Genomic DNA, 144,179 nt, shown 5'->3' with positions numbered 1-144,179 from the left:
TAAACTGAGCAGCTTCCTTCAGTTGCCTAAACACCGAAGTTGTACCTGATGTGCTTTTGTATAGGTGTCTGTAAGTAAGTAAGCACTAGGGCATTGAAAAATAGCTCAGCTATCCTGCTGCTAACAAACTGTGCCTTTATAGTGTAAGACAGATTTCCATTCTATAATAAGGAATTAATTCTAGACATTATCTCTTCTGAATACTACAACTCAGTCTACTTCTGCCAAAATCATGCAGTTCTCTTTAATAGTTCCCATTAGCAAAGGTTATAGCCTCCTGTTCTAGCCCAGGTCATGATAAGACCATTGTCAAATCATCTCATGGTCAAAGCTCCCAGGCATCAGAACCAGAACAAAATGAAATTAAAGTATTTGACCACTCTAAGATCATTCAGCTCATGAGTCCTACCTCCACTTTGTTCATTAGGTTTCGTGGAGACTGGCTTAAGCCCACAGGAAGGTTTTGCTGTCAGGTTTTAGATAACCTTAAAACCAGGCATACTAAAATTAAATTGTACTGAGAATTATAAACTCCACAAAGAAGAATGGAGTTGTAGCTTTGTAATATCCTTAACATAGTAAACTGAAAACTCTGTTACATATCATCTGCTGCTAGACACTTCACTCAAAACATCTGAAACCAATGTCACATACAAATTAATGTAGCATCTCATAAAGTAACACAAGGAGTAAAAAAATTAGAAATATTCCAAGAAAATAATGTTTCTGGGATGCATGGTTCTGTATGTTTAACATGCAAATATATGAAATTCAAAAATAAAAGTACTGCTTACATTTGCTCCCCCTCCACAAACCTTACTTAATCCTAGTAGTTACCATTCTCCTGCTGCATTTTCTGGCTTATTGAAAAACTTCAGTGATTTGATGGTTCGAGTTGTGTGGAAATCCACTCCAAAAACCTTTCATTTCACTTGGTATCAGATTTCCACAAACATTTAGTTTATTAGTTACATAATGCTTTTTGCTTGTGTGAGGTTTTATTTCTCAACTCCTGCATGTAATAATAGGAAAAATAGAAAAAGAGAAGCTTTTTTGAGCATGTGGAGTGATTATATGGAGGTCTTACCTTTTATCTTAAGTTCCCGGCTTTTGTATTTGTCTCCAATAGGCTATTACAAAACAAGAAGTGAGGCTACAACTTACTTAGTCTCAAGATAACGAGACCTTCAAACAGCAAATAGGAAGAAGAAATTGAGAAAATGAAAAATAGCTTTAGAGAATGACTGGATCTGAATGATAAAAATCAGCCTACCCTTTTATTACACATAACCTGAAAGCTTTTATGTGAAAATTCAGCTCTCTATGTGGCCTACTGCCAATAATTATTTCAATTACCATTAATTGCTTTTCATCAGAATTCCTCTAAGCCCAGGAATTTGTGGTCCCCATGCTGGAAATCTCACTGTTAGGAAATAGGCCTTGGATCAAGGGTTCTTTGTTGCTTGCAAGTTACACGGGACAAAAGATCAGTTTTAGTTGTTTCTGTAAGCCCCAGCACAGCACCGCAGGTTGGTGTCTCTAGATGCTACTGTAACACAGAATATTAAACACTGATGAAAACAGTTTATCCATCATCTCTCACTTAAATATTTTGATTTTGACAAGGAGTACAACTGGAGCAGTTCTGCATAAAGTCAATGCAGGTATCATCTACTTGAAAATACAGAATCATTTTATCTGACTAGGAATTCCAAATTTTAGTATGTTTTTATTTTTCCAGTCTGAAGGCAAAATTTAATATTCAATAGAATGGTTCAGCCAGCAATACAGTTAAGAATTAAACACACGGTTGTGAATTGAAACTTTCCTCATAAGTGGGATAATTTCACAAGCAAGTTTATATCATATGGGAAAACGGGAACATGAAACATTGTCTATCAAACACTGCCGAAGTTCAAGTGGATTGGCTGAATAAACGTGTTTGATTAGGTCCTACAAGCAAACTGCTTCCATTCAGAATCACCTAAGCTCAAGATATTCATCCAGTTATCCTTTGAGAAAAATTAACAATTTTTGCAAATTTTCCCTGATTTTTTTTTCTTCCAGAAACCATATCTTCTATAAAATAAATCTCATAGACATCTGCAAATTTGTAGTGTGAAAGATAAAACTAATTCTACAAATCTCCACAAACCATGGAAAACCAGCGAAAGGTGTCTTCCAACCCAGAGATGGATCCTTACCTTTCACCTCACAATCTGCAGTTAAATGAAAAGTAATTGAAACCAGTTACAGACAACATTTGTGCACTGGGCTGCAAAATTGTTACACACTTCCTTTACTTATAAACTTTATTGCCTAATGCAGACATTAAAGTTTTAAAGGTCTGCTTACGTTTTTTTTGAGAGATACTCTGAGATATTCAAAAGAAATGTGTATTTTAGAATCAAAGCCCTTTCATTATAAATACTGTTACTTTTACATGACAGGATAATAGGAGAGACAACTATTACGGGCTTTCAGATGATGAACATTAACTCTTCCAAATACCAAGACCTTACTTAACTTGGCAAACCTTGTTCCATCATAATTTTGGGTATTTCTTTCCTTTCTTTAAAGCAAAGCTGCATTTCTCAAACAGTTTTGCCTGATGCATCCTTGCAAGGAGGACAAAACCATAATTCATGCAATCAGAAATAACACAGCAGAACTCTCTGCCTGTTCTCCCTGAAGTCTATCCTCCAGTTTATGTGAGCAGCTACGAGACACTGTCAAGTGTGTCACACTAAATATGAGCCAAAGTGCTTTTCTAGATTAAGGTCAAACCTTTCAGCCTCCTGCAGGTTTGGCTCTGCTTCTGCCGGATTTTCGGTTTGGAATAGATGAAAAGTGTTTTAAGTGTTTTCAGTTAATACTGGGTACCCCAAAACAGTGACCACATTTGGCCATTTGGCCCTGCATGACTTTATTAAACTGCAATGGAAGTATTTGACTGCACTGGGACTACCTCCTTTTGAAGTCAGATGGAGAACTCAACAGGAACTTAACTGAATTAAGAAATCATAACTCCTAAACACACAAGTCAGGGTTCTATCTAGTACTTCATGTCCTCAGTATCCTAACTTTTGGTGGCTAGTAGGGATTTAGAACCTTGATAAATAAGTTAAATCCATAATAAACCTTGAGTGTTCAGTTCAGGACTGCTTTCCATTTTCAAGACTATCACTGCAATAAAAGGGATAAAAAATGTAGAAATGCAAACTCAGCTAAATCTTATTTGCTTAGCCTTGAAAACCACGCACGACTGCTGGCGTTGGAGCACCTGGAAAGAGCTAAAGGATCAATTCAGACTGATGGTGTTCATAGAGCTCCCCTACTGCTAACTGCTGTTAGTGATGGCTTCTAGAAATTCTAGTGTCATCAGGAGTTCAACAGTATTTTCTGCTTCCTAAATCTTTCTCCGCTTGATCTGAGGAACTATTTGACCTGCATAGTGGTTACAGATTCCAGAGAATTAAATAATTTCTGAAGTTATCAGCCTGTTTACTGAAAAATCATTTATCAATACATCCTTGCCCAGTGGCAAATGGGAAGGCCACAAAATCATGCTTGCCCAAGTCGGCCCTCACTCTGACAGGCACTGTTCCATAAAGATCCATTGTTTTCACTGCAGACTATAAGGCCTTGCTTTACATTGTGTTTGCTAAAAAATACTACACTTAAAAAGAGTTTTCAGGGTTATTACATTTTAAAAACAATTTATATTTTCAATAATAGGGCTGAGCCCATCAATCAAAAAGACCTTTTACCAGCTTCGCATAAAAAAGATACTTTACGAAAGGTGCTTCCTCACTTCTGGGAGAGAGCAGGGACAAGTAATATCAGGCTAAAGAGGCCACATGACAGTATTAAGTTGTAATCCAATTTAAGATGGCTGCAGGTAAGTGCCACCTTTATGGACTCTAGGTGGCCCAAATGGCTGCACTGTGACACCTTCTTCTTCAAGAGCTTCTTGAAGAAAGCAAAGATTTTCAGTTGTGACTGCTTAGGGTAAGCAAACAATGAGACGTATTTTAAAAATCCTTGGCAAGCTGTATTACAAAGTATGAAACAGAAGGCTATTTGCATGCTTAAGTTGTCAAACATAAGTACCCCAAGACCGCCTTGAGATAAAGATTCTCATAGAGAATGATAAAAAAATATCTGGCTCCGAAAGAAGTCTGGTCAGTCTCCCAGAGATGAAACATTTATATTCTGTGAACAGGTACTAGAAGCCCTTATTATTTGTTAAAAACTAACTATATACACTTAATACTTCTTGATTTCCTCTCCAAGCTGTTGCTGTGATTTTGCCTATTAGTACCTTGGTATCAGACTTGGAGCCATAAGGTGAAACTACAGGTCACTCTTTTCTCCTGCCTGAGGAGCTTCCAACTCACTCACCTGAGTGCAGCAGCACCCAGCATAGAATCACAGAATCATTTAGGTTGGTAAAGACCCTTAAAATCTTTGACTCCAACCATTAACCATTAACTCCAACCATCAACCATTGTCAAATCCATGTCCCTAAGCACCATGTCTATGAGTCTTAAATACCTCCAGGGACGGCAGTTCAACCACTTTCCCGGGCAGCCTGTTCTAACGCTTGACAACCCTTTTGGTGAAGAAATTTTTCCTCAAATGCATTTTAAAAATCCCCTGGTGCAACTTGAGGTTGTTTCCTCCTGTCCTGTACCTTGTTACATGGGAAAAGAGACCAACACCTTCCCTCCCAGTTCACAGTCCTTGAAAGGATGGATCTTGCTAGCATCCAATCACACTTTGCTTTTTTCATGTCCAGTGCAGAAGTGTCAAGAGTGGCTTACCCAAATTCTGCAGAACACCTGGTTCTTGACAAAAGTTCTCCCTTGAGACTGATTGTAATTCTTATTACCAGTTTGAGCCTATGATTGTCAGGCATGCTCCTCTTTTGCAAGGAGGAAACTGTAATGTACAGAATTACCTCAGCCTTGCAACAATCACTGCTCTGGAGAGCAAACAAATTCTACAGTAAAATACAACTATCATCTCTTTGTATCTTTTTAGCCTGGAGACTGAATGACATTTTTATTGAATATGGATCTTACAATGGTCAAAGGCTAATATTTTATAAATCACTCTTTATTTCACTGAACATTTCAGATCATTTTAATAGGCTTAACTCACTCATATTTTTGCCTTTCACCTTAACTGCTCTATTTTCCATCTGAAAGGGGGTCCTGACACATAATTTGGAAGATCCTCCTCTGCTTTCAAGGGGGATGTGCTGCTGTGGTTGCCCCTATGCCTCCTTGTTCACGGTGTAACCATGCATCACTTTTGTTCTTAGGGGAGAAGTAGAAACATAGAATCATAAAATAGTTAGGGTTGAAAAGGACCTTGAGATCATCAAGTTCCAACCCCCCTGCCATGGGCAGGGACAACTCACACTAAACCATATCACCCCAGGCTCTCTCTAACCTGGCCTTGAACACTGCCAGGGATGGGCAACCCATTCCAGTGCCTCACCACCCTTACAGGAAAGAACTTCCTTCTTATATCCAGTCTAAACTTCCTCTGTTTAAGTTTTAACCCATTCCCCCTGTTCTATCACTACAGTCCCTAATGAAGAGTCCATCCCCAGCATCCCTATAAGCCCCCTTCAGATACTGGAAGGCTGCTATGAGGTCTCCACGCAGCCTTCTCTTCTCCAGGCTGAACAGCCCCAACTTTCTCAGCCTATCGTCATATGGGAGGTGCTCCAGTCCCCTGATCATTCTCGTGGCCCTCCTCTGGACTTGTTCCAACAGTTCCATGTCCTTTTTATGTTGAGGACACCAGAACTGCACACAATACTCCAGGTGAGGTGTCACGAGAGCAGAATAAAGGGGCAGGATCACCTCCTTCGACCTGCTGGTCACGCTCCTTTTGATGCAGCCCAGGATACGGTTGGCTTTCTGGGCTGCGAGCACACACAGAAGCCAGCTCATGTTCATTTTCTCACCAACCAACACCCCCAAGTCATTCTCTGCAGGGCTGCTCTGAATCTCTTCTCTGCCCAACCTGTAGCTGTGCCTGGGATTGCTCCTATCCAGGTGTAGGACCTTGTACTTGGCATGGTTAAACTTCATGAGGTTGGCATCAGCCCACCTCACAAGCGTGTCAAGGTCCCTCTGGATGGCATTCCTTCCCTCCAGTGTATCAACTGAACCACACAGCTTGGTGTCATCGGCAAACTTGCTGAGGGTGCACTCAACCCAACTGTCCATGTCAGCGACAAAGATGTTGAACAACACCGGCCCCAACACCGATCCCTGAGGGACACCACTCATTACTGGTCTCCAGCTGGACATTGAGCCATTGACCACAACTCTTTGTGTGTGGCCATCCAGCCAGTTCTTTACCCACCGAGTGGTCCATTCATCAAATTGATATCTCTCCAATTTAGAGACAAAGATGTTGTGTGGAACAGTGTCGAACGCTTTACACAAATCCAGGTAGATGACATCAACTGCTCTACCCCTGTCCATCTGTTCTGTAGCCCCATTATAGAAGGCCACCAAATTGGTCAGGCAGGATTTCCCCTTAGTGAAGCCATGCTGGCTGTCACCAAGCACCTTGTTGATTTTCATGTGCCTTAGCATGCCTTCCAGGAGAATCTGCTCCAAGATTTTGCCAGGCACAGAGGTGAGACTGACTGGTCTGTAATTCCCCAGGTCATCCATTTTCCCCTTCTTGAAAATGGGGGGTTTATTTCCCTTTTCCCAGTCGTCAGGAACTTCACCTGACTGCCATGATTTTTCAAATATGATGGACATTGGCATAGCAACTTCATTCGCCAGCTCCTTCAGGACCCACTGATGGATTTCATCAGGTCCCATGGAGTTGTGTATGTTCAGGTTCTTAAGATGGTCTCGAATCAGATCCTCTCCTACAGTGGGCCTAGGGTCTTCATTCTCACAGTCCCTGCATCTGCCTTCTAAGTACCTAAGTTGACTTATCCTAAGGTGAGTTGATAATTTTAGAAAATATCATGCTGAAAGTTTTAGACCCCTTTCATTACTATGGTTTTGATATTTATCCGTGAGTAGAGTGCTGATAGCAAATACAGAGAAAAGCAGTAGATTACTATTATTGTGTTAATAGCAATCCTGAGAAACTTTCCAGAAATGTTGCCAGCTCTTTATCATTTGTGAATATTTTTTCTTGTAACTATGAGGTTCCCCCATATGCCTTCTCTCGTCCATTTTCTCCTAATTAATTTCCATGCTTTTCTATTCTGCTCCATAAGGAGACACTGTTCAGCAAGAAGCTGTGGTTAGTAAGGAAGTGGTGCATGTCTCATGATGCATGTGTTTTCAGCAGCCTTCTCCCTAGACTTAGCAGCTGTCAATGATATAGAGATTTGAAAGTTGCCTGCACATATGGGTATGATATAAAAGATTTCCTTTAAAGGAAACAAAATAAGGAAGAAAGCTGAATTTCCAGATGCTACTTTTAGATGAGATTCTGGTTGCAAGCACATATACAGTCTGTACAGCAATTAACTGTTCCAACACAGGAACCAAAACAACAGTGCAAAGGATGCTTGTGTTGAAATCAGCTAAAGGTTAAGAAGGCAATGATTAAGCATTGAAAATCAGGAACACTCTGAAGATAGGCTATATTCAAGATAGAACCATTTTTATTTTATTTTTTAAAAAGAAAAAAAGCAGAGAGAAGCAAGTCAGAAATGCTGAGAATTGCTTTGGTTTTGCTCTTAGAAAAGTAAAAAGTAAATGAATGAAATTATAATAGCACACTATACCATTTAAAACAAATAAACTGATTTCTGCTGCCCATCATTTGCTGAAGAATGTGCAAAAATATCTGCAGAGAAGTCTCATTCTGGAAGATGAAACTGAAAATGTGTGCATCAGTGATCTTCATGTGTGAGAGACACCAGTAACACTGGACACAGAGAAAGAAATTATAGTGTTCCTTTCTGGAAATGTTTCTCCTACAGTGACAAAGCTGACATTCTACAAAGAATAACTAAAAATGCTATTTATGCAGTAGAAAGAATGGGCCCCATATTGCAAATTTCCTTTTTTTTTTTTTTTGTTGTTGTTTTTTTTTCTTAGCTTAGGTATCATTTGTGGAACTACTGACATTTATGAGTGATATTTTTATTTCCTGGCTGGTTTTGTTACCTTAGACTAAATGTCTCAATTCCCTACAGCAGAGAAAGGAAACCATTGATGGTCGATTTCTGTAATTCTACCTGCTTCAACAGCACCATTTGTGTGACTAAGAACAGGATGAACAGGAACAGAATTCCATCCTAGGGATATTTTTACATAGGGAAGTTAGAATACATCTAAATTAAGATTTTAGCTAAAATGAAATGCATTTTATCTTTCCTATCCTACAGTGGTGCAAGGAAGAGCTCTGTGTCACTGCCTGTGTGTTATGATTTACCCCAGCCAGCAACTAAACACCACACATCCACTAGCTTACTTCCCATGATCCAATGGGGAGGAGAATCAAAAAGAAAAAAGGTAAAAAATGTGGGTTGAGGTAGGAGCAGCTTAATAATTTAAATAAATTAAAATACAATAATAACAACAGCAATAATAGTAATGAAAAGGATTTTTTTTTCTCTCTTCTAGAGAGGGAAATAAAACCCAAGAAACGACAAATTATGCACAATACACCACCCAGTATAATTCCCGACCAAGGCCCAGCCTGTCCCTGAGCAGCAATCAATCCCATCTGGGTAATTCCTCCCAGTTTATATATTGGCCGTGAGTTGCTGTGGTACAGAATATCCCTTTAGCAGTTCAGTCAGCTGTCCTGGCTGTGCTCCTTCCTGGGTTCCTGTGCCCCTCCTCACTGGTAGAACATAGGAAATGGAAAAGTCCTTGGTTTAGGGTAAACACTGCTCAGCATCAACTTGTATTATCAATATTATTCTCAGACTAAATCCAAAACACAGCACTGCACCAGCTACTAGGAAGAAAATAAACTGTATCCCAGTGGAAACCAGAACACTGTGACAGTTCCTCCACTGCTGGAAACTGCCAGAGGCATTCTGAATAGACATTACTTGGGGAATGTACACAAACCTGATTTTGGACTTTTACAGAAGTAAGCATTCAGAGCTTGAGGAAGAGAGTGTTTTATGAAGTTTTGACATTTGAATTTCTCCTGGTTATTATGTATTGTCATTCTTGTTTGCTTATTGTTTTCACACTCCATAATAATGGAAAGAGCTGTCATAGAAGAACTGTAGGAAACTAATTGGGAATCACTCAGAGTTTGATTAATTAAGTGTAATTTACTTTTTGACATTTCTGAAACGAAGAAATGCTTTCCGACAAAAGTAAAGTTGCTGAGTTTCATTTTATCAGAGTTGAGTTGTTTTCTTCTAAACATAAATGTTTCAACTGCCTTATTTTTATCCAGCATAAAGTCACAATAAAGTGTATATAATCTCTGAGCCACATCCACTGCTACATTTTATCAGTTTAATACTGGTATAACTCAGTAATAAAGAGAAAAAATCTACTGACTTAAATATACAAAACTGGTTATACACTGGTAAATTTATCCTGTAATATAATCCCCATGTATTTTGATTCCAATGCTTAAAACAGATGTTGTGAAAGTGAATAAACAAATTAATTTTTGTTGTTTTTTTTTTTTTTAATTGAGAACAAATCAGTTAAGCTACTGGAGTTAAAGAAAAGATAGATATCTTTGTTATCGAAAAATTCTGTTTCAGTGTCAGAAGTGAATTTTTCCTGTGATTCTACACTATGGCCATGTAACAACTACAGTAACCATAATAAATGCTTTTTTTCTCTCCAGCTATCTTAGTAGTGTTTACTTTATGGTTGATCTATTTTTACTGAAGTCATGATGCAATTATCTGTGAATTGTATGGTTTTGTACGTTCAACATTCGTTGCTTTACCAATCAACCACACGTTTGTTTTCTTGGGTGCCCAAGGATGTCAAGCTTGTAATTAACACTAGACTTGTCAAGTTCTCAGACAGTATAAGACACTGGCCTTTACGCAGTTCTTGATATAGACACATGTGCACTGGCAGTGAATGTTCAAAATGTGTATGAGGAAATGTTTGTGAACTGAGGCGTTTCAATTTTCTAAAAGAAGTGGAAATTGATATTACTGGGATTTTTCAAGCTCATTCAGCACAGGCCGTGTCACCTTAAAGTTAATGCACTTATAAGAAATGTGTGTGTCAGACATCTGCAAATGTGATCAATAGTGCTGGTTTTGGCTGGGGTAGAGTTAATTTTCTTCATAGTAGCTAGTACAGGTCTGTGTTTTAGACTTTTGCTGGAAACTGTGTTGGTAGCAAGGGGTGTTTTAGTTACTGCTGAGCAGTGCTTACACAGAGCCAAGACCTTTTCTGCTCCTCATACCACCCCACCATCAAGTAGACTGGGGGTGCACAAACTGCTGGGAGCTGATGTCAGCTGATCAAAGGGATATTCCATTGCATATGGCATCATGATCAGAACATAAAGGTGAGGGAAAAAGAAGGAAGGTGGGGAGGGGGAAACATTCAGAATGATGGTGTTTGTCTTCCCAAGTAACCGTTATGTGTGACAGCCCTGCTTTCTTGAGGATGGCTGAATGCCTGCCTGCCTATGGGAAGTGGTGCATGAATCCCATTTTGCTTTGCTTGCATGCACAACTTTTTCTTTCCCTATTAAACTGTCTTTATCCCAACCCATGAGTTTTCTCACTTTTACCCTTCAAATTCTCAGCCCTATCCCACTGGTGGGGAGTAAGCAAGTGGCTGTGTGGTACTTAGCTGCTGGCAGGGATAAAGCCGCAACACTGTTACTTTAAGAATAGATTCCTTTGATTTGTAATGTCAATTTGTCCTGGCTTCAGCAGTAGCACTCATTTTTCTCCTTCTTAGTAGCTGGTGCAGTGCTGTGGTTTTGACTTTTGGCCTGGGAACAGCGCTGATAACACCGGTGGTTTTAGTTGCTGCTCAGTAATGTCTACTCTGACCAAGGACCAAGAGTCTCATGCTCTGCCAGGGAGGAGGGGAAGCCAGGAGGAAGCAGAAACAGAACACCTGACCCAAACTAACCAAAGGGGTATTCCATACCACAGCACGTCATGCCCAGTGTATAAACTGGGGCAGTTACCTGGAAGGGCTAGATCACTGCTCAGGTCGGGCTGGGTATTGGTCAGCTGGTGGTGAGCAGTTGTATTCTCTTCCCTTGTTATTTCCCTTATAATTACTATTATTGGTGGTAGCAGCAGTGGTTTGTGTTATACCTTAGTTACTGGAGTGTTCTTATCTCAACCCGTGGGAGTTACATTCTTTCTATTCTCCTTCCCATCCCTCCGGGAACAGGGAAGAAAGTGGGGGGAGTGCGACAGAGACTGCGTGGTCTGATTTACAGCTGGGCTTAAACCATGGCAATGTACAGAGAGAAAATCTGTATGAACAAATTTGGACCTGGCTTAAGAAAGGAGACTTTAATTAAAGTTAGTATTTTCATTGTTAAAAACTGCAAATGTGGAAGGTAAAGATCAAGGAATAGCAAATATAGTAAATACATAAAATCAGACAGAGGCTAACAGATGAAACAGTGGACTAAGAAAGTGGCCAGCCCACCTGGTGTTTCATATGCTTCACTTTTCAGAAGCTGCAATTAAAATGTTCACAGAAGTCTGCTTCTCAGATGGCAAACTGCTCCAAAGAAAGGAAAAAAAATAAATAGAGAAATATTTTAAATCACATTTTTTTTCCTGGTTACAAAAACATCTGTGCCTGTGTCATCAATTTACCACCACAAGGCAGGCATTCAAAATTTGAAATCTTGAGAAACAGCAGCCCTTGCTGCTAGAAGTTACTGGGAAAACAACCAGGAGTGAAAGCCTATATTGTATCAGCTGCTCTACAGTACCTGCCTGTATGCGTGCTCTTGTAGCACACAAGAACAGTGACACTCAAGGAGAAACAAAGATGAGTAAATGAGAGATCAATGGACTTACTCACAGCGCTTGGTGCTATTCAATATCAGCAATGGCAGGAAAATCTATTTCTACCTTGAAAATAAAAAAGAAAAACTACAACTTAAACATCATGAGTTCCTTCCTTTGAAGCAGTTTGAGACTTGACATACCAGTATAACGAATAGCAGATTTTATTTATTATTTATTTATTTATTTTTGCATTGAAATACAGTGGCACAGCCTTGGGTTAGGCTTCATTATGTCAATACTTGATACATATCATGAGGAAGCTTCTCTCCCACATAACACATTTTTCAGAATAATACTGCATTCAGTCAACTTTCCTATGGGTAAACCTCAGGAAGATGGTAATTCTGAGAGAAAATAAGTGCAAGCGCATCAGAAAGCAAAAGCTCTGATGTTTACTGTTGTCTTTCCTAAACTAAACCATGAACCCAAATATGGGTACCTCAGACTTATGACAGAATCTGTAATCTGAAAATGAAATCATACAAGAACAACTCATCCTTGTTATAATAACAGAAAACCATACATCAGATCATGATCACCGAGTTATAAGAAAGCCCATTTCTTCAGAGCTATACAACAAATGCCACAAAGATTATTACCTTTTTTTAAAAAAAATAGAGATGCAGAATATAATATATAACCCTTCATCCTTGTTAAGACTGACAATTACTGTCGCTGGCTCATATATGGATCTTTTCCTTTTGTCAGCCTTGCATTTTGAAGCTTTTTGATGCACTGCTCAGACAGAAACGTTTTAATAAACCTTTGGTATGTGTGTTGAATTTTAAGCAAAATTACTGTTCATGACATATAGATAGGGAAGACAATCTTCACTGACAGAGCATTGCCAGAGAAGATCAAATTTCCAATATTTTATTTTCATGAGTGGTCTGTTCTCAAGGTTTTGATGATAATGATGATGCTTTAAAAAAGCTATTACTAAACATGAAGTTGCTCTGTCAAAAGGGCAGGAAAATAGGAGTAGTGCCCTCCCTTTCACAGTCAGTACCTCTTGGTGTTGTAACTTTGCTACTTAAATTGTTCTCAGTCTGAAGCTATCATTTGCTGGATGGCCTCTGCCTGCCATTATGTTATCCCAGCTGTTACTAGTCAGCCAACTACCTACATTGGGTGGGTAGTGGTTTTGTCATTTAGAACTTTCATGGCTCTCCTTAAATATTTCTTTCATTCCCACCCCCCAACCCCTCCCTCCCTCAACAGGCAAGAGGAGCATACACACTAAAAAGTCTTATGTGCAAGAATAAAGTCAGGTTTCCCTCAATAACACCCCTCAGTGCTCTGCAAAGATATGATGGTTAGCCAAAATGCCATCATATCTTCTGTAAGGCCTATCAGGGATCCTGCCCTTAATGCTGATGTTGCATTACCTTGTACTAATGCTGTCACACCACAGAATGTGTCTTGTTCTGCAAACACTGCAGAAGCAGTACAGTGTTTAGCAACTGCCATTGCTTCTGCTCTTCAGCTGTTACTTGTTTCTCCGAGGCAATATGCCTAATGGCAAGAATATCTCCTGAATACCCTGAGCTACCAGCCAAGTTTCATGGCAAAAAGGAAAACTCTCCTATTTTTTGTAACAGGCAGAAAATGGGATATTCTCACCCTGTTCTTACAACCCTCTTTTTCACTCCTTCTTAGAGTCATGATCTGGCAGTACCCTCCCAGTTCATTACTGATGATAAATCCCACCAGGGCACTTCTTGGTCCTGCAGCTACCATACCTTTTCCAAGAGATACCCTCTCCTCTTAGCTGCTGGCCACTTATTAGCTATCTGCAAGCAATAACATTGCTGCTCAAAACTTAATGCCTGTTGTGAGGTAAAACATGTAATGTTTCAACAATGTAACAGTTCACAGTATTGTCCAAAAATATTTTTCCTATTTAAGAATGGGAGATGTGCCCTTACAGGAAAGTGCAAGCAGTTCTTGCTTCTGTAGCTAGAGATTTTGCATGTACCAGTGGCCACTCAGAGCTACAGACCACAAAATAATAATGCTACTGGTTGCTAAAAGCACCATATAGGCTGACTTTAAAACAATTCAGTGTAGTATTTTACTGCGAATACTACCTACCTTGTAATATAATTTTTCCTTAAAGACAAAATGAATACTTCAAGGAATCCATTATCTTTGGTTTAGTTTCCTGAATTGGAAGCTTTTTTTCTGTGGTTTGTAATGTTAATTTAAAATAGTCGTGAGGGGCTACTTACTTAAGGAAGCACTGCTTTCATCCTCCATACAGCTTCTAAGTTTTAATCCACAGATAAACTCTCAGGTTATTCTCCAGTTACCTTCAAAGACCTCTTTAAAACCATTTTGAATTTCTACTGCCTAAAGATCTCATTTTTCTTCCTATCGAAATTCACAAATATTCCCTGTGATTTTTTTAAGTCTGCCCTGAATACCAGTAGCATGTTTTATTGGGTATGGATCTATGCTGCTGTCATACTGTCATTACCAATTGTTGTGGTTTAAGCTCAGTCAGCCATGCAGCCACTCGCTCACTCCCCCTGCTCCCGGAGGGATGGGGAGGAGAATAGAAAGAATGTAACTCCCATGGGTTGAGATAAGAGCAGTCCAGTAACTAAGGTATAACACAAACCACTGCTGCTACCACCAATAATAATAATAATTATAAGGGAAATAACAAGGGAAGAGAATACAACTGCTCACCACCAGCTGACTGATACCCAGCCAAATCTGAGCAGTGACTAAATCCTTCCAGGTAACTGCCCCCAGTTTATACAGTGGGCATGATGTGCTGTGGTATGGAATACTTCTTTGGTCAGTTTGGGTCAGGTGTTCTGTTTCTGCTTCCTCCCAGCTTCCCCTCCTCCCTGGCAGAGCATGAGGCTCACAAAGTCCTTGGTCAGACTAAACATTACTGAGCAGCAACTAAAAACGTCAGTGTTATCAGTGCTGTTCCCAGGCTGAAAGTCAAAACCACAGCACTGCACCAGCTACTAAGAAGAAAAAATGACTGCTACTGCTGAACTCAGGACACTAGTAACAGTTAACTTTTCATGTTCTGTATTATCTTTTGCTGATGAAATAATAGGTTTCACATTCTGGCAAAATAATTTCTCTTCTTTTTGTACCCCAACAGTTTTTATACTCTTCAGGCACCTTCTTTGTCTTTGCTTCCTAAGCAGCCTCTGAATGTGGACAAGAGCATGGGGAAATTTGACAGTTTCCATATTCTCTAGGGGCAGCAGGATTGCAAACATGGACTGAAATGCATAATTGTGGTCTGTTTTTTCGCTGGTGTGGTTTTGTTTTGTTGGGCTTTTTTTTCTTTTTTTCTCTGCTTGATCTTCAGCAGTCTGCTGCAATTCCATCAGAGTAAGGATATACACAATCAGAAGAGCCTACCTTGCTAGGCATCCAAATGAGACTGCATTCTTTAACAGCCAGCATGCAATCCCTTCATTTTTATTCCTGTTCAGCAGCACTTCTTACAAGCCCTGCTAATGAGCCTGGAAAAATTGTCAGATTTTGCCATTTGAGGGCATTTGAGCATGATGGGGCTTTGCTCAGCTGAAACTGCTTTATTAAATCAAGTTTTTGTTTGCTACAGAAGCTAAATCAGCCTGAATGCTGTGCTTTGTTACTGTTTGTTGTGTATACAGATTGCTCTGAAGAAGCTCATCTGACTCTTAGAGGAAGATTTCTAACTTCCATGCTTGAATAATAAATATATCTAATAATAATAATGTAAACATACGTTTGAAGTGACTATGAAACCCACCATTTGACAGTGTAAATTGTGTTAGTAGTGGCATCATTGCAGAAAAATGGTTAAAAATCTGTGCTTACTCCTTTCTTACCTGTACTTGCTCTGCTGAGTGATGTCAAACTTGAGGTAGGTATATTGTGTCAGTTTAAGAACTGAACTGAGACAATTGATTCATTTTATCAGGTTAAAAACTATATAGCCATTAGCAGGCACTACTGTTCTATCACACTGTGGTCAACAGGAACTAGAAATACAAAGGTCAAAAAAATTCTATCTGGAAAACTTTTTCCAGCTGGGCATGTACTATAAACTTGTATGGGGCTCTAATACAGGCTGATGTGCCTGTAACACCAATGTGTTATACCAAAATCTGAAATAAAATGAAATTACAAATTTAGTGACATTAGAAATTAGGGTATCCAGATGATATGCTGCTGGGCACACAACATTGCTTTATCAAACAGGTATTTTTCTCAATTACTCTAGATTCATGCCTGATTTTCAGTTTCCCCCTGCAAGGAAGACATCAGTATGAACAGGTACAATACTTTCCACCTGCCATCCAGAGCAGCCATAAACTGACCATGTTCTCAGTTCTTTATGTAAAACCTCAGATTGAATTTGGTCATGAAAAATATAATATTCTTGATCAAACTTTACTCAGGCAAGCAGGAAACCTTGTCTTTCTAAATTCAGCCACACAGAAATTACACCATGTCTCCTCTTGCAGTCATCTTCTAAGTCTCATGCTCGATTCTGGTTCTTATTTTCCCTGTGGTGAACTATTTGGTTTGCTAAAAACTGTGGAAGCGTGGTTAGCAGACAAAGGTCACGTTCCCTTGACTAAGGGACCAGTTCTGTAACGATGGACATAAAGCAATCTCAGCTGTTTGGTCTTAGCAGAACTCTGAGGCTTGTACTGGAGTTACCCAGGCTGCAAGGCCTAACCTTAGGTTATTAAGGGTCAGCTACGTGCAGTAGAACAAAGAGGCTTAGTAAGTTGTAAAACAAAGAGACTTGGTAAGTTGCTCAAGGTTAGCAGGGTGTAGGAGCAGGATAGTGAAGTTGCAAGAAGCACGCTAAAAGTAGCAAATGTAACAGAAGGCAAAATTTTCCCGCTCGCTTCTAATCTTCCAAAAATGTGTGTATGTAGCAGTTTAACACTATATATACCCTGGACCTCAGATGAATAAACGGATCACTTTATCAATCATATTGACTGTGCTGTGTTCCCTCTGCATCGCGACGACATAAAGTCTCCGACAAAAAACTATTTTAGCTGGATCAGACCTTTTTTTAAAACAAGTTATTTTGTTATAAATATGTATGGACACTGTTTTTGGCAATCTTTCAACATGCGTCCAAGTTGGTCAGAAATGTTAGGGTCCCATGGGTATATATATGCTCACACTGTGAAATCATATCCTACGCTGTGGAAAGCAAAGTGGTTACCAAGTAGTTAACTATGGCAGGTTGCAAAGATATGATTTCATACTACTAACCAAAATGAATAATGTTTCTACAAAAAGCTCTGGAGCTAATGTACTGTTTCTAAAGTGGTGAGTCAGACAATTAGATGCACACTATGTCTTTTTTAAAAAAACCAAAGAACAAAACCCAAACCCTTTTCTCCATTAGAGGTATGCTTAAAGAACCAAAGTATGCAATTTGCTGGCTACATTTAAGCAGTGAAAACACCTACCGCCTAGCATTGGTAAAAGTTTTCTTAAAAATGCTTGTTACCTTTCTCTTTTTATCTCACTTGGATGATCACTTTGTTAAACAGTGATTTCATTCTTAGTTTCAAAATCCTCACCTATGATAGGAAAAGGATGTTTTAAAACTAAATTGAATGTCTTCAGGAGCAGGAATAAAAAAGGTTTGGGGTTGAAAGGGATACACAACTGCTGGGTAATTCTTAACTGCTATCCACAGCTGACATTTATTAGAGCCTTCAAGCCACTTGTGCAAAAAACCTGCAGTGGTTCCTCTGTGTTTGTGGCTAACTTTCAATCAGTCCTATAGGCTCTTATTCCTGAAGTGAATCAATAGAGAGAGTTATTTTCAAAAGGCCCAAGTCATCTGCACTCTATTCGCGTTTAGAACATTATTTCAGCTTCTTTCCCACAGAGCAAATATCACCAGCAACAAGACCACATCTTTTCATACCTATACAGGGAAAAGGGCAGTTTAACATTTTTGGCAAAGATATAAAGGTAGCATCAGCTGTTTGAAGACGCTTTTTTTTTTTTATCTGCCTGAAAAAAAAATACAAAAGAAAGAAGATAGGACTTGTGGTGTTTGAATTTATGTAAAGCTAGCCATTTCAGAACAAACTGCTTGGTAACCTTTTTGGAAGGAAAGATTCTATGAAATAACATAAGAAATACTTTGGTTTTCAAAAATGAACAAAACTCCCTTGCTATAGCCCAAATTAATTCAATGCAGAAAGGGTAATAGAGCACACGGGCTTGCATCTAGTGTTTTTACCACTTCTAAGTATGTCTCTGTCTAGAGATTAGGCAATGGCAAGAAACATTTTTATTGAAACGTTTGTCCACATTTCAGAGATAATTTTAATGTGACTTCCCTTTTTTAAGTGACTGCTTCTGCGTGTAGGCGTTATTAGCGCATATATAGCAAAAGTGGATTTTGAAACTGACGTTAATCAGATCGCTTATGCACACCCTTTTCATGACATTGTTGAGAACCTGATCCCCGACACATTAAAAATCTGTAAGTAAATTCAAGTGATTTTCATTGATATTATAAACTGTGTGGATTATTTATTGCTTCAGAAATAACTCATATAACAATGTAGAACATAAATAGCTGACAAAGCATAGACTTCATGTAAGCAAACAAAAATCTTTGGATCATAATGTTTTTGTTATTAAATTGAATAATTTTTCCAAGTTGTCATCACAGCATTTGCTCCAACTACCACATTTTCAGTGGTGTAAATGAGAACTGAATAGGTACAGCATTTCCCTGTATTTTGTGAGGATAGCTCTTAATGGGCTTTCTCAGTCCAAATAACATTGATCTGTATTAGTGATGACTGCAGATAAATGATAATGAGGTAGAAGTAGGAAAAAGGATTGTAGGATTCAGCACTTTATATTAATACATAAAGTTTACTCAAAAATTCCATTACATGCAGTCTAATGGTTTTAAATGAACTGTTTTGAATTCACGATAGAAACTACAAAGGCTTTTCATAGCCATCATCATTGTATTTTTCAGATTACCACATATATACCCAGAATACCTTTTTTTAGATAAAGAAGTCAATATATCTGCAGTGTTGGAGTATTAGAGCAGAGGTATAGCAGTCCTGTGCAGAAGTCACAGTATGGGAATTAAGAAGTATTGGCCTGAGGGAGATCCCTCAGATCCGTACAGCAGCTAATAATGCACACTGCACTGACAGTGGCATTCTGGGAAGCGCTGAAATTGAACATAATAATTTTCTATTGAGTTTGAGAAACACTGATGTTTATTTTTCACAGGTTTGTTAAACAAAGTGCCACAAGATCTAAGACCAACAGAACCCAGTTCCAGACAAGACAGCATGTATTTTAAATTGTCAGTCCTGCATTTTAATCTGGTGACAGTTCACCTGATACTATGATTTCAGTCTGTGCTAATTTTTAATGTAGAAGTAATTCTCCCAGATTTAGCTGCTGACATTACAATGTTGGAGGCCTCCTGTGTTGTGTTTAAATTCTACAATGCGTCTTGAAGACAGAACGTAAGTGAAAAGGTGATGAAACTGTGGCACTCAAAAGTGTTTAACACTTCTATTGTAGATATAGCAATAGGAACATCTACAGAGGAGTATCTGCTAACTCTTATTTATACTTCTTACATTGCAAAGGCAAATGAATATCTCAGTTTTTCTCTAAACACTAAGAAACTAAGGGACTAAATTATCATTACTGGATTAAGAATACAGTATGAAACAATTCTGAACTCAGATCAGCTGCAAGCTAATTTTTCCAACATTTGTTTGTGTATAATGCAAACAAAGCCTAGATACATGTCAGGAAAAATTAAATTTCTTATTAAGACTGTTGTGGTCTACTGGCTTTTTAGAATTTTAAGACTCACAATGGCAAATTAACCCTCTGAACTGCTTCATTCTGAGAGTATAATTAATTTTCATTTAGACATGGAATGTATGACTTTTTTGAGCTTGTAGTGACTATACATTTTTTTAATTGGTTTAGCGTTGCCAAAATCTGACCAACTATACAGCAGCCTGAAGAGTCATGCAACAGAAATCTTCCTGCTCCATTTGCTTGATCAGACATATATCAATTATTTACCACATAGAAGGTGCAGTATCCTTTAGGGTCATTGAATCTATGGAAAATTACAGCTGACATTTCTGGAACAGAATTGAATTGCAAGAGCTTCATGGTATTCATTTATCAAAGGTTAGTTGCAGAGAATCCCCAAGTTAGCCCAAAGAAAGCCACTTCGGGTAAATGAGGTGCTGTGTTTCTGCCTGCCCACAGAAAATGTGCCCTGAGATGTGAACACTCAAAAACCCTCAAAAAAGTATCAGATTAATCTTAAAAATAAGAGAACGACATTCATGCAGTTATGGCTGTATGGCATTTTCTGGTATTTAATGATAAAAGCCTTCCACCTCCAAAATTTTAGCTTGTATCAGTTGGAGTGGTATAGTCAGCCTCTCTCATTTCAATATACACTTATATTTTCGGAAGGACAGAAGACTGCTCTGATGTTCCCTGTGCAATTGTCTCCCAGACTCTCACTGGGCTGCATGAAACAAGGCATGTCCAAACTTGGTTCAGTGGGCTCAGATGGCTGGTCTTTGTTAAAGTTAGCCAGAAAACATTCAGATTTTATCTTGATAATCCTAAAAGCATGCCCACCTCCCCATGCGCTGCACTCACTAAGCAGAGTGTAAGACGGTAGTTATCAGCAGTATAAATAAAATGGGCACATCCTCCTCCCACCCACTCTGATGCACATGGGAATGAATTGCACTGGAAATGGTAGAGGGCTTTTTCAAGTTCAACGCCTGAGGGCAAAATGTGTTACAGGACGAGTTTAATAATAAGCAGGAATAAATGTGTCAGCCTGTGAAAATCAAAGATTAACAGTTGTTTGCCCAATAATCCACCTGGGCACAGGGAGATGGCCAGAAACCAGAGCCTGTGCCAGGTTTCCATCAACTGCCCTGACTTTCAGAGGCAGACGACAAGCATGGTCCAGCTTAAATGTTCCTTTGTGAATATATTAGCCTCTAACATCATTAAGGCTAAGTATCCAAATGGAGTGAGTTTGGTGCTGCAGGACTGAAGATGAAGTCTAAAGCAGAGTTTTGACTCTCCACATCTTAAGTAAGCTAAGGGAGGCCCCAGTGCTTCATCTCTATTTGGTCAGGTAAGCTTACCTGCCCCTATGGGGTCTTGCTGAATACTACAGCAATGTTTCTCACTTACCTGGATAAATAAATAGAAGTGTGGCAGGATTCCTGCCATTTGCTGCAGAGCAGTGAAGAACGTTTTAGGTTCCATTAACCAGCTCCCTCTCCAGCTGGTACAGCATGCCGTGCCAGAGCAGTCACAGGCACAGAAGAAATAACAATGGGCCTCACACTTTCGTCATCACTCTGAAGTCTATTGAGCAGATGAGATTTAAATGCAAAGGATTTTATGTCATGCTAGGCTCCACCTGCTCTAGAAGTAATTCTAACCACTTGCCTTGAAGATTTTAATAAACGGCACAGGACTAATTTCTGCTGTTATTGAAGCTAGCCCAAGCAGATACTGTAGAGCTATGAAGACATGGTGCAGAAAATCTCTGGTTGGCTTGGGACAAGATTTGGACAAACCAGCAAGGGCTGGCTGCCCAGTATGAGAAATCTGTTGCCATATATTATAAACAACCAAAGGCTATCTATTGATATCAGTTGAAACTTTTATTCAACTGTTGATGCAGCAGAATGAGTATTAAAGTTATGGAATTAACAGTTGATCATATTACATAAAACTGTATAATAATAATTTATCTTCCTTGGCAACCAAGGACACTTTGGATACAACAGTATTTTGTTGCCAGGGCAGATTGATCATGATGTTACACTCTTAAGTCCCTTTTTAAAAAATCAAGATACATTAAAAGTACTAGCATAAGGAATCACCCTTAGTAAGGCACTGAGCATACTGCATTAACACTGTGGCAGTATGTTTATACAAGAAAAGTCTGCATTTTCTGGGAATTGCTATGATACTATTTCAGTATCTTTCCTATTTATTTATTTTTCCTCCTCTCACGTAAGTCCAGACACAGCTAGTAACAACTAATAACTGAGACTGTCTGGACCATCCCTGTAGCAATTGTCTCCCAGTCACTCACTGTTCATTGAAAAACAAAATTTTATTTTCTATAGCCATCAATGCACTCTTATTTAGCTCAGTGGAGCAGTATAAACACATCAGCTGATCACAACCATTTTAACTTGAAACTGCAAGTTATTTAAGAAGGTCATTTATTATACATTAAAAAATGTATATACATAAACACACACTCCACGTAAAATTTATTTTGCTACAGTGAGTTGCAAAAGAAATGAAGGAGAGAAATATATAGTCCTCCCCTCAAGCATTCTCCAACCAAGTAGTAACAAAATCACCTTCCTGCTGTAATAGCACAGCTAGCTTCCAACTAAGCTCCAATAATGTATAGAATAGCTCTGTTGTGCCACACCTAGAAACAATATGCTCTAACAGCAAATATAGAGAACATTACATCAGCTTACTACCAGAAAGCAGTAAGAGCATAGCTACTGTTTAAGAGAAAGCAAGTCAGGAGCTAAGGAGCATCTCAGAGCCTGTAGACATAGGTCTCTCCAGTTTAGGCTTGTCCCACTGCTCCCAGCAAAGTAAGCAATACAGATAGGGAAACAACAGCCACGTTGAACCACAATCTTAGATCTTAAGAAAAGACCACAGTAAAGAAAACAGAGTGAGATTAAACCTGCAAATCAAAGCACATGTCAAGGTCAGGTCTGTCAATCACCAAATAGAGATGACAACAACAAATCAACACCTAATACAGGATCAAGATGTTCGATAACAAGATAGAAGCTATAACAGCCAGAATCCAATAATCTGATGCAGAAGTGAAGCTTCCTGGTGGAGGTTAAGTAGAGTTCTTGGGTCTATGGGGTGTGAAGGAAACCACAGGTGAGGATGTTTTGCCCAGTCCCATCTGGGTTTATTAGTGCCACATGGCCCTAGGGGGAGAGGAAATATTTGAAGTTATAGTTGTGTGTTGGCTGGAGTTTGTTTGGTTTTGTTTTTGTTCTCTAGATACATGGTTGTAGGAAGCTGCCAACAACATGGTGACATAGGCTGAGGGGAAACACGTCTTGAGCCTGCAACCTGTGAGGTGCTGATGAGGTATGTCTCCTTCTAATGCTCTGTTTTCAGGCCAGTGTATATTTAGCAGGTGTATGTTTACATTTCTCCTGTAATTAATATATGTACCTACCCAATTCACAGTATTTAGTTATTTTCTATTAAAAGAATTTTCAGGATACTAGAGGATAGCAGTGATTGTGTAGTCATCCTAACTTACAAAAGTAGGAGTCTGGGGCTGTGCCTGCTCCTTCTCTCATGTCTCTAAGAGTGAAAAAAATGGCACGAGAAGAAGCATAACCCATTAGGAAGGTCTTCAGCATGACTTGCAGCACTGTGTGTGGCATGAGCCCGTCCAGAGCCCAGAGGGTCCTGACAAGACTTTTCTGCACCTTCGCTGGGCAGGGGCATGAGCAGGGGCTCCCTGAGGGCACACCCCTGCTCTGCTCCACTCCCGCTCCCTCCGGGGCCGACAGGGTGTGGCGTGGGTGCTCCGGAGGATGAGGGGGGCTTGGCCTGATCGGGGCCATCCTGGGGCCTGTGTGGGAGATCGGGGCTCACGGTCCAGGTATGATTGGAAAATTATGCTTTACCTTTTGATTTTGGTGGTGAGCTTTTTGTTGGGTTTATTTTTGTCATTGTGTCTCGTTGTAGTGTCCACCATTCCACCCCACCAACTTTTGCAGGGAAATCCTCATGATGTTTCATAGCAAATGATTTTACTTTGTAGCTGCTTATTTTAAATGCTGTGCTACTGTTATACTATGTGGTTGGAAAGCAACACTTACTTGATAGTGTAAAGATTAAGTAGCTTTATTTAAAAAAGGACTTAAAAACCCCCATTCCTCCAAAACAAGTTTTCAGTAGAAAAACTGAACCCCTTGCTCCAAGTGCAGGAGTGTAAGAGTTTTGTTCAAACAGCATGAGCCTGTGTAACCCATAGTTTTCATAAATAGCATTCTTTCAAATGGAGTTGAGCTTTCACTAAATTTGATTTAGAATGTATTAAATATTGGACTTAAAGTACCTGAGCTTGCTACATATTAATGAAAAAATGGATTTTTTTTTAAATTGCTTTTGTTGAAATTCTTGCTTTTGTGCAAGAACACAGAGGTTCTCCCTTTGTGCTATGCAATACTGGCTTTATTTCTCATAGTTTTATCTTTAGGGGGGGGAGAAATAAAGCTGAAATTTGGATTCCTCCAAAACACTGACCCTGTCTTCTCTTTTTCAATGCTTGTCTATACCTTAAAATTGACATTTAATACTTCTTTGTTTCTGCCCCCCAATCCTTCTGGAGGAAGACATTTTTATAAAGCAGGGGTTGGGATGGAAATGCTGTTACTCATCTGAATGCTGTTTGAAGATTTCAGTTGGTATTGGGCCTGTGCCTTTAGTGACTGCTTTCTGAGGGTCCATGTTCATAGACACAACCTCACTAATCCTTGCCTGACAGGCTTGCTATTTGTTAGAACAGTTCTTGCCCCCCGCTAATGGGCCCTGACTATGCTGGTGATCATGAAGTTTTTAATTTAAAACCTGCATTCTGGTGAATTCCAGAAGCAATTTTCACAGCTGGCTGATAGCTTGGTAATTCGAAAAGCAAAAAAAAAAAAGTGTGTGCAAACCCAAATCGTGCCATAAAACCACCCAGCTGCAATGAAAACGAACTGTAGTTTAGGGAATCTATAATTGCTGATACACAAAGTATGTGTTTCTCCATGATACTGGTAAAATATAGCCTTAAAATATTCTGGGAAGCAGATGTGGATGTTAGGAGTGCCATGAGTGCTGTATTGCTGTCACTGTCTTTTGTTCCATCAGATACTTAACCCTCTTCCTTTCCCCACCAACCATGGAGTTACCGTGCAGATTTTTCATTAAACTCTGTGAATTTTGATAAGTTTAATTATCTTTCAACTTCAAGTATGCTGAAACCTAACCTGAGCAATGGTGAGTGTTTAGCAGTCAAAAAAAGGCGATGGTTTTCTTATGTAATAGTAAACAACAACAGAAATACAGAAACTAAGAAATGCCAGGGTAATTTTACCCTTGCCTCATAGGCTTGTAGGTGTTATTTTTTAAGTTTTGGATCAGACACTGCATCACCTGTTACAGCACTCATGTAGTTTTTGACGTAGAAGACTTCAGTTCTGTAAGGCTGGAGGTGTGGCCTTCATACCTTTTGTTTCTGTGTCGGGAGATTTGCAGGATGGATCATCTTTCTCAGACTTGTGGTATATCTGGGAATTAAAAAAAGAAACAACAAGCTCTTCCCCCCAAAACCCAGACCAAACCACATCTTGGGTCTCTAGGAAAATGTCTTCTCCATCACCTCTAAGATATAACTCTGTTTCCTTGCTGCTCAGAAGCTGCTTGGTCTCGGCTCATGCTGCAGGTGCTTGACCTATTTGGCAGAAATTGGATTTTGAACCATATTTTTCTCTCACAAAGGCTCCTCAAGCTTCATATGGTCAGCTACGGTCAGAGGTGCAATCTTCTGTATTCTGTTTGACACAAAGCACAGCAGTCTGCGCAAAGCAGTTAGATAGTCTTTCTTACTGCCTAAGCAAACTTTTTAAAGAAGGCATAACTTGTGATTTATTAACGATGCATAAAGAAAATGTGTCTGATTTGAAACTGTGGCTTAAATGATTTGAGGTGAAAAAAAGAAGGGAAAATCTGGGAAGTCTGTTGGAAACTGGCTTGCTCAGGTTTTGTCTGAAAACACTTTAGTATTTTTATTAGCAAAAAGAAATTTTTCATTTAGAGTTGTCTTTCTCTGGTGTCCTGTGTTTTGTAACTTGCTCAGGCAAACCCTTCACTTTATTTGTTGTGTAAGTTCATGCTCATGTCATAACCAGCTAACTGTAAAAAAAGCGCACAAAAATGCATCAGTGTACCTAGTTGCAAAGGTGTGCAACTAGGGATGGTGATGCTCTGCACTATCCCCACTGAATACAGAGTAGAACCAAAACAAGGCTTTTAGCAGTGTTGTCTATTTACTTATATATCATTCATTGTTTCTAGTAGCAAACAGAGCTTGACCCATACATACAATAATCACTTCAACCATGACAAGTATGACATTTATTCACAGCCATATTTCAGAGGAAAACCCAACTGTGGGACCTGTTTTGACATAGAAACAAGCTGTGATCAGGGGTTGAAATTTCAAATACCCTCAGTGTATTCTCTGGAGGTAATTGCTCTGAGTTGTATTAATCTTGGGAGGAGTTATTTCTTGCTGCTTCCAAGTGATGTGTCTTTTGAGTCTGTCCTTGTCCCCTTCACCCCTAGAAGAATGAAGATGACTTTAAATCTATTAAAGATAAAATACAAAACAAAAGAGAATTAGAAGAGTGATCTTTGGTCACTTGCCTTTTAAGAAGGTGACTCAAGTTGTCGTTTTGTGCTTATTGTCACTTCAAGAAACTTCTGAAATATTCTATCAACCAAAAATGTGCAAAGCCTAAATGCATTTTGATTATTTGTGTATTTTTACAGTTCTCTTGTGCGCTCTACTTTGAATGAAACACAGTCATTAGATAGCTCTAAAAAGTGGAGCTTGATAGTTGTCTCTGGGTGACAGTTACAGCCAACAGTAATGTAAAAGTAAGCTGATTATCACATAACTGATAGCTGTTCAGAAAGCCTGTGGAGAGTCTGACCAAACTTCCAAATTTGATAAAAAAAACCCCAAAGATTGATTATTCCTTCCTCATGTTAGCTTAAAATCATTTTTGTTTTGTGGCATTCAAGATGGAAAATTAACTACTTCAAATTAAGACTTAAGTTCTTCAAGAAAACCACATTCAAATTATACTTCAGAATTATTACAATACACCCAGTGGACTTTGAGTTGAAGGCTTGTCTTAATTTGACTGTAATAACCTTTGTTCCAAAATGCTTAATTTTTTATTTTTTTTTTTTTTGTAATAAAAGGTGTGGAAAACACATTTTTGAAGCATGAATGCTCAAAGCTGGAAGCAACTTTTTAATTATATGCACACTATAAAAGTTTACAAGTAGGGCTCTGGTGGCTAGTTTTGCAAATCACCTTCCTCTTAAATTGGTTAGAAGCTTGAGGCTTACAGCTCAACCTAAAAATGTTAGGTGAAAGTCAGACGTATACTTTGATCTGTGTTGAAGTAGTTAACATGCAAGTTGAGTGATAAATTCATTACTCCTGTATGTATAAGCTGGGTGACTGAGTAACACAGCATGAATTTCAAACTGTGTTTTACAAATGCCTTTGAATAATTTGGACATGATTGTGTGCTAGACAATTTATTTTTTTTGAAAAGTTAATATTACTTTATTATACTCTTTAGAACCTACCACAAAAAAGGGCAAGCTATGATGTGAAATGTGTTACCAGAGAAGATGCCATACTTGAAAATTGACTTTTGTGCCTCTAATGAATCTGTCTTACTAACCTTGGAAGTCAGGGATGATAGCAAGCTGAGAGTTTGTTATGAGAAAATACATACATGAGATTAATCTTCTGACTTACTATAGGAAATGCATCATGAGAGTGTGACAGCAAGTTGCAAAGTTGAGTTGGAGTTCACCCCATAGTCAAAACAAGTTTGGAAATGCAAGGCTTTGAGACATTTTTATCCACCACACCCCCACCCCACCCCTTCAGTTCATCACACTTTAAGGATCGAAACAGGATTAAAACTTTTGAGTCATGAAATAGCAAAGCACAATGCACACAGATACCTGATGTGTTCAAGTCTAGCATTTATAGCTCATTGGGAAAGGATGGGGAGCCTGTACAGCCCTATATTTTGTTTTATATAATAGAATAGGAAATTATGCTTTTTTTCTTTTCTTTTTTTTTTTTTTTTTAAACAGAAGTTCCTCTTCCTTTACTCTTGGCAGTCTTGGTGTTTGAAAGGGATGTGATGTAGTGTGCTTCAAGGAGCACTGTATCACTTCATCCCAGCTTGCTACTGTTCTGCAAACATACTGCCTGTCTGCTGACTCTCATCCAAGTTCTAAGTCTGCTAGCATGTGTTGTCTGTGACTGAAAGAAGGATGTGGGAGAGGTAAAGCAGGTTAGTAAGAGCTTGAAACAGCTATGTTATGAGAAAAGGGCAAGAGTGTTCAGTTTGGAGTGGAGAGGCCTGAAGAATGGCCATGCGGCTTGAGCTTGAAAACCACAAGGACAGTGGTGATTGTTGAAGTGATATTAACCAAGTCCCACAGCACTACAACCAGGGGCCACTTGAGGAAACTATCAGATCAATTTGGTATGGCTTAGAGAAAGTACTGCCCTCGTCCAGCAGTGAGATTTGGAAACTTCATGTGATCCAAGGATAAGGAGGCAGGTTGTACCAGCAAGCTGCGGAAGGGAGAGTTGAAATTGGGATAGATAATTTGCTTGCAGTAGGTTCCTAAACTGATGGGAGTAAGCAGGGAGGGTACCCTCTAGCAAGCTTCACTTAAGAAACAAACAAACCCAAAGCCGTCCTCTGGGTGCTAGGAAGGTGTGGAGGGGATAGACAACAGTACTCAGGCTTGCTGCTTTCAAGTCAATAGCATCTGCTGGTGCTGCTGCTGAAGAGCAAATACTGGGTAAGATGGACCATTGATCCGATCCAGCAGGGCATTTCTAATGTTCTCTACCTTAAGTCTCCAAATTATTCCAATAAACAGGTGTATGCTAATGAATGCTTGTCCTTTACAGAAAGCTTTATTTTTACCTTTCTGTCCAGACCATTTTCTTTAAATGAACACAAGAGACTGATCAGTGTAAGACGAATGCTGCTTTAACTTTCCTAAAAAATGTTAAATGGTCTTGAAAAGATTTCATGTTTGAAATGTTTCACAGTAGAGCTACAAAGAGAAAGTACCTTCTTGTCTCTGAATCTGTTCAGACCCTTTTACTTATTTATTTTTTCTTTACTTGTCTCTTCTGGGCTACATATCTCATTTTATACTTTTGTACTTCCCCCAGTGTCTGCAGTCATCCAAGTAATTCACATCATTTATATACTGGCACAATTAAATCATCATCTTCTGTACTCTTTGGGACTTGCTCTTCTGGAATGAAAATTATGGGTTTGACAGATATGTTAACTAGGGAAAGACTAGGTATTTTTTCTACTGTGGATTCAAGTAGAGCAATTTCTACACATACATAGTTAGATGGCTGTAGTTGTCACATGGCTACTCAAAAATGGTGCCTTTTTTGCCTCTTGTGTCTAATTTCAGATATCTCAAGAATATTTCTGTGCACAGAATGTTAGAAAGTGATTAACAGCTCAATGTGCTTTCATCACAAGGCTATTATTTTCAATGCTTTGCTTGCACAAAGCACAGGCAGCTGTGTCCTATTCTTCAGTGATGCAGCAGTGCAGTGTCTGGTCATTATACCATCCTAATGTGTTAAATTATACCAATATCATAAAGCAATAGCAATTTAAAAAAAATAAACTGCTCAATTAAAAAAAATAAAACCCTTGACAACTCCCAATATTTTTCAAAGGAAGCAACAGATGTTAAACTGAAACTGGAAGCTTTTTATATTTTGGTCAAACATTCATTCCACAAAACCTATTTCAAATTTCAGCTTTTTGAGCAAAAGGAGAGGGAAGGGAAGTGAGGAAGACTGCTTCATATCCTACATCCTGGTTTTCTTTCAATTCCTAAATAATTTCTAAAACTGCAATTGTAGAACACTTTATTGAACAGGAGTCCAGAGTGGCATTTGGTTCACATGGACAGTTATGCGTTCCCTGTTCATTCTTGCTGTCTAAATTCTGAGAAAGTGATGGGTTCCACTTTGGTATCTGTTAACTGGCTACTCCAGTAGGGAAACTCAAGTTTGAATGGAATAGGAAGTCTTGAAGTCAAGTTTCAAGTTATCTTTCATGTTTCCATCAGTCCTGACCCCATTGTCCTGCCTTTTCTGACAAAAGCAGAAATGAATTTCCTACTGAATTGAATTTCCAAGGTATTTGGCTGTTTGAAGCTATTGCACCTATGTTAATGGAGGTTCAGCTTCTATCACAAGGAACTATCTCAAGAGTTAGGTAGAACCAGTATGACTGGGGGCTTCCCAGCCTAGTCCTTAGTTCAGCTGGAAACCAATTCTTCTGGTCTTGTAACCAGACAAGAAAGCTGTCAGGGAAATAAGAGTTTGGAACAACAGCCAGTTGCTGTCAGCTTATCAAGTAGTAAGGGAGGAAAAAAAATAGTATTACAAGCACAGGGTTGAGTGTGTGTGTGAGAGAGAATTCACATTACTGTTCCCAATGCTGACAAGTAACCAGTGATTTTTAATTTTTTCCACTGAGGGTGGGTTATTCCTTAAAAATATCTGAATGCAGCTTTTTTACTACATTGCTAAACATATGGTGTAAAATTTATACAAACCTATGTCAGGTGCGAAATGTATTACTAGACATCTAATACAAACAAGAAAATTCTTCTTCTGAAGAGATTTCAGTTAGGATCTTTCATAATAAAATTTGTCCAAAACATTGGTCATCTAAAAGGTACTAGAAATGACATAATGTGATAATTAGGAATGTTTTTATTAGGCAAAGCAACTGATTGCATGGCTTACATTTCTAGCAGCTTTGCTATGTCACTTTGATTTGGAGGAAATTGGAGTGAAATAAAAGCCAGTAGCTAACTGCTCCCCAAAGTACTGAAAAACTGTAGTGTAAAGTAAGCAGAAATGATTCAGGGGATTTCTCTGCAGGTGAGTCAGCTCTGCAGGGTACTGTATGAGAAACCTGCAATAGAAATAAAAATGGTTTTGTAATACAGCTTTAGTTGAATATTGACATGTGAGTGAAGAATATGTGCTGCAATATTTACTTTAAAATAATTCTTAAGGTCTTTCACAATAAGGAATAAAACTGTACCATGATTCTGAAATAGAAATAGTAAAGAAAAGGTGAAGTTTTAAATTTAAGTATCGATAAATGCTAAAAAAGCAAAGAGAAAATGATTTCTGAAAATTGGTTTCCTGAATCAATGTTTTGCATCATATATCCTAATTCAGTGGAATGAAACACTTCTTGAATTATTTCTTTTTTTTTTTTTAGAGGACTTTAAAGGACTGCTTGGAACATCATGAACATGCAGTAGCTATTCCCTGCTTTTCCTGTTGAGAAATAGTATTATTGAAGAAAGTAAAACAAATAAGATTAGAGACAGTAAGTAGAAGCTAAGTATAACCTAGACCACTTTCAGACTTGAGGGTGATGTAAGTCAAGGCATTGTCTGCAATGTGGTATCAGTTCATGCTGCATTGGATGATGCAGACTGGTAATTCTGTTCCTTCATTTCAACCCAGATTCAGATCACCTCCTGAGCTTCTGCAGCTGTCAGGCTGCCTGTTCTTGTTCATTATACTACATTGGTACCTAACTGAGAGCAGTTGGTGTCTGGAGCATGCAGCATAAGGTGACACAAGGTAGCATTAGGATGAACTTGTATTTTCTTCCATGGAGTTGTTAATTTCTTTCCTACTTGCCACAGTTGCATCACACACAAGTGCTGTGTGATGCTCAGACCCTTTGCCATCTGGGATGTGGAATATTTCCTCCTCTAATAGTGATCAGGATTATAAGTGAAACTGGAGGGTCAAAATGGTTGGCTTGCATGGAATATAAAAAAGTGAGAAGGCTGAAAAGAGTTGCTCATCCTGACAGTGCCAAAGAAGGGGATTAGGCTGTAGATACCCTCATTGTCAGGGTAGTTGCTGAGCCTCGGCACTGAAAGGTGCCTATGAGCATAGTGGTGAGCCTTCCCCAGCAGGGCTGTAAAATTGGCAAGGAAAACTGATGCATGGCTTCATGCAGTGGCCTCTGAGGCACAAATAAGAAAACGGGCTACACAGGTTTCTGGGATATGTGTCTGTTTTCAGGATGTGATGTGCCATCAGAAAGCATTCATAAAGGAAGCAGGCTTGTTGGAAGCTCTTAAAAATCCAAAAAAAAACAACAACAGCAAAAGGAAAAAAAACAGCTCACCCCAACCCTCCCTCCCCCCCCCCCAAAAAAAAAATAATTCTCTGTCATGTGTGCAACTACATTACCTAGATGTATAAAACTGGCATCTGGTGGAGATGAGTCCTAGTGATGCCCAACAAACGACACAGTTTGAATACTGTGATATGAACAGTATTTCAGTATGTCCTTTGTATCTTCAGTCTCTAGGAAAATGAGGCAGGAACTAGATAGCAACCCATGCAGAGGAATTGGCTACCTGCCCAGATGCATGCAGAGAAGTCAGTTAAGTGGCCATGAGTAAATAAAAAAGCGCTTGGTTGCCTGAAGCAACTCAAGTGGATATGGAAGAGGCCAGAGCTCTCAGGTTACTTATCGGAGTGGCCTATTTTTCCATGCTTTGAAACAGTGCTGTTCTGCAGACCAGGTAACCATGACTATGGGAGACTATTTCCTGCCTTTGCTCCTGTGAGCACATAAAGATATCAAAGGTGAGCACTGTGTGCATAACAGATTTTCCCCTTTTTTATCCATTTTCTCCAGAGTGGGGGGGGATTAATTTCTTTAGAATCATGGTGGTGTCCAGCAGTATAATCTTTTGTTCCCTTCTCTGTCAGGATTGTTTTATTTAGTATTCAGGGCACAAGACTCTTTCATCAAACGTATTGGCATATTGATCAGTGTCTGAAGTTAGGGGCCTACTTTTACCTGTATGATGAATAAAGCCAGAGGATGGCTTGGCAAAAGAGATTCATACTGGAATCTACATGAGGGCTTTGTTTAAATATGAATATATTGAATAACAGAAGCTGTAAAGCTATATTTGGTTTTTATATTTCATTCTACTGCTATGTGTGTTATTCTTGACTCTCAATTCATGAAATACCTGGGCATCCTGGTACAACTGTATGTAGCAACTGTTACTTCATGTAACAATAAGGGGTTTTACCAATGACAAATACAAATTGGTCAAAGAAAAAAATAACTCGAGCACAGTCCTAGCCACCAAGATACTTTAAAGTCCATGTTGCTTCAGAAAATACTTCCCTAAGCCCGTAACTCAAGGTACAGATCAGATTCTTTTGCTAATTTAAGTGGACATACAGATTTACTCTGCACATACAGTACTGAAAAGTATCAAAACAACTTTGTGGCAGTCTGTCATTTTGTTGACTTTGATATTAATAATTTCTTGGAATGATCCATCCATCTTGTATTGCATGTGTCTTACATCTAAATGCTAGCTGTAATTTATGATAAATGAAGACTATTTCACTGTCTTGCTGTAGCACTTCTTCTAATTGCAGTGTGATTCAGGAACTTACAGAAAATGGTTTCTCTGAAAAGCTATCCTAGAATGACATACATACCTACCTGCCAGCATAACAAGCCTCTATTCAAACTCTGGTCTAATCTCTAGCTAGGTAAAAAATGCTGAAGCACAGCATTATGTTTTCAACATAAGTTTCTAAAAAAAAAATTTATAACTTCAAACTCTGTCTTGGATTTAAGTAATTTAGTCTGCTGAGTTAAATTACCGGAATTGAAGTCTATGGCTTTCACTATTAGAAGAAAAAAGCTGCACAACAAAGAAATATCAGGTGCACAGCAAATGAGATTATTTTAGCAGCCAACACTGTGTTACTTCTCTGCTAATGTAGATCACATGCATCTCCCAGGTACTGCTTCAAAGAGTTATCATATCTGGGAGTAAAAGTAATTGTTATAACACAATAGAAGGCTCTGCTCAACAAACAAATGACTTAGCTCATGGGGGCCTGGTAATGAGAAAGCTTTATTTCCCTTCCATTCACTTATCAATGAGATATAGTTCACCACAATGTTCAAATTCCTGTTGGGGAGAACGGCAATGAAACTGTGTTATTGCCAATATAAATGCTAAATTTGCCTTTTCAATTACAGACTCATTTTTTCCAGGTGGGAGCAATAGCACAAAAATTATGATTAATGGGCTCACAACAATGCTGTACATAAAATATTCAGTCAAAACCCAAGGGTTGTGTATCTTAAAATAGTTTTGAGAAGCATGTAGATTACAAAAAAAAATTTAGATATGCTGCTTAACCCTGTGTACAATTTCCTAGTGTATTTGAGTCAATTAGAAATCCAGGCCCCGTTTTTGAATGTGGCAAGGCATTTATAAGTTCAAACCTCTTTAAAAGACAGTGTCAGTTTCTAAAAGTGCTATTGTTAGAAGCTAAGGCTGGTTTTATTTTTTTAATTAAAAACTAGTTTTTTCTTGGTTTGATTGTCTTCACATAAATATCATAATTTCACCTCAATCATTATAAGAGTGAATGTCCCATCTTAATCGAGTATAAGTCACAGAATAGAAGATTACCAAGTACTCCAGCTGAGTGTGCCTAATGAAAGAAATAAAATGAGATAACTTCTTTGAGATCTAGTGGTGTATCAGAAGGGAAAACTTCATCACTGATCTTCTTTCCCTCTTCGTATGTTCCTGAGAACAAGAAATTCAGAGGACCACATCTTTCACATCCAGAAACCTAAGTATAGATAGAAAAGCAGTGACACCCCTCTATCTGACCCTCTACAGACTGCCTCAGGAGCCAGTCCTTGCCAGGGGGAAGAAGCAGGTGCCTGTGATGCTCACTGAAGGGTTGTGTGAATCCCATGAATGGATAAGCCTTTACCTATCAGTTTTTCATTATACAAACTTCAAATATGCGGAATAGTATTTTGGGGTCGTGTCCTTTTTGTACTACAGCTTTGCTGTTAAATACTACAGAATTTGGATTTGTTATGATATTATTAACCATAAGTACAGGTACAATGAAGAAACAAGCCTGTTACTCTCTTCTTGCTTCTTATGCAAAAAGCCAAATTAGTTCTCTGTATTTTCATTATGACTTATTTCATGTTAGCAGACCAGGCATTTAGAATTTAAACCTTTTGCTGAGAACATTTGATGTAGCCTTCTCAGAGGAAGTTCTTGTGGTGGTTTTTACTGCTTGAGGCAGTATTGCATGCAAGCAGAACTGCTCCCAGGTGCCTCAACAGCAATGCTCAAGGGCTCTGTTGACATTCCTATTTCTGTGAGAGCAAGCCACTTCCTTTAGCCACATCCTGAGCACAAAATTTAACTGTAGAACCACCTGGGTGGTGTGAGAACAGTTCGTTGGAAAATGTTCCTTAAGTCTTCTGGTTAAAATTTAAATTGGAGGTAAAGTAAATGAAATATCTTTTAAAAAGGGCAATATAGGGTATGTGCTCTACATTACTGGAAGAGTTATTATAAATAATTACTCTACTGGATGATTTTTGCTTTATACTTGATCATTTCCAAACTTTCTGTAATATTACAGTAGCTCAAAACTAGGTATGATGAATTAGAAACTTTAGATGAAGCCTTGTGCTTATAAAGCAGAAAACACTGACATTAAACACTACTGTCCCGCTTTAAAAATTAATGCGTGCAATATTACACAACCGCACTTTAGAAAAGTGCACATCTGACAGGTGTCAGCTTCCCTGAGGAGTCATCACAGTGATATGAAAATAATGAACTAAACACCAATGATTAAACAGTCATTTTGATAAAACTATAACCATTCCAGAGAAATAATGTCATGTAAAGAAAGATCAAAGTTATAAAAAAACTGAATATAAGATGGTATTAACACTGAGGTACACCAGTTAAAAATACAATCTTTATGTAAGAAAGTAAGAGCAATAAAATTGAGTAGCGTGAACAGGCAGAAGTTTAATAAAGACTGAGCTTCTGTTTAAGAAGAAGTTTAGCATTTCCACAATAGTGGAGTTAGATTCCTCTGTGATACCCATTTCTGACCTTTTAGAAATATTTTGGGACAAGTATTTAAAATGAATACACTATATATATTTTTTCTTTTTAAACAGAATTTTCTAGCAGACTTTCTGCCGAAAGAAGTCTTAAGTGGCTCCTGCCATAGGCACAGACATGATCAAGTATATTTAAATTTAAATTGGCAAAATATTTTGGTGAGGCGTGGCAGATACCACAATTTACTTTCCTTACTCATTTGTATTTAGTTATCTGTTCAATATTTTTCAAATACCACCTGTTTGATGTGTTTTGCACTCAGAATGAGCTAATGAAAATACATGGTAATTTTCCCTCAATTCAGTTTCCCCAAGAAATCCCAGTGAAATGTTCAGATTACTTTTGGATATAGATTAGTAAGAAAAATACCTGCCAAATACCTATAGGAATCTTTTGTAAAATTATGAGCTTACGGTAACGTAACAAAATTCTTTTGCAGCCTTCTAGCACTCTGATATCTATTTCTCTTTTGCTTTTTATTGTAGATACTATGAGAAGATTTTGTGAAATTAGTTGCATTCATTGTCAGAAAAAGATCTGTTGGTTTTAGCTAGTTAAATGCAACAAGTATGAGTGTACTTTTGCTATAGTTACTATACTAAAGTACCTTTAATATAGTTGTTAATATAGTGTAGTTATAACTACTAAACTATTCATCATTTTAAAACAAAATATCGAGAAGCTTGTATTTTCATGTTATGCTGTCAAGCATGATAATAGCAACACTGAATTGCTTCTATCCTGAAAGAAAGGGGAAAATAGAACAATTTTGGTGTGTTGGGGTTTTGTCTTTTTTTTTTTTTTTTTTACCCCCACTCATTCTGATGAGGTGCAATGATGTTGTCTTAGCTTTGTGAATTTTCAGTTTAAAGATTTTGCCCCACTAATGTTTGTCACGTATTTCCGTAGGAATCTGTATGAAGTTCATGGTCTTCATAAAGTAGATTTCTAGGGTGATTGCAAGATGGACTCTGTTGCATCAGAATGAGAAGTGCTCTGCAGAGAAGACTCTTCTAGCAGCCATTTTTCCTTGAGTTCTGACAACTGTTCTGGGGAATCAGTGAAACACTAGGGTATGCACAGACCGCAAAATATTAGTGAGATCTCTTGTCTGTTACGGGTGTCAGTTTAACTCATGATCTTTTTCCACTGCCTTCGAGCTGTCAGCCAAATTTCTTTGAACTTAAAGGGTAAACATTTTCTGGCAGAGTCCAGCATGTTCAGATACAGAAATGGGAGAGCTCACCTGCTCTAGAAATACAAAGGCATCAGAATTTAGTGATGTTATTGGAGCTCTTGGGGCAGTCCCTTGTGTCTTTTTTTCTGTAAAATTGCAGACCTGTTGTGAGCATCCTCAGTATACTTGTACTTTACAGGTCTGTAATGTTACCTGTGATGTGGCCATTACCAAAGTATCATTTCATCAGGACAGATCCATTTCTGAGTCCTTAAGCAGGACTTGGGAGTCTTAGTTTTCCTCACATTTTGAGCTATGTAATTCCACACACTAAGGGGGGGGGGCGTGTGTGGTGTGGTGTGTGCGTGCATTACAGATTACTTTTGCATGTAAAGGAAAGGAGAATTAGACTTAATGAGCATGCTGCCTGAGAAATGCATCAAAATCAGTGTGTCCCTTTGTGTGCTCCATCAAATCCTAGCTATTAAATCTGTCATCAAGCAGTTGCTCAGCTTGCCAAAGGACATCTTGATCTGAAGTCCAGAGAATGAAGCATATAATTGACTCACTACTGACCAGCTGTCATAACAGCCCCCTCCTCCCTCAAACACTAATGAAAGGAAGCAAATGAGATGTCATGATTCAAACTTTTATTCTGATGACATCCCATTGTTGTGCTCTAGCACTGAGCCAAACAAAACGGAAGAGAAATCATACTCCTCATTATGTTTTCCAAAAGCATATTAAAAGCACTTGTGTGCTGATATGGCTGCAGGCTCAGACTGAAACTTCAGAGAAGAAACCAATATGCTGTTTGAGATAATGGTAATGTATGCAAAACAGAAAGAAAAAGATGCTGTCCTAGAAGCCTGGAAAAAAAAACAAACAACCCACAATTTTAACACACCTGAAGAATCAGACATGTTATTGGCAGAATATTTGTGATGATCTATATATTGGCCATTATGTGGTCTGTCTATAGGATATAACTGATTAATTCACTTCATGGTCTCATTTTTTTAGCTGGATACCCATATGAAGTTAAATACCAGCCACAGCTTAGACCTGCTACAGCATAAAGATAAAAGCCAGACCTACTGTCAGACCTCCCCAGCAACAATTTCCTTCATGTAGGAGGAAAGAAGCAACTTTCCTGGAAGTTGTGGATGCCCCATCCCTGGATGTGTTCAAGGCCAGGTTGGATGGGACTTTCAGCAACCTGGTCTAGTGGCAGGAGGGTTGGAATTAAATGATCTATAACACAACCCGCCTAGGAATGTCCTGTGGACAGGTTTGTTTGTAGTTTATTTTGTTCCTCCTTCCCTTCTTCCCTGCCCTCCACCAAATCCATTTATACAATAAAATAGAATATATGACAACATCATTTTAAAACAGGGAACATGAGGTGTAGATGTGTTGCCAGAAAGGCCAGGCTTTCTTTTCTAGCTCTGGAAAGTCTTGTCCTGCCAGCAGAGGCTGTATGGCCTTGGAGTACCCTAAGTCTTTGCAGGTTTTACCTCTGAAACAGGCTTGTATGAGCACTTCATGGCTCATGGGGGAGAAATTGCATTCCTTTCAGACTCTGAGACAATTAAGACAAAAGGTTGAGAGGGGAAAGAAATGAAGAATAAAAAGCAATTTTTGTAAATTCATGTTGTACCTCCATCAATTATTGCCTTATGTTTAAAAGAATTGATTGAAAGCTACAACTTCAACACTACTAAAGCTGACTAAACAAGATCAACAACAAAAGGTAAACTGTTTCTGTTTTGTAGAGGGTTTTATATATGAAGTTATATCAAAATTTTATCATTCTTAGCATTCAAGAAAATGTTTGAAAAATATATATGAGTACAGAAACAGACATCCTTTATGTTTTTTCTGAGACACCATATTCTGCAGTAGATTCATTGTTGAGTTTTCAGATAATGAATGTAGATCATTTTTAATGATTTCTGTCAAGTGAATTAGAGATGATTTATCACTGTTTTCTCTGAAACAACTGAGTGTAGAATTAAGTCTATTGCTTTGTTTCTTGTAGGAGAAAATTGTCCTGGTATTGGATTCATGGTGCTCAGACTGACATAGTGTTTGTGTAATTCCAGTCACTTCATGTTTATTTTTTGTGTGTGGAGTTTTGGATTGGAAATGAATCAGCATTTTGGTTTGTTGAGGTTTTTTTTTGTTTGTTTGTTTTGGTTTTTTTTTTTTGTTTTGTTTTTTTTTCAGAAGGGTGTATACATGGTGTTTAGCTGAACACATTTGAAACACGTCATGCAAATACAGACCACAGCTACAAATGAGCCTGGTTAAGACTGATCTGAATTTCAGTAGCAGAAGAACACTATTCAGAATTTTCTAGTAAATAAAACTCAGTTAATGGGAAAACCTTTCACAACAAAAAAAGCAAAACAAACAAACAAAAAAGATTCCATAACCAAAACCCCAAACAATACCTGGGTTCTTGAGTGTAAACTACAGACACAAATAGCTTGGCTCCCCCGGTCTGCAGATTATGGTATTCCTCTAAACCTCCACTATGGTTATGGGTTTTTTGTTTTGTTTTGTTGGGGTTTTTTTGTGGTTTGTTTTTGTTGTTGTTGGTTTGTTTTTTTTTTTTTTTTTTTTTTACCAGAACAGTGCTTACTCTTTGCGGAAATAATTGCAACAATCTTTATTCATGAGGTGAGAATTCAATTTCTTCAGAGGAATTTAAATAGCAAGTGCAGATAGTTATCTTTTTGATACTTGATAAATGGAGAAAAGACTTGGTTATCTTGAGGTGAGATTGCTTTTCAGAGAGGATGACATGCATTACCTCAAGGACATGCTTCAGAAAATCCCTATTCTTTATCCAGAGGTGATGATAGTTCTCTTTATCAGAGAAGTTGGCAATTGGGAAAAGAAAAGATCCATTATTTCTGTGTTTGAGGAGGGGCTGCAATTGGTTTGCTTCTGCAGAAGACACTGAAATAGAGTGCCTTCTGCAGAGAAGGAAGATTTTATCCAGTGAGACTTCCAAATTCTTTTCAGTTTTGTGGTAAACTTCCTGTGCTCTTAATCCTTATCATTGATTTAAACATTAAATGAATATGAGCTCCTTAACAGTCAAACATGTCTATTGGGTAGTCAACATGAGAGTTGAAATCACTTTCACTCTGGAAAACCTGTCATTATGAGAGCAGCAGAATTAATGTCTTTCTTTGGATTTGTGTCCTGTCTGCCTGTTGCCTGTCCCAACCCTCTGTTGTGTTCTCCTTTTACCCTTCTCAGCACACCTACCTCTCCCCTTGCCATACCTCCTGCTGTTTCTGTTATTATTTCTTCTCCTTCCCACCAAGTTGCTTTCCCTGGCCAATCAAGCCATTGGCCATAGGTCCTGTGCAGGAGCCTGCACTGCAGAGGGGGCCTTGCTGGACAGCTTTTACTGCCTGCTTTCCCTGCAGCGAGAGGGAGAGTTGCAGAGCTCAACGCTTCCCCTTCCCTTCCCTGTAGGGCACTAATTCAGTTCTGTCTTCTGTCAGGCATCTGTTTCTTACTCCTGATACCTCTACCTTGGCCACATTGAAATTGACCAAGGGAATGAAAAGTAGTATTAGGAGAAAGCTAGCAGATGGAAAACAGTGCTATAACCCTCCCCTTTCATTAGAGAATCAGTAAAAATACAGACCCCCTGCTTCTCCCCTTTCTCCCCACCTCTTTGTGGAAGGAATTTCTTCATTTGTATGTAGCATGAAAATAAACTGATATGTTTTCAAGATGTGAGTCAATACAGCAGAGCAGATTGCTACTGTTATTTTAAAGGGATGCTGCTTTCATACATGGTCTCCTGCAGGTTAATAACAAGCTATTTGAACTTCATCATAGCATGGAAGACACCTCAGGACTTTCTAGAAGACAACTTTTATACTCCTATGATACCTAGAAAAGCTAGAAAAGCAGTATACTAACTCAACACATAAATGATCCTGTTTTAGACTAATTCCATAGCCAGTGTTGTTTAGGTTTTGGGATTATCTATCCTTTGCATTACCTTAATCTGAAGAGATGTTGCTGTCCCTTTCTCATAAATAACCTTTTTTGCAATCTGGTTTCCTGCCCTCAGTATGTTTAATCTATTAGCAGGCAAGTTTAAATTGCTCAACCTCTGTGCCAGCCCTTGTGTCCCCTAGACTTGCTGCTCTTTGGCATGTGGCAGTGGCTTCTAGCCATGCAAACAGAGTGAATGTGGCCAAGAAACAGCAAAAAGCCAACTTCTGGCTTGAGTTTCTACTGGGGGAGAGCAGTAGTGAAGCTGCCTCAGCAACCTTGCCACAGGCTGAGAAAGTGAAATAAATCAGATTCCTAGCACTAAGGAAGGTTAGTTATGGGAAGGGTAGGTAATGAATAACACCTTTGTAAACAGTCTGCAGTTCTAAAAGAGATAGGGCAAACTCAGTAACTTCAAGTGGACTGTTTTTTGGACAAGCTGTCAGTTTGCAGTGATAAACATTTATAGTGTGGATGTGCTAGGAAAGGACTTTTTCTTCTTCCTTAAGCTATAAACCTGTGTGGCTTAATAGGATCAAAGAAAAAAAGAACATGTTTTTCATTCTTCTGTTTTGGGAATGGAGGACTCTTAAGCCTGTTTCAAAACTAATAGTGAAGCTAACCACTTCTGCAGGTGTACTTAAAAATGGCAAAATATAAAAGAGAGAAGAGATTATTCCAGAGTTCCAAATTAATTAATTGATATTTTTCTTTGCAGAATTTTGTCAGTATAGATTTAGTTAGGTTATTATTCAGGTTTTAATATTGAGGGGATTAATTATATGCTGCAAAGATATCTCATTGTAATATTATATGCTTATCTAAAACTATTTTTTGAGTCTGGATGTTATGTAATTTAATAAGATATTACAAAAACTGACTTCAAGATTTCAGTAAGTTATTTCCTGTTGGAATAAAAACAACAAAGTGGCCTTATGTTTGTTTGGCACCTCTGAAAGTATTGGCAGTCACTCACACTACTCTGAAGGTAGACATTGTATTCTGGCCTACAATTTCGTACACAAAAGCTATTCAGTATTCTCCCACTAAAATTCTTGCTTCTGTTTTTTGGCTGCTAAAAATAATTTTTTCATGACAAAATGGAAGGGAAGTAGATAAGGACAGCAAACAGAATTAATAGAAGACATTTACTGTGTAGGAGAGGATACTAATCATAGAATAAAGGAAAATAATATATGTCACCTTCTGGTATAAATTCATTGCTCTACCATATGTCTTTTAGCTATGATAAAATTTCTTCAGCAGCTTCATGTTATTTTTTTTTGTTAAGCATATATTTTATAATCTTTTCTTACTCTGAACATATTACTTAACAGGCAGTATTTCTTTGTTATTTTATATGGTATTCAGAGTCTTGAGTGATTGGTTTATGAATAAAGGATAAAACTTTTGCTTGAAGAGAATGAGTCCTTTCTTACACTATTATATATCTGTTCTGTCAGTGAGGGTAACAGTAATAGCCCTACTATCCATTAAATCATCACTCTTCCTTTCCTTGTCTAGAGTTTCATAGTGCTTCCCGTTACTGTACTGGCAGAACAAGTTCTGTGGAAAACCAGCTGATAAAAATGGAATACCTTTCATATCTTCAGCTGCAAGAGAAGAGTTGAATTATGATTGTGTGAGAGATTCATTTGGCCCTGCTTTTGATAAACAGAAGACCCTCATCTCACTCTGTGAAACTGCAAATGATAGATGCAGGCCACATTTGACATTTCTCAGCCTCCTCAGGAGTCCTGAGTCTCTTTAAAGAGAGAGAGAGACCTAAATATCTTAAAAACCCTCTAGGTAGTAGGAGCATGGCATAGCTGTCTTTCTTTGTGTTGGAAACCTGGTCTACCAGTTCAGGAGCAAAACTGGTCAGTGGAGGCTGGGGAAGGAGGATGAGTCCGAGAGGGTATGGACAGATTATGGGGAGTATCATTAGCTCTGAGCTAAGAAGCTGACATCTGAGCTGTTACTCCAGGCTCCCTTTCCTGGCCTGTGGTGGGGGCTTTCAGACAATAAATGCCTTTGCTTGTCTGAAAGCAGGTGTTTTAAAGGTCTTTCCACAGTCTCTCAAGAAAGCCTGAAACGATCAGCATGGGCTTGGTGTGAATGTTGAGAGATGGAAATTAGGACAAGCGAGTCCCCCCACGCAGCACTGAATGCTCCTTCTTCACAGTCTTGGGAGTCAGCTGCTTGAAAATTTTTTGATGGTCATTTCAGCATGCTCTTTAGTAAGCATAGCATTTGGTCACTGTAGTGGCCGTTATTTCTCCACCGGTATGTATGGATAATGCCATTAATGGGAATTGTTCCATAAGAACAGAGCCATGCTTTCCTTATTAGGAAGATGTTGCCCTAAAAACATTACTTTGTGCTACTGCTCACAGTTTTTTCATGGGATATATACATTTTTAAAAATATTCCTCCTTATTAGAACTCAATAATATAGTTAAGCTAGAAATCTGAAATTTATGTAGGGCAGGCAAGGGAAAATGACAGAACCTATTTTTTAATATATTTAAGAACAAAGAATAATTCAGAACAACACTGGGCTGCCACATCACAGGTAGTTTTACCCTTAAACTTATGGGGTTATCTTTCCAGAAGCAGTGAGGACTGCTGGTAGCTCAAGTCTGCCAGCTGCTCTAGTCAGAGAAATTTAGCATCTGCATTTGGATTTACAACCATTTCAAGCTAACCTTTTTCACTTTAAGTTAAAAGGAAAAAAAGAGGGGGGATAACACACAAAGGAGAACTGCTTGCAGTCTAACCTTGTGTTTTCTGTGCACAATGTACTGTTCAAGATCGCCAGCCCTCATGTATCTGTAGAAAATTCAGTTGTTTGGTGTTTGGGTGTTTTGTTTTTATTTTTTTTGTTCCCTTAGGCAGGCCTCCAGAACATTGGTACAATCTTTTTGGTTATATAATTACTTAGGTAACTTCAGGTACCTTAATAGCAAAAGTAACTTTGAAGGGGAAGCAACACAGTGTGTATCAGTGAAGCTGCTACGTCTCCTTCAAGAAAAACCTCTTTCTTTTTTCTTTTTTCTCCTTTTTTTCTTTTTCCTCCTGAAATGGCTATACTTAGATGAGAAAGACAGCTTTGGCTTCCATGTCATTCTTTGGGTCTTTAGTGCCTAGTGCTCCTGCTGAAGGACTTTCTGGAAGAGTTCGTAATGGTTTAATGTCCTCACAAAATCAAGGCCAGAATTATTCCTGGTGTATTTTATGTGGATTTTCTAACCCCCTGGATTTATGCAAATGTGTCATACCAAAGTGACAAGGATCGTATAGAAATTTTTCATGCTGTTTGATCCTAAGAAGGTGTTGTGAACCAATAAAGTCTGCAGTGTCTTGCAGAAAAAACCTATATAAAGCTTTGTACCCTTTTATGGTCTTTCACCCAGTGCTTTAATACATCTATATCTATAGCAAGCCCCTTGAAAAATCTTTCTTCACCTCATATGAAGAAAGAACTGAGGAATAAATATGGATATTTAGCTGTGTATGAGATCCAGATAGATTAATTCAGAAGACTTGACAGTGTTGAGAACTGAAACTGCAGATGCAGCTGGGGAGAGACAAAGCACTGCTTGTAATTTGCAAGACGATGCTTGCAACTGCTATTTACAGATATTACATCTATTTTATCCACGTTTTCTAAAGTCTTGATTGCAAGGGTACAAGAATTATGGAGCTTTTGGCCAGATAGTTCAGATAATAAATATGCATTAAATATCTTATATGGCTTACATTTTTCATTAACTTAAATAGTTTATTTAATATATTTTGTTATCATCTTCCTTTCTGCAGCATTCAATGAAGTCTAATCTAAGACTGAAAATCAGGAATAGCTAAATTTGGATGTTGAAAATGCCATCTGCCTTTTGTTTTTAGAAAGATAATCACTTTCTATAACAAAATTATATATATTTTAAAGTGAAAAGGAAGGTATGCCTATTGAGTTTACTTCAGATCACATCAGCTTTAGCAGGAAATACTAGTTTCTAAGGTTTTATCTGGGATTATCAGTCTGGATGTTCTTATTTTTTTAGCATCTTGGTATTTGTTGCTATGAAGACTGTCAAGTGCCTTATTGATCTCCATTAAGGTTAAAGTTGATAAGATCAAAGACACAAGTGGTGTATACATCTTAGCATAGCTCTTTTTCTTATGTATGCCCCACATGCCCCCTTCACCAACTTCAGGTTTGCTGCTTTCAGTGAAGGAAAAGCACTATGGGCAAGGGGGGGAAAAGGTGCAGGAAAATTGAGTGCAAAAATCTACTCCTTGCTGCTGGAATACTGAATTGATGGCAGTAGCATCACTTCAGTTTCCAAGAAAGAGTGAGGTGAGAGAGGAAAAACCAGACAGTGTACAGCAAATTGAAAGGGTCAGCACAGTGATCTACACAACAGTCTACACAGATGCCCTGGCATTACTGTAAAACCTGCACCTAATCATTTTCGTTGTTGTTCATTAGTCTGTAAACCATGCACTTTGTGTACCACAGATAACAGGATTGACTTGTACCCCTGGCCAGGGAAAAAAAGCTGCACAACTATTTTGGAGGTGACATATATTTTAAACTAAACAAATAAAGCTATAACTTAAAGCAAATTTGAGATTCATTGAGTGCCAAAAATACACGCACAACAATCGGCTGATGAAAAATCATGCCAGGAAGTCGAAGGCTGCTTGAAGCCTTAGTTGAATTTGACTTTGCACTGCATTGCTACCCAGGAAGATTATTTATTTCTGTGCTATGGTAGCTGGTGAGATTTATTTCTGTGTTATGGTAGTTGGTGAGACGTTGTATGTTACAACTGCATAGTACTGTGCAGAAAGGCACTGTGACAGCAGAGACACAGTATGTATATTTAAGAAAATGAGGCACTAATATCCTGTTAACAATAGATGATTATGAACAAATGTATTCCCTGAGGCTACAAAGAAATTCAAGAGTGAAAATGAGCAACAATTCTCCAGTTTATTATGGCTGCTTAAAAAGTGATCCCAAAAGGAATCTCTCATCATTTCTTCAGCAATGACTAAAGATACAGTTTTGTTATAAAGGGCGCTTTTGGTAACAGTTGGAGATTTATCATAATGTAATGGGCTAAAGTCTTGTAAATAAAAAGTTGTGATAATAGCAGTACCAGATGCAAATATTATGCTATAGCAACTCGCAGATGATAGCTACAAATAACATTTTCTGGGAGTTTCAAGTAATTTTACATGATGTCCTGGGCTTGGCTTATCAAAGATTGTAACAGTGTTTCAATGTCTGCTAAACAAGACTGGTCACCTAACAAATGTAAGTATCTCTGAAAATCCTAACCAGAAAAAAACCTGGCAGCATTAGTAAACTTTGCATGTGAAGACTTAATATATGAAGTAGGAAGGCTGAAAATAAGAAAAAATTACCTTTCCAGAGATCAATATAAGCACCAATAGTTAAATGAGATAATGCATTATTAAAGTGGCCGTATACTAGTAAATTCATTATTGGGCTACTTGCTTACCAGTAAAGACGTGTTGTGGTTCAAGCCCTGCTGGTAACCCAAAACCATGCAGCTGCTCGCTCACTCCCCCACTTTCTTCCTCCCCCTGCTCCTGGAGGGATAGGGAGGACAATCGAAAGAATATAACTCCCATGGGCTGAGATAAGAACAGTCCAGTAACTAGGATATAACACAAACCACTACTGCTACCACCAATAATAATGATAAGGGAAATAACAAGGGGAGTGAACATAAAATTAAAAGGGGAAAAGAATAAGCACAAGTGATGCACGGTGCAATTGCTCACCACCCGCCTACTGATACCCAACCTGACCTGAGCAGCAATCTGGGCCTTCTGGGTAACTCACCCCACTTTATATACTGGACATGACATGCTGTGGTATGCAATACCCCTTTGGCTAGTTTGGGTCAGGTGTCCGGTGTTTGCTTTCTCCCAGCTTCTCCTACCCCTTCTCACTGGCAGGGCATGGGACTGAAAAGTCCTTGATTGGTGTAAACATTACTCAGCAACAACTCAAACCATTGGTGTTATCACCATTGTTCTCAGACTAAGGTCAAACACACAGCACTGCACCAGCTACTAAGAAGGGGAAAAATAATTGTTACAGCTGAACTCAGAGCAAGGTGTTGTACAGTATTACTAAACCTGACAAGGGTATGCATTGTGATTGAACTATGACAGTGTGTACAGGTGTGCTGAATTTTACTTAGGACCCTTAGCTTAGAGAGCTGGCTGTTTCTCAGTATCTATGGGGTGGGAGTCAGAAGGCCTAAATGAGATGATGGTCCTAAACAGCAGGATGTAGGTGAAAAAATGCTTGGTTTTTTTGTACAGGGCTTGGTTTTCCACTCCTGTTTTTAAACTACAGCATTAAATACAGCGATACCCCTTACATTAAATTACATTGCAATTAATATGCCAGGCACTGTCTTACTAAATGAAATATGCTGATATGTAACCTAATACTAGCTGTCTTGGTTATTGTGGTCTTTATCACAGCAAACATGTAAAATTGCATATGATAAGTCTCAGTGATAGAATAGGAGAAGAATTAGAGCTAATAAACAGGGTAAGATTTCTGCCATTATAGACAATGTCTCTACTATAATTTCCCTGAAATAGTCATTACCACTGATTTTACTTATCTACTCTTGCTCTTTTACGTTTGTTTTTATTTTCCTTCTGTATCCATGCAAAGATAATTGAAACAGATTATATGCCTTTGCTATGGTACATGAATATGCCATAACATATTTATATTGTGGTGCATGATTAACTTGTTAAGTCACTGGAAAACAGTATCTTCAGTGGAGGTTCTTTAAACTCTTACAATTTCCCTATTAATGGCAAGAAAGCAACAACTGCTGTAATTGTCTTCTGTGATGCAATGACCACGGAACATCACTCTGGACCCTTTTTTTTTTTTTTTTTTTTTGGAGGAAGTTAGTGTTTGTTGCTGTGGTGTCTGATGAGTGCCCTATTGATCTGTAAGATAAAGGCTGATGTATGACAAAATACCCCATGGGCCATGTGTTGCTATTCATGTGCAAGTAGAGTAACCAATTAAAAATCATTTCCCCTGTGAGTGGTCATCTGGTACTGCTGTAATACTGAATTTTCTGGAAGCAGCTAGGGTTAGGAAGGTAGATGTTCAGGCCAGGACAAGAGGAGATACCTACATCCTGGCTAAAGTATAGAATTTGTACATTTGACTTTGACATTTACAACCCCTTTCTAAAATATGTGGGAGAGCTGTTCTTAGGAAATGAGTTACTGATGGCTGTGAAAGAGCCTTAACCTTGTGATTATGGTGCAGAAAGACTTTTGGAAGCTGGTGGGAAGGGTACCTAGTCCATACTACAAAATGTATGAGACAGCCCTGGCTTTTCTGTCAGGTTTCAGCAGCTGTTCGCAATGAGCAGTGTGATTTAACATGGGTGTCAGAAGGATTTGGGCATAATTTTCCTCCTGCCTAAAGGCTACTAGAGATTTCCCTTGTCTAAAGGGCTCAGCCGTATTTTTTATGCTGCTTGTTGTCTGAAATGACAATTACACATTAGCTGCTTCTTCCTTCTTCCAACAGTGTCAGAAATATGGAGCTATAGAAAGTATGGAATAAAATGACAGTAATTTTAGCCTTTCTTCCAGAAAGTCATGGCTTTTTCTTACACAGGATTTAGCAGGCATCTCTGATATTCTTTTTCCCCCCTCCCTTCCTCTCTCCCTCCCTTCCTTCCTTTCTTCCTTCCTAATAGCTAGGTATTGTAATTACCATTATTCTTCAAAGATTGTTATTTTATTAGTTTAACTAAAGCGGTATCAAAACTTCTAGTTTTATTATTCTACTTTTTATATTTTATTGATTTTATTTAGTAAATTAAATATTGTGACATTATCTTCTAATGTAAAATTCTGGCAAAATATATTTATTGTCTTAATAGAACAACTAAATGAAAGTTTAAAATGCAGATGAGGTGAACTGCCTGAAGAGAGCAAGCTCAATAAACTAGTTTACTACTATAATGCTGTATTCTGGAACAATTTTAAAAAGTCTGTTAGCATACATGAAAACATTATTAACTCAGTGTTTAAAATAATTCTGAAACCTGTTCAGCAGAAGCGCTGATGTTTGAAAGGTTTGGTGACCTACATGAAAATTGTAGGGGTTTATGATTGCCTGTTTATTGCCACCTTCTTTTGTTTTGGTACACTTCTGGATGTACGCTTCATTGATGTACATAGCTAGTATTTGCAGAATCCTCTAAGGTGTTGGAATCAATTCATATGGTGCTGTAGTTAGTTTCCAAAGTTTATAAGCAAAGCATAAAAAATACTTCCTCTGAGTATGTAATTTTTGAGTTCATTGATTATTTGCTCATTATTTTTGAAGACAGAGAATATAAATACAGCTCCCAAATTATGTTTTCTCTCTCACAACTACTTTAATGTAAAGTACAAGGCACACTTTCCTCATGGTGGCCTTCAAATGAATCTAAACTAAAGGTGATACTCTTTCATGGAGTTTTATAGTATTGTTCACTAAAGATCTCTATATGTCAGTAAGGATATATGGTTATTAAATAATACATGTATGTATAGTTTTATATATGTAATTCATACACAGTATTTATATTGCAAAGGAAGGAGAGTCCAGCACATAATTCTATTGTAAGCACCATACCAGAGAGATGATAGACTTGTGAAATGATCAACAGCAATAAAACACAAAGGCAAGTAGATACAAAGATCCTTGTATGTGCCTTGTATGATCCTTCTTGCTTGTTTCTCTTGTACCTCTTATGCAGGGATTTCCAATTCCAGATTTTGTAAACAAAACTCATAGCAAACCTTTGTGAATTCAGCCTAATTGTGTTAGAAGGAGAAAACAGGTGAATCACACCATGAGCCATTCCTGTTAGTCATGAATTTCACTGTTCTTACTGCAAGAAGGGTACATTTTTCAGAAGTTTTCTGCCAGGCCCTGGCCAGCCCTGAGGGAATGATGGATGACAGCTATGGTTCTTGGAACCCATGGGCAGGGGGGATCTGAGTGGGAGTGGGCTGTGAGAGGGAATCCCTCCTTGCTTATGGCTGCTGCAGGCTCAGCCCTCAGTCCCAGTCCATGCCATTTGCCTACCTTATATCAAGGGGCTGAGGTCTGGGGGTAAGTGCCTGTCTGGTGGTCTTGTGTCCCCTGTGGCCCCAGCTCCCCTGACTGAGGGTCAGCCCCACTCCTCTGCTTCCTGATGTTTCCTAACCAGCTTTTTTCTTGATGACTTTAGGTGCAGTTAGATGGATGCTCTCCCCCAGTAGATATTCAGGACTAAATTAGATTGCCCAATTCTATAGCATTTGATAAAGTGAAGAATTTGAAAAGCAAGCCGAAGAGATAGCAGATCAAGAGAAAGGCACCATCTGTTAGAAGGTGAATTTGAAAAGAAAGATTAGAAATATTTTAAATTTACTGTAAAAAAACTATAAAGGTTTAGTTATTCTGTTTCCCGAAGGCCTCTCACTGCAAGCTTCTTTATAAGCTAGTATCCTGAAGTCTGCACTGAACAGATCTGCTACCAAACTCTAGCAATGAACCCAGTGGTTTGGGTTCATTGTCTTTGCAGTTGCAACAGGAGCAGTCAAGCATTTCTACTTACTAACATAAACAGTGAATTCACATACTGGGTTTGTGTATGTCTGTTGAACTGCAAATCTTGGTTGAAACACTTGTTGATGTAAGAAATGAACAGATGTCTTCAGTGTTTTAATACATGAGAATACTTTCTAGAAAACAATGATAAAAGGATCATTTGTTTTCAGATGTATCCACTGGAGAAATATGTATAGTTTTGCATGCATCCATATTGTACATTTGGTGTTCTCAGCATATGTACACATTTGGGCCTCTTGTACAAAAAGCTGTTAGGATGCATACAGGCAGTATAGTTGTACTTATGCATATATCACCAGGATATTTGTGACATTCTGAATGTAAGAATTTTGCCCTGAAATCAGTGTGGAAAAGATGAGATATAATGACTGTATTTACACCTTGTTATACCATCCAGGTGGTACCCTTATCACAGCTGTCCAGTCCAGTGTCAATGAAGTAGCTTGGAGAATATCTCAGTTCTTTTGTCAGGGAGAAATCTCAGGAGAAACAGAGAGCCTCCAGGCACACTCCACTGCAGTGTGAACCACATGCACCTTAGAGTACCTTAAATTGGTCAATACTGCATGATCATCATCCCCTCTCCACCTCTGAATCCCCATGTTTTTGGGGTTTTTTTAGGGGGAAGGGGGATAGAAGCTCTTGAATTTTAGGGAAGAATAATTCACATACATATTTTAGCCAATTCCTGGGGAAAGATAGCTGATATTAAGGCACTTTGCCATGTGGAGATAGGAGAAGATGGTTTAACCTGAAATTGATGGAGAGATTGTTGCTGATTTCCATTTATAACTGCAACTCATTTATCTGAGACATAATTTAGGTAGAGCCAATCTGTAAATACATTAATTAGAATAAACCCACTAACTCATTATTTATCATTTGGTTCTTTCTTGTTATTCACATACTTCTAGATCAGCTTAGAAATACAGGTAGGAACTGGGCCCAACAAGTATGATTTAGTTACTTTAATACATCTTTTTTGACACACACACAAAAGTAAAACGGTCAGCAGGCCATTGCATTTCTTTTATTTAATAAAACTGCATATAAATGACACAATGAAAAATGCTTGCATTCAAATTCTTTAGGAGACTTGGCAAACAATGTTGGATGATGCTCTCAGGTGCACATTTGGATGTCATTCACTTAATACACATTATATGAAAGGCACTGTATAAAACTAGAGACCCTTCTGTTCCTCTTTGCTCACTTATTTTCCCTTACATTCACAGAATACAGGTAGACAGTGTATAGTTGGGTGGGGCTGCCAAGGAGATAAATTTTTATATTAATAAAATGTCATTGTGGTTCCACTGCCTCTATGATCCTGTCTGTGAGCATATTAAATATTTAAAAATTAATTTTATTTATGGTTCTTTACTGAGTAATCACCTGGGCATCTTTTGGTTTGTTTTGTTTTTTGTTTTTACTAAAACTCACTACAGATAGTGGTGTACATTTGCATTTTCCCACTTGACCATGAGAAGGAGAAAAAGTGCTTCACGGAGTAGCTTGAGACTTAGCAGGGTGAGGGTAAAAAGAGCATTGTATATTCTCCAGTAGGTGTGGCTGGTTTGAAACATGGTCTTACAAGATAAAATCTAGAGGTAGCCTTTCACAGATTGGTTGTCTGCGACAGCAGATGTAACTGGTTTCTTTCTGTTGTGGAAAATAGGTAGAGAACATATCATGTAGGGCAACAGGTAGCATACACAGAAGCTTTCACATCAGATGTGATGTGATGTCTTAGGCCCCAGGAATAATTCATTCTCAGGAACTGATTTTAATAGCTGCTGTGGACTGCTGTCCTGCTGCTGGCATATACCCTCTTCTAAGCAACATTGTCTACACGCAGCCTTGCAACTAAGTAGACAGAGTCACCTATGTCAAAAGAATGTTTGACTGACTGCTGAAAAAATTGAATTATTTGAATGTCATATGTAGCAGCATGTTCTTCCAGTTCATGGAATTCAAACTGTATTTGTTGCAAAACTAAGACTAAACAGAATTTTTTATATTTAAAAGGTGTTTTTATATACCATATGAAATGAATAAAAAAAGGCAGCGTAGCACATTGTTATATATGCCAAGAAGGATACCTGGGCTTTACCTTATAGAAGCTGAAATATGCATAACCAATCTTAGATCACTAGTGGGAACTGACTTGGTCCAAGCAGCTTAAACAATTTATTTCCCCACCCATTAATGAACATGTACAAGTTTTTATTCACTTGTCAACTTTTTGGTTTTTACTTGTTTCCCTTTCCACCCCCAAGGAAACATCAGGGTTTATAGCTAAATTGAAGAACAGCTGCAGATAAAGTTTAAACAAACCTGGTACATCGTTCCCCCAAATACATACAGGTATACTATGGACAAGGCCTAACTTTTTTGTTTTTTACAAAAATACCCATAATCATGGCTGTCCTCTAAAGGTCCAGTAAGAGTTTACTTGCAAATTTTATTCAGTCAGTTGTGATCATAACAAAATGTATTGGAAGTGTTTTTATTATAGAATCATAGAATCATAGAATAGTTAGGGTTGGAAAGGACCTTAAGAATATCTAGTTCAGCCCCCCTAGCTATGGGTAGGGATGCCTTGCATTACACCATGTTGTCCAAAGCTCTGTCCAACCTGACCTTGAGCACTGGCAGTGATGGAGCATTCACACTTCTCTGGGCAACCATGCCAAGTGCAAGGTCCTGTACATGGGTCGGAGCAATCCCAGACACAGCTAAAGGCTAGGTAGAAGAGGGATTCAGAGCGGCCCTGCAGAGAAGGACTCGGAGGGCGTTGGTCAATGAGATACTGGAAGGCTGCTATGAGGTCTCCACGCAGCCTTCTCTTCTCTGGACTGAACAGCCCCAACTTTCTCAGCCTGTCTTCATACAGGAGGTACTCCAGTCCCCTAAGCATCCTCATGGCCCTCCTATGGGCTTGTTCCAACAGATCCATGTCCTTTTTATGTTGAGGACACCAGAACTGCACACAATACTCCAAGTGAGGTCTCACGAGAGCAGAGTAGAGGGGCAGGATCACCTGCTTCAACCTGATCATGCTCCTTCTGATGCAGCCCAGGATACGGTTGGCTTTCTGGGCTGTGAGCGCACACTGCTGGCTCATGTTCATTTTCTCATCGAAATGCACAAGCTTTGCAATCCTTTACCTCCATTTTCAGGACACTGTCTTTGCATACAAAAAAACCCTCTTATCTTATATGTTCGTTTGTTTTGCTGACCCTCCAATCAAATATTTTAAAACCCATCTTTCTTCTCTTTACAGGTTTTAGAAAGTCAGATGAGTATTTCCTGAAAATAAATAGACAGTGATAGCTGCCATAGTTCTTGTTACAGTGTGGTATAGGAATAAACCATAGATTAAGGAATAAGCTATGGTACAGGAATAAATATACAGATTATCTAAATTTATGGAGTAAGCTCAGGTTTCTTCAGAGAAAAGTAGGAAGTATCTGCCTAGGTCCGGAGAGAGTACTGGGTGTTTGCTAGGGGAGTATGAGGTGTTTGATCCCAGTGAGTTGTAGGGAGAACCTATTTCCCCTTACTTCCAGGGTGGGTGCCAAAAACAAGGCATGTACTGTTGTGTTTTAAGAAATGACAGAAAGTTCTCCTGAGCTGTATTTAGTGTTAGTTTGAAAATGCTTACCAGGGCTTCTGTGCACAAGAGCATTTTGCTTAAGAAAAACAAGCCTCAGACCCCCAGTGTATTATTTTACATTTCAGTCAAGCTTGAATGCAAGACTGCATCATGGGCTACTCAACCCCAAGGTCCATAAGAGCAAGTAAAAGAAATTTTAAGTGGCAAGGAACAATAAGGTTAAAAAAGTGAAAATGTTCAATTCTGCCTAATTTGTCTAAATGCTTGTTTGTCAATGAAAGGGGCTAACTTTTAGTTTGAAGAAGAATCAAATATCCTTTTTCAATGTGTGGATTTGGAAATAAAGTTAGTTTAGGACTTGATTGGCAGCGAAAATGCCCAATTGAAATTTTATGGATCACTGATAAATGCCAGCTTCAGCATTCCCTAGAAGCTTGGAGAAATTAAACTGGGCTGTCTGGAGCTCAGTAGGCTAGCTACCTTTTTTTCACTTTCAGACATGAGTCGATTGATTCGGTGAAAAGTAATTTATTGAGGGGGAAGGGCAACAAGATAATTCACAGTGCAATGGGATGATTTGCCATCCCTAAAATTGCTTTTTCTGAAATCTGAATCAGTCCTCTTCTTGGCAAGGCTATTAGGGGAGCTGCTCTGTGCTTCCCACTGCTTTGGACACAGCCTTCTCTCTGGTTGTGATTTTCAGGTCCCTGTTACATCTACTACCCTGCTCACCCCAGGTCACATCCTGGCAGAAGCTGGCTGTGCAGCTCAAGTCCCTTAGCTACTGCTCCCAAGGCAGTCTGACTCTGCTTCATCGCACATTCAGAGTGTTTGTGCTGCTGCACCTTGCTGTCTTCACTCTTGGCAGCCCTGGGTAAGATTGGCAGCTGCCTCTTCAGAGAGTATTTCTGCTACCTGAGCAAGCACCTATGTGTAGTTCCTTGCTAACAAGGCACTCCTGAAGCAGTCTTTACTGGTCCCTTTTCCTAGGTTCCCATCTTTTTACTTTGAGCAGTTGCCCGAGCCACACTTCAGCACTTTTGGTTGCCCCAGACTTGTAAAAATTCTTCATAGTTACAAAATATCATCTATTTCATACTATGGTACTTTTGTTAACAAAAATGTCTCAGTTGAAACATTTAATGTGTTTTAGGCTCACTTGTATCTTTTTACAAATCTTTCTGTACATCATTCATCTGCTGAATATAATTTATTTTCTCTGGGCAGAGCCCTTTTTTCTAAAGCTTGATCAACTGAACCTACATCGGTAGAGGAAGTGATGTTATTTTAAATTATGGCTTGATTTTGAAGATTGAGCTTTTCACTCAAAATGGCTTTCCACTGCCTTCTTTTGTTTAGAAATAACCAAGAATCACAGCTTTTTACTACAGTTAAATTATCTTAAAATAGTTGTCTTTACAGCTTGCTTTCAGTAATTTCTTTTTATTATATTCATCTAGACTCAATGTTCTTGAACCTATTAATTAAACATATATGTGAGAGTTTGCTTATTTTGAGCCTAGGAATTAGAGAAAATGTTGAGGCTATTTCTGACCCAGGGCTCCCATGTGTAGTGGAAAAAATACCACAAACACTGGTATAGAAAATCCTCATGTGTCCCTTAGGCAAACAGTTCAGCTCCTTGAATTGTAACTGATAATGGAAAATTCAGTACTGAGTTGCCAAGTGCATTTTAAAGTTTTACTGCTTTATTGAGTTACATACAAAAAGTAATAATTTCCTGCCCAGCCTAGATGAGATTATAACTGTTTTCAGGGCTTTTCTATGGACAGAGTTAATTTAGCAAGATTTCTGTCTCATTTCTTCTCGTATTTCTCGGCTAGTGTTTCTTTTCCCCGCACCTCTACTATCTCAAGAGATGACTTAAATTATATTCAACCTGGGTAAGACAAATAAATGGGGAGAACAAAAAGCAGCATAGTTTGCCTTAATGGAGATGAACTGTGAATTTTCTTGGAAATTGTAGTCTGAGTAAAGAATAAATTGAAGTTATTAAAATTTCAGAAAACAATCAGCATATTCCATAACTGAGATCAAAACATCTGTACAGCCATACATGTCTTAAACAGTAATGTTCCTGTTTTTTGAAAACTAATCAACCCTTCTGTATCATGGCAAATAGAATCTCAGATCCGGTCTTTCCTCTGTATTATTTACTTATGCCCTCAATGACAGGAAGAGGAGGTGTAAACAAGTTCACTTTTCTCTTTCTCTGTTTCTCTAATTTTTGTACAGGGACCTATTCTTTAGGGCAGTGACATTAACTGCTTGGGTTTGAGTATCTTTCCTTCACTCTCTTTGTTTGTGGCTGTCTTGCAGCATCAGATTCTGAAAATCCTGGCTGTTTTAGAGAGAAAAGTTAACATTTCACCCATGTGTGTTTGTAAACCACAAACAAATAGTCTTTCTTGTTCATTATTTAATACATAGAATATAACATGGAAAACAAAGAAGACCTTAGTGAGAGAGAGGCCTCCTTGGGAGACTCGTAGGTACATGGAAAGTCTGTTCTCAAAGGAGCTTCTGGAAGGGTCAGTCAGGAGAACAAACAGAAGAAGAGAGTTTTATGTGACTTGCCCTAGTTTGTAGGGAAGGTAACTAAAAGAATTGAGAATAAATCACAGCTGTTTTGACTCACAGGTTGCTACTTTTATAAATGGATGTTAGCTTTTGCAGCTACCTCAAAATATAATTTTTGTTGTCAGTGAAACAGGAGAGACAAAACATTCCTAAGTAAGAAAAGGCAGGTATCACACAAATGCAAAAAAATGTTCAGCTAAATTTATGAAGGATTTTACCTGCAAATAGCTAGGTTATTTAGAGGGAATTGTATGAATTGGAAGAAGGTTTAAGTATGAACAGTTGTGTAAGTTTGATGTGCTTTGACTTTCAGGATAATTACAGTCTATCGATGGAAATGTATCTTGAAGTATCTGGCAAAGAGAATCTTTCAGGTTTCAGTGGTGTTAATGAATACCTCTTGTATGTTAAGAACATGTCTTTATGCTGCTGAAATCAACACCTTATCTGCTGAAGGGCCTAGAATTACTAGTTCAAAGGAAGTTAAAAAATATTGGGTATACTGGAGAAGAGATTACTGAGAAAATGTAGAGATTACTGAAAAAAAAATCACACTTGTTTTATTTTTGTTTCCTTCTGAAGCAGAAAAATAGACTTTTGCCTTGAGAGTAGGAGTCTTTTCTGGTTGGTTGCCACTCAGGGTCTTGTATTCCGTTTATCTTACTAAATTTTAATCATTTATTTTGCTGTTAAAAAGATCGCTTAAATCTAAGCAAAGTGTAATTGAAGCATGATATAATGAGGTGAAATCATAGAATCATAGAATCATAGAATAGTTAGGGTTGGAAAGGACCTTAAGATCATCAATTTCCAACTCCCCTGCCATGGGCAGGGACACCTCATCCTAAACCATATTATCTGAAGTCTCCAGGTAACTTCAGTGCTTCTTCTGTTCTCCCTACCTTGCCCCCATATTTCTAGTCATACTGTTGATGCTCTGAGCTGACACTGAAGTCAATGGGATTAGTCTTTAGGCATTTTTCAGGGAACTACACTCTTAGAGTATAATAGACACAAATCATAAAATATTACTCTAGCTGAAGAAAGCCACAGAGAATTGTGGAGCAGTTTAGCTATCTAGGTAATAGAGATCTTAATATTTAGCACAAAAGTTCTCTTAAGTGGTCATTTTAATTGGTACATTGACAGATATACTGTATGCTACAGAAAATATTGTAATATTCATGTTTTGATACAGAAAGAATGACTTCCCCCACTCCCAACGGGTTTTGGTTAAGTCTAAGACTAGGCTTCAAAAATTATCAATAACTTAACAGTTCATTTGTTAAATCATTGAGTTTTCTGATGTTGATTATAGGATTAGTCCCACAGCCAGCATGCGTAAGAAACACTCCTTGAAATTGCTGAGTCATTTCAGACAGAATAATAATTCAAGTGAATTACCTTGAATTAGCTGAAACAGATGTGTTCCTAGTTTTGGCAGAATTAACCTATAAAAAATTAAAATAAGTCAAATTGCTAGTCAGCTAACTTGATCTATAAATTCCTCTCTGAAGTGATCTAATGAAAGCTCTGGGTGCAGGGTTGGGCTGTATGTTTAGCAGCTAATTTGCATCTTAGCTGGTATTTACCTTGCTACAGTGGAAGAATAATTGGAAATGCATGCACTGTATTAAATGTGTTGACTGAGGCTGTAAATTGGAGGAGGTTGTGTTTGGTATATAAATCTGGAGAGCACTGCCAGCTTTGGTCATAAATATGTAGCTTTCTGAATTCTATGTCAGATAATAAGAAATACGTCAATGAGTGATGAAATGTAGATTTCCAATTATTTTAACAAAAATAAACTGCATTTTTGGGATGTATTTATTACAAATGTATCCTCGGTTCTAGTTGAAAGAATAGGATGAAGGGTGCATAAGTGGAGGAGGTTCCTGGGTGAATAGCAAACTAATGTGTTCAAAATTCCAGTGGGAAAAGGAAGACTTATGTTTGTTTTTTGCAGTAGGAATTAAATCACTCTGTTGTTGTTTTGTGCCTACTGCTGTTTTGAAAGGAAGAGAGCTGTATTTTTAATATTCTGATAGAAAGAATTTATGAACATGGTCTGACTGTGACACTGCAATAAAAACATTTAGGATTACAAAGAATTATCTTTTCAATATGCTTTAAAAATGTATTAAAAGACTGGAAAGAGACAAGTTTTTGTTTCAGGAAGGATGCAAGAAAGATAGTCTCATTATCAAAGCTGGATACCAAGAGCTTTGCGAGACCACCTAGTTTAACTTTCATGGTTTCTCTGTGAAATTGTGTAATTTTGATGCTGCAGAGAACACAGCCACCTCTTAGAGGGGAATAGAGATATATTAATGAAGATGGGCTGTGTGAACATGTGCCTATGTTAAGATGTATTGCAGTGTCTCATAATAAAAAATTCTGACTTGCAACTCATAATTAAGGTTGGTGTACTGAGGGTTTAAGAGCTGCTTGTCAAGAGATACATTTCCTGCTTGGGATGCTCTTCTGAAGGTCAGGCCATTCTCTTCATACCAAATGTCTAAAATCCTGAGCTAATTAAGTGTCCTGGTTTACTAAAACACACACCTAATTCACAGGTTCAATGAGGCCTGGGAGTACGAGGTCTTACAGAATTTGTTCCTACAAAGGGAAAAAACATTAGGGTACCATGCATTGTTTTCATTCAGGTACTTTAAGAGGGTGGGGATAATACAGGTTGGCATGGATTATATGAGGGTTATGAAATCTTTCCCAAAGTATTTCTTTGGTGTTATAACAAACTATAGGTAGTGAATGAAAAGAGTGCTTTTCTATCTTGGGAGACTAGGGAAGGCACAAACAAGAGCTGTGCCTTTTTCAGCAGTTCTAGCATACTCTTTTGCCTGTAACTGTCTCTCTGTAATCAAAGCCTTTTGTTGAACATAAGCAACTGTGTTTTATTGAGCAGCTACTTTTTCTTGACATTTTTTAGAAGACCTCTGATCAAACACACATGAGAAAGGAAAACAGTTGTGTAGGTGAAGACTAATACAAAGGGTGGAAATTACCTAGATTGTATGGAAATGTCATTACTTTACGTATAGCACACTGCAGTGCTTTTTCTAGATGTGATGGTTTGGGCAATGCTGAGCTTCTGTGCTGTTAATCTTTATCATGTCGGCTGTTACAGTGACCTACATAGAATAACAGGATGGTTTGGGTTGGAAGGGACCTTAAAAGATTGTATAGTTCCAACCTCTCTGCCATGGGCAGAGACACCTTCTTCTAGATCAGGTTGCTGCAAGCCATGTTTAGCCTGGCCTTGAGCATTTCCAGTGATGGGGCAGCCACAGCTTCTCTGTTCCAATGCCTCATCATTCTCACAGTGAAAAAATTATTCCTATTATTCAATTTTAATCTATCCTCTTTCATCTTAAAACCATTAACCCTTGTCCTGTCACTACAAGCCCTTGTAAAAAGTCCCTATCCATATTTCTTGAGGACTGCCTTTAGGTACTGGAAGGCTGCTATAAGGAAGGTCTTGCTGGAGCCTTCTGTCCTCCAGGCTGAATAAGCCCAGCTCTCTCAGCCTGTCTTCATAGGAGAGGGCTTCACCCCTCTGAGCATCTTCATGGGCTTCCTTTGGGCTCACTTGAGTAGGTCCATGTCCATCCTGCCTTGGTGGCCACAGAGCTGAATGCAGTACTCCAGGTGGGGTCTCATGAGAGCTGAGTAGAGGGGAAGAATCACCTCGCCCAACCTGCTGGCCACATGTGGTTGGTGAAATTAGGTACTACTATGAATAATTTTGCCCAAGCATATATGTGCTTTGAAGCATAGTCTTAGGGCATCTGTTGTTTGGTTTTTGTTTGGTTTCTTTTTTTTTCCTTTTCTTTTTCAGTTTTGATCCTAAATCCATTTTATCCCTGGTGGTGTATTTTTAAAGAACCCCATTTTGGAGGAAATTTCCATTTCGAGTGTTCATTATTTAATAATGCAGAACGTATTTTTGCAAAAGTGAGACGTGCTTACAGTTCACTCAGAATAGGAATTTCTATATAGGAACAACACTTGTTAGTATCTATAGTAATTGAAAAAATAAACTCTAAATTACTCTTAAAAAAAAACCCCAACAAAGCTAAAGACATGGCCTCCCCTATGAAGACTGGCTGAGAAAGTTGGGGTGTTCAGCCTGGAGAAGAGAAGGCTGCGTGGAGTCCTCATAGCAGCCTTCCAGTATCTGAAGGGGGCATATAGGAATGCTGGGGATGGACTCTTCATTAGGGACTGTAGTGGTAGGACAAGGGGTAATGGGTTAAAACTTAAACAGGGGAAGTTTAGATAGGATATAAGGAGGAAATTCTTTCCTGTTAGGTTGGTGAGGCACTGGAATAGGTTGTCCAGGGAGGTTGTGAATGATCCATCCCTGGCAGTGTTCAAGGCCAGGTTGGACGAGGCTTTGGGTGATATGGTTTAGAGCGAGGTGTCCCTGCCCATGGCAGGGGGGTTGGAACTTGATGATCTTAAGGTCCTTTCCAACCCTAACTGTTCTATGATTCTATGACAGTTTGCCCCTTTTCTTGCTTGTATTGCAAGGCAGATAAAATAAATGAAGACACAGAGACTATACAGAACCTAGGTTTATATCAGCACACTGTCTTAGTGCAGTAATTTCAATATGATGTATACAGAGACTCCACTTTCACAGTTACAGTCTCGTACTTCTTGCTTGTGCTTTTCTTCTTTGTTTGAAAATAAACTTAATCAAAATTTAGTACATAATCCATGAAAGCACCTTTGTCTCTTACAGGAAAATGGGTAGAATAACCTTTCATCTAGGAATTACATTGTAAACCAAATACCATTTTGATTTCAACTACCTAACAAGAAAGAAACATTTGTATGTTGCATGTTGCATTGGTTGATTATGTTGCAGTAGAGGAAAGGAAACAGCAATATTTTCAAAGCTCAAGTGACTTTTTACTAACAGTTGTCATGAAGAATAGCAAGGTTATCATTCATAAATTCACCAGCTGTAAAGCACTTACCCTGATAGAGCAGGAAACAACAGAACAGGAAGCTTAGTAATGATTTTCAGGCTAACCAAAATGCATATAAAACTTTGATTTCTTGGTGTTTTCTTCTCTTTCATTTCATTTGGAAATACCTAGTGAGGGACATGCACATGTCTGCTGTGACTCAGGAACACATGGAGGAGCAGCTGATCAACCCAGAAGGTAAATGAAGTCCTACCTCAACTCTGAGCCATCCATTTTCAGTAGAAGCAGCAAATTTGAGAAAAAGGTAGATAGCTGTTATGATGACCTGCGCTAAATGAAAAAAAAAATGCAATTAAAGCTATGAAAAATTATTCTAATGACCAGAGCTGCTTTGTGTAGCATTTAAAATTTATTACACTGTGTCATTACATTATAACTGCTGTGGTAAATTTAATTTCTGTTTCAGTTACCATTTTTTTTTCTGGAAAGCAATAAGGTTTCTATCATTCTATGGATGATAAAGATGTAAAATACTTAGGGACATTTTTTTACTTTAGCAGAAAGTAATTTTTCCACTTGATCCAAGATAGGAAATTACAAATTAAGGAAAATAATTTTGTAAGAAGGCAACCCGAAAGTATGCTTTATACAAACTCTCTGGTGAAAAAAACCCTTTGCTCAATAGATATGCAGCTGAAGATGAGTGCTGTGAGAGCACTAATGGGCATTAATGGCCCTGACAAGCCTCACCTGTGACCTCCACTCTACCCATGAGATGGGAGGTTCAACTTCAGCTTCCATCAGGGCATCTCCCTAGGATTGACCTATGTTATAGGTCCTATGCCTTCATACTTTTGCATCTGTAAAAAAATGGATAGTTTTGTCTCCACTTCATGTGTTAGTTCACTTAACTGTGACATGTAAAGATGTGAGATGAAGAGAAAGCAGGTAGGTTTTAAAGCAGAATTGGTTCAGGCTGGATGTAGCTACCTGCAGCCTATAGGTTGTGAATAGATAAAAACACAGAAACTCAAATGCTGTAATGCTTATCTGTATGCTTTGAGACATAAATAGCTTAATGCATCAGTATCTAGTCAGACATCACATTCCTAAAGGAAAGGACTTAATGCTCTGTGTAAATGAAGGAAAGTAAGTCTTGTTGAGATCAGTAGAAATACTGCAAGTATTCAGCTCTATTTGTGGTGCTGGGGAGGGAAATAGGGACTTCTTTTCCTGAAAGCTGAGTGATTTCTTCTATGATCTAGGTAGTTAACTGTTTCTTTATGAAACACTTTTAGCAGTAAAGGACAGGCTTTCAATATTTAAAATATTAAGCTATGTGGATAAAGTCCTGAATCTCACCCTGCAAAAATTTTGAGCAAAGGCTGTCCTTGAAAAGAGCTTTCTGTAGGTCACTGTGCATCTCTGGGGATTTTGTCTTGGTTTTGGTCTTGGTTTGTATGTATGAGCCAGTAAGCACAGGGACTGGGAGTAGGTGAAGAATCCTCAGGTCTAATAAAATCTAGATGGACCTTGTGAGGTCTTGTTGTAACTCAAGTCACTATTAGCAAGGCCCTATTTACAGTGGATAGAGGGAGGACGTGCATATAAAATCTTACTATTGCTGTCTATCTTAGTTGCTTAGGTTATTTTGCAGAGGTATTTATTCTAGAATAATTTAGTGAAATATGTTGGTTTTTAAATTTTATTTTAAAGCCTTTTGGTTGTTTCCAGGAACTTACTGTAGGAGGAAAAAAGGTATTAGGCAGATCTAGTTCAACCCCCTTGTTGACTTGGTATACTCTGCAATAGAACTAGTGAAAAGCTGGATGCATAAAACATGGCTTTTGCATAATATTTTCAAAACATTGGAAAACCTGTATCATGCTCTACAACCAGTCTTCAGAAAGCTAGTTATGGCTAGAATGAAAGAATTTTATCCTTTAAATGACCACTGTAACTTGCTGCTCTTTTTGAAACATCCTAGCTCTATTTAGCCCTGGCTAAAAGGGTGACGGGTGTGTGTGTGTGTGTGTGTGTGTGCATATATATATATATATATATGTATATATATTTAAACTTGTCCTGCTTAGTAGGCTACCTTATAGAACAGAAAAAACATTAAATCAAGGGTGAAACAAAAATTATTATTCATCAGTTTATTTCATTTAATGGAAGAAGCAAATTTTTGTCCTTCCTCTGTATATCTTTTCTGATGTAAATCTCCTAAATGCCGATGCCTTATCCAGCAGACAGCTATAAATTAAAAAAAAAAAAAAAAGCTGCTGTATTATTTCCCAAGGTTTTAAATGTTACATAGCTTTATCTTCTAAGTCCAGGAGAAGATACCCTTTAGATTCAGTTTGAATTGGGTAGCTTAAAGTTATTAGCTGTAACAGAAAAGTAATTACACTTGAAAGCCGAGGACACCTGATGTGGAAATCATCTGTAGACAATAAATATAAAATGTGACAACTGTTTTCAAGTGAAATCAACTTTAAATGTCTTTATTAAGTATGTCATTGATCACTTTGTAGAGTGGTCTTCTTAATGTGACTTATTTGGCATGAGGGATTTAATTGAAAAGGCATTTGGAAAGAATAATATTGTGTCTTATAGCTAAAACCCTATAAATATGTTAACTGTTTAAGGAACTGTGTATATTTAATAGAAACCTTCCTCAGTTAAAAGTGACTGAAAGATTCTCAAGGAGGAATATAGAAAAATTAAGGGATAACACAGATTGTAACACAACTATGCAGTAAATTTGGCCTGAATTCCAACTTCTGGACAAAGTGTTCAGGTACTTTTAGTCCCATTAAAAATGTTTGAGAGCTGAAAGGTGTTGTTTCTCTTTTGAAGGACATGAGAATTAGTTTCTAGATTTGCTGAAAACTTCCTTTTCATGGCTGCTATTTGTAAATACACATTACCACATTTACTAGACATACCATACCTGTGTCAACTTTACACCAATGTTTTGCTTCTTGTGAAAATGCTTTGGTTCTTACTATGATTGCTTTTATTTTACAGGAGCATATATTGATTGAATACTACATTTTGTAATAATATTTTCTGTAAGTTAGTAAAATAATTAAGTTAGAATTGGATTATGACAGTTTTGTCTTTTTTTTTTTTTTTTTTTTTTTAATGCTACCAGAACAAGTGTTGTGGTTTACTTTTACTCTTTATTCTATCTTTTGGAAACACGTATTCTGTCTGTAAGAAGCCTCTGTTTTGTTTTATTATTCTTAAGTGTGTATGAGATGGTTTCTTGCTTAATGTCCACTCAGCCTTCCAGGGCTTAAAAGACTGATATGTGTTACAACTACGTTCAAACCCTGACTTTAATTTGTATTTAGGTGTTGAAGATAGCTTACTTACTTTCCTCCACTAAACTGTTGAGTATCCAGCAGCTGTCACTGAAGAATTTGTGTAATCAAGGGTTTGGAAAGATCAATCCACATATTCTGCAACCTATGAATATGGCTTTAAGAGGTTGAATTCAGAAAAAGTGCAAAGTTACATATGCATATGCATGAACATATATTTAAGATTTTGTTTGGGGATAGAAGGAACTTTTAGGAAAAGCTACTGTATTGTACAATATTATTAACCATTGAAAGCATAAGAAGCATAAAGATGGTCCTTATTTGGGATATGTTTAAGAGTCCATCCCCCACCCCATACATACGTGCTTTTAAGCTTCAGTTACTGCAGATACTGTGTAAAGCTTCTACGGGAGCAAACAGTGCTGCGGGTAGACACCGAATTAAGAAATGGCAAATTTACTGGTAAAGTCCATAAAACTTGTAAGATGGAAAAAGTAGACTGGCATTAAAAATACGTACTCTTCAAGATGAATGTTGGATGTTTGTAAACTATATGAGATATGGTCTATTTTAATGACTTCACTGAATGTCAAGCTAGTGCTGATGCTGCCAGGACATCCATTCTGTCTGGAGCATTCAATAAGAAATGCAGCTGCTCTACTTAACCTAAGGTCAGCCATGCTTTCATAAACCAAAAAAACACCATTTTTGATAAGATGGAATGTAATTTGGCCAATTTTAGTATATTAGAATTGTAAATTAAATTGTAAATTATGCAGATGCATTTGGCATACAACAGCTATGTTTGAAGGCTAATTTTTTTTCTGCCTTTGTAGAATTGGTTCATAGAATTGTAGGATACCAGGTTAGAAGGCACCTCAAGGATCATCTGATGCAACCTTTCTAGTCAGAAGCACAGCCTAGACAAGATGGCCCAGCACCCTGCCCAGATGAATCATAGATATGTCCAATGCTGGGGAGTCCACCACTTGCCTGGGAATATTGTTTCAGTGGTTTATTGCTTGTATTATGAAAAATTTTGCTCTTGTTATCCAACTGGAATCTCCCCAGGAGTGACTTGCACCCATTACCCCTCATCTTTTCTATGTGACTCCTTGAAAAAAAGAGTCTCCATCTTCTTTGTAAGTACCCTTTAAATACAGGAACATGGTGAGAAGTTCCCCCTGAGCTTTCTTTCCTGGGCTCCCTCTGAGCCTTTTTTCTCCAAGGCAGAAGAAACCTGGTTCTCTCAGGCTTTCCTCACATGGCAGGCTACCCAGTTCTCTGACCATTTTTGTGGACTTTCTCTGGACCATCTCCAGCCTGTCCACATCATTTTGTAGAGCAGGGACCAAAACTGAACACAGTATTCCAGGTGTGGCTTGACAAGCAGTGAGTAGAATAGGGTAATGACTACTCAGTCTGTGCTGGTGGTGCACTTGATGTAACCTAGCATCTTTTTTGGCCACCTTTGCAGAGCAGCACACTGTTATTCATCTTGACCTTCAGATCCCTTTCCAGAGAGCTGCTCCCAGCCAGGTAAATTCCAGTCTGTACTATACTCCTGGATTACATTTTCCCTGTTGCAAGACTTTACACTTGTCTTGGTTGAACTTACACTTCTCTTAGTTGCAGGTCTTCCTGCAGGGTGGCTCTCCCATCTAAAGTGTCCACTTCCACACTCAGTTTTGTATCACTGGAAAACTTGCAGAGGGTACACTTGATCCCATCTTCCAGATCACTTATGAAGATATTAAACGTGTTGGGCCTCATATTGATTCCTGGAGGACTTCACTTGTGACAAGCTGAGAGCCATTTACCACCATCCTCTGAGTGTGGCCAGTCAGCCAAGTCCCCAGCCACTGCATAGACCACTTGTCCAGATCATAACACATCAGTTCCTCTAAGAGTATGCTGTGGGAAACCATACTGAAAGCCTTGGAGAAATCCAGGTAGACAATATCCACCTCTTATCCTGCATTCACCAAGCAGGTTACTTTGTCATAGGAGGCAATAAGATTTGTCAGGCATTTTGCCCCTGCTGAATTCATGCTAGCTTTTCCCAATCATATGCTTTATTTGACTTGTTATAGCCCCAAGGACGATTAGTTCCATAACTGCATAACAAAGACTGAAGTAAAACTGAAGGGCCTATAATTTCCTGGACACTCCTTTGAACCATCTTTGTAGATGGGGGTGACATTAGCCACCTTCCAGTGTTCTGGATGTCCCCTCGTCTCCACAGCTTCCCAGAGATTATCAAGAGCAGTCTTGCAATGACATCAACCAGCTCTTTTAACACCCTTGGGTGGATACTGTCGGGGACTACTAATTTGTAGGGGTCAAGCTCCTGTAATAGTTCACATACCAACTCCTCCTTCCTGGATTTTTGTTCCCAAGGTCTAGGCCCAGCAATGCAAGTAAACACAGAGGTGAAGAAAGTGTTGAACCTCAGCCTTTTCAGTGTTGGTGGTGACTAATTCACCTCTCTTGCTTAACAGCAGGCCAATATTTTCTTTTTGTTTCTGCATGTTTACATACCTCAAGAACCCTTTCTTGTAGTTTTTTTACATCTCTGGCCAATTTCAGTTCAAGCTGCACACCATGGCAATGTTTTCATAGATCTCAATGGGTATCTTCTTGTCCATCTCTGGTACACTTTTCTTTTGGTTTTGAGTTGAAGACGTCTGGTAGCAAAAGGCCTCTCACATTGATATATATATATATATAATGGATTCTCATATCTGGTGATCTTGTACCTAAGAAGAAAATCATTCATGCTCATCAGAAGTGCTCATTAAGCAAACTTAAATTTGTTCCATTGTCTGAAACTTGACTGTCCCCAATGGATTGTGATTAATGCTGCTCATTACTTAGATTAAACTTTCAGCTTTGGAAAGAGTACTGCATTGTAAAATGTTTCACATAATTAGACCAAGAGAAGTCATGGAGATAAATGGTAAAGTTTTAATCAATTAATTGGAAAAGTCCACATATACTACATACCATCAGTCTTACAATAGTTCACAGTTAACACTGGGTATTGAACTGTTTTCATATGCACTGGGGAATGAAAATCATGCCTGGGTGTTTTCTCTCTTAGCTGAACAAGATACTGACATTGCCTGATGTACTTCTGTCACACAGTATCACACAGTATGCTAGAGACTGGAAGGGACCTCAAAAGATCATCTAGTCCAGTCCCCCTGCTGGAGCAGGAACACCTAGATAAGTTTACACAGGAATGTGTCCAGGTGGGTTTTGAATGTCTCCAGGGAAGGAGACTCCACAACCTCCCTGGGCAGCCTGTTCCAGTGTTCTGTTAGCCTCACTGAGAAGAAGTTTCTTCTCAAGTTTAAGTGGAACCTCTTGTGTTCCAGTTTGTACCCACTGCCCATTGTCCTATCATTGTTTGCCACTGAGAAGAGCCTGGCTCCATCCTCATGACACTCCCCCTGTCGTCTTTGGGGACTGCTTACTTTTTGAAAGCAAAGCAGCTATACTTGTCCATGCAGTTGCCCAAGTGGTGTTTTCAGTTCTGAACTCAATATGAAACAGTCGGCTCTTCACTGTAGATCAGGTAATACGAAGCCAGCCTGTGAGCTCTTAATTGGGCGATTAATGTGAGAAATAGAGGCTATAACTTTAAACTTTATGATATGGAATAATACAGCATGCAAGTTCCCCGCTATGATGTGTAAATAAAAGAATAAATAACACAAAAGCTTGTTTATAATTTTGCACACACTACTAATACTGAATAATTGTTTTATAACAGCATCTTTCTCTGCAGTTTTCATTTGTTATGCTTTAATTGTTAGGAGTGCTTAGTGAGCTGAATCCAGAACTTGTAAGTTTTATGCAGAAAGAGAACACTTAGCAAAAGCACTGCTTATCATCCTGTTTTCCTACTGTACCATTTAAATTGCAATTGAAAGGCAAAAGAGGAAACAGTGAAATAAAGTTGCAGAATTATTATGTATAGCAGAAGAAAGAGGAATGGCAGAATAGCTTCTGCTGCAGAAAACACCTGTTAGTAACCTGAATATTCATGATTAGAAACTGTGTTTTGGTTCAGTAAGAGTCAGAAGGTCAGAATAAGTGCATTAGAAGTTTGGTACAGCTGCATCTATCTTTACTTCAAAATCAGAATGAAAACAATTTATTAAAGGCAAACACCCCATGGTGGAAGAGCGAATGCTCTTGGCTATCCATACATATATAAGTTTGGGGTTTGTTTTGGGTTGATTGGTTTTGGGTTTATTTTTTTACCTCTTTTCTTTTCTGTGGGGAAAATTGTGAAGCTAATGCTACTACTGTAAGTGGTAACTACACATTGTTATGGAAAGGTATGGGCACACAGATGCATTATTTTATGCTGTTGTCTGGATTCTCTGTCAGTGGACTTTTGTGCAAGTGTAGTAATTTGGGTTGGTTGTTTCTAGCCTTATTAGTATTCATTCTGAACAGAAGCCTTGGCTCTTCTTTAACTCCCACTGCCTGATAATTCATCATAATTTGGCTCTGAATCACTTTGGCATAATGGACCAGAGTTATCTTTGTACTTCTGTTGAAGCCTGTGTAGTAAGCATAGGATAGGCTTGGTCAAGAATATTACCATTAATATAAAAATAAACTAAGTCTTGCCATATTAAGCAACCAGAAAGCTAGAATTGGTTGTGGTGGCTTTCATTGCAACAAGATGAATACAGTATTGTTGGAAACTTTCAGCTGTGTAAGTACAGACAACATATCTGAGCAAATAGCAACCACTTGAAAGAAATGTAATTATTTCTAAGGCACAGCAGCTTAGTATTACAGGAGCTGCCTTTTTCTTGTATTTTAGAGTTCAGATTAAAACTCTGATGTGATCATTTTGCACAGAGCAATGTGTTATGCTCATTGTGTGCTGAGATACAAATTTTATTAAGTATGGTTATGTGTAAAATGAAAGTGGTAATTCTTTTACAGATATTGCTTTCATTTAAAAGCTGAATAGTCACCTGTATGTATGTATGTATGTATGTATTGATATGTAGCTAGTTAATGTATGGTCTCTGCGTGTGATGGCAATCCCTCGCAACCTTATAAAACACTGGGTGTGATTCTGGAGCCATGAACTAAGTACAGTGAAAATGAATGTAGTTTTTATTTTTATTTGCTCTGTAAACAGGATCTGCGTTTCAAAGACTAAATTAATCTTCTGTAAGCTAGATATGTCTACTAACCATAGATTAGTAGCTTCCTCAAAAAAGGGGGGTAATCTGTGTTTGAAAGCTATATATGTTTGTTCAGGTTTGTTTGACTTATTCTAGAACAAAATCTGTCTAGTTTTTATATACAAATGTTACATGAACTATCAAGCATCATGGATGAATGGCACAGCTTTGTGAATTATTGTGCCTCATCTGAGCTGGAGTAACTGTTCATGAATGCAACTTAAACTGTACTTATGGCAGCAGATAATGCTGTAAAGTGCATTAGATTAAACCTTTCATTAGTATGATTAAGTTGTAATGGCTTAACAGGTTTCCTCCATTCAGCTAACCTTTGCTATCTATTAGTTGGGTGCATGCTTTGCCTGTCAAATTTAGAGATAATGCAGTTTAGTTTCAGATTTGAGCTAAGTCATGTTATCTCACATTTAGTTCTTACATTAATATTCTTAGATTAAGCTAAAATGTGTTATTTTGTAATTGAACTGGGCTAAAAGCATGCAGGCAGATGGCTACTTCAGCTTGGCAGCATAACGCATTAAGATCATGATAACTTTCTTGTGTCTGAGCCAGGAGTGCTCTCTCTATTAGTTCTACTGATTTTGCAGGGAAAAAGGAAAGGGGAAAAAAGGCAGGTTGTGAAATTGGAACAGCAGAACAGTGGGTAGGACAGTTGTGTGGCAGCACTTTGCACACAAATGGTATAATGGGGCTTTTCAGAAATGGCATATTTCTCAGTACAGAGCTCCAAGGCGACCTCTTCCCTTAAAGTTGTGCTCTTTGCATTTCAGAGATATTATTGTTGTTATTGTCATTATTATAATTATTTTAAGGGAGGTGGGAGGGATATATGGGGCAGTTATAATAATTATGCTGCCTTTCTAGGGTACCCTCTCAAAAGAACATAACAAAATGTGCAGAGAGCAGACGGTTTAAAAGCCTTGAAGAAATGGAACTGGAGAGTCTAGTAATGAAAGAACTGAAGGAAAGTGATAGTTCTTATTTAGCTGCATCTCAGGACTGCCAATTTCTGAAACAGCAGTAAGCTTTAAATATATGCAGATACTTGCCTGAGCCTCAGGATAAATTTTTATCATTAATAATCTTAGCGCCTAGCCAAGAATATTCTGCCAACATTTGCTACATTTGAAAACACAACTCAAGGTATTTCTCCTCTAATAAAGAAGTATAATAATAAGAGTATCCTTAACCAGCTGACCTACATGAAGAGGTTTTTAGAAAATTTGTCCTTTTTCCCACTTCACTCTTGACTCCTTAGTGCAAAAGAATAAAAGAAATAATATCACAATCCCAAACTTTTAATATCTGAAAACATTATATGTTTTCTTGAAGGCTAATTCAAGTGTTTATTACACTTTTGGCTCCTTGGCTATGCTACATCTCCCATGAGATGCTGATTTCTTCTCAGGCTGGAGTTACAGACAGATATTCCAGATGGAAAGCCTAGAATGTGAATGTAAATAGGATCACAGCTATTTTTGTTTTTTTGACAATCAGCTCCTCTGTTGTTAGAGTTTATGGTGAAAGAAAACTGAAGGCAAGTGACAGCTTTCAGAAGCCCTTGCTCAACTTTAGCATCATGTTACCAGGTATTAAAGGCATCATCTAATAGCTAGACCAGGGTTAAATGTGTCTCTGTAATCTTTGCCTATAACTGGCATCAGTGCTAACTTGTTAACATCGAGTAAGCTGGTCTCTTTCTGACATGTAGAAAAGTGACAAATCAAAACCCCATGACAATACATTATTTTTATTTTTTTAAATTAATATTAACAGAAGCAATTAGGAGCACTGGGATAAAAAGTGGTAGTGCCAAGAATTTCTTATAAATGTAATCAATATTGGAAGGTAATGCTTGCGGTGGATGAAATTAAAGAACTTTGAGATTACCTTTTGTTATTAAATATTCCTAGTGCAAATGAGAACAAATTTCTGTTTTCCATAAAAGCTGCTATGCTGTAATCATACGTGGAGAGTATGTGCTCGGATTGCTGCAAAATGAATAAGATTAAAGCCTACTATTTAAAGTGGAGATATGAGATAATGTATGTTAGTAAATTTATAAATTCAAGTCATTTTTGTGTTCCTTTCCTGAGGGTCTCAAAGGTGGGAATCGATTTCTCTGCATAAAATGGGCTTTCTTACAAACAATAGCATATGAACTGTGGTAATATTTATGTATTTTATTCTATTCTCCACCCTCTCTCCTTTTGTTTCAGAACAGCCTAGCTTTTGGCGATGTGGTAGAGTACTTGCAAGCACATATAAACCTATGAGAAGGTCAATGATGTGTACAGTAGTTTTCATGAACCTTCAAGGAAATTCTGCAGGGGTGTTTCTTTTGGAAGTAATGAATTGCTTCAGATAAGGGTAATGTGAAGGATGCTTGAAAAGGTGCCATTTATTGGCATGTCTTTGTCAATGTCTTTTAGTGTTCAAAATCTTCATTGAAATCTTCATTGAATAGAGTTCATATGCATTTCTGTTACTTAACTTTGAAAAAACAGTCTGATCTTTTTGCTGGTAGAACCTTTGTGGATATTTCAGATATTTTCATGTTTTGGGCTTTTTTTTTTTTTTTGAGATTGCAATGTCTAGGGAAATCAATCTTATACTGAAGAAATACAGCAATTTCCAAGGATTCTGAAGTAGTCAATGTCAACCATAAGTATACAGTAACCAAGATCAACAAACCATACAGCAACACTGAGAAACAAGTTAAGTGACTTCTGAAAAAAAAAAGCAAGTATTATGAGAAAGAGTAATCATTGTACAGGTCTAGGGTCCTCCATTTTGAAAATAAAAGAAAAAAAAACAAAACACAAACAACATAAAACTGAGTAACCATGAGTTAACTGTTACTTGTAAATATCCTGAATATCAGTCAACTGATTTCATCCTCATTAAGAGGTAAAGCTGTCTTTAGATGGTACCTTTATGCATCTTTAGATTAGTTTACTCTTACGTGGGCCTTTCTAGCAAGCATGTATATATTCTCTTACTTCTGCCACTTCATATATCAAAGAAGTAAAATCTTGTTTTGTCTTTCTTTTTCACAGACAATGTATATAGACAAAAGATTACTGCTTTCCTATTGAAAATGCTTGAAAATGAAGAATGAGCTACTTATTGTAGAGTACTCAAAGCAGGGCAAATGACTCATGTTGGGATCAGACATACAGACGTGTCACGGAGCCATCTTTTTCACCACTGTCACATCTCTTTCTTCCTTAATTAAACTTAAATTTTTATGAAATATAAGCTGAAAATTCTCATGGGGTCTTTGACACCAATTTTCCTCCTGTCATCTGCTGATCACCAGTCGTACCAAGAGCCCAACTGTTATGTTAAATGGCTATTGGCTGGGAAACAGTGTCTTTGCTTTTAGGGTGTGTATGTGTTTACACACACACATAGAAGACAATTAAATCCACTATAATGCTGCAATACTGCTGAACTCATTTCTTCTAGATCTAAATAAAACATGATCAATATATAAATAACTAGGTACATGGTCAATATAGACAACATAGGTAGAACACCTTTTGTTGAACTGCTTCATTGGAGATCGTATAATTGAGAAACACTCAAATTCAGATGTGATCTTGGTTATCAGTTTAAATTCTAAATACATTATCTGAAATTGAAATTATTTAAAAGGGAACAGGTACCCAAGGAAGGAGGATAGTTCTGAACAGTTTATTGGTGGTTTGAAGCCATGAATAATTCAGGACCTATGTATCTGTAAATGACATGCCATGAACTAAATTGCTACAAATTACAAGAGTATGAGAATGATATAATAGCATGTAAATTTGATAATCATCTACAAAGGTTGGTTGTTTGTCAAGCTGTTTGTGGATTTGCAGCTGACCTTTAAAAACTTGAGGATGAATCAAACTAATAGCCTGAACAATGAAAATCTTTCAACAAGTGACTATAATAAATCTTCCCACTTTGAGAGGGAGGCAAGTATAATATATAAAACTAAAGACAAGCTTTAATAGACACAGAGAACATAGGGAATTAATTCTGAATATAGAAAGATTAATTATAGCTATGGTCACGTTGAGTTTTGAAGATGTATGAATGCATTGAGGATACAGGATTTCCCCCCTCTACTTTTAACAGTATCTTTGAAACAGTTCAACGTGAAAATTATCTTTGTGAAGCAGGGAACTTGGAAATTCTGTTCCTTTACATTTCAAAACCATGTCTTAGTCATGATAATTATGCTGCAATCTGTGTAACCACTAAATTTTTGTAGCTCTAGTTGGACTGGGGGAAGAGGATGAAGAACGGATTGAAAAATAGCAATTCCAATTGTGAATTTCTGACAGCTGTTTTTTAGCACATTGTGAATGAGGATGAAATGCAGACTGTAAAATCTTTAGGGCAAGGATGCTGTTTGTTTTGCTCAGTGCAAAGCCAGCACAGAATCATAGAATAGTTAGGGTTGGAAAGGATCTTAAGATTATCTAGTTCTAACCCCCCTGCCATAGGCAGGGACACTTCCCACTATATCATGCTGCCCAAGGCTCTATCCAACCTGGCCTTTAACATATAAGTCAAGACTGACTAACGACTGGTGTTCTTCAGTGTAAAGGTTAGAAAACACCAGTCTTGAAGCTAGCGTCTGGATGCCTCCAGATCTTGAGGTGCTTCTGTGCTTATAAATATCAGCTTAATGTGGTAGGGTGCTTATTGTGGCTTTTAACTTCAGTATACACACAACCCTTTGCATTTCCATTTGGCAGGCTGGAGTGATATAATTTTAAGTTATCTATGCAATATTTATGACTACACAGCAGAAGGAATGTTATTACTCTAACGAGTAAACCCCACAATCAAACCCAAATATTAAGGAGGATTATTAAAAAATGAAAGGCAGTTGGTGACTTAGAAAGTAGTCTTCCACTTTAAATGCAAATTGTGGAATTTATTTCTCTCTAGCTGCCAACTGAAGAACATGTGCTGTGTGTGCTGCTTACAAATGGTAATCTTTCCTGAACAAGTTGCTTGCTTTTCTGCTGAAGTTCAGGATTGATTGTGACAGCAAGAGAAAATCAAAAGTAGCCATGAATATGATTTTGTGTGTATTCAGAGATGACCATGTGTAAAGTATCAACAAGGAAAGTTAAATTTAGGCACAACATCACGTTTCTGACTGATGTGGTATCACACTTAATCCATCTGCCTCTGAACTACAGGTTGCATTTAGTGTTGTGCTTAGTTAAAATTATTGTGCTAAATCAAAACTCAATTTTCAGTGAGGTACATCCAGCCAAACAGCAAATATAATCATGTTTAAATTGGGACTATAAAACAAGGTTCTTGCAAAATATGAAGCTGGGCAGAAATAATTTGGCTTTGTCCTTCAGAAACTCTGGCTATGAGCGCTGAGCTGTTTGAGCATTTTGAGGAAACACCAGTGAGTTAGATTCACCCTCAGTGTCATGGAGTGGTTTTATCCTATTCAGAATTGAACAGAGTCTGGTAGTATTTATGAACTTACTGCTTTTCCCGCTTACTGGGACACCAAATATAAAATGAAATGAACTGAACATCTAGTACAAAGAAGTACAAAGAGGATTTGTAGAGTGTAGGTGAAGCTCTATCATGTGCGACTGTGCCTGACTCCCATACAGGTAATAGGTATATATATTTGTATGGTTTATTGATGCTTAAAAGGCTGTCAAATTATAAGAAGTGTTAAATTTAATGCCTAACTATAATATTGCAAAGGGGATTTTCTTGACACTATCATTATTTTCTTATCACACAAGACAGTTTAGTAACTGTAATACTTTCATTTTAGACTGTCATGCAATATGTGAATACATTAATCTTCCAGTAAAATTAAAATTAATGCAGTAAAGGGTTTTTTCACTTATGATAGAAATTCACATAAAAGGGTGCATGCTGTGCTTACACCTTGTATAGCACTGCAAGCTTAGGAAGGCAATGTTATGCAGTAAATTATTACTCAGTGTGCTTCAACTTGGAATGGTAAAGCGGTGCTGAACTACATGCAAAACACAACTTTGACTGAAAAGAATGGCAAAGTAAGTAGTCATAACAGTGAAATATTTGGGTAAACAAATTTTTCTTCCCACTTTAATATACAGTCACATGAAATCTTTACTTCTTGTTTCTGTAATAAGACTTGGACAAGATGATGTTGTTTAGGTATAGCATGGTTTTCTCCTTAGTTGAGCCTAGACCTTAATCTAGCTTCTCCTTCCGTCTTGCAGACCTGTTCTGTCAAAAGTACTGAAGGACTTAGAATGAGCAAAGCTACTGGCTGCTCAGTTTAGCCAAGCAGGCTGTTGTCTACTAACTATGCCATTAACTACTGTTGGCCACAGTATCCAAATGACTTTGTGCCCATTCCAGAAGCATTGTTCAAAGAAAAGCAAGTATTTTGGGAAGTGAGAACTGTATGAATTATGCTGATAAAAGAGTGATATTACTGCAGTAGCATTTGGCTTTATGGAAAGTATAGCATACTTCAGCATTTCTGCAGGAACATGGGAATACTATTATAAATGCTTTGTGTATGGATGCAATGTGTCTTGTGCTCAAGAAAACAGTGGTTCTTAGCATAACAAGTGTCTCCAGTGGAAACAGTGTGGTTTTTAACAAGAGAGTCTGCATGACGTTCCAATGAGGTGAATTTTAAGTTACTTCTTACTGTTTGTAAACTGATACTGTCTGTTGTTTTTATGCTTAACTATTGCTTCATTTTCATTTAAAAAAGTTCACTTCAAAACCTTCTGCTTTCAACACTTGTGGGCCACAACTTAATGCCACAAGAAGAGGGAAGTACAATAAAAATTGTACTTAATAATTCAGAACAAGGTTGCTGTCTTTTGTTGTTTTTTTTTTTTTGTTAAATGAGGTTTTAATAACTGTTTTGGAGCCTATATGTGAATATTTTGATGAGGTGGTTAGCTGGTTCAGAAAAGATTATATTTCTGTCTTCATATCGCAAAGTATAGGGTTTTGTCTGAAATAACAAGAGAGAAATGTGCTGTAACAGTCACTTACACATCAAACTTCCTTGAAGTCCTAACTGAGTAGTGTTATAAGTTTTTAAGTGCTTGTAACAGCAAGGAAATAGTGCCTCCGAAGCAGGCTAATAGCATTTGCTCTTGACTTTCAGATGAATGACAATGCGCTTCATTGAGAGAGCATCCTAAAATAGCTTCCCAGGGTGATAGTAATGCTAATCAATCACTATGTTTCTGTCTTTATCATATAAGCTGAAAAATGTCAGAGTGTTGTTGATCGTCTGAAAGTGGGAGAACTGGAAGAGAGGACTAGCACTAATTAAAATACCTATCCATACCTGATCATGTTAGTGACAGGCTGTCTAAGCCTTCTTGCTTAAGACATCCTTAGCATTTCTGCAGATAGCTGATTTAAGTTGCTTCTGGTACTATGGAACTTGATGCATTACAACTGTGAAGATCCACTGAAACTATGGAAAGGTGAGCTGAGCTGAAACACTGCTGGAGAGTCAGACCAGAGGCTTTGTTTTCAAATGATTTCATTTTCTTACTATCTTGGTATATGCTCTTTAACTGAAGCCTCATAGATTAATACTGTTCTCTCAGGACTTTGAAGAATTTTCTGAATTTTACTGTAAAGACAAAGGCTGGGGATTAACAGAGAGGTTTTTAGGTGATGAAAATATAACTTTATCATGCTCATCTGTGGAATTGTTAGAAAAACTCCCCACATCCTGCAGTGTTAGCAAATGCCATGAATTCAGAGTCTTAAACCTGAAGTTTCCAGTTAGCAGCACTTAGTGATGAGATAGGGCTAGAAGATGCTTATGGGGGTGTTGGAAGCAGCTGTACAGTACACAGAACTAGGTGGGAGACCTACAGCTGCCCCAGTGTAATGTTCTGGCTTGGAAATAGAGAACAGTTCAGTGGCAGCCAGACTATTGATCAACTGGACCTCACTGTACCAAAGAAAGATGCTGTCCCTTTAATTTTACGTGTATGAAGATTTTGCCATCCTGGGTAGGCTCTAAACAATTGGACTGGCTTAAAGAGATCTTTTTGTGAAGCAAGGGGGAAAAATTTGAAACTCATTCTGAATATGGTAATTGTGTAATTAAAAAAAAAAAAGATGACTTAGCAGAATTTCTTTGTCATTATGATTATTCTTCTACCCCCTGTTGCATCTGGACTTGCCCTCTGCCCCCTTCCCTCCCATATTTCCTATCCTTTGTAAATGCACATCATCAAAACAATAGAAATAACTATATCTTACTAAATCCCCAAATTCATATGTTATCATCTGTCTGGCAGTGTTGTCATTGGAGAGTGTGGGTTGTAGATGAGCTTGTGCAAGTGCTTATTTTGTGAACAGGATCAATAGTTCTCTTTATTTCCATTATATTATCTTACAAACATTGGATTCTGACATATTCACTATATTGTACCTGGGATAACCATCCAGAATATTTAAATGCCTTATTTTCAGGACCTTTGTTTTAAACTGCTGTTGCTTCATCAGTAATCCCTTTCCTACCACATTGTTTTGTATAATAGGTATAGAAATCACATAAATATTATAGGTGCATAGTGACATTTATAATTATCAAAGCAATGTTCCTAGTAACTAAAGAGATGAAAGGAAAGATCAAATGCTTTTGAGTTGTTGGGGCTTTCTTACTCTTAAATACATTTGTTTTCCTTGTGGTAGTCCACTGGTACCAAGAATTTAGTATTGCAGAAAAACAAACAAATGTGTGTTTAAAGACAAGAAATGATACATTGGCTCAGCTTTGCTTACCATGGTGGATTAATCCATATTTTTGGAATTCAAACACCATATATGAGCAACCATTCTCAGTGAATTCCTTGGTCATAGTACAAAGTTTCTTGAATCATATGCCTGTACGTGGGTTTCCATGAGCAATACGCAATAGCACAGCAAAAAAAAAATAAATTGAATTGTAAGATCTCAGTCTGACCCATATAATGCATAAGGTCTTAATAAGATGAAATGAAAAGGCAGAGCCTTCTTGTAGTAAGCCTGTGCTCCTAAAATGTCATTTAATGTCTTTTTAATGTCTTGAAGGCACTGTCACCTCCTAGGAATAAACTTTCATTTCATGTTATAATTTGTTTCTTATAAAACAGCATTTTCTTTTTTTAAAAAACCCTTCATTTTGAGACTATAAAGGCTTCACTTCAAGTATATCCTGTAGCAACAGCCCTGTAAGAAGCATTTGAACTTGCAATGAATAACAAATTATTCTGGAAACCACTGAGCTCCAGAAGTATGCCATGGCTGGTTTGTACTTAAGGTGTGCTTAGGATGCATGGCTATTCTGCTGTGTTGCTTTAATGTTACTGTTAACTTCTAAAGTAAATAATGTCTTTATCTTTCTCCATGTATTCACCAGGGTGTTGTGCTGTGTCTAGTTTATACAATTTGGCTTTACTATTTCCATTCATCTTCTACTTGTCATGGGATGTCTAGTACAAGGGTAATTGATAAAGAAGTGTGAATTCAACTGAGTGAGATATATAGAGTGACCATGCTTTGAAAAATGTGTACAATGTTTCTTGTTAATAATAAATATGTTTAAAGAATGGTTTGTCACTCTGGATGACGGATGACATTTCTGGGTTGGTGCTGTGAGGAAGGTTACTACAGCTATGAGATATGACTGAGTGGACAAGACTGTAAACTGTACTGGAATTTTAAAATGGCAAAGGTTTTTATCTGTTTTACATATTGACTCTCAGTTTCTGAGAGGAGGGAAAAACTTGTGGATTATCACATCACATGTCAGTCAGAGTTAAAACGTTCTCCACAGACAGTAGATATTGTGTGGTACCTGGAAAAGCATGCCTTCCCCTAAACAAATAAGCTATACTTGATTTTTGTTTCCCTTCAGAAAGGGCTTTCAAAAACATGGTACTCCATATAACAACATGATTGTAATCTCTTCTCTGAGCATTTATCACTTCTTAGCAGAAAAGTACTATCTGAATGAGGTCAATTGTCTTTCAATACCAGACAAAACCAGAAGTTCGTATCTTTGTATATTTGTTTCTAATTGACTGGTGAAGTATGTAGAATGGATGTTGGATGTAAGAGTATGCTGTGAAGAAATACATAAGGATATAAACACCCAAAGTATGCAATTTGAACAAGTCAGGAAGAACACAGTATTCTTTATTAAATGCTGTTTTTTTACTTTGAAAAATAGCATTAAAGTCATACAGTTGTTTGACTTCTTACTTTTTGTAGCTGCTTTGAAAACTTTCTCTGTGGTATGCCTTTTGCATACCAGTTTCTTAGCAGTTAATTTCACAGATCTGAGTAGGTTCTGGACTCTTGGTTTGCATGTTAAAGCTTATAGGGTTGGGTTTGGTGGGTTTTTCTTGTTTAGTTTTCAAATCCATGGATCTCTACCATGCCATCTATGAACAAAAAGATCTGTGAGTCAAACCAAGAAGAAATCCATGCCCATAAGTACAGTTGTAAAATAAAGATTATGATTTCTTTTAAACTCTAGAGTCTACAGAAAACTGAGCTCATAAAAAAAAACCCAAAAAGCAAACAAAAAACCCCCAACATAACAACGCACCCACCCCCCCCCCAAAAAAAAAACCAAACCCAACCCTAACGAAAAACAAAATCAAAAAAATCCCTACACTGATGTTTTTAAGGCTGAGATAGCCTATGCTATGCTCAATGACATTGCAGCTAGAAAGCATGAATGAACTGTTTTGACAAAGTTACAGACTCTGGTAAGAGGCGCTCTTAAGATGTGCATTGCTGTCTCTATTGCAGGCCAGTATTCGGCTGTTACTGAGATCGAAAGCAAACTTGTTCTGAACTAAATGATTGTCTAATTGCTTTAGTTACCCCCAAAGATGATATTACACCACACTTAAATGCTATTCCAATGTTTAATTGTTCAGCTAATGGGTTTTATTTGTTAACCTAAACTTCCTTTGTTCCAATTTAAACTAATTTTTTTCTTTCTATTCTAGACTGGAAGAAGATGTCATTTGCATTCTCTTGCAAAGATGTATTAAAAGTTTCCTTTTTCAGGTGATGATGTATATTCTATCTCCTTACAGTTATATCCCTGAAATCCTTTCAACAGTCTTGCGTCACTGTGTTAAGCTCTCTTCAACTACTTTTCTTTGAGTTGTAACGCCTCAATGTGGATGCTACTGTTCTGGTAGCTTTGTTAACAGCTGGTATAAATGAAAGACTAACTTAGGTGTTCTCTGTGCAATTTTTCACTTTATGTATCCTGTCATATTGGTTGACTTTTTTAGGTTAATGACATGTTACTTAGATTTATCTCGGCATCCATTATAACCTTTGATTCTAAAGGACTTTCACCTAGGCAGTTGTACTGAGTTACTGTTATCAAAATAAAAATGCAGAGAGGGAGCTAACCTTTGGTCTTCTCAAGGGTGCTTGTTCTACACTAGTTTATACTCAGCTAAAATACAAAGCAGATTGATGTCAAAGTCACCTAGAGTGATTCTGGGTTCGAAAGAGAAGGCCAGTACTTGGGCAGTGATAGTTTTTAACACACTTTGCTTAAAACTGCAGACGTATGCTAAGGAGCAGAAGTTGTATTGGAGTTTTTGCTTCCTCCTTTTCTCACAAGCAAGTTAATGGTGCAGTAACTGCTGGAGCTGAGAACACAAAGTGCCTGTCAACCAGAAAAATGCTGCCTGCCACAAACAATGTCGACATGCAACCCAAGTGTCTACCAAGGCTTGCTTTCTTGCAGGAGGGGAATGGTTTGTTGCAGAAGAGCAGCATGGTGTGAGAGCTCATTCTGACTTGCTGTCCTGCTGGTAGGATGGATACTTTGTATTGTATGCTGCTAATGTCTAACATCACTGGCAGTGTGCATCTTGAGTTGTAATCGAAGAATAATGGGATATATAGAATTCAGCCTCGGATATCAGAGCTATATGTAGACCTTTACTTTTTGATGAAAATAAATTTTTCAGGTTAAAGTAGTTAATATTGATTTCCTTCCACAAAGCCCAGGAGAACAGGCAGATGGGTCCTCTCATGATACGCAACTAATAACTTCTCATTGTTATGTATTTTCAGTGGACTCGGTAGTTTGGGGCTTTTTCTTTTCTTTTTTTTCTTTAATAATGAAGGTTAAGCTGAATTCTGATTAATTCTGCCCTTTCTCATTCTATTCTCAAGGTAATTTTGATTGTTGCAGAAATGCTGAAGTGGTACCTTAAACATTCTTGATCGTGCTACTTAAAAATGAGGCAGTTTGAGAGAGGAATCACACAATCTGGATTTGGAATTAAAAAATGAAATCTACTTGTTAGCCAAAGCACTATCACAGAATGTGGAGAAGAATATGCATGTCATCCTGATCTTTACTGCAGAAAGTGATCGTAATTTATGACCTTAATATTTTCAACTTTTTTATTTAATTTTCTGTTTTTGAGGAAAACAGTCTCTCACTTGAGAGAATTTAGAATGCAGGAGAGACCAAATATGAATTAGTTACGTATTTTTGTCATTAACTGTGTTGTGTCTGTGTCTGCCAATGTTTCTCAACTTTCCTAGGTCTGACCTTTTAAACTGGAATGCAACTGGTGTGAAAAGACTTATAAATGCCATTATCAAGAAATAAGAATATAATTGAAGCAGTAATTTCTTACTACAGGCATATTTTATGCATTTCACATTCACTGTCAGTGTGGAAGTGAACAAAGCAATAGATATTCATAAAGTATTATGCAGTCATATTCTGAAGGTTGGGTTTGCGTTTTTTTTGCAACTCTTTTGTAACAGATTTTTCTGGATGGTTACAATCTCTTACTCTCAACACGTAATAAACCCAGTTGTTGTGTTTTGGATTTTAAGTGTCAGCACAGAACCACAGTTATTACTGGTGGTTATATATGTGGCAAGAATTGCATTTCTGTTTGGAACTGTTATTCCCTTGAAAAGCATTCAGTGTTCTCAGAGTAAAATTGGGCAACCGTTAATCCATCCATAAACTGTCATGCTAGAAATCTTAAGCTTTTTCCATTTCAGTAATGCTTTTGAATGTCTTGTAGTCCAGACTATCCAATGAAGTATATTTTGCTGTTTGGGGTCTAGGATTTTACCTCAAGGAATAAAAAATTAATCTGACTTTTTGGTTGGGCCATTTTAGTTTTAGTTTCCTAGAAGAACTGTCCTTCTCCAGTTCTGTCCTGAATTTTTAGCTTCCTAAAAATATACAGTTCTCAACACCTGCACTTATATTTCAGATAAAAAATAATGAGATGCCTAATGCAGTTTAATATGCTTTTTGTGTCTGTTCTCCCTACCCCAGTTTGCAGACTACTTTGCAATTTAAATTCGATATGCTTTAAAGCAAACATTCTTCACTTGCTGATGACACGTTAGTCCTATAAAACTCCCTGATGCAAAACAATGATAATAGTGTTTGCTTTGTTTCCAAATGATATCTTTAAAACCTGTAATTTTAAACCACCTGCAGAACCAAGGAGATTTAACTAAAAAAACCTCAACCAAACTGAAAACCCCAACATCTGTATTAAGCAATGAAGAATTCATCTGTTGTTACTTAGACCTTAAAGAGCAGTTACAACTTCTGAATGGATTTGTTTGTACCTGTGTAGTCCAGATTGACAGATTTCCCTCTTGGAAACTTTCTTTTCATATTAAGTAGGTATAAATTCAGCCCATAAATATATTAGTCTGAGGAAATTCGGTCTACAAGACAGAAATCTGCCTCTTTTTTATAAAAAGTGCTCTGGGCTTATGACCAAGAGTGATCTGCTTTCCTACAGATTAAAATTCTGTTGTGTTTATGTCAGGACATAGAGGCAATGCTTGTCCCTGAGACGATTTGCTGAGGTTGGGAGTGGTCCTGAGGCACCACTGATCAGAAGATGCAGAACTCTCATGGAAGAGGCTGTGAGACCAAGTTGGAAGAGGCTGTGAGACCAAGTTGGAAGAGGCTGTGAGACCAAGTTGGAAGAGGATGAGGAGCTCGTGCAAGGGTTAGGGTCTTTAAAAGGTCAAGTCAACATTGAGTTTTATGGTATAACCTTGATTTTTTTAGACAGAGCTGTCTAATTCTTTTTGTTTTTTACTTCGGTGTTCAATAATGTAGCACTTAAAACATTGTAACTTGCTCCTAGTCGTCTTTTTAAAATCACACATATATGTGGGGGATAATAATCTTTGTGATGAAATCTTATATATCCTTGTCCTAATTAAAAAAAAAAAACAACAAACAACTAACAAAAAACCCCAGCCCATTGTTTGTATGCTAACTGTACAAATAGAAGAAGGTAAAATTAAAATTAAGTGCCAAACTAATTAATTTGATTAGTACAAACTAATCAAGTGCAATCTTGGATCAGACAGGTTATAGTTGACCTGTTTAACTCTTCAATCATGCCACCCTGTTCAGAGGAAGCTGGATTTGACTCTGAAAGAACCCCAAACCAATAAACCACCCCAAAACCAGAAACCAATAACAAAACCACCAAGCCCTAAAACCTTAAAAACTGCCTTATTTCAAATGGACTGTAGTCTTCCTACTGCACAAAAAACCTCGAGGGAAACAGAAATAAATTTTGTGCAGTAAAATCAGTAATTCTTGATTCTAACAAGGGTATTTTGCTGGAAAATGCTTTCTTTTAAATTTTACATTCATAAAATCTAGAGCAAATTTTCTTCAGAAAAAGGCATGCTGCTCTGATGTTGAATTCTATGTCTTGTGTATACTTGCTTGCAGACACATCTAGGAGTATTTATGATCAACTAATTGCTAATCATCTTTGCAAAAACTAAATGTTTTTTTGTTTTTTTTTTTTAATGATCAAATAACTGCAGAGTAGCTCACTCATGCTCCTATGGAAATTAGTGATTTTATTGTTTTTATGCCCATGCTTGGGGAAGATATCTGATTCCATCTTATTTCTGTAGAGAATTTTGGGGAGAACCATTTTCTTGTTTATCTGTTAACAAAGTGGCAGGACCAATACGCAAGTTACAAGAGTGTGAACAAAGCAAGGACTGTTAACTCTGGTTGCTGTCTGCAGGAGTGCTCCTCAGCCTTGGTCCCTGCAGCCCTAGGGGGAGTACCCTTGGGCTGCTAAGCAGCTGCTGCCTGAGGGAAGCCAGCAAAGCAATCCCTACACCAAGGGTGCACCCTGCCTGGGTTGCTGCAAAACCTTTTGAGCAATTGAATAGAGTTACGTATTGCTTCATCAACCTCCTGCTCGGACTTATTAGTCAAAGCCATTGGGATACACCTCATAGTCTTAGCATTTATTAAAAATATGCAAAGTCTCATGAAAGCAAGTGGGTCATGAGCTGGGGAGGCTGATCCTTTGGTGACTGTCCAGGTCCCTGTGGTATTTCATGATGTTAGGGCCACCTTTCTTCTGCGTTTTCTTTTCCTGTCCTCACCATTTGCTTTTTATAGGTTCCTAATTGCTGTGTGCAATCAGTTCTTTGTCCTGTGAGATGCTTTGACAAGTCTACCATGCTGCCAATCCCTGTTTCTTATTTGAGCAGTATAGCACAACAAAGGAGTCAATGATTTTCTGTGGTTTTCAAATTGACCTGCTCTGGTCTATATTGATGCTGGCTTAGCTTACATGATTTTCTGTGGTTTTCAAATTTACCTGCTCTGGTCTATATTGATGCTGGCTTAGCCTATATACATGTTGTACACTCTTTTGTTGCAGTTTCTGGTAGGTTTTGGTAGTCATTTGCCTTGGTTATTTGGAGCCTACATTAAGGCTCCAATCTATGTCTACAAATGTTCTTAGGTATCATAACATAAAATATATTTGAATCAGATAAAAAGTTCAGTAGTCTGCTGAGAGTGAGGCAAGATTCTCCCACCGTAACCTTTCAGTATTCAGCAGTTGGCTGTGAATCAAGTTTCTTCTAGGATAGTGACTGCATCTGTACCTGCAGTTAACTCCAGGTTCAAATTTAGTTTCAGTTCTCCTATAATGTTTTTCCTGACATGAATGAGCTTCAGATGCTATGACTTTCTGGCAGCAAAATGGTCTGTAGGAAGCTTTGTTTTAAATTGGAAGTGAAATTAATGGAAGGTAGTTTGACAGAAAGGGCTATGTGATAGGCTGTGATCATTGTCCAAAACATACGTGAAAATAAGAATGTATTTCGTCCCCTTTTCTATTGAATTATGAACTTCTGTTCCTTTGTGTTTTGGGTTTTTTTGGGTGCAGGTGTGTTTTATTTTTTTAATGTGGTGAGTCTTCTTTTTGAAGGAAAGTATCTTCTAACTAAACTGCAGGGTAAAATTATTTGTTCACAGTTCAAATGGCAGCAACGTTTGCTCATAAATATGCTCTATGGCATATACTGACAGCTTGATGCCATTTTCATGAGGTGCTTTTCTGTATTAAGAACAAAGATGTTTGAAATTAAATATTGAAACTAACTGGGATGTTAATTACTTAGTAATGATTAAGCAACTCTTCACCAAAGTCAGGAGGATAAGAACTACAATGCTTTCTTAATGAGCATTGTAAGTGCAAAGGCTTAATAAGAATCAAGTAATTTTTAAGAGTTTATTTAAGGAATCAGAAAGCTACATTTTCAAGGGATTCAGAATTTCAAGTATTAAAAGCTGGTTGAAATAACAGTATCGAAGGAAAAAGTTTATATCACTGGCCATAAAAGCAGTGTATTACAACCCTGCTGAGAGTGTGAATGTGGCTGAAGATACATGCACTGGGGACAGTATTTCATTGCAAGAAGTACTAAACTAAATAAATTCAAAAGTGTTATTGAGTCATTGGCAGCTAAATCTTTCTGTGGGGCCTGCTGTTTCCTGGAAAAGTAGAATACAGAGGGTTAAGATTTCTTTTGCAGCATATAAGTTGTTTCTTTGCTGCTGTTATGTACCCCATGTGCATTTCCTGGTTTATCTCCTTTTGTGTGTTATTTTGCTCTTGGTGTTTTCATAAGAAGTTAAAATAATAAAGAATAGGTGTAAGCCATTTTATTGGGAAGACTATTGGAGGTACTGGGAATTGCCCAATTACCTCAGGCAACCTCAGGTGCAGGGCATCACTGTGGAGTTAGAGCAGCTCATACCAGAAAGATCATCTGGAAGAGGTAAGGAAGGGTTAACTTGCAATTACTGCTAAAAGAATAAGTGGGGGGAAAAAGCATGTGTGTGTACATAAGGCAGTTAGCTGAATATGCTAACCTCAGCTTTCCTGAGTAAATAAAAAAAAATAAAAGGAACTAAAAAATAACGTTTCTGTCTGAAATGTGAAATGTTTCAGAGCTACTGAAGACTAATGAGGCTAGTTCTGAAATAAAGTGTCAAAATGAAACCTTTTTTTTGAGATTTATTTTTTTCCCCACATGTTTTCCTAGAACTGCAATTTTGGTGAGTGCAGTATTGCTTGTTTCTTCCTTCTCTGTTATGCTTTCATAGCCTCCCCGTTTGCAAGCTTGATACTCCCAGTTGGTCTGCAGGCAACAGAGGTACTTTAAAGTCCAACCCACATCAGTGGAAACCAGTAACTGGACCACCATATTTATTTGAAAATACTGTATTATCTGTTCAGTCTGCATCTCATTCCTGAAATGGTTACTTGGGTTATAACAGGGGATGTCAGGTGTCCGCACCATTGCATGGGTGCCATGGATAAAAGATGTAAGCATCCCTACACAGGGCAGGGGTTTGGAACTAGGTGATCTTAAGGTTCTTTCCAACCTTAAGCATTCTATGATCCTATGTAGGAGGAAGGGGGGTGAGTTAAGGGAGACTGCACATGTGGACACAGAACTCTGGTGCTGGGCCTGTGACTGAAACCAGGATTACTAATTGACTTGCATATGTTTAAAAATGGCTGAGTTGTTTTGGCAATCATACCTCATCCCTCCCTTGTGTGCCTAATTCTGGGTGATGTGGCATTGTGCTTGGATGGTCATATGGAAGGGTGAATTTCCTCCCCAGTATCTTTAAAGGTGTGTGGTAAAGTACTTGTAAACCCTTGGGAGCAAATTTTAAGTGATGGCTTAAACCAAGTTTCTACCCATAAAATGCCCAGAAGGAATGCTAACTTTGCTGTGAAATTGTAGCTTTCATCAGTTTCACAGCTATGTTCTCATTTGTAAAAGGTAGGAGTGTGAACCCAAGCCCACCTTTCTGCTTTCTTGTTCACTGGTCTACCTGTATATTAGCAAGACACAGTTTTGAGGTTGTATCAAGATTATATTGGAGGGAGCAGAGGCTGATTGATTGCTTTTTGTGTAGCTAGTTTTGGTTTGGGTTTTTGTGGTTAGGTTGAGAGGATTGGTATTTTGTGGTTGAGTTTTGGTTTGTTATTGTTTGGGTTTTGGGGGTTTGCTTATTTATTTTGGTTTTTAAACTTCAGTAAAGCAGTGGTGAGGACCAATCTAAAAACTCTGGCCTGAAAATGATAATGTGGAGAACTTTAAATTAGCTTAAGCAGATTTTGGGTATGTAAATCCTAAATTGATCCAGAAGGGCATTGCTTGACAACTTGCTAGTCTCTTGGGAGATGAAGCTACATGGTTTCAGGTTTTTTTATCCCTAAATTCTGGTACTAAGCTGATTTACAGTATTTGGGATAAAGACTGTGTGTACATGTACATATGTAAATTAGAAACTGATTCCTGGCATCTCAGAAGCCAACCTTTTCCACAGCAGGAAGAGATTAATTATTTCGACAGCAGAAAACTGCACCAGGTTCTGTAATATTTTCATACAGGCAGACTACCACAGTTCCCCAGGACCTAGCATCACTAATTGCAAAGACCTGTCCACAGAAATGTAATCAAAACAAGGGCTAATAGTTTGGGTGTCTTCATACTCTGCTCATTTTTCAGGGTTTGTTTATTGATCAGTGTGATTTGTTATCTTATATTTTACCCTTCCTAGATAAGAGGGGTAAAAGTCTTTATTCCCAGTGTCAACAGCTGCTTTTCATACTGGAGATAGATAAAACTGGGAGGACTGGGATCTGTTATGTTTGATTTGATCTTGGGAGGAGGAGGGGGAGAGGTTCCTCAAGATAACTGATTAACTTGAAGAACAGTGGAAGCATGAAGACCACCTTCAGGTGTCTGATGTATCTGCTTGAATGTAGACAGCTCCTTCTCAGATTTCTTCATTACCCAAACTCTCTTCTAATGTTTAACCAATATGGAGTTAACCATTACAGAAGGAGATGTTGTGAAATACTCTTCCGTAATGACATGTTTTGGCAGCTACTTTTATGATGAACTGACATGCTGCCTGGCAGAGTGAGGGGTATTAAGCTGATCAAAACATTTCATTAATACTTCCTAAAAATATAGCATCTTATTAAAATAAGAGCCATCTCTCTGTATAAATCTCTGTAAATCTGAGTCTGCTGTAGACTAATATGTTCTATATATCCTACAGAATCCATCCTTTTTTATCCTCCCCTTTCTTCTGCAGAAAAAAATGTGAGGATGCCAGGATGATGTAACCCTGAATGTTTCAAATCAATTTACAAAGGCTGTGAGATTTTGATTTTTTTAAATTTAGGGTTTTTTTTTAATCTCTTTGCAAGCATGAAGAACTATATGAGCAATTATGTCTTTATCCATCTGACTGGGTTTGCAGTGAACTGGGAAGGGAGTGCAATACAGCTAATAAGGGACACATGCCTTTAGAGGAAGGAAAAATTAGAGCCTTCTATACCTTAGCGGTACCAATCTGTCAATTAAGGTTTAGCGGTCTTTTTTGCATTTCTCGCCTCTATCTCTTCTTTTGTAATACTGTGCAGCTGTGACTGTAAGTTGTCCATTTTTGGATCATTTCCGAGGCTTAGCATCAGGTTTATCTGCCATTCTGTATGGCTCAGTACACTTCTGTCAGCCTTGTCTATAGTAAAGGTATGTGACTGATGCAGCTGAGCAGCGAGGTAGGTGACAGATAAGCTGTAAGAGAGCAGCAGTGCAGCGATGGTCCCTTCTGTTCTGGAGCTGGCAGAGCTGTGCTTGCTCCTGTAGAGAAGGACATGTGCACAGAGCTGGGCAGTGAGAGCACTGGTGGTGGCTTATTTCTAGGGCTGTTTCACCTCTGGAGCCAGAGTTAGCCATAAACTAAACAATCAGGTAGCTGTGATCATCATCTGCTCTTTCCTCCGTTCTCTCATCTGTCCTAACTTCCCCTCAAACCCCGTTTAATACAGATCCCTAAGTGCCTATTGAACCTTGTATACATTTATTTTCTTGGTCTGACTTTGAACCATGCCACTGAGCTGCTGCTTCCGCACTAAGTTCCTGTAGGAGCTGGCACTGATTGCTCAGGGCAGGCTACTTCTCTGCTTCCCTGTTTTGTACCTGAGATGTAGGATGGAGGACAGAGGGAGCTGAAACTTAAAGCCCTGTGTACAGTGGTTCAGATACAGTTGTCATGGGATGCTGCAAGCTCTCAAAGATATCCAGTATAACACACAGAATTTTTGAACAAGTCATAAGTATCAGCTAAATTCTTATAAGATTGAAATCTGAGAACTTGCTAACAATGAAGAAATGTTTTCCAGAAGATAAAGGAAACCTGGAGTTTTCTATCATGAATTCAAACCCTTGTCATGTTAAATCCCTGTTGGCAATACTTTGATTGGGAGTTTTGCTTTTTGGTTTTGGGTTGTGGGGTTTTTTTTGTTTTTTTTTTTTTGTGTTCTTTTTTTTTTTTTTATTCAGTTTAAAAATCTTATCTTTAGAAGTTTAACTGAAATGTTCAAATAGCTACATTTGGCTAAGCTGTGAGTGAGTTAAAATAAGGCCTTGAAAAGAAAACTATTGAGTAAGGCTGGTTTGAGTATCAACACATTACTGACTATGCTTTATGCAAGTCTTGTGCTCTGTGCTGTAGTTGCAATCAAAGCATATATAGTTATGTGCTTTGAAACAGAAGGCAAGTGGAGCTAGTTTGTAGAGCCTCCTATGCCTCCTATAAGCTTTAACAAAGCTAATGATTTATTTTTATAACTCTTAATCAGGATGTATTTATAGATATCTCTATTCATCATAAAATAATAAAGGTTTTCATATTTATCTATCTCTGAAAACTGCTATCATTAGACATTTTTTGTTGTAAGTGGCATAGTGCACTGGAAGTATTTGCAACAAGTGACTTTATTTTACAAATAGCGCTATAAATATAGCTTTCTTTATCATATTAGCTTGTTATCATTATGAAATGCAAAAATGATGCAGCTGTCCACGTATCTTCAGAGAATCTAGCTAATTTGTATATTTAATTAGGCATCAGACATCAGTCACTTTTTCTGCAAACATAATGCAATTTTTTTTTTTACTGCTTATTCAGTCAGCACAGTTTTGGCATACTAAAAAAGATAATCCCTTTCCCCTTATAATGATTCATTTATTCAGAATAAAAGGAAGCCATTATACAGAAAACATAGTTTTCCAGCATGCATTTTCCAAAATTCTTGCAAGAAATATGGACTTCATTTTCAAGTTACTGAGGGGTTTTACTAACCTCCTCAGTCTTGCTTTAAACTTGGAGTATGCTGTACTTTATCTTCATATGATACACTGTGGTCAGTAAAAACTAATAAAATATATGGGCCTCATGAGAGCTACAGGTGTTTGATGTGTGTCCGATAGTTGACTGTTTCAAATATAAACTTGTTATGGACACAGGAAGGCTCACAAATTTTTGAGATTATGATTTCTGTTGCATTTCTGTTCTTTAATTTTCTATTTGTCTTTGGAGCACATTTTAACCACAAAATGAATGTTTCCTTTTTAGTGTTTATGTGTTTCTTTCTTTGTTTTTTAAATACCTCACATGTGCCTGTACAATACATTCACAATTAGTTTTGTAAGTGTTTTGCACATGCAAATTAGAATCAAGTATTGGAATTCCTTCAATTGCAAACCTTTGATGACATGGCATTAATTGCTGGAGAGTAGAAAAGAGTAGTGGAACATGAATGTTGCTGAAGATAAATTTTTCAGTGTGGGGAAATAGAATAGGGTGTTCAGTTCATTTTCATATGCTGCCTCTTCTCTCATGTTCAGGAGGTAACGAAGGAGGAGAACTTAATCTTATCATCCAATGTATAAGGTAAATCAGGAATAAAACTAAGCAGAATGTTTAGAGAATGTCAAGCTCAGTTGAAATGAAGATAATGCCACTAACAGTGATCTCTCATTTGATGATACTGCTTCCTACTGCTAAACACCCATGGAGCTTTGCAAAAATTCTCTAGTGTTTTTCTTCTTTCCTCTTCCATGTTTCCCTCTCATCCATACTATACTACAATTGTTATTCCCTTAGAAATGAGTTGTGGTGAGTTGCCCGTGGCCAGCAGCTAAGCAAGCACCCACTCAGCCACTCACTCTTTTCCCACTGCCAGCAGTGCAGAAAACAGGATTGGAAGACAAAAAGCAAGAAAAATAGTGGTCGAGATAAAGACAGTTTAATTAGAGAAGGAAAGAGGAGAGAGGAAAAAAGAAATGGTGCAATCATTCATCAGCTCCCATAAGCACACTAATGCCCAGCCAGTCTACAAGAAAGTTATCTTGTAAGACAAAAGGGTTTTTTTTTCTTATTGCTAAGCAATATTATGTGGTATAGAATATTCCTTTGGCCAGTTCAGTTCAATTGCTTGCTGGCTGGAGGATAGGAAGGGGTGGAAGAGTGAGAAAAAGAAAAAGCCTTGATGCTGTGCAAACACGGCTCAGCACTAGTCAAAACATTGCTGTGTCATCAACCCTATTTTAGTCACAACTCTAAAACACAACAGCTGTGAAGAAGGTTAATTTCATCAAAGTCAGGCCCAATACAAGAATGTGATGAAAGACCAGATTCTTTTTTGTTTTAAATACATCTTTGTTCATCTTGTTCCTTTCCTCTTCACAAAAAATGTCTGCTTTTCTCTGCTTTGATAAGTTACTTTCAATACCCTGCTCCTGGTTTCCACCATCCCTTCTGCTTCAGTGAGAGAAAGAATCACAGTACAAGCTCCTTTTCCACAGCAGTGGGTAGATAGTTTCACATGTTCTGATTATTTTTCTTGTATGTACATGATCATCTTTTGGCCCCTGCCCTAATGCTGTCTAACTCGTCAGCATCTCATGGTTCTTTGACAGAGTCAGGAGGTTCATGGTAACAATCTAATTTTCCCACGTGGCATCTGTTAGTGCTAGCAACCCTATGTTTTAAAGAGAAGGAATCTTAAAGTTAGGAAATTGTTCTGTGAAAGTGCAGCACCCTTCATAGTCAATAATTATGAGGAAATAAGAAAGAAATATAAGAAAGTTTTCAATCCCATGCAAGAAGTGTAATTCTACCAGGGCTAGTTTTACCTTCCTCTATGTACAAGGTTTGTTTTTCTGTTGTTTTTTACATCCTACAGTGAAAGTGATGTTGTATTCAAAACTGTTATCTTCTGTAGCCCTAGACTTGCAATGATACCTGTTAATTAAACTTCACCTGAGCCAATGCAACTTTCTGCAGAGACTCAAACATCCAAACCTGTGGAAGTTTTTCCTGCATCTGTTGATATTGGTGGACATGCAAAGACCTGTGTGCTCAGTTTCTCTGTTCTCACTTTGAGAATGTTTGTGAATTCTGTAAATAACAGAGAAGAGTAACCTGCAGGTCGAACTTGCAGTTCAGGCTTTTCCGAACACAGTTAAAGCACCTGCTCCTGAGAAAAGTATAAGTAATTGTAAGACAAGACTGTATTTAGTTCTTCCACCAATCACTTAAGTTATAGTTGCAATGCAGTACCAAGATATGCTTTTTCTTTCCCTTTAGTTTATAGTGCAGAACCAAAGGCCCAATATGCAGACCAGACACACTTCTTCAGGAAATCTGCTGCATCCCTAGGACCTGGGTCAAAGATGTGAAGAGAAAGTTTCCTTCCCAAGGTACAGCCCTCCGTTAGCGATTTTTCAGGTAGGAAGCAATGAAGTTGCAAGAAGTCTGTGTTTAGTTTTGGGCTCCTCACTACACAGCAGTGCTGGAGCTTGTCCAGAGAAGACCACTGAAGTTGGTGAAGGGTCTGGAGCACAAGTCTTATGAGGAGCTACTAAGGGACCTGCGGTTGTTTAGCTTAGCGAAAAGGAGGCTAAGGGGAGACCTTACCACATTCTACAGCTACCAGAATTTAGTTTGTGGAGAAGTGGGTGTCAGTCTCTTCTCCCAAGTTACAAGTGACTGAACAACAGGAAATAGTCTCAAGTTGCACCAAGGGAGGTTTAATCTGAATGCTAGGAAAAGTTTCTTCACAGAAGGGGTTTTCAAGTATTGGCACAGACTGCCCGGGAAAGTGATTGAGTCACATCCCCATTTAAAAGATGTATAGACGTGGCACTAAAGATCATGGCTTAGTGGCGGCCTTAGCAGTCTTAAGCTAATTGTTGGACTTCATCTTAAAGGTCTTTTCCAACCCAAACAGTTCTGTGATTCTGTTCTATGATTCTGTTTGCTCCAGAGACAGGCGTATTTTTAGCTTCATGTTTTGATAATAAAGGTACACTAGTTCCTCTTTATTTATTTTTTTTTAATTGCATGAGGTATTTCTATAATCAGCTATTCCACATATGTATATTTTGTATTCTTATACAACATGTCTTGAAGTTTACAGATTTTTATAATTCTTTTTGATAGTAAGCAAATTAATCTCTTAGGGAAGGTGGTCACAGCTAGCTGCATAAAATCTTAGTTATGTGTAAGTAGGTGGCTGAGGTAGGAATTTGCAGACCTATTTATAGAGAAGTAAATTCTCATGCAAATATTTATGGACTCCTGGGGCTGTAAATTCAGAGTTTGAAATAATGGCTGTGAAAAATCTCAGCTCTTGTATGGCTGTCCCCAAAGTGTTTAGTGCTAAAGAATTCTGGATAATTTATAGAGGGCAGTTTGAGTGTCAATAAAGTTCTTACTCATTTGCATCTATAAGCATTAGATAAGGCTGCATAATTTGTTTCTTTTATAAAGCTTGTAAAGCCTTTCAACTTACAGGGAAGACCTTGGTTTGTACATTGCGATGATGGTGACAGTTTTGTAGGAAGAGAAGCAGCTATTGTCTGCATCCAGACAGGGGCTTTCCCCCAAGGGGTATGTGATGATAGGCAAAGAGATGCAAGGGATGCAACAGGGGCTGGAATATGTGTACTGTGGTTTAAGAGACCAAAGCCCATTCTAATGTAAGATCTCACACAAAAGAAGGTCCTTCAGGGAAAGGATGTAGGAGCAGGACAGGGAGAAGAGAATTCCTTCTCCAAATAAGCTCCTTTAGCTTGTCCCATGTCTTTGGATGGTAGTGTGCATATGAACGTATGGGTGTAGTAAATGGTATTTTAAAGAAACAAGCACAGATTATTTTCACACTTTAGCTTGCACTGGGGTAGTGGAACTGTGTCAAGGGACTAAAGGCATGAGAAGTAAAGTGGTTGTGGTCCAGCCCATTCCACCTCCAGAATTGCAGTTCTAGAGGTTTTGAGCGTACTTATTTGCTCTGTATGGCTGCAGCTGTGCACCATTCATAAAATCATAGAATAGTTAGGGTTGGAAAGGACCTTAAGGTCATCTAGTTCCAACCCCCTCTGCCATGGGCAGGAACACCTCACACTAAACCATGTCACCCAAGGCTTTGTCCAACCTGGTCTTGAGCACTGCCAGGGATGGAGCATTCACAACCTCCCTGGGCAACCTATTCCACTGCCTCACCACCCTAACAGGAAAGAATTTCCTCCTTATATCCAATCTAAACTTCCCCTGTTTAAGTTTTAACCCATTTCCCCTTATCCTATCTCTACAGTCCCTAATGAAAAGTCCCTCCCCAGCATCCTTATAGGCCTTCACATACTGGAAGGCTGCTATGAGGTCTCCACTCAGCCTCCTCTTCTCCAGGCTGAACAGCCCCAACTTTCTCAGCCTATCTTCCTGTTACGTTATCAAGAAAAGGCTTTACACTGCATTAATAGCAGGTAACACAGGTCTTTAATTTGAAATTTTGCATAAGAAAAAGAAGACTAAGGAAGTAAATTACTTCTATTTTTCCTTGCAACTGAATTTTCTGTTGGTTGATGTGATTGCAAGGAAACTACAGTGGTATTTTCATTGGCTTGATTCTTGTTCCTCTTATCTTGGCTACCTACATAGAAGAGTTCATGCAAGAACGTGTTTCTTCCCTTTCCAGGGCTTGGAAACTTAAGGAAGGCTCCAGCTCTGAACCTGCTAATTTGTATCTTGTTTACTATTATGTATAGGATAGATTTAAGCTCCCACTTTCTCCTCCTCTGGTCTATTTTGTGCATTCCTGTTGCAGAGTAAGAGAAAGTGTTTAAGCATTTTCTAGGAATGCTACTCTATGGTTTCGTTTTGCCCTTAGTTTCCAGGAAAAAAAACTTAAATGCAAATCATTTTTCTTATTTGCAAAAGGTCAAACTAATTCAGCTAAAGTTCTCACCCATCTGCATAGAAGATTATTGTAAGCACAATAAAATTCAAAGGTCATTTCTGCGACTGAAAGAGGATCAAGGGTGCTTTCTGTGCTGTTTTAATCAACTTCAGAGTGTTGCAATGAGTTTAGTAAAGGGTGAAAGTCCAACGCTTTCCATTGCTGCTGTTCTTTATGTAAGTCTATTAACTAGTCACTGGTTTATCATTATAACATGTTCAATGGTGAATGAAGGAGAACCTAGCAAGGGGAATTTAGTTGAAGTGTAAGACCTCTTGATGTATGCTGATTTTGTTGGCATGTTTCATCAGTTGAACAGTGGTAGCTTAGAAAGCAGAAGTCAATCTGCTTACGAAAAATGTCATACAATTATGTTGCAAACCAGATTATGAAGCCTGGATACTTACAGCCATTACTAACGTGAGTGCTGATCTCTAGAATCAGGTTGCAAAACCATTGTGCTTTACGCAATAATCTTGAACAACAGATCTGCATGGGGGATCTTAAACAGTTCCTGTTTCTTTAGGAGGAATATGCCTTGTTTGTTTCTTTAAAATGCTAATATTGCCTGCCAGGATTTTCTTTTACCTGACAGTCAGAATATTTGCTACGGAGCTTGTCTAGCACAACTGGACCATCTTTAAGCAATTTAAGTGGTGATTATTATGCTATGATACTACTCTTTGGCTAAAGAAGCAGCCTGAATCATGAATACATTTGACTTACTACTTACAGGCAGTAATTCCTTCAGAAATCATGGTTTGCAGTACAGATAATCAGGAAAACCTACACAGGATTCACTGGTCAGTAGTTTGATAGAACCATGAATGAAGATGATTAGTTGATTTAATACCAAATATATATATATATATAGAGAGAGAGAGAGAGAGATATAGATATATTTTTTTACCTTTTCCTGATCAATTGTTTTCTAGTTATTGGGAATGGTGTTTAACTCTTATTTCTATAATGAGAACTTACAGTAATTTGTTGTTGTACAATTAAATCAGTTAACATAATAAAAATATATTTGCTGGAGAACAAGGTGTTACAGAGAAATACTTAGGCTTATTGTTTTCCTTTTTAATTCAGTTTTGAGCTGGTACAATGACAGCTGGTTCTGATTTGTTATGGCAATGTATGCAAAGCTGCTGAGCTTTGGTATCTGATAAGAACCACAGAATGAGAGAGGGGTGTGTTATTTTGGTTATGAGGCTTTTGAGGTTTGCACCAATTCTCAAATCTTTAAATATTCTGCTCCAAAAAAGATAAAGGATTGATATTGGGCCCAATGCTGTTTAATATTTTCATGAGTGATCTGGAAGATGGGATCAACTGTACTGTATCCTGACCAAGTTTGCTGATGATAACAAACTGAGTGGAGAAGCAGGCACTTCACAAGGGAGAGCCACCCTGACAGAAGAAGTAGATAAACTGAAAGAATGTGCTAAAAAGAACATTATGAAATTCAACCAATACAAATGTAAGACCTTACACTTGGGAAAAAACAACTCAGGAATGCACTATAGGCTGGGATATACCTGGCTGAGGAGCAGCTCTGTGGAAAAGGACCCAAGGGTCTTGTGGACAGCAAGCTCAAGATGAGTAACAGTGTGCTCCTGTCACAAAGATGACCAATAGGATGCTGGGCAACAAGGAAACCACCAGCAGAGACAAAGAAGTTGTTATTCTACTCTACTGACTGCTTGTCAGGCCATACCTGAAATACTGTGTTCAGTTTTGGTCCCTGCTTTACAAAATGATGTGGACAGTTTGGAGAGTATCCAGAGAAGTGCCACTAAGATGATCAGAGAACTGGGTTAGCCTGCTGTGTAAGGAAAGGCTGATAAAACAGGGTTTGTTCTGCCTAGAGAAAAGAAGGCTCGTGGGAGAGCTTATCACTATGTTCCTGTATTTAAAGGGCGGCTATAAAGAAGATGGAGGCTCTTTTTTCACAAGAAGTCACATGGAATAGATGAGGGGTAATGGGTGCAAGTTACTCCTGGGGAGATTCCAATTGGACAACAAGAGGGAAATTTTTCATAATGAGAACAATCAGCCATTGGAATAATCTCCCCAGGCAAGTGGTGGACTCCCCAGTATTGGACACATGTAAGACACAGCTGGACTGGGTGCTGGGCCATGTAGTCGTCATGCTTTTGCCTAGAAAGGTTAGACCAGATGATCCTTGAGGTCCCTTCTAACCTGATGTTCATTGATTGTATTATCAGGTTTGACTGTCCTACAGGAACCACCTTCTGTTTCTTCTTCAAAGTTAACAAAATTATAGCTATGGATGTATATATAAGTGAAGATACCCTCCTAATTTCCCTCCTTCCTTCCTCCACCCCTCCAAAACCAAAAAACACCCACCCACCAACAACAATAACAAAACCAAAACCCCAAACCCTGTCTGGACTGAAAGGAAACCAATCCTCTCATAATAGCCCTTAAGCATCTTCCAAGTCCATCTGCTCACTGATGAAAGACATTGGCTACACAGTCATATTTAGATTGATAGGGAAATTTCATTCCTGATGTAGAAAGATTGCTTCAGCATGTGACTCCTACAACTAGTAAAATGCCTGCCCCATTCAGCTGATTAAGTTGATTGCAGAGAAACTGCTATTGTTTCTATGGAAAAACACAGATTCCATCAATAAACTCTCTAAGCTTTATGGTACTACCCTAAAAAAGGGCATTAACCCCTGAGCGGATGAGGCAATCTTTGTTTGTACCCCTTCACTTGGAGACTTCTGGCTGCGATGAACAAAGTCCTTTAAAAGCAATAAAATGGGTTGCTCCCCGAGTGTGCCAACAGAAATTTATAGGATATGTCCAAAGACATTTCCCAGGGTAATGTCTCTTTTCCTCTTTTCACTTATAGCCTTTGGAAATTGCAAGAGCCACAAAGCATGCACCTACATATGCCCTATGCTGCTCAGAATGGAGAGCGTTAGTATTCTGCAAGAATGGGATGTGAGACACTGCATTATATTCAGATTATTGTACAAGCCAGATCCTGAAAGTATGAAATGAGGATGCTAGTAAATGTGACAGCTTAACAATAGTATTTGATTTCACATTAATTTATCTCTTGTGGAGAACAGATACACTGTTTTTTAGACACATCTGTATTCTTCAAAGAAAACCAATTCAGGTTGAAAAGAAGTTTGAATGCCAGGAAGAAGATCATTAGGTGTGATAAATGCATCTCTGAATGATCTTAGTGTACCTGCTGAAGGAAAGAATTTCAGGGAAGACTGGCAGAAATTAGAAGTTTTCAGCTCTGCAAAGTTTCTTGTTGGTGATACTAGTGACAACCAACATGTCTTAAGAGATATTGCTGCAGAAGTTGGAGATTATTTCCTCTGACACTATAGCCCTTTCTCTTGGGAACTAAAATGGGCAAGTGGATTCTGGTGTGATTAGAAGTAAATGCTTAATTTAATCAGCGTTAACATTCCAGGCCAGAATCCTGCATAGCTGTAGCCCATCCTGCAATAATCCTGCAATAACTGTAGCCCATCCTGGACACCTGCCATTCCCAGATACTCCTTATCCCTGTGTCCTGTTCTTCTAGACTGTTTTTCTTAAAACTATGCCAACTATAACGATTTATCTTGTGAGAATTCTCAGTATATTCTCTAGCTGTACTCTATTTTTTTTCTCTATGTATCAAGCACCTCAGTAATTTTCCATTGCTACTGTTACAAAGCCATCAAATTTAACATATATACATATATACAGGTTTCTATATCCTATTTTGTGATTTTGTGCCCCTTTGTCTCAGGAGACAGAGTAAACTTTGTTAGAGTAGTTTGCATGTACTGTGCTCTTGTAAGTCTTTCAATTAGCAGGTGAAATTGCTTATACTTCTGAATTTCACAAGTGAAAAGAAAAGGACACTTTAAAGCAAAAGTCATCAAGACAGTATTTTATTTTTATTTATGTGTTTTTGCCCGGGTGGGCATTTGATTCCAGTTAGATTCATGGAGTCTAAGTTACCATTGTAGTACTCTGCACTGTACTACAGTGTGCTGAGGATCTTTCATGTTACTCATTCAGATGTTTTTTGGGTCACAGGTGGAGAATGACGTTCTCAGTTAATGGATAGTATTTCCTATTCCACCAGTGCAATTTACCTTATCTTAGTTACATGAGTGATTTCAAATGCAAAAATAAATAAATGGAATGACTTCAAGTGATCTTCAAAATGTTGAAGTTGAATTGTTTTGCAGTCTTTTCACTTGCAATTTATGAACAACTTCCAATTTTCAGTAACGTCCAGTATTCTGTAATATTTTAGAATTTTTAGATCTATTGTTGCATATGTTCTTATGCTGCTTTCATAAGAAATGAAACATACCAAAATGTGATGTTCTTTAGGTATCAGTTTGAACAGCTAGCCTGGTGAGTGTCATGTTTCAGTTTACTTTGGTGGTTGACCCACCAAATCTGTAGATTTTGCTCCAATTCAACATAGGATTCTAGTTAACAAACTCATTATTTGTATGCAATTGAACATTCTGTGGTTATAAAATTTAATTTGGATTGGAGAAGCATTCTGTGTAATGATTATTTTTTTCTTTCTTCTTGTTGTACATCTAGAAAACCTTACGGCCTTTTATGAGTATTAGAGAATGATCGATAGGTGAATTATATAAACTGAAAAATTAAATACAGATGTATTTAGTCATAGTACTCAGTGCACAGCTTTTCAAAAAGCAGCTGGGACTCAATAAGCAATTGCTTTTAATGTAGGTCCAGGCTAGTCGCATGGCCGATGCCTTTGAAGAAGGTGGATGCACCTTCTCCAGGTCATGCATATACTTGCACACAGGCATGGATATAACCTGCCTGTGTGTATGAGCAATGTACGGTCTGGCTGTTGTTTTCTGCAGGTGAAAAAGCCCTCCTTGGCTGCAGAACAGTGAGTCAGTGCTTTCTGAAAGTTGAGCAGCTATGATTCGTTTGTTGTATAGCTTCTCTAGATCAGCCCTTTAACAGTTACTTTACTGCCTCCTTTGGACTTAAACAGCAAGACATAGCTGAAATAGACAAAAGCTAGGAGGTGATCCTGCCGCTCTACTCTGCTCTCGTGAGACCTCACTTGGGGTATTGTGTACAGTTCTGGTGTCCTCAACATAAAAGGGACATGGAACTGCTGGAACAAGTCCAGAGGAGGGCCATGAGGCTGATCGGGGACTGGAGCACCTCCTGTATGAAGATAGGCTGAGAAAGTTGGGTCTGTTCAGCCTGGGTAAGAGAAGGCTGTGTGGAGACCTCATAGGAGTCTTCCAGTATCTGAAGGGGGCCTATAGGGATGCTAGGGAGGGACTCTTCATTAGGGACTGTAGTGATAGGACAAGGGGTAATGGGTTCAAACTTAAACAGGGGAAGTTTAGATTGGATATAAGGGGGAAGTTCTTTCCTGTTAGGGTGGTGAGGGAATGGAATGGGTCGCCCAAATAAGCTGTGAATGCTCCACCCCTGGCAGTGTTCAGGAACGGATTGGGCAGAGCCTTGGGTAACATAGTTTAGTGTGAGGTATCCCTGTTCATGGCAGGGGGCATGGAACTTGATGATCTTAAGGTAGGGGGGGTGGAACTTGATGATCTTAAGGTCTTTTCCAACCCTAACTGTTCTATGATTCTGTAGTATAGAGTCCTTGGGAATTACAGTGAAGACATTTTCCTAGGATTTTTTACTCCTTCCAAATTATACTAATCTAAAATGATCTTCTGTGCAATCAGTCTTTGCAGGAAGACTCTCCTGGAAACTTCATATACTACTTGTCAGAAATCTGAATGCATATTCATGATCATTCAGACACATGGTATCCAAGGATGAGTTTTACAGTGTGTTGTAGAGTGCATTCCAGGGTGTGTGCCATGGATGTCAGAAATCATCCAGCCTGTGAACATTTTGTATAGGGTCAGGCACATTTCCTCCAAGTGAATAGGAAACCTCATTTTATTCCCAATTAATTGGTTTGGATTGGTTTGTATTCAAAATGATCAACCTTCCAGTTTAAAATAATAGTGATTTTCTGAAATAGGTAGCAGGCATGTGTACATATATTTAGAAAGGTTTATCTTAAAGGAATTCAACATAACAGAAACTTGCCTTAAGCAGTAGGAATTGCAGTTGAATTTCTTGAACTGTTTCCTTCACACACACAATAGATGCCTCACAACAGGTTATTCTCATTCTAAACAGTATTACACTCCTAACACTTTCTGTGTGGAGTTGGAGTCTTTCATTAAAGAGAAATATGTGTCTGTCTCCTGATGTGAGCACGGGAACCAACACAACAGATTTGTCTAACAGTTATAGAACGCAATAAATACTCATACCGGAGAGCAGAGATTATTTAGTTTTTAACCCTGCAAGGCTTTCAGCTTAAAAGTTATGATTAATGCAGTGGATGAGTCTTGAACCTTGGGTCATGTCCCATGACTATTGGAAAAGGCTGTCACTTATGCAGCCTTGGGACTGACTCATTGTAAGTGGGAATTTTCATAGCTTCCTTCAAAAAGCAAGCTAAATATCACTTCTTTCACCGAATAAGGGTTGTAAAGGTTGCGAAGTTGTGAAGAAAATGCTTCAGTCAGTGAAAGTGAAAGAAGATATCTAATCCTCAAATTTAAGTATCATAAATGTATCATTACCTTGAGCTGAAAGTTGAAATATGGATTTCCTACTGAATCTACTGAATAATCTTATATTAGTCTGTTTTGGGTTTTTTGATGCAGTTGTTAAGGTATTATGCAGACTTTTTTTTTTTTTTTTCTTTCTTTCTTTCATTTTCCTAAAGTTACAGGCAATGTGAAAGGCTCCTTTGATAATTATTATGACGTGTCCTTGCCCATGGCAGGGGCTTGGAACTAGATGATCTTAAGGTCCGTTCCAACCCTAACAATTCCATGATTCTATGTTGAAAGGGAGGGTAAGGACAAACAATGTAATAGTGGGGTTTTATCAATTTGCATATTTTACACCTATGTGCACTAAGTGAGCAACTTGTAGCAAAATTAGTAGTTTGTCCCTTTTGCCCAGGGAGTACAAAACGAGATATAATTATGCATGGATGCTGTTTAAGGGTGGCAGAAGTGGCCTGTGCACTGCATGGTGCGCAGTGTGTCCTGAAAGCGCTGGGCTCGCCTGTTCCCAAGCGAACTCTGTTACGTACTTGCAATATAGGATCTGCTTTAGAGTCAACCTGTTGTGTGTTGTGGTTGCTACTGAGATACGTGGTGGATGAAATGGAGCTCCTGCCGCTAAAACTTCTGGTAACCAAAGTCTTCAGACTTTGACAGCATAGACAGAGCTTGTAGATGAAAGAATATGTCTGGGGAAAGCCTTGATATACAGGAGCTACTTTTGGCATAATCCTATAACAAGTGGGATGTGCCCCAAAAGAGAAACTATGTGAGAGAAAGCAATTAAAACTGGAACTAATCAAATATAATGCCAGTTGGTACAACAAGTAATAATTTGATATTTACAATCTGTTCTGGTGGTGTAAAACTCACTAGGGGGCTGATATGGAGTGCAAGATATTTTCTGTAGCAGAGTCCAAGCAAAATGATGATACTGATGGTAATTTGTAGGGCTGAGGCTACTCTCTTGAGGGTATCTAACCCCCTGCTATTGTCTTCTCTTCCATGCTTCAACCTTACAAAGTATTGCATGAAGTACCATAGAGAGTAATTTGCTTCCTTTCAACCTTTTCTTAGGTGGCAAGGCCACTGTCCTCTGGCAGCACAGCAGAGAGAAGTTGATGAAATTTAAATGGGCAGTTTGAAATTGACAATTTTACTTGCATCTGTCTTCCATCATGTATTCCATGCAAGACATGTCTCTTTCCCTGCTGAATAAAGTCAGAGTAAAATACATTTAACATGATATGATTTTTGAATATGATTCTTGGTCTGATGCTAATTTAATAGAGCATCCTAAGTAATTTTGTAGCAGCTCTTTTTGTTATTAATATTGCTCTTTGGAGGGGGAGCCAACGATAGTAATGGATTAAACCCAAATTTCACAGTATAACTAGCAAACAAAAATTAAAAAATATTTGAAAATAAATTAAAAATAAATTGAAATAGCTGATCTGGTATATACACTTGGAAAGTTAGGTTTTCTAAGTTCATCTAACATGCAACTTCTTAAATAACCACTTGCTTTTAAAATCTTAATAGCTTTTATATAACTGAGTTTGAGATAAACAGATTTCTTTCCTTTTTAAAAAGAAGCACTTCAGTCTTTGAGTTATAATGTAGGCTGCTGATCAGTTTCTTTCCCCTGGGATTGCCATTTTAATAAGCCTACTCATCTTATAGAACATAATTTAGGAAAGGGAGGAGAAATCTTGTGAATAACTGCACTGCTTGTTTCCCCCTGTGGTTGGAAACTGAGTTTGTTTGCTTTTCCACTGGCTTTAATGAAAGGGGTGTATGTTCAAAATTAATCACATCCCTGAAGTTCCACCTCATATGGAATGTTTAAGTGATTGTCATGCATTACTGGCCAGAACAAGATTCAAATTGGATTATTTTTTTTAAGAGAAAATTAATTTATGACAGAAGAGCCCTGTCCGTTGCTTTTATTCTTTAGAATAAAGAATATCTTATATTTGAGGTTCAGACTGGTGCTATCCCTGACCTAGTTGTTTGAATGATACTAAACTGACAGCTTAAATCTTTGGGGAGAAGACAGGTAATTTAGTGTGAGAGAACCCTGAGAAAACTTTGAAGGGTTTATGGGGTTTCTACTCAAACTATCTTGTCTTTGGCTTCATGAAGTTAAAACTAAAGTTTTATTAAAAAATCTCCAGCATGGATGTAAAACACTGAGTGCACACGTGTGCTCTAGGAGTTCAGCCTACAAAAGCAGAGGTAAAAATATCCCATAGCTATCATGTGCAAATCAAAGAGTGAATGGTTTAAAATGAAAGAAAGCTTATGGGGATGTTCTTACTAAATATTTCACAGAATAAATGACATATGAAAAAATGAATGCAAGACCATTCAGGATGCATTTGCACAGACACATGGTACCAGCCATCTAGGTATGTTTTCAGATTTTAGTGAAGTTTTTTTCTGCTGGGAAAACAGTAGGCAGGGTGAATGCAAGTTAGTTAGCTATGAGCAGGGATGTTTTGCATTAATCTGCCCTGTGTGCTAAAGAGCTGTGTGTAATGGTGTTTCAAAAGCAGTATCTTCCATCATTACCAAGAAAGAAAACATTTAGTTGGTTGTTGTTAATTTATATATATATATTTATATATATATCTAGGCCTTCTATTTAAAATATTTAGCAGACAACTTGAGGGCCAGTGTTTCTTTTTCTCAGGAGAGGGGATAAATGGAGCACTGTGCTAAAATCTTCTGAGCAAGCCACAGCTTGTGAAGACTGTTGTGTCTTCCAGCACCTGCTGCCATGTTTAATTTCTCCAGTGATTTTTCAGCGATCCTTCCTGGCAGGGGTGAAATAACACATTAAAAATAGATAAATTTCATAGTATTTAATTTATCCATTTGTTTGTTCTGTGCTGTGTAGAATGTGGATGGCTGCATTTTATCTAAAACTTAGTGAATATTTTGAATGAAGAATTACTGCTGTATAATTAGCATGAAAACTGAACAGCATATGCATTAAGTTGATCTCTGTTCTTCTGTTTTAGAGACATGAATGAAGGGATTGCATGCCTTTTGTTTTATACCCGCTATCTTAAAAACATACTATTTCACTGAAGTTGTGGTATGGAGTAACGATATATAGTCATATATAATGATATATAGATATACAATGATATATATGCATCAAAAACATACAGTACCTCTCAACAAGCAATTAACAGCATGGGGGTATTAAAACAGGCTGTATAAGAAGATACTGAAAGACAACTATAATTTTTCAGGTTATTAAAAAAAAAGGAAAAAGTTGATAAAGGCATTTGATGTCTGAAAGTAATTCATGGGAGAGGGAATATGGCTTGTTTTGGTAGTCAGAAAATGGGTCAAAGGCTTCTCCCTGGTGGAATTTCAGCATATTTCCAAGTGTCTAATCTCTCTTGCCCTCTCAAATACAAATATGGGTTTTTTCATCTTTGTCAATTCAGCTGTGTTATACCATGAGTACCTTTCTGTTTTTTCCAAGAGTTTTACTCCCCCCATCCGCAGTCTGTTCAAAAGCAATTGGCAAGCCAGCAAGCAACTTTTTTAGTATTCAAATCTTTCCTGTAAACTGCCATTTTATACAGGTATCAGTGGAAAAATTAACTTTGACTCATCCTGGATTGTAAATATTTGGATTATGTGGTTGGAATCTCTTTATACACTGAAAGTGTTCAGTGCTATTATTTATTCTGGTCAATTATATTAGCTCATTAGTTTTTTTTTTTTTCTATATGCTGTTTATACTGGTGATAGGGAAGCAAAAAGTAAAACAATGTATTTAAAACAAAGGGTGATTCGAAGGGCAAGGCTACAAAGTCACGTTGATGTCGCAGAGAATTATACACCCTGCCTTGCGGATTGTGGCTGGCAGCATAGAAGACCTCATATCAGTCTTTGAGACCAAACAGATCTGATGTTTTTAAATAGTCAGGTGTCTTCCTGTGATGATTTATTTTGTTGGAATAGCAGTTCTTGAACAGAAATGGAGGATTAAAGTCAGGGTGTCCCGTTGTAGGAAGAGATCTGTAGATCAAAACTGACCAAAGGAAAGTGTTGCAAAATACCATATCATTTAGATTGATCACCTCTCCAGGTTGTTATCATGATGAATCATGGGGACACTCAAACATTCACAGGAGAAGAAGGCAGAGAGGTCAGAGCTGAGGCACAGGATCTGAAGCTGGAAGTTCTGTATTCCGTTTTTGTCTGTGAAATAGCTCCCTAAGGTGTTCACTCACTGGTTGTGCCATGTGTCATTGGATGAAGAGATAGCAGTAATAGCTGCTTTATAGGATTTATACAGAGCTAAATTTCCAGGGGTTGCATCTGCCATCATGATAGCAAGAAGCTCAGTGCAATAAGAACTAATCAAACTCATATCTTGTGCAGAAAGACAATGATTAAACAAATCTTACTGCAGTGATATATCTGCAGTTACATCCTAGCTAAGAATTGTGACTTGAGCTTCACATTTGTAAAGTTGTCTGTAGTACCCGTTTCTGTAAAAATTAGCACATTGCTGCTGCTTTAATTGCTTAATACCCATTGCCTTTCCTTTCTTCCTTGATACAACTGCAAAAGTGTTAAGGTATTATTCCTTTAAAGTGATCCTTGTCATACAGTATTATCTTTACCTCTCTTTTTCAAAAGACTTTCTAAGACTTTAAAAGACACGTTAAAGGTTGTTCTAAATTGCTAAGAATAAAGTTTCTGACAAAAGTAATCTAGCACACCTGATATCTATGCATCTATTATCTGGAGTATGTCTTCAGCAACCAACAACTCTAGGAAATGCAGTGTGCTCTTACAGAAGACCAATGCATTTATAGCTTATTCAGCCCTGGGAGGAGTATACCCTGGCAATATTCTACTTTTTTATTTCACAGGAATGCTTCGTCATGCTATGCAGTGGCTGTAACTGCTCTTTCATGCTCACCTGTTTAGCACCCCACTTTATAGTTCTTTACCTAATACCCTACAAAGTTACTGTGCTTCTAAATTTCTTTTTGATTTTGAGCAGAAGCAATGAGAACAAATTGCTACCTCCAGAGCAACTTTAAATCTTACAGCACACAGATTGTGTATTTTCTGCTCAGTGCTGTTTAAAACTGTTTGTAGTGAATGACTGATTTTTATTTTTTTAGGGAAATTCCTAGACATGCATTCATTTCTGAAGATCATCAAATATGCTTTCATTTCCATGTTGCCAACAGTGAGAGGAATTTGCCGCCTACGCATATACGCATATGTGTGTATTTAAACAGATTTTTACACGTTCTAGGTGCAGAAACTTCTTACTGGTTTTTGCATATAATCAGACAAAAATTAGTTGAAAAAATGAGTGAGCAGTAAAAGAAACAAAAACCTTATTTTACAGTTTATCTTACATACTCTAGCTGCAGTAATCCAATCTTATCTAGAATTTCTTTCTCTCCCCTTGCACCACCCTATGTTCAACTCTTCAGTGGATCTTTGTAGTCTTCATTTATACCATTTAACCCCCCATTTACCTTCCATGTCCTCGTATTACCTAGATACCATATTTTCAGCTCTTTTCCTTACATGCCTTCATTTGAGCTACTGTCTCTGCAAGAGGCAGTAAGTGCTGTGGCTTTCCAGAGCAATGTAGTTGTGGGTTGATAAATTAATTTCTGCTCACTTCAACCACAAAGGCTAGCTAGAACAAATCACATAATTTCTTTTCCTCCCACTTAAATTTCCACTCCCTTTTCAAATTTGGTGTAAATTGCCAAATTTTAATAAAGAGTAGGATAACTGTAATCATTTAATTCTGACTTTCAGAGTCAAGCTAACAATATTTGAGGTCCTTGCTGCCTAAACTTAATGTTTATGAGAATTGGATTTGCTGGTGAATTTTTTGTGTAAGTTAAAGATGTCCTCATCTTTAGCTTCTGATAGCAGTACTATCAGAATGGTAATAATGTGGGTGGGTTTTTTTGGAGGGGGTTGTTGTTTGGGATTTTTTTTGTAGCCAGATAGTCTCAAATTATGCTGAGTGAAGTATGGAAGCCGAATGTAAACTGGCAGTAAACAAATGAGACAAGTATGACTGGATTGTCATGAACCTGTAGGGATGTGCTTTCTTGACCTTTAGCACTGTCTCCCTGACAAATCTGGTAACTTTACTGTCAGCTGAAGACAGGAAGAGTTGAATAAATGATAAAATGCTTTTTATAGTGGAAAATGCTATTAAAAATATTTGAAATCCATTCTAGTATAGAAGGTGATATAGTACTTACAGTATAAGGATGCTATTGCTAGAATAAGGTATGCATCTGTAATGTTATATAGGCAATAGCAGATTCTAGAAAGATTTCAAGTGAAAAATTTATGTGACGTTTGATATGGCTACCCAGTAGAAGCATTGAATTATGTGGGATGATAGGCAATTGTGGAAATAGGGCCAGCTTCAGAGTTAAATCCCACTTGAAATTACTGCCATGCTAGTACTTGTAAGGAAAAGGCAATGGTCCTCCTATGCTAGGAAATCCACTGGAAGGAATATGGAAAATGAGAAAAATTGAAGAGTTTTCTTATCTCGTTCCTTCTGGAGAAAACAAAGTAACTGAGAAGCTGCTTATTTTCAGTTTAATAGGCAGTTATTTGTTTCATAATTTAGCAGATCCTGAGATTTGGTACATGGCTAAAGTGAAACTATTCAGTGCAAATCTTTTTTGTTTGTTTTGTCCTCCAGGTCAGATGTTTTGTAGGCATTCAGATTCTTGGACTGTTTTCTTGCTGTAAATCAGTGTAAGGCCAGCAGTTTAGAAACTGAGTTTAATTTTCATTCAAGATAGCTCTTACTGACTTGAGCATGTTTGTCGCTATGTGAGTTAAGAAAAGGTCAAGAGAAGGGGTTCTAAGAAGGGTACACGACCTTTTCAGTGACAACTATGAAAGTAGATTATTTACGTTAAAATGTCCCTTCCTCTTGCAGTCATTCTTAAGACCTGCCAGGTGTTAATATACTACCCTGGTCATAAAGTATAGCAAGGATTCTGATACTTAGGAAACCTGTGTATATCCTCTTGGAGAATGGATGAAATACATCTTATTCCTCCTTCAAGAGCAATAAAGCAGCTTGATGAGACCTTTTGGCTGGAAGAAATCTTAATATAATTCCCTCTGCATCTCATTATTACTAATACAGAGTTCACAAGGGAGGGGACAACTTAAATGTGACAGTTCCAAAGGCTTGGATGCACTGAGTCCATAGAAATTTCTTTGCTCTAAAAACCTAGATTGTTAAACCGAAACTATTATTTCTGTAAGTGTCAATTTTGTTTAGAATAAAAGAAATCAAATATTGACATGTGCTGAGAGTGACTGTGCAAATACTAATTTGAAGCTATTTGCTGGCAAAGATTTTTTTTTTTTTTATGAGGTTTTCTGCAAAATTTCCTGTGTACCTAAAGGAAGGATTTGGGCAATACAAGGTTCCCACTGTTTTTCTGAAGCATTTTCAATCCTTTGATGCACTTTCCTGTAAAATCTACATTGAAAATTGAGTGGTTGGTTATTTCTCATTTGAGCATGTGCACTATTGTTTTTAGATAGCCTTTAGTGCTGCAAACTAATTTTGCATAAAGAAGTCTAAATTTATGAAGATTGCAATGTTTTCTCTTCACCACCTAGCAACCTTGTTTTCTATAAATATGCTGTGGATTCAGTGTGCATGGGGCTTGCTAAAACTGCAGAGGTGGTAAATCCCCCAGAGTGTGAAGAATGATGAGCTTTTTTCTGTACTGCTTGTATCAGAAAAAAAATTGTTTTTCAAAGTCCACATAAAGTCTTACTTAAAGTGTATCTAGCTTAGGAAGTCTCTAGAAACATCTGCTTTTTTGCTTGGCTGCGACTTTTAAGCAGCTTTATACCTTAAAACTTTGCTGATTCCCACTAGGGTAATTTTAAGCCTATTCCTTAGGGGGTTTAGGATGACAAGGAGTTTACAGGGCAACCACCACCACCTTGATTACCTAGGACAGGCACATGTGATGAAGTAAGGCAAAGAACATATAAAATCATTTATTGGTTCCCTGTTACTTTATATTTCTGAGTTCAGTGTAATCATTTTAGTAATGGAAGCATTTTCAGTTTGCTTTGCAGAAAGCTTTTACTTTCTGCCAGGAGTCACTGAGCATAGCATTTTATTTCATAAGTGCTCACTCACCTGGTGACACAACTGCAACACTGCAAAGCCTGAGATGATAGGCAGCAATTCCATATGTTTTCTGCAGTGGGCTGGAAAAGTGAATTTGAGGGGTCTAGACATACAGCACAGATGGACAGAATATTTATGCAAAGCTCCTATACTCTCTACATTGCTTTTGGAGAGCACTGGTGTCAGAGTAGGATTTAAAGCATCGGATTGCTGAATACTAAGATGTATTACACTACTATGCTTTCATATGCAGTTATACTGAACTAGTCAAAAAGGAAAATAATGTGACAGAAGAGCTTTGTAATCCCCTGAAAGAGCCTCTGTAGTCCCCCAACCCTCAGCCTCGAGTTTCAGGATGCTTTTATGCCAGCTCAAAGGCTACACCTCAAGCTTCTCAAAGGCCTAGACTTTTTATTTCAGAGAAATAACTAGGCTTCATTCAGCTCTTAAAAAAATGAAACTGGAGGAAATCAATGCTATCCCATTTTTTTGTGCGATACATTAATGGCTCATGGCATGAGCCAAGGAATATCACTCCAAGTAAACACCATTTTGTGTCTCTTGGAGTACAAATTTTCAGGCAGAAGATATCAACATCCTTAAATTTAAAGACGTAAAATATGCTTGAAAATGAAAGTGAATTGAAGGCTACTGAATAATATCATTAATTTTATTATATGGCAGGGAAAAATCCTGTCATGGAAATGGACTAAAATGTCTGTATTCTCTTCTCATTGTTCTATTGATTTTTGCCTGAAATAGTTTCTAGTTTCATTTCTGCTCATCATAGTAAGCCAACTAAGTATTTTTAATCAATGCTCACTGAAAATAGCATGATATAAATAATGTGAAGTTTTGTTCTTTGGGAGAATGGGGACAGTTGTGCTGTGTTAAAGTAGAGCTGCAGTTAAGATGCCTGAATGCCAACCTCTCACTCTTCCCACTGCGCAGGAGAGGATGTGCTCTTGGAAATTAGGAGGCTAAGAATAATTTCAGTTTAGGTAAAATCCCACAGAAGATAATTGGTTAACTTTTATGATGGTTTACCAATGGAATATATATTTCCCCATTATTTGCCCTGATTAAAGTATTTTTATAATAATATTTGAACATTATGTCTGACTCTCAGATGCTGTCAATAGCCCAATATCTCGTTAAATGGTATAAACATTATATATATATTATATGCATGTACATATATATTATATATATAAGGACACCAGAGCATATATAAAAGTTCTGTTTTATTTTTTTAATATCAATTCAGCCATTCCTCGTCAGAACTAGAGATCAATTTTGTCTTCCCTTTGATAAGACAGAAGTGTCACCTGAGAGTACAGATAGATACTTAGAAACAGGGTTTGTAAGTAAGTGCTGGATGAACATGCTAGTCCTCTTGTAAGTTTAGGTATTCAGAAAGAAAACAATTTGTGTGATATTATTTGCCTTTATAAAACATTTCAAAGCAACTGAATATTTTCATGCTATGACATTAATACTGGACTGGAGAATTAAAGAGATAGTTGGCAGGATAAAAATATTTATGGTAAAAGAAAAACACCCTTAATCAGAAAGTGGTGAACTGAGGTGATACCCTCCCTTTAGAGTGTACTTCGGCTGCAGTAGATACATTTAATATTATTAATGGTGTTAGAACTAAGCAAATGGCTTTTTACTAGGGGGATCAATCCAATAAAACTTGTCTTGGTTACCTGCACTGGAACATTCTTTATACAGAAAAAGACTTTTACAGCTGGAATGTTTTTTATTTCATGCATGCATACTTTAACATGCATCATATTTATTTGTTATTTTCAGATAATATTTCCTATTGACTGTTGATCTGTATGATAAAGCTGAATGTTATATGAAATTTTCTGTTCTTCAGATGTTCCTCGCTTATATGTAGGAACATTGAATTTCTGATAACATACACAGCAGAATCCAGAGCTTGCTCTCAGGTGCCTACAAATCATGTTGTAATAACACTGGATTGTAACCAGCCAAGATACTATCAAACCAGAGTTACCAGTGAATGATGCATTAAAACTCAATGTACTGTAAGTAATCAAATCCCAAAGAAACACATTTAATACAGCTGTCCAGTGTGCTTGAAATATGTAAGCAGTAGAACAATCAGTTTTAAGAGGATTTAAAACCAACTATTGAAATTCATCAATACAACTGAACAGAACTTCCTCTAGGCAGAAAGGCAGGTGGCAGTGCTGGCCAATACGAGAGGGCTGGTTCAAACGTGTCTCTGCTGACTTCATACACCTACAACTCTTTTGTGAAGTTTTAGTATTAATTTTTCTTTCTCGCACAGTAACTTTATAAATTGTGAATACTGCTTTTATAAAGCATATGTGACTCTGTCAGAGACCCGTTTAAAAGGGTGCAAGAGTTGCACCTCAGCGGATCACTACGTAGAACCGCTTGCCAAGGAGAGGCTATTTTCTGAATCATTAAGCAGAAAGGGTGGGAGTATAAATCAGTTGGAAGGTAGAACTGTGATCTCCATGAAAAGAGGGGGGGCACAGTGAAGAACATGGCTGAATTGAACATTGGGGTTATTGCCAATATGTCAAAAATAAAGGAGTTAAAAGTAAAGAAATTGGCTATCTCTTCATAATGTCTTCTGAAGGAAATATGAAAAAACACATCATAAGGAAATAGTGTTGATATGGCTAAAGAGAATTATTAGTCAGGGCAAGAAAAAAGGGAATGCTTTTGCCTCAGTGGATTATTTAAATATAGGGGATTCAAATAATAGTGGCGAACCCCAGTAACACTGAGGTTTTGTGGCTTTTTTATATAGCTGTAGATTCCATTTTCTCGATATTACAAGAATGCCTGCAGAGTGCTGAGTGAATGGAGTGTGAGAAACACTGTGAAGTATAAACATGTAAGTGAAATTTGATCAGTTTATGATGTGACCTTACTAAATTTTGAAAGGCTTAATAATCTCTTTGGAAAAATGCGGTGATCACTCCATGGTAGCTTAATTTTCAGTGTAAATCAGGAAAGAAAGTAATGTCCACCTTCCTGGTATTAGTGACATAAAGCAAGCTTCTATTGTCAAAGTAGGTATTTCTGAATATAAGAAAAACTGTTCAACTTCTGCAGAATGGAAGAGTATGATATGAGTGATTTCTCATCATTCTCTGTATAGTCAGACTCTGAATAAACCTGATATTGCTCAGTTTGGTTTTACAATTAAAAAAAAGTAATCATAATTTCGGATATTTAGGATTAATTTTTTCTAGTCCCTTCTTGGCAGGGATCAAAGTTGATTTGAGTTTTGCAGATAAATATATCAAACATTTGATTATTCCTCATACTTACTATTTCTAGACTAAATAACAATTATCTGGTGCACTAAAATCAATGTATAAAAGAAAAAATGTATGTTTTCGTAGTTCTGTTTCTTAGTGTATTCTGTCATAACACCGTATCTATGTGATATGTAGCAATATCTGTGAAGTACCTTGTAAATATGCTGGGCTGAAGTGTATCTGTACTGTGGCATAGAGGCATATTGTTACAGCAAAAACTCTTAATAGGCCCCAGGCATGCACACTGCCTCCAGCATTATATCTACAGAGAGAATTTCTAAGTGGGTCTAGATAATGTAAGTGAAAAAACTTCCCTAAATTAATGGGAGATTCAAGGCTATGCATGTTAGGCAAGTGGTGTTCTTGCTGCAGTGTTAAACATCATGTAACCTTTCCAAAATTTTTGCTATCACTCAGTGGTCAAAAACAAGTCTAGAGATACAGTGGAGGTGTCAGCTTGGTACTGCTTTGGGAAGGTCAGAAGATCTGAGGTTTTGAAGGGGTGATTTAAAGAAAGGCAGTGGGCAGGCTATATCCGAAGCAGGTTGTGGGGTCACTAGAGGAATATGAGACCATGTGGCCCTGAGAGACAGTGCTGTGTGCTCTTCAGAGGCAATTGCTGGTTTATGGTATGGTCTCCACAAGAGGAGAGTCAAAGTGCGAGAGAATATTGTGTTTTTATGGAAAGCATGTGTCTACAGGGCAAGGAGGAAATAATGGACAGTAAAAAATCATGAGATGGGGAATAAAATGGCTATGTTAAAAAATAAATAAACCAACCAACCTGTGTTATTGTAGTGTTTTTTAGGAATGACATATTTTCTTCCAAGACCAAAAAAGACATTAACACATTCAAGGAACTAACAAGTCAGAAGCATAAACAGTCTTTAATTGCTTATGGTAAAATGTCATAACAGATAATATGCAAGACGGATTATAATTGAGGGACTGCTTAAGGCCTCTAGTCTGCCTTATAATCACAGATTAAAATTGGGTGAGAGGAAAAAAAGCTGCATGACTACAGGGTTTTTCTTCAGGTGATAATGTTAGAAACTTTATACAGCTAATACCAAAACATGCCTGACATTTTTAAGTGCTCTAAAGCACATTTTCTTTCCATTTAATTTGCTTTCAACATGGCATAAAGCTACAGAGACCTGATCTTAGCAGATAAGGAGAAACTGATTTCCAGAACAGAGGATCACAGAAAAGTAAGCATGAATCATCAAGACTTGACCTCAAATGGCTTTTTGGTAAACAGAATAAAATCAGAAAAACAGCAGATGTGTTTGGAATTTCAAAGAGATGCTCATCTAAAGCTGAAAATAATAGAGGCCAATCATATTGGACAAAGTATTTAATGAGGAAAAAATGTGAATAATGCTTAAAAACAAAAAATTAAGAATTTTTTTTGTGTATCTAAAAAAGCCTTGTCTTGTAACTACCAAAGAGAGCAAAGTAGTTGCAGAAGTTGTATTTACTTTTTCATTGTAAAGTGTTAACTGTAAACTGTCTAGCAAGAGTGCAGCCTTGTTAGAAGAAAAGGGAAGCCAGGTGCATATAGAAACTGCATTAAGTAAAATAAAAGTGGTGTTCATGCTAAGTGCTGTAAATCTGGACCTAAGAACTGCAGAAAAAAAAATGAAGGAAATCCAAGTAAATTACACTCACTTGAATCAGTATTCCTCCTCTTGATTTCATTCCAGAATCTGTAAAACAGTTAGAAAAGCAGAGTTCTAGATCATTAATACTGATTTTTATCAGTGTGCAAAATACTAAGCAAATATTAGGCTTGAAGGTAAATAGTTAAAAACAAGCTGATAGCACTGTCAGTCTAAAGTAGATCTTAGAAAAAGAATGGAACAGTTGGAGACACTGTGGTTTATATAATCATGTGAAAGAAATAACCACTCACAAACTGTGAGATGGAAAGACTTGTGGAATTTCTGCCGGTGATTACATGCACATATGCCATTTCTCTTAAACAGTCTTAAAGCTTTCAACTTCTGTTATGTTACTTTGGATTAAAATCTTATTCCTTCACTGCCCGCCCACTTGTTCTTGCTCTCTTGCTCTCTTTCTCCTCCCACCGCCTCCTTGTTTGGTAAAAATCTGCTAAGGATAAGAAACACTGAATCACCAGAAGACTTCTGTGTTCTACATTTTTAGTCCTTTGTAAGATCATTCGCTGCAACAGACAAGAGCTGTGTTGCCAGCTTTTCCCAGATGGGAGTTTGTAGCTACTTGAAAGGTTATCAATAACAAAGAAATGGATTGAAGCACTTCTATGCTTTGCTTCTAGAAAGTCTGTTTTCTAATGGACTAACAGTTGTGTTCTTTACCATAAGAGGAATAGGAAAAATAGATAAGCTCCATTCAAAATATAGGATGTTAAAATACTTGAGGACTGAATGGATGAAGACCTTGGAGAGCAAGCTGAGACTTCTACCTATTACTGAAAGAGAAGCAAACGACAAAGGTGGAGAAATTTTGGCCATTGAGAGAATGGTAAATAGTGAAAAAGAAATGGGAGCTAGAAAACATGGGGATTTGGGAAAATAGAAGATATTATACTGCTGCTGAATATGAGGTTGGATATCCAGTAATAGACATTAGTCCATGGGTAGAAGTTCCCATCCTGTTTTCAGAGGATGGGGTTACTCTGGAAGAGACTTCTCAGTAGTTCCTGATGTGACACAGGGATCAGAGGGACTAATCAGGTCTTTTGATTTTCATTGGAGAACTTCAGACAGAGCAGTAAGATTATTACACTGATCCAGTTTTCTTCTTTTTGACTATTACTTCTATTTGCTTTGAGAAATTAGAGATTTTAAAATTATCTTCTAGAAGTGATTTTCATTGAAACTTTCTGGACAAGGAGTACAGTCACAGTTCAGCATAAAGTAAATTGAATGACTACAATTAAAGCAATATGTAATTCTTTTGTCATGTAATTCATGCTTAATGTTATAGAAGTTGCCATGGTAACCTCATAATTAATTTGTTATATTTAGTGCTAATTTGCTTGCATCTAATTTCCATATTAAAAGTCTTACATCTATGACTTGTAGGAAAGACCAAATGTAGCAGTAGTTTGGGGGTATTGGAGATCTGCTGTTTGTAGTGATCATTAAGTTTTACCACAATTAATTTCAGCCCCATGTAAATAAAATCTTACAATTATTTCATCAATCCACAGTAGCTTTTAAGAGACAGTCAATTTACTGTAGGCTAGACCTGAAGTTTGATGAGTTAATTAAGCTTCCTAACCTGTTATCTTACCGTTCATAATTAATGCCATAATCATATTCATCTAAACTCAATTATACGGAAGTCACCATGTGAATGCTTATTAAAAGAAAAAGGAGCAAAACATGGGCACGGTAGGACATCTGTATGCTCCTCAGGGTGAAACTTCTTCAGCAACTGGTGCTGTAATTAAGAGGGGGATTCCATGTCTGTAGTAATTTGGAGAACTGCTTTTGTATGTATTAGAAATTCTGGACAGTGTTGACCAAATAACTACAGCCTGCACTTAAAAACCAGGAATCTCTGCTATGTACAAGATGAGATTCAGTAATAAAGTCAGCTTGTAGGTGCAGGTGACATTTGGGAAAGGGATATTTCAGCCTGCCTTAGTACTTCAGGCAAACATCTCATTCTGTGGTATTTGAAAATTTGAATGGATGCTATGGACAACTTATTTATTTTTTTTTATTTTGTCTTTTTTTAGTTTCATCTATTGATCAAGGGCCCAGTTTGAGGTTGAGCTTAGCTGCAGACATTGAGCGATTACCTGCAACTTGCAAACGGGAGTGAACATTCAGGACTCTAAGTTTTCTCTGTATCCAACATCCACATTAGTAAATTCAAGACTGACCTGTGCTTACTAACTTTGTTGGCTTTTTGGATCATGTATTTGCAGGTAAAGGAATCTGCACCAGAATTCCCTAATGTACACTTTCGAATTTTCAACCTCTTCTGCCAGTGTCGGTTTGGTTTTGTTCAGTTTCGGTTTCAAGCATCTCATATCGTAAGACCACATTTTGCTCAAGTTATGAGCAGTTCAGCATGAAAACTGCATAATCTTACATAGTAAAAGCAAGATGATTGTCCTCATGGTACTGTTGTTTAGTACTTATTTTGATAATTCAGTGAATAGCTGTGTAAATTGAGAGAAAATGTACTTTTCATTAAGGTGAAATTATGTAACCTTTTTCTGAGCCTGCTCAGATGTTAGGCATCTTTTAAAGATGTTAAGTCTGTTTTTGTAGTATTGTTTGGATTAGGTTTGTCTGAATTAAGAAGAAATTTGTTTGGAACCTCCAGCAGAAGCTGTGCTAGGAGTTTCTTTCACAACTCAGGAAGGGTTTTTACATCTTGATTAGAAGCTCTTAATAAGAGAAAATATAACCTTTGGAGCATAAAAGTAGTCTGTTGGTTGGTAGGTGCAGCAGCAAATCCATGCTGTTATTTCTGACTGTGCATGCTCTTTCAGTACAGTAGGATAAAAATTCTAATGTGTGTGTTGTAAATACTTGAAATTTGTAAAGTATTGTGAGCTTGAATAACTCATGCTGGGGGTACAACCCAGAGGCCATTGAGACAATGAGCTGTTCTATTGGTCTGTCAGAAAAAAAGAAGCTCTGGAGGAAGTAGAAGTGCCCGATGTGTGCCTATGTTTGGGCACCATGCCTGATGCTGACAACAACAGACCTTTGATTTGGTTGCTTCTAGGTAGGATGAAGGTCTTAAAAGGGTCAGCAGGTTGGTCATCAGAGATGAGTTGTGACAGCATCACAAGGAAGGAGTAAGATTAGTGAGGAGGTGAAACTGATGGTCACAGACCAATTTCCAGTGCTGTGACTGCATGTGTGGGATGAGAGTTAACTTCATGAAAGCTCTCCAGGAGGTTATGACTTGAGTTTTTTGACAACTTAACAATGTATGTGTCAATCTCCCAGGGCAATAAATCTGATAAAATGGAAATCTATTATTGAGAAACATTAACAGGATCAGGTGTCTGTTGGTTGTTGTTAGGTGCCTTGTAAATTAAAATCTAATTTCTTCTAACTTGGGTCTGGTGGTAAACTTGGAATCCCATGAGCACTGTGAGAAGTGAGTGGCCCATAGTAATAACATCAGCCCAAATGAAATATTTCCTTCTGAGTGCTAGTACATGCCTGTGATAAAAAGAATAATGGGTAATTCAGTATAGAAATTAGATCTAAATTTCTTGAAATCATTGCCACCACCTCAAGGGAGAAAAGAAATCAAACTGTCAAATAAGTTAACAACTCATTAATAATTTACTATTTTAAAAACTTTTGCATGCCTGTAAACTTCTTCCCCACTTATACAGACTGGCAAATACAAAAAAGAGAATTGTTGAATAATCTGTTCCTTGAAATTAATATTGATTTAACATATTATCTGATCAAACATTAAGTTCAGGTTCTTCTCCAGTTGTGACGGTCTGTTCTTACAGTCATACTTTATCCTTACAGCAGCTGCTGGTATTTTCTGTTTTTTTTACATAGCTTTTGTACTACCACTGCTGGATTTTTTTTTTTGTAATGTTTAACATTCAAAACCAGATTGCACATGAAAGCTTTTTAATGCAATTGGATGGTTACTTTGATAGCAGATACCCAGTTTTATTAATAAAAATAAAAGTGGGATGACTTATCTAAATTGCTTCTCTTTCATCACAGTTATGGAATGCTTTAAAAACTGTCAGAAAACTTATTGTAAGACTAGTCATGCTGTATTTGCTTGATAAGGACTCGCTTTGTAGAAATATTAGGCAACTTTCCAGAGTCCTAAGAGAAGACTTCATTCTATTTCCTTTTTAGTTAATAACATGCAACTCTATTTTCCTGAAGCTGTTATGAAACTGAGAATGTGTGCTTCATGAGGCATAAACATAGTTCGTTTGATGAACTTCTTTTCCTAATATTGAGAATGGCTCCATCTGAGAAATGAAAACTGCAGGGATTTCAGAGTTGGCTGACCCTGCCCGAGGAAGGAAAATCTACCTGAAAACTGAAACAAATGGTCAGCACCTACCTGTGTATTCATTTTTGTTTAGCTTCAGTCTTTGAAAGAACATGAAGTAAGATGGAGTGAAAGCAGATATATTTGAGAATATTAATAGGTATTTGTTATAAATTAGGATTTTTGATAATATCAGAAGCAACACAGAATATGTATGTATTTACTTTTTAGTGTTTTAAGCAAATAGAGTTACACATGAGGGAGTGAGTATTTTTATGTTTGGAGCTTTATTTTTTCTTGGTTTTGTCTGTTTCTTTACCAGATTTTGTTGTGGGTTGTTTGGTTTGGTTTTTTTTTATTTTTTGGCATTTTTCCTCAGGCAGGGCAAAAGCAGAAAGGTAGGCTGTGAAATGAAGTGGAGCAGTGGGAAAGATTTATCAGACCCAAACATATGTATCTGTGCTATGTGAAATTACCTGTGGGTGCAGGTGCATTAAAAATGATTGAGTCATTTAGAATGTCTATGGACCAGCTGTACAGGGACCAAATTGGACTAGAAGTGCTGGATTTATAGTGGCCATTTTCTTGGGATTTCTGGGTACCTGACAGACTGCTTGGACAGAGACTGTTGTCTGGCAGCAACAGCACAGCAACATCTAATGTCTAGTCAGAACTCTTAAATTCACCAAAACCAAGATATCCAAGTAGAGTGTATAATTGTGGCCACTGAGATGTTGGGGACCTTGGAGAAATGAGCGTATTGAAAGAAAATTGGATTAATTTAAACCAAAAACTATTTCTATTTCATCTCTTACTAGTAACAGATGCCAACTGGAAGATAATTCAGCTCTCTCTGGAACTCAAAATCAAGGATACAGCAGTTTCAGTTTTATATTTCAATCTCACTGAAATTTGGGTCTGCCATTCAAAATATGCAGTTCTTTGGATTGTCCTTGGATCTCTTGTAAGAAAATCCAAAGTATTCCTAGACGATTATCAACACAGCTACAATAAAGATAATTTCAGATCTGTACAGTATTATGTTCTTTGGGATATGGCATTGCTTAGCTAATAATTTGTAACTGTTAGAATACATGTCCAGTCTTTTTTAGTTGCAAGTCCCTTGCTTGTTTCCTAAGCATTGTAGCTAAGCTGCGGTGCTCATGTGCAGTGGTGATCTCTGAGCTCTCCAGGGAGCTTTGAGGACTGCTCTCTCACTGTATGTCCTAAGCTGGAGCTCTGGCCAATGATTCACTCTACCAACTTCACCTTCCCTGTCCAACTAGTCTACCCAGTTGATGAACTTCGGCGCTGGCTGATGATCCCATGTCAGCAAACTGAAGACAGGTTGAAGGCAGAAAGTCTTTTATATTCATCCCAGGTTCTCAATGTGCAGTCAGTGCTGTATGCGCCAGGAGCAGAAAGACTGCATGGATTCTTGGTGTATGTATTTTAGTCTTCATAGAATCATAGGTTAGGGTTGGAAAGGACCTTAAGATCATCTAGTTCCAGCCCCTCTGCCATGGGCATGGACACCTCACACTAAACCATGTCACTTCAGCTTAATCTCTTCTCAGTATGAAGGGGAAAAGGGCTATTTTTCATATAGGAAAGGATTTAACTAGCTTTTCAATTTAAGATGGTGTTACTGTATATGTAAACCTAGTCGAGAACAGCATTTACTGTAGCTAGCACAAGGAGAATAGCCAGGGAAATGTGGCAGGAGGTGTTTCACTGAGCACTGCACAGGGCAAGGCTGGTATTCTGAGACATCTTCGCTGCTGTCATTCCTAAGCTGAGTGAGAAAAAACTCATGTGAGTGCAGATATTGTGCTGCAGCCAAAATTTCCATTTCCATCTCAATATCTGGGAATCCTTGGTCTCCTGAATAAATATTTCCTTTTTTATGCCGGAATTTTCACCATATTACTAACAATTTGGTTGAAAATTTTCATTCTGTGCTCCAGAAAGATGTTTGACTTTCATCAAACTAAAGTTTCAATAGGCTTACTTTCAGTGCATTTTTTATTAAGGAAATAAAACCAAAATTAAGCTCAGGTATTGTTTTTATGTAAAATATGTGGTTTTAAGTAAAGCTCTGACCCTGAGACACCTCAGTTCTTTTCAGCATGTCAATTCTTTAATTTTCACCTGGAAAACAGAGTGCCAAATGAAGGAAGATAAAAAGAAATTTATTTTTTTTTTTTTTAATTAAAGAAAGGTTTTGTCTTTAACATTTATTTCACATCTTCTCCTCTGCCCTTCAAGGTATTAAGGAAACTGCAATTCAGTTTGACACTGAAACTATAAATCTTGTGAATGTTGGGTTGTCAAGCTAATTTTTTAGATATTTTTTCTCCTAGAAAATTGTCCTCTAAAGAAAACAGAGAAGGAAAATATTCTCCTATGTGATTAATAGAGTTCTATCCCCCTCTTGAAGTATTTGAGAAATAACTTTTCTTGAGACAAAAACTTGAAAGGATTGCAGAAAATGCATTTTAGGTTTAGCTACATAGCAGGTGCGTTATTCAGCTATTGAGAAATGCAATTTGAATGAAGCATAGGGATTACCCATTATAATAGAAAGTAATTTGCTCTATCTGACTAATTCACGCATAAAAAATTGTAATGATAAAACTTGTGTAAAATAGACAGGGATAAATCAGCAATTTAATGTTTAATGTGTTACCATTCCAAAGCCCATATTGATTTTTAAATGACATTTACAAAATGCCTGGTAAGGTCCCAATGAAATACATACATGGCATCTACTTTGAACTTACATAAGGAGATTCCTCGCCATAAAGCCGGCTGGTGGGAAATTCCACAAAGCAGGCCAAAGTTGTCTCCTAATTTGCAAACAGCCTAGCTTTTGAGGTTACTAAACTAGGCTAGGAGTATTTGTGCTGAGGAAGTCTGGCCTTGCAGAATTCTGAACAGCACAGGATTTTCAAGGGGTGAATGCTTGGTCTTGTCTTCTATTTTAAACTTTTACAGGGATGTGCTTGGGGCCCTGTCATCATGACATGCTTTTCACGATCTCACCCACATTTTTTCTCTGAGAAACTGGGCAGGCAGAGCACTGACTTGTCCAGGTGCTCTAGTTATGTGTCTTTGGATGGATTTGTTGTGTGTTGAAAAATCTGCTGTTTGAGAAATGGCAAGGTAAATTGGGAATGACAAAGTAATGAGAAAAGGACTGAAGCCTATTGCCATCACAAATAATATAAATGTAAGTTTCTATCTGTCAGCTACCTCCCTTGTAAATTAATAGGAGCTGTCAGGTAGGGAAGCTGCTAGAAATGATGGTGGTATTTAAAAAAACATTTCACTGCTATGTTTTCTCTTATGAGCTGTGCTGATGTATGTAGTTCATGATGTTCACATGATAAACAGTGTACCTTCTTTATGAAGTCTAGTTGTTGTATATCACATCCCCAGAAGCAGCAATGTATGGAAAGAAAGAAATAGCAGTAGAGTGGGAACAGTCAAGTTTTAGGTGTGCCATTGTAATTAATCAGTAAGACATAACAGACTGTGTGCTGGTGCTGCTTAATCACCTCTTGGGTGCTTTGTGAGGCATGGTACAAAGCTGAAGCCTTCCAGGGCACCTGAACAGAGCATTAATCAACAGTGCAGTCTGCACAACGTAGTAACAGTACAGAGCAGATGCTTTGAAACTCTAACTTACTTCAAGGAGCAACTTTGGCTTCCAGAACATCTGGGTGTTCGGCTAACCCAGACCCTGCAGGTTGCTTGGTTCCACATCAGCATGAAGTCTTGGTGCCAACTCTTGCTACTGCCTCTAGGTACTCTTTTCCCCTGGAGGAGAACTTGCTGTCACATCCCTGGGCTGCCTGAGAGCCCTGCTATTGGGCTGGTGGGGAAATACTTCACCTGTCTGAAGGACTGCTGTTATTTGGCTTTTTCTTTCTTTAGTTTTAGCTTTCTGTTGTGGGCTCCACAAAAGGGGCTGATGATCATGGTGCAATAGACAATAACAGGCTCGCTGGAGGGCAGGACCTCACTGCTCTAATGTGGGCTTTTCTGTTATTGACATGGAGGTGAAATTGTGTTCATCCAGCCCAGCCCAACCAATCAGTAGCCAACACAACTTGGTTTAAAATGTTACTTGACTGTCATGACTTCTTAAATCCAGTACAAATACCTCCAGGTTTCCAATAATAAATAATGAAACTTTGTTATGGAGAACTGGGATCTCTGTCCAAAGATACTAAGTAACACTTAACAAAGTGCTACTGATATTCCAGGTGCAAAGATTTGGTAGGTTAGAGTCTTGACATCAAAGATTTTCCCATCTACAGAGGAACATTTAAAACAAACAAACAAACACACATAAACAATGCAGGAGTAATGTAAGAGGCAAGATCCTAATAGAAGCTATATAGCTGCCTGCAAATGTAGGTGGTGATTCTGAAGTATCAGTAGACTTAAAGCCCAATTTTCCAGTGTGCAAATAGTAACAAAACTACATGGCACAAAGACTAGGTTCAGTGGTGGCCAGAGATGTTCCTTCTCTTCACAAAAGTCTTTTGAAGTTGGCTACTGTGCATGGGATTTCTCCAGAGTAGAGACTCTGGTGACTGACTTGCTGGAAGGGCAAATAGTATGGGACTGTGCTCACTACAGATGAGTTCTATTGCTCTCTGCCAGCCATTTTTTATGAGTGTTAGTTAAATTTTAACTGAAAAAGAATTTATTGTTCTTCCTTGCCTTAGTGTTGAAAAGGATCCTGTATCACTACAGCCAAGAAACATGTAATGGGAAAAATTGTCAATGGGAGTGATTGTAATTTTTTGCTGTGCTACTGTTTATTTTTGGGGAGAACCCTACATCATAGACCACAAACAGTATTTCAGTCTTCTTCAGTTCAAGGAAAATGACAAATCTGAATATTTGAGAACAAATGTTAGAGATCATGCAAGCTGAGCCCCAGACTCGCTTCTCTTCACTATCTTTCTGCTCCCATTGAATGAGTGGCAAGATCACACTTATCCCAGTAGACACCAGGAGGGAAGACATCAATTATAGAATCATAGAATCATAGAATAGTTAGGGTTGGAAAGGACCTTAAGATCATCAAGTTCCAACCCCCCTGCCATGGGCAGGGACACAATTGCTCTTATTTTAATGGAGACAGCAGCGAAGCATGGAAAATCTTTCAACTTCAAGGCTTAGCACAGAACACACGCAGGGCTTCACTCTGGATCTCCAGTCAGAGGCAGAGATGGCAGTTCAGCTGAGCTTATATAAATACTCTCTGAATTAGAACAGAACTGGAAAACCTTTCAGTCTGTTAGAGAAGTGCTTTCATCTTTTGTTCAAGACAGGCTATTACTAAAATTAAAGAAGAGAGTTAATGTGTTGCCAGAGGATTTTAATAAATATTAAAAATATGTGTGTGGATTTTCTGATTATTTTTACTTTTATTAATACTAGGTTTATTTTTAGCTAATTATCTCAGACCATTTCTATCTGGCTAGTTCCTCTAAATGTCTTTGTCCAGCTCCTTTCCCACTGTACAGAATCAAAGCTGTCTAATTTCTTACACTGGCTCATGAAACAGAGTTGGAGGTGCTGCCAAAGAAATCTGTCAGTTTAGTCCTTGCAGGAGCTGCATCTGGACCTAAACTTTTGAAATCTGAGTATGTTTGGAGATCAGATATTTGACTGACATCAACATAAGTCATAATTTTCAGACATATCAATCAGAAAGTCTTTCCTCTGCAAATCATATAACTTGAATGCTGTTAGAAATTACATCAGGCACACACACACACACACAAAAAAATCAAAACCAGCATAAAATTAATCCATGTAAAAGAGAGTAAGTTTGCAGGCAATGGCATCTACTTTGGCTGTTTTGGTTTTTAGGGTTTTGTTGGTTTTTGTTTTTTTTTTTTCAGTTCCCTCGATTAGGTTTTCTTGCTTAATGGTGTTATTTTTAACCTAATGTGGAATGTAAGAAATCAGCTGTGCCTTATCTCATTACTTAAAGATAAATCCAGCGATGCCTCGCATCTGTTTGGCCTAACAATGCTTTTTTTGCAAGGGAATAATGTCTGCTCTACTTAGTTATGAGTCATATTCTGTGTTTATCTCTATCTGCACACTTGAAGTGCACACACTGATAAATTTTGTCCCCAGAAGAGCTGAGGTTAGAGTACATCAACAAAAGCCTGTGAGCAACAGACAACTGCACGTATGTTAATTCATTTTTTAAAAGAGCCCCTCAGGTTCTGGGCTGGTAAGAAGTTTTTCTAAGTAACTGCAATGAGGCAATAACTCTACCTCTAAAATCTGAAGCTGTTTTGCAACAGCAAGAATGCTGAAGGGCAAAGAGAAGATTGAAAAGCAAATATTGTTAGGCAGTAAAAAAAAAAAAAAGAATTTTTGCTAAACTTGCTGATGTAAATCCTGTTTAGGCAGTTGCATGCATTTATTTTAACCAAGAAATGTTATTTAATTTCACCTTCAGTCTCTCCAGTAATGTATTTAATTACATGATTGTAAGGGGGGTACTTACTTTAGCAATGCTGTTTTGGATTAATTGACTCTGTCAGAAATATCTGGACTCTTGTACTTCAAAAAACTGTATTTGTGGTGCCCATTCATTTTCAGGGAACATTAGGAGGCTGGAGAAAAGTTTTTGTCTGTTCTCAGGTTGCAGTGAGGAAATGTGGCCCACTTGCTGTGAGGCTGTGAGTCAGTGCAAGACCCAGAAAGAGAGGTTGTACGTGTCCAGATTCACGGTTTCATAACCTGGCTACTTGACCAGAAATTATCTTCTTTGGGACTATTCCTAAGAGGTGAAGTTGTTGCAATTCCTGTTGGTGCCGGTAATCTTTGTGGATGTTTGACTGGATGATCCCTCATTTAATGACTGTCTGGAGTCACAAGAGATCATGAGTCAGATTTGTGCTGACTCACTGATGAACTGCAGTTGATTCAGCAACTTTGTTTTGTTTCACTTAAAACTTTTAATACCAGAGAGATCCCCCCCAGTAGCACTGTCAGTAAGCTTCAAGAATGTTCTCTAAAAAGCAGAAACCAGCAGTATGTCTGAACAGTTGCATGTTATATAAACCTAAAGAAGGTCCACTCTCAAAAAATGTAAATGGTGAACATGGCAAGATTTAGATTCAGACTGGCATGTGACTGTTTTGACCTGTCTCTGTTTGATGTGTCTTTGTTTAGGCATCCAAAATGCTTTCTGTGATTCATTTGATATTAGCACTTTACAACAAGGCACGAGGAATAAGAGAAGAGTGCAGGACCCCTCTCTCTCACGCATCAGGTTCTCTGGAAATAGAGTACTCGTGTCAGCATTTACCATCATGACCTCTTGTCCTCTTACAGGAAAGGATCTTGGAAAAGAGAAGTAAAATTTATCTTTTCTATGTATATATAAAAAAAAAAAGAAAAAAGTGTCCTTAAATTTTTGTGCTGTTATTTTTTTTTTTTTTATATGAATAGATCTTATCTGCATTCTTAATGTTGCAGGCTTATGCTATCACATATCTGTAATTGGTTTCAATATAATTTAGGTGTCTAATCTGTTGCTTTGCCTGATTTCTTCTCAGATTAATGATAGCACAAACCTGTTATTTTTATCTTGAAATGGATTCATAGACTGCAGGCTGGGGGACACCCTCCTGTCACGTGTAATGCAGTTTAATTTACTCAGTTGAAATGCGTTTTTGTGAAATTGAGTGGTATTTTTTTTTTCTGTTTTATTTCTTTCTGACTTGTCAGTGATGACAGTTGGAAAATGTCTTCCCAGTAGCTTCTAAATCTTGCACTATGAGAGATAATATATTGAAATGATGATTTCTGACAGAATTACTTTAATCTTTTAGGGCAGGGCAATGTTTTCAGCTTTCATTCCTACCTCCTATTTTGCTCTGTAATTTCTGTCTTATCTTGTGGCTTAAACATAAAGGTAATGGACACTTCTGAAATGACAGTAGAAACGGAATGTTTTCAGAATTGTACACAATATCCATTTCTGAATTCTTCCTTTACCTATTAACTCCTCTCCCCCACGCCCCTCACAACCCCATCTCTGTATCTGTGATTAAATCCTTGTAGCTGTGTTTTTATGAATTTCCCTACCTTCTGCTTACCTTATCCTTGGTTTAACTCTTGGGTTTTTTTTGTGGTGGTAGGGAGTTGTTGATTGTCAGGTATATTTGTTTTCAGTGTTGCCATCCTCTTACCAGCTCCCTTGCCTCCACTTCCCTTGTTTTTGGTGTGGCTCTTGTTCTCAGCTTTATTTCTGTTTAAACAACTAGCTATTTACTTGGTTTCTGGTCCTTGCATAATGATAACTGCGGATTTCTATGGTCATTAGTATTATAGTCCTTTCATATGATTTGTTCAGGACTGGGAATAAAAGGCAGAGATTGAAAATACTGCTTTGAAATTATACGTCCATTTTGATATGAGAGACAGAGGGTGATCCAGCATCTGCTTTCAATTGTGCACTTTTTTTTATTAAATTTTGTAGGCAGAGAAATACTATTTGTATGTCTTGAAACTCCTTGAAAACTGCTCTTCCTCATCCTAGATGTTTATATTTCAAAAATCAACAGTAAACTTTTTCTGTGCCTAATAGAGTGTTTTATCAATTTAATACTATACTGATTATGCACACTAAATGGAATGCAAGACACGTCAATCTCTCTTTTAGTCTGATTGCAATGGGAAGAAACATTTTTGTGAGAGAGGTGGTATTAATAGATGATAAGGACATAATGCAGAGTTCAGTTATTTTTAACTTTTCTTTTAACAAGCTGCTGTGCAGAGCACATGGAATGAAATCATGACTGAAGGTTAAAGTTGGTCAGAAATACTGTGATCATTCTGTAGGGCAAGAATCATCTCTGTAGCCATCTTGAGATAAAATGTGGGTTTCATCCCTTAATCAGTGTGTCCAAGCAACTGTCTAATTGCCCTGTCCTTTTGGGGGAGGGGGCATAAAGGTGGGGTCTGTTTGGGTTTGCTCCCTTCCTTTCATTGTTAACTGGTGTTAAGTCATTCTCAGGAGGTGAAGAACTGAGGGGTTTACATTAAAGATAATGTCTAAACCGTGTCAACCTTGAAGGTGAGGTGGGGGGAATCCTTTGGCTCACCCTGGTGCTCCCAGCTCGACCCCAGAGCTCACACAGCCCTGGAAATCGTGTGGAAATAGAAAGCTGATTCTCTTGCTAGCATTAATAGAAAAGGGGATATTTCTTTGTTTATAAACCTGGTATAAGGTCCTTTTATGTTTCTTTGCTTGCTTCTCTTTTCAGTTGACAAAATTCCTCCTGTATGGAACGGGGAGAGGCTTACTTAAGGCATGCAAGTTGTCCCTATAACTCCAGGAGGCTGAAAGTGATTATATTGCTTGTTAGTACAATACTTAGGTGGCTGCAGAGTGCACAAGGATGTAGGAAGACATGGTGCTGACAGAGTGGAAGAGGAGCAATGCTCTGTGAGTGCTCATCAGGGAAGCTGGAAATCCCTTGCCGCTCTATTACTGGGGTCAGTATCTTGTGGTAGTGAAGTGATTGAGGAGTGATTGCTCTCATATTTCAAGATCCCTAGGAGTGACATTAGAGGTGAATTTGATGTCACAAACTCCCTTCAAGATAGCATTTGTGCAGGGGGAAACATTTAGGGCTTGAATAAGTTTCAAGAGACCTGGGCCAGAATAAAAGCCTGGTGGTTCCTTCCAGCCCTACAAAGTTAAGAATTTATAACTGTTTTCCTTTCTCATGGGAATATATGGATGACCTTTCAGCACTGCTCTGTCCTATTGTATCTGTGAGAGTCAGGTTATCAGATGCCAAGACACCTACCCTTATGACCCTAACTCCTGTATTTAAAAGTGCTGTGATAGTGCATGACTGGATAAGAGATTTAATTACATCTTTTAAAAGTGCTTTTCCAGTAATGTAATTTTTTTTTTTTTTATTAAATGTAATACAGCATTTATGGTGCTATTCTAAAGTAACACAATCTTTTGTAGTTCTGAAAGTAAACGTGTGCCAAAGAAATACTTGTTTACACCCTTGGATGAAATCTTCAAAAGCAACTTGGCAATTATTTAAAAAGGCAGAGATGAATCTGAAGAGAGTTTTAATTTAATATTTAATTTCATTAAGGACCTTGGAGCACAAAGTAAGAGAGCATTATTTATAACACAAAGCTCTGCGTGCTCCTCTGTAGAGAGGAGGATCAGAATATCATATAGCAGAATAGGGTCACCTAGAGGAGACAGTAATAGAAATATAATGATATTCACTAGGGCAAAGGCCCAAGGTTGTTGTGTTCTTGTGATTACTCTTTAAGGACAGAAACAACTGTGGAAGGAGAAAGATTTCAAAAGTATGAGGCAGTGATAGAATGAATGACAAGCCAAAATGATAGGCTCAAGAAAAAGGTAAGTGTGGTTTTAGTATGTATCAGGTGAGGAGTTTCTAGGTGGATTGTAGTAAAGAAACTGGTGAGACTTCATCAAGTATTTTGGCTGTGTTTCTGTCACATGTTGCTCAGCTGCAGCTAGAAAGAATTTTTTGGGATGTTCTGTGGAATAGAGAGCTGTTGTTACAAAAGGAAAATTTTTGCTTCAAGTTGCTGAAATGTAGGTACCAAAATGTGGTTTCCAAATAATGAAGAATGGATAGGACCTAGGTTCAGGAACTACTTAAATGTCACAAAAATATTGATGGGGCTTTTCAGATACCTTTTGAGAAGAGCTAAGTACAATAAAATAAAATGCGTCTATTCACATTTTGAAAGTTTTGTCAGCAGTGGTCCACCATGTCTGCTATTTTGTCTCTGACAGAAGATGCTATTCAGGGAAAAAAGGGATCTTGTCACTTTGTGGTCCATTCTCTGTACTGTTCCACCACCCCCAATAATTGCTGTAATAGCTATGGACTAGATGTTAGAGATTCTGTTTAGTTCTTTGCTCTATATTCTTATGAATTATGGAACTATAAAATATAAATTACTTTTTTGAAATGTATATGCATTTAGATGTAGAATTAAAATCTCTTTGACACTTAAAAATCTTCTTTCAATAATCTGAACATCTGTTCTATAAACTGAATGTATTTTAAATACACCAAAAATCATATATCATGGCATATGTCTTCTGTGTTGCCCTGAAGCCTTCTGCACTGGTTACTCCTCTGTCTCAAAAGGACCAAATGAGGGGAAAATGAGAAATTTTCTGCTGAAGTGCTGAGAAAGGAGCAGACCCACGATCAATCAGATCTACCTCTGGTTGAGAGTGATCTGCTTGCAATTGCTGTGAGGACCCCATAATCTTAAAATGGTAATTACAATTTTAAAAGGTAACTGAATACTACTTTCTTTTTTCGAGGCACAGCCATGGTGGGAAATATGCCAGTGAATGTTCTCAAGGGAAGGAGAAGAAGGGATGTATATCACTGTCCCTGAGCACATGCTGTTAGGTGCTGTTGATAGGAACTTCTCTTGTGTGTTTTGAAATGTTGCCTTCGGCCACCCTTAGAAAAATCACTACATTCAGGTGTCTCTCTTCTGAAGTCACGTTTAACAAGTAGTTTTAAATGGTTGATTTATGTAAAATTAACTTCAGCCTGATATTACTGAATTCACTGGATTTACTATTGTCTTGATCCACATACTCCTACTACTGGTTTGTATTGATTTCTCTGCTGTTACTCTGTATCCCAAACTTGACAAGGCTGCCTTAAGCCCCTTACAGGGAGAAAATCAAAATATTTTGTACATCTAGAAGTGGTAATATAATCCTCTATGGTACTGAATGATTATATTTTTTTCTAAAGTAAACAAATTGCAACCTATGTAATTTCATTATTACTTTGTCCTTCTTGTTACTGATTTGACTATTTTAAAACAACACCCTCAAATCATATTTGCTTCACTAAAATCTTTGAAAAGTGTCTTCACTACAAAAATAGTTTGTAGTTTTTGTTAGGTTCATTTACAGTTTCTGTTGAAGCAGTGTTTGAGCTTCAGACTGGGATCTCTGTAATAAGATACAAGACAAAATGTAGTTTTCAATTTGTTGTGCTGGTCTAGTTTCTAGAAAAAAACATGAAGTTTTCAGTAAGAACAGTGTAACTGTTCTATGATGGAAGAAGCACACTGCAGAAGGCCATAGATCTCTTCTGTGGTATAAAATGAACTGGTTGCTTGGCTACCAAATTCTTTTCTGGTTTTGAAAAGTAGTTTTCTGACTCACATTAGATCTGTCTTGGGGTTAAGTCCTCAGCCGGTATAAATGTCACAGTTCTCTTACAGCCTCAGATAATATTAGAATGAAAACTAAAATTAGAAATCCACTAACTGAGGATTTTTTCCTTCTCTTTCCCCTAGTGTTTCATTTAACATGCAAAGCTATTTGGTTATTAATAGAGTTTTTTGTAATTTACTGTTGAAATACTCCTGTAGTAAAGCTAACAGAACATTTGGTGCAAGAACCTCTTTTATTTTTAACGAGAGTAATGAAAAGAATAAGGAAAACACTGACAACCTGGAGCAAGCCTGGAAGAAGGCCACCATAGGATGTGGGGCTTTAGCACAGGACACTTGAAGAGAGCTGAGGGAGCTGAATTTGTTGAAACTTGAGGGCAAAAAAGTCTAAAGGGGAATCTTACAAAAACTAAATTTTACTGCTTTCTAAAAGCTTTGCCAGTGTAGAGAAGGTGGAGTCAGACATTTTAAAAAAATAAGGTGCATTGTGGTAGGACAGGAAGTAACACACAAGTTGAATTTTGGGAAACTTCAACTAAGAAGTAGGGATTCCTTTTTTAAAAAAAAAAAAACAACACCAAAAACCATCTGATCTGTAAGTAATTTTTGACAATTTCTATGGACCACTTTTTCTTCTCACTTATAGTATCATAGCCCTTTTCCTATGTCCTAAGAGTAGGGCATTTATCCAAAGAAAAGACAGATTTCCATTATATGAGATGGAAATATGATGTTAGCCAAGCATGTTTCAGTTGTTCCTGGTGATCTTTCAGAAGATCACCAGGAGTATAGTCAAAAGCTGGAAAAGATTACCAAGAGAGGCTGTGGAAACTCCCACCTTGGGCAGAAACGCCATCCTTGCAGATATTCAAAGCTTGATAGTACAAGGTCCTGAGCATCCTGCTCTAAATTAGTGCTAACTTAAGACTGGCTGGGAGGACTCCCAGAGATCCTTCCCAGCCAAATTCATTATTTATTCCTCTGTTCCTACAAAGGAACCTTGCAGTGACCAGTACAAGAATTTCTAACTTACTACCACTTTTACTGCCATGAGAAAAATTAAAAACTCTTGTTTTTGTCAGTTTCCCCCTTCCAGCAAATTCCCTTGCATGCTGTACTAACATAAAATTGAAGCTTCTGAAGCTCTTGAAATTTGATTATGAAGTGAAAGATTTCCGTGATAGAACTGAAAAACCTGCTTACAAGAACTTAACCCAAAACAAAATTGTCATGATGATACTGTAAGTACTCATGTGTTTAATACTTCCATTGTCTAAACTGAGGTATGTCTGTAATCCTAGTTTAAAGTAGCTGTTTCATCCAGATCACATTACTTCTCGATCAAAACTGACATAACGCCTCTTTTTTTTTTGTTTGTTTTTTTTTTTTTTTTTTTTTTTTTTTTTTTTGTGATAAGCTGAAGTTAGTTCAGGGCTATTAATAGTTACTTGCAACTGATATTTTTAGTAGGTTACTGATCCATTGCCTGTTTTTACTGGAGAGGGTTGCTCTCATTTAAAATCCTGGCAACTAGGACAAAGGAAACCTACTCCTTAACTGATTAATATCAGCAGAACGATAGCACTAAGGAAGTTCAACTACAGCTCTACTTTTTGCAGGAGAAGCATGTGTTAAGTAGTGAGCAGTGATGTATATAAAGGCATTCTAATTTGTTTTGAACAACTAATTTGCTAATCTGCTTATTTTCTCATAAAATAAAGAAGCGGTTTGTGCATTTTTAACTTTACAAACCATTTCTCTCCTCCTTTGAACCCAAAGCATTCAACAGAGAAATCCACAGCATTTCAAAATTACTTTCTTTTTTATCCAGTAATTGGAAGTCCTTTTGCAGATGGAGAACTGTAGCTTGTTCTCTTGCCAGTGCAATGGAAAACTAATATTGAATATGCCAGCTTTTTCTTATTCTTTGTCTCCTCAGATAAAAACAACTTTTTGTTTTCTCTTCCTTGTTTAAAAGTGGAGACTGGCCAACTCATGGCTGTGAATTGCCATAAATATTGATAAATCCCATGGAAAATGGCTGTCCTTAATGAGGATTGCTGTGAATTCAGCTATACCATGAGAGCTTTTCCTCACTAGTCACATGTAGAGGAAGCAGAGAAAACCAGTAAGTACTACTGGGTGCAGAAAACTTTTCAAATTGGCCTACTGTACATGCATATATTCCCTAGCTCTGCTCTATATTTGTGGATAAAGTTGTTCAGGTGTTATATTTGAAGGCTGGGTATCTTACAGTTCTGTCTGTCTGTTTCCAATAGTTTTCACTTTGAAGTTGCAGGCTTGTCAAAGATTTCTCACTCTTTTGGCTTTCTATTCAATTACCTCTCTTTCTGCCTCTTCTTAATAAAAACGTCTGCTCCAACTTTTAAAGCTATGACTTTTTTATTTTTTTCCTAAATGCTAGCATATGAAGAGGAATATAAAATTGATTTTTTGCTCTTGCTGAAATATGACATTCTCTTCCTCTTTAATTTTTTTTTCAGGCTGCCGTTCTGTGCAGACTTTTCTGATTGCTTGTCTTCTTTATTATTCCTTACAATCTTCCTGCTTGTTTTCCATGGTGTTTTGAGGACCTTTCTTATTTATTCCTCTTTGTATCTTTCCCAGCTCAGTTGAACTTTTCCAGCTCTTATTTTCCAGTTCTTTATTTTCCAGTTCTTTATTTTCCAGTTCTTTATTTTCCACTTCTTTTTACAAAGGTTACTTTTGACACTAGTTGCCTTGATTTAGGTAGTCAGAAGGGCCAGAAAGTAGAATTAGTTCTTCAGAAAAGAAACACAGTATTTTAGAGGTTTCTAAGATTACTGTGTTTCACATACTGTGTAGTGGATGTAACCCGACACCTTTGATATCAGCATAACTGTTTTGTGAGGAGTTTGCTGAACCTTTAATTTGCTTGGGCCTAGTAAAAAAACCCACATGTTGCAGAAGCTGTCAGGAAAGTGAAACAGAAAATACTGATTTTTTTTTTCTTTGCAAGAAAAAGCTCAGTATGAACAGTTAAACATCAGTGTGCACAGTCAACTACTGAAGGACTTTCATAGAAAGAAAATAAAAATATAAAGATTTTTCTTTATGTTCTCTTTTTAGACGTGTATATGTGCCTTCCTATCTAATGGCATAATATTGTGTTGCTGTCTAAAAATAGGAGACTAGTTTCTCTAAAAAACGTTAAAAAGAAAAGATTTTCGGTCTTTGTCCTGGGTTCAGCAGTAGGAGTCATTGTTTTCTCCTTCTTGGTAGCTGCTGCAGTGCTGTGGTTTTGATTTTTGGCCTGGGAACAACGCTGATAACACTGATGTTTTTAGTTACTGCTCAAATGTTTAGGCTGACCAAGGACTTTCTGAACCTCATGCTCTGCCAGGGAGGAGGGGGAGCCGGGAGGAAGGAGAGACAGGACACCTGACCCAAACTGACCAAAGAGGTATTCCATACCACAGCACGTCATGACCAGATGTAACAGAGTTACCCAGAAGGGCTAGTTCACTGTGGGGTCAGACTAGGTATTGGTCGGTGCTCGACCGGACTGGGTATTATTGGTTGGCAGGTGGTATTGTATTCTCTTCCCTTATTATTTCCCTTATCATTATTATTATTGGTGGCAGCAGCAGTGGTTTGTGTTATACCTTAGTTACTGGACTGCTCTTATCTCAACCTGTGGGAGCTACATTCTTATGATTCTCCTCCCCGTCCCTTGGCAGGGGAGGGAAGAAAGGCGAAGAGTGAGCAAGAGGGCTGCATGGTTCTGATTTACAGCCTAGGCTTAAACCATGACAGTCTTAAATCTGGAAAAAAAAAAAAAAAAGAAAAAAAAGACAATAAATTGATCAAAATAGGTTATTCCTAGGGTTAACAGACTCATGATGTATCTCTCTCCCCACTCTACCTACAATGTCATAGAGTTACTGCAGTGGGATTGCTATAATGTGTTGCAGGTCATGCTTGCTGTGCCATTAAGAAGGTGGTCGAGAATTTATATGGGAATGTTTACCTCAGAACTGTAACTGAAGTGCATCTCCAAAAGTGTTAATCAGCTATCCTGGAAGTGAGGTTGCATTTCCTCCCGCAAAATAATCTCCAGATTATGTTTACCTGAGCCATCAGTGGAGAACAGGAAGGATAGAGAGAGGTGCCTCTTGCTAGATGGGAAAACATTGGTCATAGTATTGCATAGCAGAAATGGTCTGTCACTGTAGGTTACAGACTTCTTGATTATGATGTGTTTATGAGATTAAAGCTCATAAAGAGTCTTATAGAGGATGTAAATTCTGTGTTAATGCTGACTAACGTGATCTGTAAGTAATTTTTGACAATTTCTATGGACCACTTTTTCTTCTCACTTATAGTATCATAGCCCTTTTCCTATGTCCTAAGAGTAGGGCATTTATCCAAAGAAAAGACAGATTTCCATTATATGAGATGGAAATATGATGTTAGCCAAGCATGTTTCAGTTGTTCCTGATGATCTTTCAGAAGATTTTATTTACCTTTAGTCATAAACTTCCCTGTCATGTTTTGAAAATAAAAACATGCTTAAAAAAAAATCTTCCCAGTTGCTCTATTTCACTGCAGAAATATTCAGGGAATGTCTGTTATTACCTCCCTCCTCAGCATGTCTTTTAATAATCACTTAAACTCCATTACATTGCCTTATTAATATTAACAATAAAATAAACAGGAATACAGAGGAAATATTCCTAATGTGTATCACTGTCTCTGGGAGAAAGCTGTAGGATAGTTAAAAATGATGATCAGAAATGAATGCCCAGACTCCAGGTTTCCAATTTACTTGTGTGAAATCACTTTCAGTGCTAAGGGACAGCCTTCTGATATCTAGAGATCATGGCATTGAGTTACCTGAGTGGAAGGAGAGGGTGGAAAGAGGGTTAGTTTCTTCCTTGTTAAGATTTTGGTTATGTAGAAAAACAAAATCAGCAATCTCATCCTTTTTGTTTCTTTTTGCAGGTTATTTCTGGATACTTAAGCCACCGAAATGCAAGAAGGGAAATAGGACAAAAGTAGAGATCAGTCAAAACTGTTCAGTAATGTTGTCTACCTAAGAAAGACCAGGATATTCTCTGTAAAGTATTTCATAATGTCATTGTTACTACTGTTACTATACTTCTCTGGGGGTTGATGTAGAGCCGTAGACATACCCAGAGGTGCATTAAATGATGTGAGGCTGTCTTTGGGAAGATGCCATTGTGTCTACTTTCTAGGGACTCTCTTATGCTTATTCAATGTTTACTGAAAATGGCATTACTGAGAAGTGGCATTGAGAGAAAATACGACTCTCTAGTCACTGAGACAAAAGTGACATGAGGACAAGGTCAACCCTATAATACTCAGAGACTTTAAATAGCAGATAAAAATATAAGAGGTTACAGGGTTTGTCAGTGACAGCATGGAATTTGCTTGCACAACTCTGGAAGAAGCTGAAGTTCAACATATTTTATGCAAACATTGCTGGATGGTACTACATAAAATTCATAGCCTATATGCACTTTTTCATAATAGAGACAATATTTCATTTTGGAGGGAATTACGGTTCCTAAAAAGAAATGGATCACTGACAAGCAGTTCCAATATAAATTATGGTTCCTAAAAAGAAATGGATCACTGACAAGCAGTTCCAATATAAATATAAAGGACCTTTGATTTACCATTTTTGCTGCCAAGAATTTAGTTTTTTAATCTAGAAAAGCATTGTGACATACTATTTCCACAGTGGGATACTCATCTTTTCAGGAAAGTACTTTGATAAATAAATTGCGCAAAGTTTTAATTTTTATTTTCTTTTTTATTGTGTGTGTGTGGGGGGGATTTTTTTGTGGACATTGGGCTCTATCCATATGAAAATTTGGCTCCATAGCTGGATCATGCTTGCTATTCATACTGTCAGAATGTAAGTAGCTGCAACTGCAGAAAGCCATCTTAAGGTTTTGCTTTATGGATGCCCAGCAACAGATGTCCAGGGGGATTCATTTATGTTTGTTATAAATGGTCATCTACTTCTATGCATATTGGAACTAACACACAACATATTTTTATCTTCTCGCATATCGCTATGCTCCTCTTGCTCTGAAACCTCTTTCTGGGTGGACTCAGAAAGGGCACTACTTTTTTTAAAGCTATACTTTGTAGTTCAGCCGATTTTGGGGATCGAAAGACCATGTTCGTTAGATGGCAATGAAACTGTGATGTGTACTGAGCACAAGAATGTGAGAAATTGACTTTACAAGGACCAAACTGTGCTTGTTTGAGTGTTAGTTAGAAAGAGGAGTAATGAAGAAAAACTCCATGGAATGGCTGTACATTTCCCTTCTTCAAAGGACAGTCTGCAAACCCATTACACCTTGCCACACCTGCAGCATGTATTTGTGAAGTATGTTTGTATAAGTAATGAGCATACTGAGGCAGTAGTATCCCAGATGTGCATAGAATAGAGTTGAATAGATACCAATTGAGACAGAGGGCTCTTGTGAACCCACAGGAGATGAAATGTTAGTAATAACACACTCGTTTGTTGGAAACATGGGGTTTGCTGTGTGAGTGCTTTATCTTCTACAGAGAGACTGCATCCTTCAAAGTTGGAAGCAACTTCATCATATAAGCCTATTCTGTTCAGGCTAAGTCTAAAGCAATCTACAGTTGAGCTTTGTGAAAGCAGAAATATGCAGCAAAGGTTTAAGAGAGAAATGAGGAACTGGAACTGCCAGAGGGAAAAATCAGTGCTGAGGCGACTTTAAAAGTTAAGCAGGGATACAGAAAGTTTGGATAAACTGGCAAAGCTGACAGGGAGAGCAGTTGATCTGTGTAGCTGTCTGAAGGATAAGTAATTTCAAACTGGAACCCTCTTGCATGGTATTGGGCAGGATGGGAGGTGTTCCCCTCCTTCTTCCTGGCCCAAATGGTGGAAAGGTGTATGTCTCTTCAGAGGCAGTATTGGTACTGGCAGGGAGATTGATCAGAATCTGTCTCTGGAGCTTGAATCAAATACCAAACAGGGTTTAATGCAGCTCAGCATGTGGGCAGACTACGCATTTGGTTAAACTTCTCCAGATTCACCCCAAGGTAATGAAATTGATCTCCATATTCTAGTCCTTATTCTCTCTACAGATTTATTCCAAAAGCAATTCTGATAGAAAACTTCCTTTGTCATCTACATCGTATTTATTCTGCAGCTCCAAGTTGTTCCAGGTATACCTCAATGTAAATATGCGTGGAACATAACCCTTGAATTCTCATGGACCATGTTGCCAAAGAATGACAAGACTCAGCAACAGAATTAATAGATGTGATCACACTTCCAGAAAGTGTAAACATTTTAAAGGCTGATTTCAAGTACTGGCTTCAGAGGAGAAAAAAGAGATCTAGGGATTTAATCTCTATTGTTATAAACTGAAATATGATTTATAAGAAAAATATACAGCTGGACTGAAGACTATGCAAGGAGTAAAATAAATGGAGCCCTGCTGCCTGAATAACAAAGACTACTATATTTTCATTTCTGTAGTGTTAATTGCCTTGAAAAGAGGATGGGAATCTTAACTTCACAGATTAAAACATCCTTCTGTTTCAGAATATACAGAGATACACAATGTTGCCACTTCATTGTTAGAAATGTATTTTTCATGGAACAACTGGAATTGTGGCTGTTTTGTAACATTTTGATTGCTTTACTTGCTGGTTTTATGACACACCTAAAAGGTTCTGATACTTTGTGGAAGGACAGGCATTACTGTGGCTGACACAATTTGAAACTAGCACTCTTACACAAGGGCTGTAAAAAAAGGAAATTTGTAAGAATTAGTTTGCTCTCTTTCCCTGGATATGTTTTACTGATGAGGTTATTGTGAAGGATAATTTTTCTTCTTACTGCCTGAGGCTGCTTTCCAGGATTCCTCTGCATGAGATCAGTGCAACTAAAAGATAGTTTTATATTTCCTTAGGGTGTCATGACAGATGCAACTGTTAGAAAGCATACTGAATTTAAGAGTAAATGTCTCAATATATTCAGTTGTAGAAATGGAAGACAGTTTTTGTTCAAGTGCTTTTCCAAATGGACACAGTGTGGTTACCTGAGCTTACAGACTTTTTATTTGACTTTGCTATGCATACCTGGGTCCTGCACAGGCATAAGGTACTCTTCAGTTCTTCTCTGCTTTCCTAGACTCAAGACATTGTCCATTTGATGCATTCTGCCTCTACAAACTTACTCATATTGAGTATTTTGCTTCCTTACAGATTTTTGCATGAGTTTATTCACAGAGGTTAAAAAAAGTCTTGTCTGATGCTTTCTGGAAGCATTAACCTTGCATATGACCTCGAAATTTCCCTGAAGGACTGTGCTCAAAGCTCGTGCATTGTTTCTAACCAAACTGGTGAGCACTGGAAAATCCCAGTCAAATGCTAAAAGCTACCTCCCTGCCAAAAAATTAAAACAACAGAGAAACCTACACCAATGAAACCTGGCTTTATTCTACCCAAACAGAATTTACAGGCAGATAAAGAGATGTTATCCAGAGAAGCTCAGGTGAGATAGTTACTCATGCAGCACTGAAAATACACCCTGTGGAATCTTGGGAGCTAGGGCCAGTTAGTGTCATCGTTAACCCACGTCTAGTTATGCTATAACTGTTCTGAACCCCAGCATTCAGCTTTTCTGCCTCGCAGAAAAGAGCTCTCTCAGTTAGGTCTCCAGCTCATCATTTTTGTGCTTTTTGCATCATCTCCCTTTAGCACTGACAAGAAAGGAAAAAAAAAAAAAATAGAAAGAAAAGAATGGGTTTTCCTTCATTATCTATAAATTATGTTACAGCATTTTTCATTTTTTTCATCAACCTCAGATGTCTTTAAGCAGAGCCACAGTTCATGCAAAACCAAGGTACTGATACTAATACCTTCCTGTTGATTTTTATTTGAACATCAGTGAATCACTTAATCTTGATTTCTTAAGGAATCCAGAGAAACTGAAAACTACAAAATTATGTGCCTGCTTTCAACCTGCTCCACTGGGTGTTTCATTCAGTTCTTTAGGAAAGACAGAGTGGTGACAGAGGAATTAAAGTATTATTATAAAGTGCTATCAAAGTATAGCTATGAAGTATTATACTTTCTGATAGATGCTACTGTGTTTTCTGTTCAGAAAAGGTCACTGGGCACAAGTTACGAGAGTACTTTCTTCTGTCTTGGCTTTACTGGAACAAAGTGGAACCTTTGGAAAATTCCATAATATACAAAGTTCTCTTTTATTCAAGCGTTGTGCTCAAAGTATACGACAGTGCATTTCTCCATCAGTCTGCAAGTAAGTTGTACAGTCTACTCATCTTGGTGTCATACTTAAGGTTTTGAGAACAATGTGAAATGGTTCAGTATTGTCTCTAATAAATAGTTAGTAAACAAAATCATGTCCTTAGATTTTCCAATGGATTTTGGTGCTGCAGGGATTATTTTACTCTCTGGAAAGTGTGATCTGGTCTCATGACAGGTGGGAGTGCTGCTTGCTCATATATAGCTGGCTTGGGAATACCTGGTGGGAAGGAGAGCTTTTAGGGAGCTGTCTTCAGTACCCCTGCCCTGGAGACTGTGAGGAGGGAGCATCAGCCTGACAATACTGCTCCTGTGTTACAAAACATCTGGGGTATACAACGGTTTGCTGGATCTTTGTTAGCAGTGTGGCTGAGAGATGTACTGTGGCAAGATTTAGCAAACCGGTCCCTTGTCAATAAATGTTAAACAGCAGTATTGGCCTCCTCTTGTAAGGAATGCAATATTCAAGGTGATATTGAGATCAATGATGTTAAGATATATGAAATGGTAAGATTTTCCTGGAATATGCATAGCAATATAAACATTTTTATGCATGGCAGCCTTGATTGCACTTAAGAAATTATATTGTAGCTTTTTATACTATTTATTTGCTGAATAGTACTTTCTTTAATAACCTGCCAGGACTCTTACAGGAGCAAGACAGGAATAATGGAAATGAGGGAGAGGATTAAGTAACTCAATTACTTTGTTAGTTTAAACATTCACTGTATTCACAGGGGAAGATACAATGCTGGCTTCTTTTATACAACTGACTTTGTTCATGCTTTTTATTTCAGTTTTCTGTGAGAAACTCTGTTTTCTCCCTCTTGGGCCAAAAAAATATTAAGCATCAAGCAAAAATTGTGTTGTATTGTTATTCCACAGTCTGGGAAGAAAGAAGTAGTCTCTGCTGAGAATCATATGTTGACTTTAATTTCACTCTTCTACCTGTCTTATGTACCATGCATAATCAAGCTTTTCCTGCCTATTTGCTTGTTAATTCATTCTTCCTCCTGCAGCTGTGGATAGCTACCTACCCACCCACCTATCTACCTACCAGTATCTATAAACATTAGGAAAAACCCCGCTAATGCACTTGGCTTGATTCATTCTTCATTTGTGATCTTCATCAGGTGCTGGATTTTGACCTGACTGTAGGAACTAATTTATTTTTTTTTTTTATTTGGCAGTAGAGTTGTATTATACCAGTAAAGGAAGATATTAAGAGTTGTAATTTTTATA

General features: G+C 37.8%; 1 long non-coding RNA gene across 3 annotated transcripts; it reads left to right on the top strand.

Annotated features, from left to right (window-relative positions):
* Nucleotides 1-23,541: 23,541 nt before the first annotated feature.
* On the top strand, nucleotides 23,542-73,996 carry LOC133221028 (uncharacterized). Of its 3 annotated transcripts, none has more exons than XR_009727863.1 (4): nucleotides 23,542-23,632; nucleotides 30,749-30,875; nucleotides 31,225-31,335; nucleotides 73,687-73,996. It is a non-coding gene; the product is annotated as an uncharacterized LOC133221028 (long non-coding RNA). The 3 variants fall into 3 exon arrangements; XR_009727864.1 differs by lacking the exon at nucleotides 73,687-73,996 and adding an exon at nucleotides 48,155-48,526; XR_009727865.1 differs by lacking the exon at nucleotides 73,687-73,996 and adding an exon at nucleotides 32,341-32,615.
* The last annotated feature ends 70,183 nt before the right edge of the window (nucleotides 73,997-144,179 follow it).

Source organism: Neopsephotus bourkii, unplaced genomic scaffold, assembly GCF_033783945.1.
Source record: "Neopsephotus bourkii isolate Nb327-2 ecotype Australia unplaced genomic scaffold, CSIRO-AGI_Nbou_v1 NB_1508, whole genome shotgun sequence".
Lineage (NCBI taxonomy): Eukaryota > Metazoa > Chordata > Aves > Psittaciformes > Psittacidae > Neopsephotus > Neopsephotus bourkii.
This window is presented reverse-complemented; position numbering and strand designations above follow the sequence as displayed.